Below are 142,643 nucleotides of genomic sequence, written 5' to 3'. Positions count from 1 at the left end.
TTATCCTGCATCCCCACACTCAGGGAGATATAGAAACCCAAGAGCTCAAAGGTATTCGGCACCACCACCCAGGTAACCCACCTGTGTATGCTGGTCCACCAGGCGTGTATCCTGTTCATCCAGCACACGAGTTGGGGCTTCAATAACCAATCAATCTGTACTCCACCCTTTGCCTACTGCGCCAATGCTTCAACCACTTCTCTATCCCCCAGAGATCTACACATTCCCTCCTCCACCCTTTCACATATCCCTAACTGCTCCTACATACAGCCTGCTGCCTTCTGCACCAATGATGAACACAGACTTTGTCTCAACTGGATGAAGCTCCTCCAGCACTCATACCAATTAAATTTCTTGATATTAACACATTGGAAATAGTACAGAACTTACACATAAGAGCCCATTAACTCACTGTTTTTACCAAACAATCCCCTTAAACTTGTGCAAATCTGAAGAGCCTTTTGTGCATTCTGCTGTTGTGTTATCTGGATTGTTCTCCTCACACAAAACAAAAATAGGATGTTTTCTAATGACATCAAGCTCCGAGCAGATCCACGCCTAGATGTAGGAGGCAGCTAACAGTTATCAGTCAGGACTATTAGTAAGCCAATCCCTCTTGCCGTGTAGCCACATATGGGGGAAACACAGTGCTGATACATCTAAAATGTCTCCGATAAAGGACCTGCATCTCGTCTATGAATATCTAAATGAAGATGGGACATTTTCTGAAGGAGATACTATCACAGGCACAGTCAGTTTTACTGTGACAGAAGCAACCAAAGTGAAGGGGCTGATGGTGAAAGCAAAAGGAGATGTGAATGTGCACTGGACACGTGGCTCTGGGGATAGCGAGGAATCGTACAGTGCGCACAAGAGATACTTTAAAGTCAAAGAGTACCTGATTGCAGAAACTGGTAGGGCAAATACATGCATGATGTACTTGTCTACCTTAACACTTGAACATAATTTGTTATTTTAAAATATTAGCTGTTAGTTTTAGGATGGCTGTACACAGCCTACCTTGTACTGTAAGTTACAGCTATACTGTGCCCGTATTGCTTTTAATATGGGTACCTGAGGATGTTTACACTGTCTGCTTGTCCATCAAATCCATTATTTCTTTAGATATGCTGTTTCACAAATATATAATCTGCTAATAGTTTTTAAAACACCTAAAATACATCATGAATAAATGTTATCTACTTGTGTATCGTAGATTATGGTCTATACCTTGTACATGTCCACACACATTCTGAACTGCATAGATTTTTCCATTACAGCTTGACTTCCCAGAACTACATGAGCCTCACAGTCTCATTGAGCACACACCACAAAGTAGCCTACATGAATCCAGCTCTGTCATTTGTAAAGTCTCTACAGAAAGTGTCATTCATTCTCACTTTTTTGCAGGTACTGATCTCCCCAAAGGAGACCATTGCTTTTCGTTTCGTCTTCAAATCCCACAGGGGTAAGTGGGAATTTCTAGCATCTAGCATTTGTACTATGGCATTGTTTGCTAATACAAATAATACTGCATTCACGGACTGGTTCTGCTTTACAGGGACATGCCGTCATCCTTCAAGGGGATTCATGGTAAAATTGTTTATATCCTTGAAGCAAAGATGTCCAGGAGCTGGCGGTGGCCCACTACAGTAAAAGAAGAGCTCAAATTTGTTTCAAAAAATCTTCTGCATCTTGGCCAGGTAATGGTAAGTGGGACACTACAATGAAACATGTTGTGAAAGTGACATGTTATTTACATTTTCCAAATTAACTTTAATATTATAATGGGAAAATAGTTAAGATAAGAAGTCACACGACTTAGGAGCCAGTTGGCTTAGACAGAGGTAAATAAAGGGGTTCAGGGAAAAGCAACAATAAAGAGTTAATTTTATTGTTGCCTTTTATTTATTCAGAGTCTGAATTTAGTTTACTGAAATTTGTTGTGGAGAAAGTTCTAACATTATAGCAGTGTAAATATGATATGGAGAAAGCAGGCAACAGGACCTTCTGTAATAGATATTATACAATATGAAGTGTAATATGTTGAACAACAGAAAGCCAGTTGTTTCAATAAACAGGAAATGGAGCCATTTCCACGAAAAGGAGTGAAGCTGGGAGTGAGGTGAGTGGTGTTACTGATCTGACCTAATGGCCCATTAGAGAATCATTAGAGAGCATACAGACATACAAGTATTGCTCATCCCCATCTTAAACCTTTCAAGATGCCAGTATTTCTTCTGAACTTTGAATTTCAGCTGTGTGAGGTATTACGCCGATATGAAATAATGCTGGTTTGTATGATTTGTTCTAGTGTCCCCAGTCTGGTTCAGTGGACAAAGAGACGGGGGTTTTCTCCAAAAGATTGGTCCAAATGTCTGCTACCGTTGACAGGAAGTTCTGCTCTCCAGGTAAAGGCACTCTGGCTCACATGGAACACAACCAAGTGTCAATGTGAAAACAAAAAGTAATGATTTCCAAATCCTTTCTGATCTATATTTAGTTAAATACAGTACAAAAACAAGATATATAATGTTCTAGAAGAGGAAGAATTTTCAACTTTTCCACTCTGTTGTCATACACAGACAGGCCTGAAATACACACACATGCACAAACAGGATGCATTAAATGCAGAGATGTCAGAGTAAAGGGGCAGGCCATGGACAGGCGCCCTGAGCAGTTGGGGGGCACTCTCTAGTCCATAGCCATTGAGTACAGCATACCATACCATGACTTAGTCATACCAAAAATTAGAAAGAAACAGCAACATTCAGCCACAGGGGGAGCCACAGCGATCAGTCACATTTTAGCCATTTTTAAGCATTTTTCTGTTGTTATAGCGCCACCCAGTTGCCAATTAGAGTTAAATTTCTCCAGTCACCTCTACATATCTACCAAGTTTAGTAAGAAACGATATGGCGGTTAGGCCTAGATAAGAAATTAGCTCTCTAGTGCCCCCATTTTGTTTGATGGGGTCAATAATGGAGGGGTCCCCTCAGATCATGTGTGGTCATATGCCTACAAAGTTGCGTGGTGATCGGTGAAACTCTTGAGATGTTATACACCTTTATGTGATGAGCCACGCCCTCCACAATATTCATTGCTATTAACTAGAGGGAACTTTAGATACTGGTCCTTAGATTATGTTCACCGAGTTTCATGCAGATTGGTCAAACTTCCTAGGAAGAGATCGATTTCAAGTGTTTTTCAAAAAATTCAAAATGGTGGGAAATCTATATAACCGGAAGTTATGGGTTCTTGAGGCAAATTTGTTCCTCATGAGGAGAGGCATCTCCGTGCAAAGTTTCATGTCTCTACGACATATGGGGCATGAGATATGTCCATTCAAAGTTTGCAATTTCAATCGGTTGATATAGCGCCCCCTTTGGCCAACTGATGTAACATTGCTTCATTCGCATCCTCCCATGACCCTCTACCACTGTGCCAAATTTCACATGGATTGACCAAGTCAGTGAGGAGAAAAACGTGGAACAGACACACCCACAGACAGAGTTTTCTGTTATGGTTTGTTCAAAGCCTGGACCCAAATGCACGACTCAGATAAACAGTGAATAACAAGTCTTTAATGTTCAATGTGCTGGCAAGTGCAAGGGGGAGGGGTGGTGCGTAGTTCCAGGATCCAGACGTGGTGAGGAGGGTGTGTTTCTGCAGACCTGGAGGCTGCAGATTCAGACCTGCAGATCTGGACCCGCAGTTCTGGACACCTTGTATTTCGCGACAGCGCCCTCTATTTCATTGGAAGCCAACATACTATTACAACTATTGAATATGGCCGACGACGATCCGAATGTGAATCATATTATTTGTTTAAACTATTTTGTTGACTTGAATTAGAGAGCGAACTTCATGTTTTACAGTGATACGTTTAAAATGATATGACTGTCTTTACCACGATAGTCTGAAAGGCACGTCAAATATGGGTTAAAGTAGTAGGTAATAGTTTAGCTTGTTAGCAATGAACTGTTTGACCTGCACATTTTGTTTCATGAAACCGAAGCACGATGACGAATAATTTTAGCATGTGCTTTAAATTAAACATGAATAAATGATTAAAGCAATGAAGTGGATGATATGAGAAAAACGTGCATAGGCTTACGTTTTCATACAAGCATGAAACTGTTTACATATTGGCAATTAGTGTACTTTATGCTAAAAGTTAATTTTGTATTCATGTATATCAAAAAAATAAAGGTGTATCCTTTATTTTTTATATATTTTTTCCTTTATTATTCATAATATATATCATGTGTGTTTATATCACTACATTGATATTACTCTATAGCATATATTTAGAGATTCTGTGGATAGAAATTAAGCTCATCCAGCGCAGATGATCAGAAATTTATTTTTGTCTATTATTAGGTTTTGGCCTTGTTTATGTGTGTAAAACGGTTGAAAAATCTTAACTTTGAATAATTAGGGACTCTCTTTTTAAGGTGCACATAACAATCCACATAAAAGAAAGGGGAAACCACAGTGAAGTGGAGGAGTTTTGTGGGGGATCGAAAGGCAGATGAGGAAGGAAGGGGCACTATTGTTAATATGTCGATATAATAATGTATTTGCTATGCTCCAGAATCTTCAGTATTTCAGTGTAGACTGTGATAAGTATTTAAATTTTTTTTTTTTTTAAGTGTTTCTGTTTTCAATTTTGTGATATGTTTGATTTCTTTTTTTCTCTGCAGATCTCCCTGATGTGTGATGTAACCGCTGCACACAATAACATTTCAAACCATTTCAGTATTTCACAGCCTTTGTTTCAAATTCCCACAACAAAAGTGAGCACTGGACACCCAAGACCAGACATTTCCTATTATATGTTGTAGCGGGTTTGATCAATGCAGTGCAAGTTTTTGGCGTGCCAGTCAGAGCAGTCTGATGAATATTAAGAAATAAAGAACTAAAATAGTTGGATCAAACCATACAGAACAACCAGCAAACAATAATGATGCAGAACAGCACCCAGGCATAAATCAACAATTAAATCTTGGTATTTTTATTCGGGTGTAATAAAATTTTAAAATTGTAAATTGTAATAAAGCATTAAAAGTCCTACTTCTTTCAAACAGTGGTGTTTGGGTGAGACTGATTTAGTTGCAGTTATACAGCCGTCCAGTAGGGGACAAAAAACAAGGGGTCTAGAACTGCGGGTCCAGAATTGCGGGTCTGAATCTGCAGTCTCCGGGTCTGCAGAGACATACTATTGGGGGACGTGGCTCGTGAAACCACCAGTGCGGGGAAGAGTGAGAGTGTCTTTGATGTGGCGTCCGCCACGTGGTAATGGCGGTGCTGCGGCACGGCGCAGTGGTGTCCGTCTCTCGAGCGTACTCACTCTGAAGGGAAACACAGGAAAGCAGGCGACGGGCAGGCCGGTCCACAGGCAGGCAGAGAAGACGCACACACGAGATCACGAGGCAAGCACGGCAATCTGAGTTGAGGTGGAAGGAACACAGAGGTATTAGCTACACAAGCTAATAATAAGGCACAACGGCAAAAACACAGAGGAGCCAGGATGCAAACTACCACGTAGACTGATGAAACGATCTGGCGCCGTGTAGGAGGGAATCCAGAGGCTTTATGGAGTAGTCTGGGGCCATTAGTGGCCGTTTTGGTAAGGAAACAGAACCAGGGCGAGTGAGACAGGATCTGGAATTCGATGGATGTGCCTTTCCGTAAAAATAAAAGCACCAAGCTAATAAAAATGCAGTGAAACTTTTAATTTAAAGAATATAATTTACAAGAAAAGCCCTAAGCCATTAAGTTAATCGATTTTCTTACACCTCTCATCACCCCAAATCGATGGTGCGCCAGAATTTAAAGTTTTACTATGGTGAACACTTTTAGTTTGGTGAATTTGGTGAATACCGCATCCGCTCCCTAGACCGGAACCAGAATCCAGACAAAATTCAGAGTGAATAGACACCAGCCTGGTGACGCGAGGCTATTATGGAGAGATTGATTACTGAAGTGAATTCACCTGCCGCTGCCTGTGGAAGGAGACCACGCCCACATGCACACACACACAACAGACAGGGGGAGAGACACAGGAGGAATAATACAGACTGGGAATGACAACACACACACACATAAGGGAGAAGGAAGGGCTGCCATGATGAGGATCATGACATTTTTATCATTATATAGGAAGATTATGAAATTAATGCCTGCAGTACCTCCCAAAACAGTTGGGAAAGGGGCAACAAAAGACCGGGAAAGTTGTCGAAAGCTCAAAAACACCTATTATGAACATTCCACAGGTAAACAGGTTAACTGATAGATCATTGGGTATCAACTCTGTCCAAACTTTAAGGAACATGTTGCAGGCGTCAAACTCAGAATGAGTGTATATTTACAAAACACAATAAAGTTGATCAGTTTGAACATTAAACATCTTGTCTTTGTACTGTATTCAATTGATTTGAGGTTGATAAGGATTTACAAATTATTGCATTCTTTTGTCATTTATGTTTTACACAGCATCCGAGCTTTTTCAGAATTGGGGTTGTATGAATATGCTCTAATGGCAAGTTTGTACATCACTTAGATTGTATGTATAGGCCTTTGTGTTAAATATAATATTTTCCCTGTATGGTGACATTATTCTAGAAGAAAAAGAGTATATTTAGATGTAATGATTTTTTTTTTGATAGGTGACACAATATCTATTGTTGCCCAAATCAGCAACTCCTCTTCCAAAGAAATGAAGCCCAAATTCAGTTTACATCAGAAGGTAGTGTACCATGCCAGTGGCTCCACTCAAACTGATGACCAATGTCTGTGCAAAATAATCGGAGAGGTTATCACAGAGAAGTCAGAGAGAACTGTGACCTGCCAAATGGAGATTCCTCCTGATGTCCTCTACGCTCTCCATAACTGTGAACATATCTCAGTTGAACATTACCTCAAGGTACGTAATAATGTTATTGTGACGTTACATCAACTCAGAACTGAAGTAAATGCAAATATTGGCACTTAAGTAATTGTAACACGGATGATTATTGTCTTACATTACCTTTATCAGATTGCACGATCAACGTGATAGTTTCATAAATGTTAGTCTGATTCAAATCATCTCTGTGTTATGTCCTGTCTGCTGGTAAAGGTTATATTTTCTTGTTTTGAGGTCCTGGTCATTACTATTTTGTTTCGTATACTCACCTTTTGCCTGACTGATTGTTTGCACCACCTTGATTAGCTGAACCTGTCCCTTATTGGTAGACAGATTTTACTTCTTGAAATGTGTGTGTTTCACAGGTGTATTTGGACATCAGTTTTGCCTCTGACCCAGAGGTGGTGTTTCCACTGGGCATCGTTCCTTCTAGCATGGTCTCCCTTCAGCCTGATGAGGCTGCGGGGCCTTACTCAGCATGGGGTGCTGGAGCCCCAAGTTACAGCTACTTCCCTCCCCCTGCCGTCCCTATGTGACCTTGTCCTATATCCCCTGGCTCAGGTGCTTATGGATACCCGGCACCAGATCCCACTCAACATGCAAGAGATAGATAGTTAAGTAGAGCATTGTATCAGTCACAGTGGGAAATTTTACTGTTACAGCAGCTCAGAGTGTTGCAACAAAATATAGCCTACAATATTTACCAACAATATACAATACTTGTAATACTTCTGTAGTTATAAGCGACTGTAATAATCAGTGTCCACAACAGGCTGCTCCATATACTTTCTCAACTGCAGTTTCATCTTCATCAAGCCCCTACTGCTCCACCTCTGCTTCAACAAAAGTATTAACAAATGTGAAACTGTGTTGTTGTTTTTTACAGTTATGGATGAAAAATGATGTGTTTGTACCCCTTATTCATTTCACTGTAGGGTGGAAAATTGTTAAATTTAGTTCAGTGAAAACATATTTTCATTTGGTTCCTTGTTTTCATTAAAGATCTTTGCTAATTCGGGCAATGCCCTTAAACTCAACTAGTTTTCCTCAATATCAGGGATGTGAAACTTATTTTAGTTCATGGGCCACATACAGCCCAATTTGATCTCAAGTGGCCCGGACCAGTGAAACCATTGCATAATAACCTATAGATAACAACCTCTTCAAATGTTTCCCTTTTTCAGTGTAAAAATTCTGAACGTTCATCTATTTACAAAAGAAATGATGAAGAGCCCATGATATCATCGGAAAAATTATGTGAAAATTCAACAGTATGTCTCAGATTTTTCAGATTTAGTCAGTCTTTACTCACTTTCATTCCATGTGCTTTTTTCCCCAGAATTTTGCACTTTAGTGGAAGCTATTGAAGAAGCAGATTAAGTCATGCCCTGCCTTACAAACCCCATATTGTTTTAAGTTATAAGTCTGATACAGATTATTTTGTACTGAAGTTGCTGCAATATTTTGCATGTTCAATATCTAAAAATGTGACCACAGTATATTCATTGGTATCTCAGAGAGCTGTCTTGGTGGGATGGAAAAGCCTCTTACATGAAGTATCTTTTACATGAAGTAGCTACTCATTATTTAACTGTTTCTGAAACCTCTTAGGCCCTGATCACACAGGACATGTTTGCAGGCTGCAAAACATGAGGTGCGCTGCAATGCATTTTTTTTTTTTTAAACCAATGCCACTAGTAAAAGAAAACGTCTGCTCCGCCTTTTTATTGTTTCCAGGCAACCACCCCATCACCTCCTAACATTCTCGTGTAATCAATTTATTTCATTCATTTGACAGTAATTATTATCTATACCCTAAAATGTTCAGGCAGAGGTCTGGTTGAGGGTGAGAGGCTGTCAGTTAATAGTTTGTTGGGTGCATGGAAACAGAGATCTGTGTGGGTAGCCTACATGAGACCCTAAAAAAGAGGGTGGATCACGGGGAGTACCACCAGTTGGTCCAGGAGCTTCTCCTCCATGATGGCCGTTTCCAGGCATATTTTAGGATGACTCATGGGCAGTTTGACAACCTGCCGTCTATCGTCGGGCTGTATAGCTCTGGGTATCCAGCAACCGCTACCACCAGTTTCTCCTCCATTTTTTTGCCAGCTTTAAACTTGTTGTCATGACAACCACAGAAGGCCTGCGTCTATGGTATGGTAAAGCCAGGTCCATATCCTGCTGGGGCTGTTGGTGGTCTGAGCTGCAGCAACTTCCCTCCCCCTGCATTGTCCATGGGTCCTTATCCTGCATTCCCACACTCAGGGAGTTATAGAAGCCCAAGAGCCCAAAAGCATTCAGCACCACCTTCTGTGTACCCAGGTAACCCACCTGTGTATGCTGGTCCACCAGGCGTGTATCCTGTTCATCCAGCACACATGAGTTGGGGCTTCAATAACCAATCAATCTGTACTCCACCCTTTGCCCACTGCTCCAATACTTCAACCACTTCTCTATCCCCCAGAGATCTACACATTCCGTCCTCCACCCTTTCACATATCCCTAACTGCTCCTACATACAGCCTGCTGCCTTCTGCACCAATGATGAGCACAGACTTTCTGTCTCAACTGGATGAAGCTCCTCCAGCACTCATACCAGTTAAATTTCTCGATATTAACACATTGTAAATAGTACAGTATTTACACATAAGATCCAATTAACTCACTGTTTTTACCAAACAATCCCCTTAAACTTGTGCAAATCTGAAGAGCCTTTTTTGTGCATTCTGCTGTTGTGTTATCTGGATTGTTCTCCTCACACAAAACAAAAATAGAATGTTTTCTAATGACCTCAAGCTCAGAGCAGAGCAGAGCCGCGCCTAGTTGTGGGAGGCAGCTAACAGTTATCAGTCAGGACTATTAGTAAGCCAATCCCTCTTGCCGTGTAGCCACATATGGGGGAAACACAGCGCTGATACATCTAAAATGTCTCCCATAAAGGACCTGCATCTCGTCTATGAATATCTAAATGAAGATGGGACATTTTCTGAAGGAGATACTATCACAGGCACAGTCAGTTTTACTCTGACAGAAGCAACCAAAGTGAAGGGGCTGATGGTGAAAGCAAAAGGAGATGTGAATGTGCACTGGACACGTGGCTCTGGGGATAGCAAGAAATCATACAGTGCGCACGAGAGATACTTCAAAGTCAAAGAGTACCTGATTGCAGAAACTGGTAGGGCAAATACATGCATGATGTACTTGTCTACCTTAACACTTGAACATAATTTGTTATTTTAAAATATTAGCTGTTAGTTTTAGGATGGCTGTACACAGCCTACCTTGTAAGTTATAGCTATACTGTGCCCATATTGCTTTTAATATGGGTACCTGAGGATGTTTACACTGTCTGCTTGTCCATCAAATCCATTATTTCTTTAGATATGCTGTTTCACAAATATATAATCTGCTAATAGTTTTTAAAACACCTAAAATACATCATGAATAAATGTTATCTACTTGTGTATCGTAGATTATGGTCTATACCTTGTACATGTCCACACACATTCTGAACTGCATAGATTTTTCCATTACAGCTTGACTTCCCAGAACTACATGAGCCTCACAGTCTCATTGAGCACACACCACAAAGTAGCTTACATGAATCCAGCTCTGTCATTTGTAAAGTCTCTACAGAAAGTGTCATTCATTCTCACTTTTTTGCAGGTACTGATCTCCCCAAAGGAGACCATCGCTTTTCGTTTCATCTTCAAATCCCACAGGGGTAAGTCAGAATTTCTAGCATCTAGCATTTGTACTATGGCATTGTTTGCTAATACAAATAATACTGCATTCACGGACTGGCTCTGCTTTACAGGGACATGCCGTCATCCTTCAAGGGGATTCATGGTAAAATTGTTTATATCCTTGAAGCAAAGATGTCCAGGAGCTGGCGGTGGCCCACTACAGTAAAAGAAGAGCTCAAATTTGTTTCAAAAAATCTTCTGCATCTTGGCCAGGTAATGGTAAGTGGGACACTACAATGAAACATGTTGTGAAAGTGACATGTTATTTACATTTTCCAAATTAACTTCAATATTATAATGGGAAAATAGTTAAGATAAGAAGTCACACGACTTAGGAGCCAGTTGGCTTAGACAGAGGTAAATAAAGGGGTTCAGGGAAAAGCAACAATAAAGAGTTAATTTTATTGTTGCCTTTTATTTATTCAGAGTCTGAATTAAGTTTAATGAAATTTGTTGTGGAGAAAGTTCTAACATTATAGCAGTGTAAATATGATATGGAGAAAACAGGCAACAGGACCTTCTGTAATAGATATTATACAATATGAAGTGTAATATGTAATAACAAACAGAAAGCCAGTTGTTTCAATAAACAGGAAATGGAGCCATTTCCACTAAAAGGAGTGAAGCTGGGAGTGAGGTGAGTGGTGTTACTGATCTGACCTAATGGCCCATTAGAGAATCATTAGAGAGCATACAGACATACAAGTATTGCTCATCCCCATCTTAAACCTTTCAAGATGCCAGTATTTCTTCTGAACTTTGAATTTCAGCTGTGTGAGGTATTACGCCGATATGAAATAATGCTGGTTTGTATGATTTGTTCTAGTGCCCCCAGTCTGGTTCAGTGGACAAAGAGACGGGGGTTTTCTCCAAAAGATTGGTCCAAATGTCTGCTACTGTTGACAGGAAGTTCTGCTCTCCAGGTAAAGGCACTCTGGCTCACAGGGAACACAACCAAGTGTCAATGTGAGACATAAAATGCATGTTTACAGCTTTGTACATTGTACAACCCCAAGTCCAAAAGGTTGGGACCAGTGTTAAACATAAATAAAAACAAAAAGAAATGATTGCCAAATCCTTTCTGATCTATATTTCAATACAGTACAAAAACAAGATATACAATGTTCTAGAAGAGGAAGAATTTTCAACTTTTTCCCTCTGTTGTCATACACAGACAGGCCTGAAATACACACACATGCACAAACAGGACCTATATATGCATTAAATGCAGAGATGTCAAAGTAATGGGGCAGGCCATGGACAGGCGCCCTAAGCAGTTGGGGGGCTCGGTGCCTTGCTCAAGAGCATCTTGGCAGTGCCCAGGAGGCAAACTAGCACCTCTCCAGCTGCCAGCCGACCCTCCATACTTCGTCCGCACAGGGACTTGAACTAGCAGCCCTCCAGTTCCCAACCCAAGTCCGTATGGACAAGCTTAATTGATTTTTATAAATATACACTCACTAGTCCATACCCATTGAGTACAGCATACCATACCATGACTTAGTCATATCAAAAATTAGAAAGAAAAAAAAAAACATTCGGCCACAGGGGGAGCCACAGCGATCAGTCACATTTTAGCCATTTTTAACCCTTTGATGCACAACGCACACCCATTCTAATGCACAACATGGGTCAAAAACGACCCATATCCATTTCCCATGTTATTTCATGCTGGCTAAGTGTTTCTTTGCTCTATCTTTTGAAATGAAATTATTTTATGATTGAATATTCCAAGTATTCTTTAAATATCTTGTTTTTGATTACAACAGATCATTATTTCCATTTTTCTTTTCATGCTTTATGAACAAATATAGTTTTTGTATTACTACATCAAGTTTACACACAGATCAAAAATGACCCATTCGTCCAAGTGTGATTTAAAATTAAATGACTTAATACTATAATAATTATTTGTTTAAAATAATTACTTTAGCAGTGAGTGGGGCCAAACACTCATACAATATTTGCAACATGTTTATTTATCATTTTGTCACATACACATACCTCTGATAACAGATAACATGGCTATGTAGAGACAGAAATGACATGCCATGGTGTAAATAAGATAAATGACATAGGGCTACTGAGTTTGTTTAATAAAAGGACAAGTTATAGACATGTTCTATAGGAAAGGTAACCTTAAATGACTTCTGTTGTGATCTGGTGCTATATAGAAAATAAAATTAAATAAAATTAACTTGACCTTCAAGGGGGGGTGGGGGTGGTTCATTCTAGAACATGCGCTTCAACTAGAACTAGTAGCAGCAAAGTCTGGTAGCTCTGCAATTTTACTTAGTTTTACTGAATTTTTATTATATGTTTCTCGACTACTAATGGATACTTCTGTGAAGAGAAGAGTTTATTCAAGAGAGGAGCTTTTTTCGTTGAAACGGAGCAAGTCTGGAGGACACCATCCTATTAAGTTAGTTATCTAACTACTTGGCTAAGTAGTTAGTTTAGCTAACTATTGTAGTAGCTAAACTAACTACTTAGCCAAGTAGTTAGTTTAGCTAACTACAATAGTTAGCTAACTATAAAGAACTAAAATAGAATATGTCAACAGCTAGCTAGCTAACAGTAATTACTTACAAGTAATGTACTCACTCTCAAGGTAACCTAAACCTAATCAAATATAATGTACAACTATATTTCACAATTATCATCAAATATTTTCTTAGGGTAATGTTTGAACAATTGTAAAACAAGACTAACATGTATCAGATGTGCAAAGGGAGCTGTGCTGAGCTGAGCTGATAGTTGTCCGAGGAAAGTATGTTCCTACTTGCAAACAAACAACTTTCACAGGTTCCCGCCAAATGCTCATGTGTGCAAACTTGATGTAGAAATACAAAAGCTGTGCTTGTTCATAAAATACGAAAGGAAAAAATAGAAATGATGATTTGTGCTAAACAAAAGCAAGATATTTATTGATTACTTGGAATAATAAATGATAAAATACATTTATTTCAAAGATATATCATAGAGACACTCAGCCATACATGAAATAACATAGAAAATGGATATGGGTCATTTTAGACCCATGTTGTGCATTAGAAGGGTAGTGATACAAAAAGGGTTTTTATTCAAAAAGTAAGAAAGGAAAACATAAAATAAGGATGTATAATGATCAAGTTAATTGAGGAAAACCTGGAATACTGAATGATGAAATTAATGTATTGCAAAGATATAGAACATAAAAACTCAGTCGGGTCACTTTAGACCCATGTTGTGCATCAAATGGTTAAGCATTTTTCTGTTGTTATAGCACCACCCAGTTGCCAATTAGAGTTAAATTTCTCCAGTCACCTTGAGGCGTCCTGTTCTACATATCTATCAAGTTTAGTAAAAATCCATAAGGCGATTAGGCCTAGATAAGAAATTAGCTCTCTAGCGCCCCCATTTTGTTTGATGGGGTCAATAATGGAGGGGTCCCCTCAGATTATGTGTGGTCATATGCCTACAAAGTTGCGTGGTGATCGGTGAAACCCTTGAGATGTTATACACCTTTATGTGATGAGCCACGCCCTCCGCAATATTCATTGCCTTATAGAAGCTCAGTTTTAGTAAGTTTTCCACCTTTTGCCAAGAGGGAACTTTAGATATCGGTCCCTAGATTATGTTCACCGAGTTTCATGCAGATCGGTCAAACTTCCTAGGAAGAGATCGATTTTATGTGTTTTTCAAAAAATTCAAAATGGCGGAAAATGTATATAACCATAATTTATGGGTTCTTGAGGCACATTTGTTCCTCATGAGGAGAGGAATCTCTGTGCAAAGTTTCATGTCTCTATGACATAGGGGGCATGAGATATTCCCATTTAAAGTTTGCAATTTTAAATCGGTTGCTATAGCGCCCCCCTTTGGCCAATTGATGTAATATTGCTTCATTCGCATCCTCCCATGACCCTCTACCACTGTGCCAAATTTCACATGGATTGACCAAGTCAGTGAGGAGAAAAATGCGGAACAGACACACACACACACACAGAGTTTTCATCATTATATAGGAAGATGATGAAATTAATGCCTGCAGTACAAGTTTGTACATCACTTAGATTGTATGTATAGGCCTTTGTGTTAAATATAATATTTTCCCTGTATGGTGACATTATTCTAGAAGAAAAAGAGTATATTTAGATGTAATGATTTTTTTTTTTTGATAGGTGACACAATATCTATTGTTGCCCAAATCAGCAACTCCTCTTCCAAAGAAATGAAGCCCAAATTCAGTTTAAATCAGAAGGTAGTGTACCATGCCAGTGGCTCCACTCAAACTGATGACCAATGTCTGTGCAAAATGATCGGAGAGGTTATCACAGAGAAGTCAGAGAGAACTGTGACCTGCCAAATGGAGATTCCTCCTGATGTCCTCTACGCTCTCCATAACTGTGAACATATCTCAGTTGAACATTACCTCAAGGTACGTAATAATGTTATTGTGACGTTACATCAACTCAGAACTGAAGTAAATGCAAATATTGGCACTTAAGTAATTGTAACACGGATGATTATTGTCTTACATTACCTTTATCAGACTGCACGATCAACGTGATAGTTTCATAAATGTTAGTCTGATTCAAATCATCTCTGTGTTATGTCCTGTCTGCTGGTAAAGGTTATATTTTCTCGTTTTGAGTTCTTGGTCATTACTATTTTGTTTCGTATACTCACCCGTTGTCTCGTTACAGATAAATTCACTTCCTGTCCTTTTGCCTGCCTGATTGTTTGCACCACCTTGATTAGCTGAACCTGTCCCTTATTAGTAGACAGATTTTACTTCTTGAAATGTGTGTGTTTCACAGGTGTATTTGGACATCAGTTTTGCCTTCGACCCAGAGGTGGTGTTTCCACTGGGCATCGTTCCTTCTAGCATGGCCTCCCTTCAGCCTGATGAGGCTGCGGAGCCTTACTCAGCATGGGGTGCTGGAGCCCCAGGTTACAGCTACTTCCCTCCCCCTGCCGTCCCTATGTGACCTTGTCCTATATCCCCTGGCTCAGGTGCTTATGGATACCCGGCACCAGATCCCACTCAACATGCAAGAGATAGATAGTTAAGTAGAGCATTGTATCAGATTCAGAATCAGAATCAGAAATACTTTATTGATCCCCGAGGAAAAATTATTTATGTTACAGGTGCTCCTGTAACATAAATTGTTTAAATAAGAAATTTAAACAATAGTATTTACAAATATATAGTTAAATAAACAGGAATTATTAACAAACATAAACGTAAATAAATACAGTCACGGTGGGAAATTTTACTGTTAAAGCAGCTCAGAGTGTTGCAACAAAATATAGCCTACAATATTTACCAACAATATACAATACTTCTGTAGTTATAAGCAACTGTAATAATCAGTGTCCACAACAGGCTGCTCCATATACTTTCTCAACTGCAGCTTCATCTTCATCAAGCCCCTACTGCTCCACCTCTGCTTTAACAAAAGTATTAACAAATGTGAAACTGTGTTCTGTGTTTGTACTAATGTTTATAACTTTTTAACAGTTATACTATAGATGAAAAATGACATGTTTGTGCCCCTTATTCATTTCACTGTAGAGTGGAAAATTGTTAGGTTTAGTATACTGAAATTATGTTTTCATTTGGTTCCTTATATTCATTAAAGATGTTTGCTCATTCATGGCAATGCCTTTAAACTCAGCTTTTCCTCTATATCAGGGGTGTCAAACTAGTTTGAGTTTGATCTCAAGTGGGTCAGACCATTGACACCATCGCATATTAACCCATGAATAACAAACCCTTCGAATGTTTCCCTTTTCAGTGTAAAGATTCTGAAAGTGTTCATCCATTTACAAAAGAAATAATGAACAGTCTGCAATATCCTCTAAAAATTATGTGCAAATTCAACAGTATGTCTCAGATTTTCCACATTCACTCAGTCTTCTACTCACTTTCATTACATGTGCATCATTTTCAGAATTTCCCACTTAATTGGAAGCTGTTGAAGAAGCAGGTTAAGTCTTCCCCTGCCTTACAAACCATTTACAATCTGAAGTTATGTCAGTGCCTCAGCAGCAGGGCTCCACCCCTATTGTTTTAAGATAGAGGTCTGATACAGATTCTTTTGTACTGATGCTGCTGGTTGACAATATTTTGCACAATGTTCAATATCTTAAAATATGACCACAGTAAGTATTCATTGTTATTTCAGAAATCTGTGTTCTGGTCGGGATGGAAAAGCCTCTGAGGCAGCATTTTACATGAAGTATCTACTCATTATTTAGCTGTTGCTGAAACCTTGTAGGCCCTGATCACACAGGCCATGTTTGCAGGCTGCAAAACATATATTTGAGGACGACTCGGGGCAGGGGCAGTTTGACAACCTGCTGTCTATCGTCAGGCTGTATAGCTCCGTGTTTCCAGCAACCGCTACCACCAGTTTCTCCTCCATTTTTTAACAGCTTTAAACTTGTTGTCATGACAACCACAGAAGGCCCGCCTCTGGAATCATCAGATTGGACAATGGGGAAAAGGTGGAGATGACATGGGGCGTTTTCTGCTCTGAATTGAAGTTTTTTCAGTTCTAGTTCAGAGTGCTCTGGCAAAACTGCCAGGTGCTTAGAATGCAGAGATGCAAAAGCAAAGCAAGCAAAAAGCTTCATTCTCATTCAAATCAATTACAAAATGACGCCCCCAACTGCTCAAATGTGTCCTGTGTGTTTAGGGCCTAAGCCTTCTCATGTGCATCAACATCAGGTGTGCACAGTCATCTAGAGGGCTGGATTGGACCCTTTGGTAGGCCAGTTCTGGCCCCCGGCCCATATGTTTGACACTCCTGCTCTATATGCAAGCTTTAAATTGATCAAGGTGCAAACCAAGGAGTATGGCTTTTGGTGCTTTACAGAAAAGTTACTGTAAGAGTTGCATGCAGCAAGGGAACTGTGTTTAATATTGAAATAAAACTGAATGCTGTTTGAAGATAAAGTTTGAATAATGAAGTCCACTGAATGTTTATTTTGATCCAGGCCTTTCACATGCTTTGTGGTGCATCATGACAGAGAAAAACATCATGTGACCACGCAGGCCCCAAAAGCTGTCCCATTCCTCACAGTAACGAGTGGACAGTCCTATTCAGCTCGGAGCACTGTTTTCTCCTTATAACAGATTTATGCTCTTTAAATCTAATTGGTAGTCCATGGAGTTGTAGCACACACTGGTTGTAAACACATTTTCTTGCCTGCCACAGTGTGTCTGAGGTGTGTTGGAAAACAGAGTAATAAAAGACAAAACAGCAAACAGTAAACAAACCAACACTGGTGTAGAAGTAGTAATAGAAAACAACCAGAGTTATCCATAATATTAAGAAACTGGTTTGAAGCCACACTTTGGGGATTATGCATACCCCCCTGAAGAGTTATGAGGAGGAATGCATGGGTCCACCATTCATCTATCCAAGTGATGGATGCACAGAGAGAGGCTGCATAACGTTTTATTCCCACCCACTTGCACTTGCCACTGAATAGAAACAGGCTGTATTGTCACGGGAGACTCCAAACAGTCTGCGCCTGTCATCGCCATCGCCATGGGAAGAAGGCTCCCGTGTGTCTACTTGCTTGTCTTCGTCATTTTCCAAGGTAAGAAAGATAAAGTTGTTGCAGCTGGTTGGCAAATATAACTGCAGCTTTTATTGCAGATGCTCGGTGTCAAAATTGAGAACGCAGCGTTTCTCGAAGCCAAGAAAATGTCAGTGTTTCTGCACAAGCTGTACAAATAGTTGCAGTACTGTTCGTCGTATCTTAAAGTTAGGCGAAAGACAGTCTCAAGTCTAAGCTGAAGTTAGTTAACTATGTCCCATTAATATTTCATCATGATAATTTTGGTTAGTTAGCCAACGCTGCGCATAACGCGGAGTTTACGCAAACGTTACACAAACACATTGAACAAAAATTGTGTTTCGATAAAGATAAATAACTATTTTCTTCTTCAGTTGTACGCCGAATGGAGCTAAATATTACCAGACACTAATTAGTCAAACATTTGGAGTTATATTTTATGGCACGTGTTTGTCAAGAAGCAAAGAAAGTTAAAATGAGCATTTCTTAAAGGGAATCTGGCTTTACATTTCCCTCAGACTCCAATATTTCTCCAGTATCTAAGAAACAGCCATTTGTACACATTGCAAACTCACCACTATCTTATCCCACTTTTACTCTTTGGTGACTATTATGTGTTAACTTTTAAAATATTGCAATATTATAAATTAAGCCATACTCTTCTGACTTGCATGATTTTTTCATAAATTTGAGTTTAAAACACAACTTAATTTTGTTTATATCTTTATACTTTGCTTCCTCCATAAATAACAACAATGGCTGAGAGGTTTGTAAAAATGATTCAAGCATGGTCAATTATAATTATTATTTTTTCTATGTCCCTTTGCAGAGGCACCTGGCTTCAAGATCCAGAACAAGCTGCTTGGAAAATGTCTGCAGGTGCAGGAAGGAACTTCAGGGAGAAGAGTATCTCTAGGTGATTGCAGCCCACATTTGGCCTTACAGGAATGGCGTTGGCACCCAGAGAGCCATGCTCTCAGAAATCACCACACCAAGGAGTGTCTGACGGCACCAGGAGAGCAGTACGAAGGTGTCCACATGCAGCCCTGCCTCTCTCAGGCTGAAAGTGAGGAGACTGGTGCCGGAGTGGCAGCGATGGATATGGGCAGTGAGGCAAGTGGCCAAGCATGGTCCTGTTCCAAGAAAGGTCACCTCACTTTGACAGGGAGGGGTCTGCACCTGAGTGCTACACAAGAATCCACTTTGGTCTTCCTTTCGAGGGAACATAAGCAGGTAAAAATATTTTAAGTAAGTTTTAAGAAAAGGTCCTTCTTCATGTGACATAACATCTGTAGAATAGTCTCACTTAGTTAAAGTGAGTCTGTTAAATGTCTAATGTTCTTTTGGTTACCATTTTTACAAGCCTGGCAGCAGGTGGCGGGCTCTTGACAACCAGACACTGTGCAATGGGAGAGACAACAAACATCACCAACACCAACCTCACCACAATCTGGGGAAGATGTTGGAGCCTGGAGTTTTTCCAAGTACTGTTGCCGATATACGCAGACAGGCTGAACCATGTAAGGAACTAAAAGTATCTCACCATTAGAAGCTTACTAAATATTGTCTTACTACAGTATGTGAATCTAACGAAATCAACATAAAGTTTCTTAAAGGACTCATCAGTGTCTTTGTCTAGTTTAAACCTCCTTTAATTACGACATCTATCAGCAGCAATGTACACACATGACATCATTGCTAACCTTTCTTTTTTAAAATCATATATAAAATCATTTTTTTAGAATGTTTGCCACTCTCTGGACAAGGCATGTCTGTGCATTTTAAATGTTTATTTGCAGATTTGGGAGTGACTACCAGGTGTAATCCTTTTTATAAAATAGTGCATCATGTTGTTCTTTATTATTTGTTTATTTTTGTTAATGTTACAGTGCATTATTAGAAAAAATAAATAACAGTAGATTATTGCTTTGTTGTCCTGCAGTTGGAAGCAGTGACCATTATTAAAACTCTCCTCAAAGGTGGGTTCAATGACCAGCCGACATCTAAGCATTAACACTAAAAAACATTAGACAAGCTATGTTGTCAGAAATTAAAAATCAAAACCATATCATAAACACGTAAACATGGCCATCGTGAAACAAATTCATTTGATAATTGCTCTTCAGTTGAAAAAGTTGCTGTTCAGCAACTGATTTAATGTTTTGAGTTCTTTGAATCCTTCCTCCAGTTCATGTGAAACATCCACAGATATGCAAGACAAAGTGTGCAAACAGCAAGTGATGAGAATACCTCAGTCAAGGACGTTTTGAAGCCCACAGTGAAACTCACTATTTCGTACAATGATTGGATTTAAAATTAAACGTGCAAACCATAGTTTTTGGGGCTGAAACATTCAAAAAGCACATACTGTATGCTTGTCATATCCAATATCAGTTATATCATGATGTGTTCTGCTGTGGCCTGCAGATTGCATTACAACATGCCTGCTTTTAGCCCGAGAATCCAATTCAGTCAAGTGCATTTTCCAATCAATATTTTCCTCTTCCTGGAAGGCAGCCAACTGCTCCATGACACAGCATCACTGCAGTGTTGATTCATGTTGTCTTTTACATTGGGCTGGTCCTGCATGAGGTGTTTTCTGTCTCACTGCTGAAGACGGACAAACACAGCTGTTGCTTGCTTTATCAAAAGGGCAGAGAAGTCAAATCTGTGATGTTCAGTTTTGGTTATTGCTTTTGGTTGAGTTGTTTTTGACTTGTTTCTTATTTCTCCACTTCCAGTTGAAGGTATAATGGCCGCTGAGGTTACAGAAACATATCATGGAATGGATGCTCCTCTTTCATCCCTGAGCACCAAATCCCCTGCAGATCCCACCATGATTTTCTTCAGTATGGACTATGGTAATTTCAGTCAACTATCATCACATTGAATGTATCCTTTGTATGTAAAATTTTACCAGTGGAAATATTGACTCCACAATACTTTCTGTAGGCTGACATAGCAGCTGTGTGGAAGTCCTCCCTGTTCAGTATAGCTGTAGTTACTTTTCCACCACTAGGTGGCGATGAATGAATGCAAAACTGAGAGCAAAGTTTATGGTGGGTGTGTTGCAATGTTTGTGAAAGAGTTTCAATGGGCTTTTATCTGCAGGTTCACAGTCTTGACAGACAATATACAAATGCATCATAAAGAGTCATAACTCAGACAGAGGTAAATATGAGTTCAAACATGGCCGTCGAAAATCAATGATGTGTTGCTTGTGCATGTGTACATGTGTGTAGGGATGGGCTGGAAGATAACCATGTTGGTACTGAGCTCTTTGGCTCTGGTCCTGGGGACTGTGATTCTTATTCTCAATGTTTACACCAATAGGTGAGTGCTAAACACATTTGTATAGATTTACCATTGAAAACATAAGTGCATTGATTTATTAGCTGACAAACATGAATATATTATCATTTTGTTATCATTTATATGGCAAAATACGCAACGTTTTACTAGTAGCAGCTTCTCTAAAACTAGGAGTGTCTTGTTTTTTGTGTTTAATGATACATTTGAGATTTTTGAGTCTTATTCTGAAGATGTAAGCAATTTTAAGACATCACTCTAGTCTCTGGTAATGTGACATGTGTATTTGAAAACCTTTGTCATTTCAGTGTAATGAATCAATTGAAACACAAACACATAAAACATAACAATAGGCAGACAAAGGGATACTGAATAGACACACACGTTGTACATGTTGGGGATCCACATCAAATAACCACAACCAAACCACAAAAAAACAAACTCAATTAAAATAAAGAACATAATTGGATGAAGAGACAGTGCTGTGTCTGAAAACCAAAAATAGGACACATCTGGGGCTAAACATTTCAAAGAGCTCTGATGCAAAGCAACATGCTGTACCTCCACCCACTGTCTGTCTTGTTCTGTCTTGCTCTGCCAGAAGAAAGAAGGTGGTGTGTGTTCTGAAGTCATACACTCCGAAGCCAGAGGTGAGTGTTCCCGGCTCCCCAGTGCCCAGTGAAAGAGCCCCACTGACAGAGCACGCCATGCGCCTCCCACACTCCTCCCCGACTTTACAGCGAGGAGCAATCCTGATTGAGTGGAAGGATGGCACTGTTACCCCGCTGTACGAGGCCTGAAGGTTGTGCTGTTGAAATATGTTTGGACACGGGTGTGTTTGTGCGAGAACACATGGTTTGTTGTACAAAGTTATGTATGTTATCTTCTGCATATGTCTGAAAGGCTATTGGTGCCAAAATTCTACTAAGCAAGCTATTGTTGTACTCTAGACTGTTTCATAAAAGGAAAAGTTCATGGATCGGTATGAGTCCTCAAAAACACTGAGATCTGATATTTGGTGTTTGACCTTTGACGTTTGAGATTTGAGGGATTGCTTGTTGGATGAAAGGATTGTAAAATTAATGTTTCAGCATTCACCATTGCATTGTTTGTAGGCTTACTATAAGTACAGTTCAAAGATTCAACAGAGTAAGCAATAGCTTAGGCTTCTAGTTGGATAAACACTTAAACTAATCTTTGTTTGCTTAGGCCTAAACTGTTTGAAGATGTGACCCTCTTGTTCCAGTTTGATTTCGGACACTGGTTTGCTGTGGAATCGGCCCAGCTGTCCCTTTACAAATTTGCTTGATTTTAAAGAGTTCAAAAGGTCTGCAGGCAATTTTTGACACAGTGTTGCCAAACAACATATCAAGACACACCTTGGTTACTGAGACTCACACCCTTAATATTAGGATTAACAGTAGGGCTGTGCCGAATAGGTGAGGCTTTGAAGTTTTCTTCATAACACTGACATTCAAATTCTAAACCAATAAGCTGCGTGGCGTTTTTCTATTCTTTTATTTTTGCATGCTATTCATTCTGTTTAAACCAGGTATTTCTGTACAGAAATAAAGATAGATTAGAGTGTGCAAGATTGTTTCATGTGGTCCAAACATTTTCAGTAACTCCAGAATGTTGTAATGACCTTTGGTACAGTCCTGGTTAATAGGCTATTTTAGGAAAATATGATTACACTTGTGTTGCAACTTTGTTGTGTTGAGTTGCAAAAAAGACTGATGGAGGTTGTTTTCATAACATAATTCAGTATTATTTAGCTTGTACTAAATAATAATAATAAGATTTCAGGAGAAAATCTTAACCTAGTTGACATAGGTTATGTCAGTAGTCTGACGCAGTATAATACGGTACTGTAATGCACTTTGCGTTGATACTGACACTACATCAACATTAATGAATTTAAATTGTTAATATTGAGAGTGCTTCTAACATTGAAGTGTGCGGTGCCACCTACCACAAAATGTCAAGTAAATTATATTGTTACACCTGTTTCCCTTATTGAGCAGAGAAATGCCACTGTACACCTTCTGAATTTAATTTTCTCTCTTTCACCAAACTAAGACTATCCTTGGCTCAATCGCCCTGTAAAACACACGTCATTCAAACTCAACAGAAACAAAAGAAACCTCACCAAAACTGCCTTAATTAGTCTTGCTAGTCATCTATTTAGTTAGTCTACCGTTCCAGTGATCACCAACTTTAGTTTGGTGGAAATAAACCCATAATTCACTGAGTTAGGTGTAAAAATATGCTTGTTTCCCCCATGGTCTCTCTCTGCTTTTGCGGCTATTCACAGTCCCATAATGTTATCCCCACCACTTGCAGCTGCCATGTCTGTCAGCTCGGCTGCCTGTTCTACCAGAAGAGACTGACCTCTGTTGGCGCGTGCTGTGCACTACATACACCGAGTTTAATGGAAAGCGGAGCGTCTGTATTTTGGATGGTACTGAAAAATATGCTGTCGGGATCTCTAAATAACCTGGTACACCATAGTACCTTAATACCGCTCAACCACTTTCACATTTGTTTCCTCCATCCTTAAAAGTTCAAAGTGAAGATTGTTTTCTATAGTTAAAAGGAAATGAGCCAGCTTTTGAGTGGAGATTATTTTGTCTATGGCTGACTTGTTGTATTTGCATGTGGCAACCTGTTAGACCACTAATTTGCACTAAATGGTGTTAGTTTTTTAACTAAAACGAAGTATTTTTATACTGTGAACTAGCTAATAAAATGGAATATGTATACAATTGACTTGCAGTGTTTTTGTGGCTACATCGTAACATGACGTTTTATCTGAAGCTTATGTTTGTCAGTGTTTATTGTACATCAGCCAGCCCATTCCCCTAGTTTTAACATAATCCTGAGTGAGGGGGAAAAGATAACGTTTACTGGCAAAAGAACCATTTATAGTAATTTCTTTGGACAGTCTGTAGGTATGCAGTAATCACAGATATGTTAAGTTGATGATGACGATGATGAGGCTTCCAGAGAACATGGCATTGCCCGTGGCACGGAAACTTCCCAGCAGGAAGAGTCTGTTTACAACAGAAAACCAAAGGCTGTTTTACTGTTTTTTTGGGAGAGGCCCAGGTGTTGTTAGGTAGGTTCATTTAATCTCTCCTTCGTTTTAACAATAATGAGCAGATCTGTGTTTGGACAAAACGCTCCCAGAAGGAAAGAACATTTGTGTCGTACATGTAAACCTGCGGCTTTGTCAGCTGTGCATTTGAAACCAGTACTTCTCTGCTTCTGTTATATGTGCTTTTAATGGACATTTTTGTGCACCGGTCCTAGAGCTGACACCCCGTCTCCCCTGCTGGTAGTGTTTATACTAATGAGAGGGCACCACATTTAATTGACAGCACACAGCACCCTGAAAATGACATGGCATCCCACACCCTTCCATACCACATCCACATGCCTGATGAGAGGAAAAAAGCGGGTTATTTTCTTTGTTTTTGTTTTTGCAAAGAAATCATGTAGCTTTCACAATATTTATTGTTGGTCTTGAACCTTAGGACTCATACTTTAATTAGGGTCCAGGCAGCTAAGCTGCTAGGACACTATTGTAATCCTAGGTATTCTTCTTCTTCTTCTTCTTCTTCTTTCTTTCTTCTTCCGAGGAAATCATACTTCTCATGGGTGAAAACTCACCAAACTTTGCACAAAGGTCCAGTCTCGTGCCAGATGTCCTCAGCTGTAAACTCAAGCCAATAGTCCTGATGGACTATTGGCAAGCGTCTACAGCAAGCGTCTAAAGTTCAAAACTTTGAAAATTCATAACAAATCAACCATACGTGCTACAACTTCACAACTTTAATCAAACTGTAGCCCCAATACTGAAGAAACTTTTGTACATTTAAACCTATTAAAAATTATGAAGTTCATCACTCTGTTGTTTTCAAAAACTGTAAAACTTCTTAAACCTTTCTCCTCCCACAATTTTTGCTCAATTGACACCAAACTTGCTACAGAGCATCTTCAGACTGTCCTACAAAAACTGTTTTTCTCAGATTTTTATTTATCAAAAATTGAGCCTACAGTGCATCAAAATGTTTGACTGTAAACGGTACTGTAAACATATACATGCAAATTCTTGCTAAATAAATCTTCAATGTTCATGAAAAAAATGACAAAATTCTAGAGTCATGGTAGATGATATGTGGCAAATTTCAGAATTTTATCTCAAAAACTGAATTTTTGACAGCATTTTGAATTTTGCTCTAATGTGAACAATTGGAGTCAATGTAAAAATGGCAATTTTAAACATCAGTTTTTCACTTATGGAGCAAATCAACCATTGTTACAAACAAATTACCAACATCTCCATGCTGTCTAGATGCAATATGTGTATTTTCAGATTTTTATCTTAATAACTGAATTTCTTTTACAGTGGTTTCAAATCTGCCTTTCCATGCACAGATGGCTGCTTTCCTTCACAACAGTGAATGGCTTACTCAGTTTGTGAAGCCACTATAGAGTTGCTACTCGCCAATTAGCTCAGAGCGGTAGATGACCGTCTTAGGTTACAAAGGTTGCGGATTCAAGCCTCAACTGGTGCAGAATCCACATTGTAATGTAAACATCTTGTGCTCCAGCTTATTGCTTAAAATTGCCTGAGTGTGACTGATCACTGTGCAGCATCTTCAAGTCTTTTTTCTGCTAGAAAATCTGCCTTCTCACGCTTGAAAATAAACCAAACTTTGCACAAAGATCCAGTGTCAATACTTCAGTGTGAAACCATCTGAGGCTTCTCACTTTGCACATAGCTCAACTAGTTAAACATAAGTTTTTCACTTATGAAGCAAATCAATCATTGTTAAAATAAATTACCAAGATCTCCATGCTGTCTAGGTGCAATATGTGGATTTTCAGATTTTTGTTTCAATAACTGATTTTTTTTACAATGGTTTGAAATCTGCTTTTCCATGCATGGACGTCTGCTAAACCTGCACGTCTGGCTTAGTCAGTTTGTGAAGCTACACATGAATTGTCACTGACTAATTAGCTCAGGGAGATAGAAACTGATTCTTAGTCTCAGAGGTTGTGAGTTCAAGCCTCAGCTGATGAAAAAGGCAGGTTGTGTTGCTAAATTCCTAAATGTCTTCCAATTCTTCTGCTTGTTGCTCAGAATTGCCTAAAAATGCCCGGACCCGACCCATTATTGTGCAGCATCTATAATTACTTTTTACTTCTGTTTTGTTGCAGAGCTGCCACACAGATACGCAGTCCAAATTTGGAAGTGGCAGGATTTCTTCTATGTTTTGTCTCTGTACTTCAGCACATTGAATTTCAGGTAAAAGCTATGCCAATGAGGGTGATGTGCTGATTTTCGCTTTATTAGAATTTGAGTATTGGGTGTTTACATACTATAATAATGTAGGAATTGTAACCCTATCAATGTCCTCCTCCACTGCTCTGGACTATACAGCACTCATGGAATATGGAACATGTGAACACCCTGTGAACCTAAAGCTAAAAGCCAGCACTTGACTGCATGGTCAGTAGTTGGCTTTCCAACCAAATTTGGCACAAATTTTAACCCACTTTTCAGAAAATCTGTCAAAAAAACCCATGCAAATTTATGTGTGTTTCTATCCACTACTGCTATGCAAACATTGAGAGTTGGTTCAGCGAGTTCAGCATAGGTGGGGCTGATTGTCGGGTCAGGTGCCGCTGCAGAAAAGGGTGCAACAAGATGACTTAATTAAAAGAGCACCAGGAAAGTAATGGATGAATAACGGAAAGCACACTGGACAATGGAAACAGAGGGTTTAATAGTACAGTTGTGTGCTCTTGGAAGAGTTCTGGTAAAAGCTCTGTGTGCATATTAGCGCATTTAAAATCATCCAGAGATGACAAAGAGAGCTTTTTGAGGCCTGTGCAGTGACAGTATGACATGATTGCATGTCAGCATTTGTTAGCTGAATCTGTGTCCTTTGCACTTAGTCATATTTACCTTTTTATTAATACGCCATTTTTTCCACCGAAGTGTGATAACATTTGTAATGTCTCAAGATTTTATCAAACCTTTGGTGTATTCACTCAGGTATTTTTCTAATGCGGAAATTAAAAATGCAGATGAAAAGATGTTGATGATAGCACACCTACTGTTTCACAAGAAATCCACTGTGCTGGAGCCAAAACAATAGTAAATGTGTCACTGTCCAAAGCCTGACGGGCTGCACTGTATGTGCACAGACGTGTCCTCTTGCAGGTGAGGCAGAAGAGGGTGGGAGTGACACCTGTGTGAATAAAAGGTGTGTTTGAGAGGACTGACTCAGCGCTCTCTAAACCTGGCAGATCACATATCCTGTTTCACTGTCTCCCTACAATGGTTTCCTCAGATCAGTTCATTTGAAAACCGTTCTGGGAAATGGTATTTCTGATGTTTCTGTTTTTGGAAGAAGCATTAAAAAAGTGATGTCTCCTCTAAACTTATAGAACTCTTTTTGTTTTGGGACCTCGGAGAAGTACACAAACTCCAGTTTATAGTTTTGTTGGGAGAAAAATAGTTTCTCAAAGCCTGAACACCAAAAGTAACCACAGTTATATCCTGCTCATCCCTACGCATCACAGTTGTATCACATGAGACAGTTATAGGATGAAGCAGAATTTATGTGGCCACCTTGACCTTCACATGACCTTTTCAGACAAGTAGAGTGTGTTTTCTATTTAGATACCAATCAGCCAGCGAGAAACAGTAAAAATCCCTTCGCGTTATGAAGTGGCGTGGACGACATTTTAGCATGAGATTCAGATGAAAGGGCAAAGACACTAGGAAGGAACAGAAGCAACAATAAACAGATGTGTTCTAAGGGACCTAGCTTTATGAGCATCCTTTATTTCCTCCTCAGCAATGAACAATGGGTACTCTTCGATTTAATTCCAAATTCCAGAAAGAGACGTGCTAACATCTTGTGAGCATGTGCTTGTTGTTTTTGTTAAACTTGTCTGCATCACAGCCATTGATGGACACTCACAGGATAAATTATATACTATATAGAAACGCCACGTTAACGTTGGTATCACAAAAATTACCTTTTTTTTTATGTTTTAAAACAGTCAACACATTAAAAAACATGTATGTTGGAGATGTGATTTTGCTTGACTGCAGCAGCTTTTTGTGATGCCAGGAAGACTAAGTTAGCTAATACTCTAACAGAAACTATAGTACACTTAACACAGTAGCCATGGTTACTGCACCTGTTTTCACTGCTGAAATCTGGATGTAGTTGTGCAGTTGGAGGATGCCTCTTTTCCACATATGGAAGAATGAAATGCATCACATACTGCAGGATTGCTTGTGCTTGATATATACCTGTCCGATCTTACCTTGGCTGAAACTGCACAATGCTTTAAAGAATTATGACAGTTTATGTCAAGTACTAAGAAATTCGACTAATATTGATATGTTTTACTGAGTTTTATTGCCTCAAAGGTAACAAAACCATTATGCACCAACTTCAAAGTGAGCATGGTATCGAGGGTTCATTCACTGCCCCGGCTTACTGTAGCTTACTCATGTAAATCTGGCTCTCAGTGCCGCTCTGTTGAATTTTCCAAGAGTGATAGTAATAGTAAGAAGAATCACCGACTTCTTCAAAGTGTGCGTACTGAGCGTGTTGATGTAGCTGTCTCTTCTTTGGATTCACTGCAGCCTCACAGTACAAATGATCACACATGGCCTGCACATGGTACCCACTCTTCCCTCAGGTGTTTCATACTATGTATAACAAAACAGACCATTAGTGTCCCAGCCTGAACCAGACACTCCATACGACCGTGTGAGATACATTTTACTGCTCTGTAAAATGGTGAAAGTTGTTTGAACTTACCAGGGTAACTCACCTCTTATACAAAATCTCTCCTTTTTTTCCTGTCTTTCAGTCTCGTTTTTTTGTATACTAGACATTGCAATAAAGAGTTGAAGACTAGTGGTGTTTCCCACATATCCATCAGCTTGTTTTTCCCTTGAAAGTGTGTTATACAACGCTGACATGGAGCCAGACGCTTTGATGAGACTCTGGCATGAGCAGCCTGGCCTAAGGGATATCATGGAGATTTTACAGGTATACCCGGTACCAGATCCTGTAAAAAAAAAAAAAGGAAAATTCTTGGTATGTGAGATGCTATATTGAGGGTATAACACAGGTTTAGCATGAAAGCATTCTGTTTTGTTGTTTTAGAGCAAGCCTTCATGGGATCCAGGTATGCTTCTTGCGACAAGATGTAATGGTTGAAGCTTTTTTGCTTCGCATCTGTGATGACTGTAAACTTTCACGTCTTTGTTTTTCCTGTGAAGCCAAGGACCTGCTGAAGCAAGCAGCGTTTTCTGTTTTTCTTTTTTTCATGGCTGGTGACAACTGGTTGGCTTATCTTTGGCAAATCTTTGGCAACACTGAATAGTATATTTACAGGCATTTATTCACCAGTAACGTCTGTTCAGTGGAAGTAATTGGTATGCAAATCCCATGGTATGGAGTTATATAACATTGTGTAAATGTGGCATTGACTAGCTGTCGCATCTTGAGCCAGGTGAATCCTACGGACTTTGAAATTATTCAAAAATACAAAGGGCAAAAATTCCCTGAAACAATATCTTACTTTTGGAGCCATAATACATCAAACCTGGCCTATAGAATTCCTTCAGAGCCTCGGGCTGCATACTGTACCTTGCAAGGCAGCTCAAGATAGAAAACACATGTTCACCAAAAAGGTTGGGTAGTGCTGCTTGGATCAGCACTTAACTGGTGGTTTTGCATGTTTTAGTCCATTAGTTGCAGATTGTGTATACCGTACATTACTACTGACAAACTACCAAGGAGTGTTTAGATATTTTGGAAGAATTTTCTTGATTCCAGGGAACCATTAGGCCTTGTTCATTTCATCACAAGGGCTTTTAGTTTCACAGCAGTCACCTTACACACACTTGAGACTCTTATCTTACTATATAATGACGGAAACTCTGTCTGTGGGTGTGTCTGTTCCACGTTTTTCTCCTCACTGACTTGAACAATCCATGTGAAATTTGGCACAGTGGTAGAGGGTGATGGGAGGATGCAAATGAAGCAATATTACATCAATTGGCCAAAGGGGGACGCTATAGCAACCGATTGAAATTGCAAACTTTGAACAGGCATATCTCATGCCACGTATGTCGTAGAGACATGAAACTTTCCACAGAGATGCCTCTCCTCATGAGGAACAAATTACCTAGCACCAATAATGTTCGGTTATTTTTTGAAAAATACTTAAAATCAATCTCTTCCTAGATAGTTTGACCAATCTGTATGAAACTCAGTGAACATAATCTAGGGACCAATATCTAAAGTTCCCTCTTGGCAAAAGTTGGAAAACTTACTAAAACTGAGCTTCTATAAGGCAATGAATATTGCGGAGGGTGTGGCTCATCACATAAAGGTGTATAACATCTCAAGGGTTTCACCGATCACCACGCAACTTTGTAGGCATATGACCACATATAATCTGAGGGGACCCCTCCATTATTGACCTGATCAAATAAAATGGGGGCGCTAGAGAGCTAATTTCTTTTCTAGGCCTAACCGCCATATCGATTTTTACTAAACTTGGTAGATATTTAGCACAGGACGCCTCAAGGTGACTGGAGAAATTTAACTCTAATTGGCAACTGGGTGGCGCTATAACAACAGAAAAATGCTTAAAAATGGCTAAAATGCGACCGATCACTGTGGCTCCCCCTGTGGCTGAATGTTGTTGTTTTTATCTAATTTTTGGGATGACTAAGTCATGGTATGGTATGCTGTACATAATCACGGAAACTGTCAGTGTGTTATTCTGTCAGTCAGCCATTCTGTCTGTCCCACGTTTTTCTACTCACTGACATGGTCAATCTATGTGAAACTGCACATAGGCATTGAGGATTGGCATAGGTAGAAGGTGACAATGCTACCAATGGGTATGGACTAGTCTAACTGTAATGGGATAAATAGGCATGTTTCCCAAAATGCCGGAAATATTGCTTTTAATGTTGCAGCATTCACAAATGCAGCTCTCGAAAAGTGCTCAGCTGCAGCACATTAAAAACAGCATGTACCTACATGCCATCAGTGTCAGTCTGGTCAGATATCAGTGTGGTCCTTACAGTCTGTCCATGACATGTAGGCTGCATGGCAAGCTTGTTTACTTCGTCTCTCGTTCCCCAAAGTGGTGCCAGCTGCCACCCTAAATAAAACATACCAAGCTGCTCACAGAAATAGGATGACTAATTCCAACTTTGGACTTATATGTATATACGGAGTGTGAGTGGCAAACCAAAACCTGCAATAACTGACTTTTGTTAGCCACTTAGGGCATCGGAAACAAGCTGTAAACACAAAACTGATATATCATCACCTTTTAAATTAACTTGTCAACAATTGGGAGTCATGTTTTGGCCATATGGCAAACGTAAGTCTAATATTCACTCTCTTTCTAGCTCTGTTTTGGTTTCCAACTAACTCCTGAAGAAAATAACTGTCTCTTTAGCTGCAAAATACTGCACTACTTTGTCTGTCTGCTGTGTGGTGCTGGGCAGGTAGTAAACAGTTGATCTTTGGACTCCAACTGGTAACCCCTGACATAAGCAGCATTAGGGGTACCTTTACATCTTGTAATACTTTTACAGTTATAGTAATTACAGTTAAGTATGTTTTTGCTTTTTGTTTAAGTCCTAGTTGTGTACTTCAAGGAATGGAGAGTCTATGGATCATTTACTCTTTGATACATTTCTGTGAATCATTCACACAATGTTTGCACAGTTAAAATTTACAAATGCAATTAAAGCCAAAACCTCTCGATGGTAACACAGAATTTGTCATTTTATATCAATACGATTTTCGCAGTCTCTCTAGATTTGTCATCAAAGTGAAAGCTGTACAAACCTGTCTGTTTTGACAACAATGCCGTGTGAGTGATTTAGTGACTTAATCTCTTCCACACATGCAAGGGACCTGCTAAGACCTGTTGAAGTAATTGTGCAAAACTGTTGATTCATAAGAGCCTACCAGACTCTGACTCTGCAAGAACAGAGTTGCCCATTGTGTGATTCTCCTGAAATTCTCTTTCTCAACAATTGAGTTGGCATATTAAGCTGAGTAAAGACCAAACATGCTTCCATATTTCCATATTTTGTTGATAAATGACAAGTAGGCAAGAGTTTCTACCAAAATGAACCCTTAGCATGGAGGACTGGGCCTAATTTGATTTATGCACAGAGGGACAGTGGCCCAGTTCTGGTCTGTGGATACTGAGGTATGCTTGGAAATAAAGGGAAGCCTTGAAATAGCAGTGTAAAATACTGCTTTGCACTGCGTAATGACGGAGCAGGTCTCCTTTTGGTAACATAAAATGGTTATTGAAGAACACAGCTGAGTGAATGGAGCGTTTACCATGTAGTCTTGTTTCCTGCTTAACACTGCTCGTACATTCTCTTAACTATCAATTCTGTTGTAAACAATTTTTGTAGTTTCTTTTTTAAAAAGTAAAGAATTTGAAGTCTAAATCAAATCAAAATATGTATTTCAATCTGCTAAGAAGAGAACTGATGCACATCTGGCCCACCCTTCCCCATCTGTCCCACTCCTGGCCCACCACAAGCAGTGCAAACTTTTTTGAACACTTGTTTACAGTGTGCTGTAATTTTCTGGTGTAATCTGATTACAACCCAGCCCCCACCCACTCTGAAAATGAGAAGCATTGGTGACGAACAATAATGAACCGTAACAAGAACGTAACACGACCCACATTCATGCAACAATCAAAAGCAGAACTTTATTGTATCAGTACAAAAGCATTTCCCCTCAACCTACATACAATCCACCAGGGTGCTCACAGTCTAGCACCCGACCATACACAAGGTACAAACACATCATTAGGCATAAACTAAATTACAGTTTTAAGATAGATTGTTAATATTGTGCTGTACATTGTCATTTGTTAACACACTTTTGATATTTTCAAGCATTAAAACTAGAAGGCTTCTTCTGACAACATTTGGTTGATACAAAGGGGAAATGATCAAGTTTGTTTAAGGACTGCTGGTTAGGACTTTAACGGGGCAAAAGAGTGTCTATAAAAAGCCAGTAGCTTTAATATAGCTGCTCTTGTATAGCCGTGGTGAAGGGAGGAATGCTGTGGGAAGGATTTAGCTTCACCACCATTTGTCAGCTCTAAACAACAGAGTTGACGTAGTCTACATTGATTGCATCATTTCCCGTACTGTACTTAAAATGTACAATATTCTTCAATATTTGGACTTTAGGCTGGAGTTTTACATTTTAATTTTCCAATCTTCTAACAATTTCCCTGATTCAGATGTTGACAGTGAAAGGTTTTGGACTGCATTGTTAGTGACTTGAAAAGACATATATCTGATTAAATACATTTACTATGTAAAATTATATTTAAAAAAGTTATATAAAACCACTGGTAAAAGCATACAATACTGTTAAACTGGAGACACTAAGATCCAAATGTCGATCTCCTAAAAGAATTAATGTAATTCTGTGTTTCTGAAGTTGTGTTTCTCCCCTCCGCGCTCACCCACAATCGTTCCTCTACAATATAATACAATCATATGATAATGTAAAGAAAGTGTCCTGTTTTCACAAACACACAGCTATTTTGGGAGATTCCTCAACAGCTGTGAAGGGGGTTTGGAAAAAAACAGTTGTGGCTGGAAGGAAAAATGCTGGTGTGTATTGGTATTTACAAAATGTGCATGTGTGAGAGTGTGTAACTCTCTAACGCACTCAGAGCATCTCTTTGGAAGTGTCTTTGGGTTTGTCGTTGGAGGCGATATTGGTGAGTCGGACATTCTCCTCTTCTGCCCTCTTCTGGTCACGTGCTTCTCCCTCCATGTGGAAGCCAACCATCAGCTGATAGATCATCACACCGATGATGGTGCCAAGGAATGGGGCAAAAACTGGCACCAGGAACCAGCCCTTCCTCACCCTGAGGAGTGACAAATAAAAAAAATATTTTTACTTTACAATGTCAATAGACAGTGAGCACTGTGAGAGTGTTGCATATGAGAAAAAGAGAAAATGCCTCAAAATCTGTGCACTTACGTGAAAACTTCACTGCCCCACCCAGCCATGGCTGTGAAAAGACGTGGTCCGAGGTCTCTGGCAGGATTGACAGCATAGCCAGAATTAAATCCCATAGACAATCCAATGACCAGAACCACAAATCCCACAGTGAAGGCCTCCAGCCCTTGGGGGATGGGGTTGTTGTATGGATCCACAATAGCCAGAATGCAAACAATCAGTGCTGCCGTGCCGATGATCTATGTTGGAGAGAGGCACACATGAGAGGAAACTGAGTTGGACACTGTGAGATTAAAATTTAGCATGTGATAGCTGTTTTTTTCACATTTCAAAAGCGTACCTGATCAAAGAAGCCGTTGACAAGGGTGAGATGCTTTCCAGGGTAGGTAGCAAAGATGCCAGCTGTGGCTTTAGGCCCAGTCACATTGAAACATCCAGGATGGTCCCACAGGGCGTCTGAAGGAATAACAACAACATAGCATAAAGCATTTTGTGTTCAGACTGCTGTTCTTTAAATGACACACTTAGACTGTGTGCAGCCTGAAATACAAATCTGTTTACTTGGCTGTACAGCTGGAGTCATCCCTTACCGTAGTACATGCCGAAAATGATGGCAGCACCAAAAAAAGCACCAATTGTCTGAAAGAGGAAGTACATGGGAAACTTTCTCCAGCGCTCTCTTCCGAGCAGGCACAGGGCAAAGGTCACAGCGGGGTTCAGATGGCCACCTGCAAATGTACACGGTGCCAATATGTCGGTCAATATTATAGACTGTGAACATAGAGTGCAATGTTACCTAAACAGAGGGAAAAAAATGCTCTGACTCTAGATGTATTAACACAAGGTACAAAGCTGCACCCATCATAAAACTAAATAAGTCAGGTGGTATAATTTTCAACAAGGTGCTTTGTGTACCTGATATCTGGCCACAGACCAGGATGCCTAACATGGCAGCAAAGCCGAAGGCAAAGTTGACTGTGAGGAACATGCCATGGGAACCACCGCTCAAAACCAGCTGGGCCACAGCACCGCAGCCAAACATCTGGAGAGAGAGAAGAAAAGCAGGTTTACGCTGGGTCCCAATAACTTCTTGTGCACATAACCGCTTTTAAATTGTTTCTGTAGTAGAGACAAGTAATCTAGTGATGATGATGCTGTGCTGTGTGTGATATTCATGTGCGATTTTAAAGAGGAGAAAATACAGAACGGCTGTAGTGCAAAGTTTTGTGCACTACATTCTAAACGTGTTCAGCATCTCAGTGTTGAAAAAAAACATGAATACTATACTTTGTCTGTGGATCAAGGTCAAGGTTAAGCCGAGGGTTAAGCGAGAGGTGCAATGAGGCTGTGCGATCATTATCAATGAAACCAGTGGAACAGAGCCCCATTAATAAGCTCTATTGTGTTCATAATGGCACACTGGAGAAAAGTATATTGTATGTACAGAAAGGTCAAGGTTGACCTTGATTGGGGAGAACTGTCGCTGCTACTGCCCAGCAGATTTATCTGGGAAGGAAAAAAAACTGAAGTTCTGTTTTCACTTTGGACGAAGGAAATGAGGAAAACATCTGTGCTCACGGGCAACGTGACTGATTCTGTCAAAAGAAGAAGGATTTTAAGAACGTCTTTAGATGTAGGAGGAGGACTGCCAAGCAGGTGCCATAATGTTTATTCTGCATACCGTGTGATTATATGTGTGTGTCCCTGTGTCCTTTTTTGTATGTGTCTGGTAAAAGACACATGTGTGGTCCGTGCCTAGGTTACTGCTCTTTAAGCCCCCTGATGAGGATACTTTTCAGTCAGACCACAGGACTCAGATGTTGAGGTTAGCTCGAGGGAACCACACTCAGAGGGACTGGCGCCTGAGGGGAGTTCATCATCACTAGGCTCAGTCTAAACTCTTTTCCACCCCTGATGAAGGCAGCCATTACTGGAAAAAGTCACTACATAAATCAACCCCATGTTAAAATTGTGCTTAGTTTTGTTTTTGGAGTGTGGGGGAATTTCTCCTTGATGTCCTGCCACGATGGGCCCGCGTGATGTGACAATAAAAATTCAAAAACTCAAAAAACTTTTCACTTCACCGACTTTTTCTTAATGTCAGAGGCATCAGATTGCAAATGATGGTCCGGTAGCTGGCGCCAACTTCTTCACTTAGATCACATTCCACTAGAAAGGTCTTATTTAAATCCGACACTAAATCTGGGAGAAGCGAGTATTATTTCTAACTCTAAAGAGCTCATATTCACGACCATGCAGGTTGCTCTAATGCTGTCGTATAGTTACCGCACGCCACCACCTCCTCCAACCAACACTCAACTGGCTGATTCAGCTGGTCATGCATCCATGCAGCTACTCCCAGCTTTTAGCACAGTTGGGGAGCTTATTAAAAAAGAAATAACAACGCAGCAGTAAGCCTACTGAAACACATTTGGCACTTGTTTAGGAGCTGAAAGCAAAAAAAAAAAAAGTCTGCTGGCCTGGAACCAGTAAATCACTACCTGTGTGATCTTTTCAAATTCAGGATGAAGAGCCTCAGAAGCCCCCCCTACGGCAACGCAGGGAAGAGTGGTTTAAAGTTGAAAGTGAAGTGCACGTTGTGAGAGTGCAGTGAGGGGTTAACAAAACAGTTACAGTAGGATAAGCAAAGACAGTAGCTGCCTACAAGGACATCTTTTTAAAGCCCCTTTAGATTGACTGACCTCATACTATACATTCCACTATGGTGGAAGAGCAGACAGTCAAATACTGACATCAGCCTCCGACCAGTAAGAATTCAGAAATATCCTTTAATCCTTTAATATCCTTTAATATCCTTTAATGATCCTAACAAGTTCCTGAAAGCTAGTGACACATGCTAAGAATGCCAAAATCAATACAAACGAGAGCGACACACCCAAACACACCTTTTCACGTCACCTACCCCTCCAGTTCATCCTACTCTGGCAGCTGATCACTAATAAGCCGTTTGCTTTGTTTAATTTGTCACTAGTAGGAAAAAAATGTATCGACAGATGTATATCTTGAGAGACAGAATGGCAAACAAAGATAGTGACAGAGCGAGAGACAGACTCCTGTAATCGATGATAGCGGAAGGAATATGATGTCAGTCATGTCTGTGATGTGATACCTACTGTTCTGCCACTGACTCTCCCAGTGCTGCCATTGACATGTGTCATCTATTAAACAACTGCACCACACCTTTCTGTCCCATCTGTAGTCACAACACGTGCTTACTTGTGTGATGAACAACAATTGTAATAAATATTTTCAGTCCTCAGCGCTTGTATGTATGTACTTGTTTACTTGTTTATATATTTGAGCTACTTGAAATTCAGACTTAGCTCTGTTCTTCTTGAATTATATATCAGAATAAAATGTTCACTTCTGTTAAAAGCAGTACGCTTCTACACATTCATAAATGTCTCTGTTAATCATCGAAAATGAGTCACTGAACTCAGCACAGCCACACTGTACATGTTAAACCATTACAGAAACCTTTAGGTTGCCCACTAAGCTGGCTGTTGTACTAGTATTTAAAGTATTAACTGTAAAGCTCATTTTACATTACGCGCCAACATTTTGCCAAGAAAGGGGTTAAAAAAAGGCTTCTTATAGTTCAAATGAACTAAAGAACTGTCTGTTTCAAACAATGTAACAATGTTCTTATGTTCATTTTAACCAGAAGCAGCTTTTATGACTGGGGCAAAGTCAGATGATGAGCTGCTATTTCAGATTTCCTCTTTGTGCGTTGGAATGCATCAGTCCGTGGCAAAAGATGACTAACATAAGTAAAACTATTATCTAAAAGTGAAGTATGTTGTTCGATACCTGTCAGCATTGACATTACCATGCACATTCTCCTGCACACACACACACACACACACACACAGTAAAGTGATAATAGGATGTCATGAGGTCTTGGGTCCGGGATCCTGGATCCCGTCTTCCAAGCAAATATTCTTGTGTTCTTAAATACATGTTTGTCCACAGAGTGTGAAGTCCTGAACAACCTGTCATTCACCTGTTTGTTTTGAACTCAGTTTGCCAATGTCTAATATAAAGAGTGTCAATTTGCTCACTTTGAAGTCTATGAATGGCTTATAAATTACATGCAATTTCTGTTGCAATCGTTCATCGCTCTTCAAACATGGCAATATAAAAATTGTAGTTGAGTACAAAAGCTGTCATAAAGAGTGTGATCAATCATATTACTACAACAAAAGAAAACTGAAAAGTGAGAGTACTTAGAGAAAAGAAAACACTGAGAGGGGACAGAGTTCAACTGTTGTCAACATACAGAATATTTCACAGTATGAACATTGAAACCTTATCATGTCAAGCTTGGCAGCTGATTTTTGTTGTTTTCTATTCATTTTAAAAATCTGTTTCAGCATTAGATGATGCGACGCAAGTTCAGTGCATGCACACACTTGTACTCTCACACACACGCACAAACACTCACCACAAGGATGAGAGTGCCAAGACACTCTGCCAGGGCCTGGCGAAGCAGCAGGTTGCGGATCTGGAAGAACCTGGAGAGTTTGTCCAAATACACCTTCTGTCTGCCCATGATTTCTTGTTAGAGGCTGATAAGACTGTGAGAAGACAGGCACTGTAAGCAGATAGGTTTTTTTCCTGAGCGGCTGTGAAGTTGGGAGGACCGGGCTGCTCTTATAGAGCCAAGATGGGCTTGGATTGGGCTGGTGCCAAATCCAAGCTCTTGGCCCCACCTCTGCACCACGCCTCCCTGCCTGTCACAGTGTGAATCACACTCTGGTTTTCTCACTGGTCCACTCTCTCCCTTTAACTCTCTCTTACACACACACACACACACACACACACACAAACATAGTCCAAACAGTGTAAAAGAGATATCTGCAGTCATGTCAGGTCACGATACTAATACGCAAATTAGTGCCATCAGATTGCAGAGTCATTCAGTAAGAATATGTTATCTCCTCTGTATGCACACACATACATTTGTACTTAAACATACTTAACACTGTTTTACCTGTCAGCACCTTCTCTGACCTCATTTAGTACATCTGCAACTGGATACTTCAGCCTCCTAAACACATGCCTATCCATTACATTATAACTAACCCCAATATAATTCATACATTTGTTTATGGGTTCAGCCAAAATACAAACTTCCAGATACATCATAAAAATGGTTATGAGAACAGGCAACTACAGAAACAGAGAAACAGTAAAAAGGTTTATATGATGCTTCTTCTTTCTCCCTCATAACTGAATTTAGATAAGGCCACTTTATAATAAATGTGATAACGTCTCTCCTTGTGTTACCTGACCAAGTCTTAACCTTATTATTATTTCAAATATTTTCATGTGTTTTAGATGCAAACACATACACCACAATCAACAAGCACACAAATTACATCCCCAAGATGTAAAGACAATGAAAATGAAAATCTCTTTTTTTAAATTTGCAGTCAGTACCTGTCTAAGATTATGCAACTGAATTACATATGGGAAAACATACCTTACTGATAGAAGGAGAAGCACTTGCACTGAAATTTCCTGTTTTCACTTAAAGGTCCAGCGTTCAAGATTTAGGGGGATTTAGTGGTGTCTAGCAGTGAGGATTGTGAATTGCAACCAGCTTAAACTTCTCCTGGTTAGAACTCCCTCAGTGTTCATTGATCCTGAGGGTTTTTTTTGGCGGGAGCTGAGTTATCCATAGAGGTGTCTTCTGCTCCAAAACAAACAAACTTGAGGATTAAAAGCAGTAAAAATACTGAATTAAGAAAGTTCACATTACAATCAGTGTTTTTCTGATGCTGCTCAGCTCGTCACAGACTAGCCACTCGCTCAGCGCCTGCTGTGTGCCCACCTTTTTTTTTTAATCCTGGCATCTGAGGGGGATGGGGGTCTCTTCCTCTCTGAAACAAATGGACCTGGCGGTTTAAACCGGTAAAAACACTGAATAAAGCAGTTTCATGTTAAAATAAATAAGTGCTTTTCTGTCTCCGCTTGTCATGAAAGGGCTGCTAGCTATGGTGGCTGAGGCCAAAAAGCAAAACCGCAAAAAACACGAATGCTATCTAGAGCCAGTGTTTGGTTTGTCTGTTCTGGGCTACTGTAGAATCATGGTGGTGCAACATGGCAATCTCTGTGGACAAGGACCTGCTCCTTATGTGGATGTAAATGTCTCATGCTAAGCTAACAGAAACACAGCTCTTATTTATAGGTGAACAGACACCAAAGAAAACATGCATATTATTATATTATATTCCATTTCTGCCAATACCCACTGGACCTTTAATGTAACCACAATCCACCAAACTTAAGCCACCAAACAAATATTACAATACCCCCTTTGAAAAATGCCAAATGTCCCCAATCTGGATGTTCTACATCTTTGTGAATACATTTTAGACCCCATAAGAGTAGATATAAAACACACTCATATAACTGTAATGCATACTTGTTTGCAGCCCGTACTGGTTCATTCCTACCTGTTCACACACATCCTTCTCTTTTCCCTTTCTGTAACTCACCTCAATTTCGCTGACCTGTTCTTTTGTCCCCCGTCTGAAACTTCATCACCGTATATTATACCTTCTTTGTCTGATTTCAAAAGAGGTGTGAGAACATATCCAGTTTTAAAAGCCCACAGACATGCCTCTATCAGTAGGAAATCAGTGTACCATTTCTTTACTCTGTTTGGAGTTCTTTTGTCCTGTTTGGGCTATATGCCTATTTTGTTGTGACACTGGAACACACTATCAACTTGGATCAGCTGAACATTTAACTTTTGTGCACATATCTGTATAGATTACTTCCTATAGAGAACTTAAACAGGCTTTACACATTTAAAAATTTTCAATTTTAAGTATATCACTGCTTCCTATAGAAACAAACTGCTGAGTTAGAATAAATGTATCCCCCCTTGTGAAAATCTTCCACTTCACTGGCATGGGGACTGTACCTCAACGAGACCATGGGCAGAACAATGGTAAAAAAATTAAAGAAAATTATAGATGAGTGACATGTTTCATCACTGAAGGACCCTGAGGCAGTTTGAGTCATGTCAGTAACAGCGCCGGCGTCAAACCTGCATGCGTCATGAAAGTTGCGCAACCCTTTACAGCGAACTGTTTTGGTGCAGCTTCCATGGAGAAGGGCGGGACTTAAGAGCATGACAAGTACTCAGAAATATGAGATTGACATCTGTGTATACGTACAGAGATGCTGACTGGAATTGGGTAAAAAAAAAAAAAAAGTGATCCAGGTTGTGGCGAGTAGTGTGAATTTTAAACTTTTTGCTCAAGAATTTGTTGAAACTATATGGTGCTTTTGACTATCTCTGGGTTGCAGGGGTGATTATTGGCCCTCCCTGAGGTTACTCCCACAGTCCAGTGACCTGTGGGTCAGCTGGTTGAAGGCTGCTATTGTAATAATTTCCCACAGTTGGGGTGGGGGGTGGGGATATATATGATAGAGAGAGTTTGAGGGTCCTCTGCCAGAAAATTTTGAGCATCAGACACTTAATTTCCTGCAGTTTAGGGTGTAAATCTTTTCAATTTTGTCAAAATAAAACTCCTACTTTCATGTTTTTATTGGGGCAGAGGACAGCAGAGGAGATAACCACACACCAATACAACTGGGCTGGACAGCCACATAAATGTTCACAGGCTGTGATCAATGCAAAAATGATGTCAGTTTATTTAGAACACCCATGCACAAAAAGAAGGGCGCTCAAAGGGCAAAGAATGATAAAAAGTGAATGAAAACAGGAACAAACATTTTAGTCCTTGACTATCATCAGTGCTACTGACATGGGTGCTTTACAGAACAGACACAGACACAGACAGATTATGAATCAGTCAGCTGGTACCACTGCGTTGGATGAGATCAACTCTGAGGAGCAGAGGCCTGACTACCAAATCACAATGACCTGTTGTATGAGTATTGTAATTGTATTTATTGGGGGTGAAAATGCACATGTTGTAAATATTAAGGGGGTCGCGTCCCCATGCATCTGCCCAGAAATCTACACCTATGCCCACAGGTGTGACTATGCTGGTGTTAACCTGTCTCCAGGTTGTTTCCCTATAATAACTTTATTTGTAAAGCACTTCTCTATTTCTCGACCCCAAAGCAGCAACAAAAATTATAAATAAGAAGTCATGTGAGGTAAACAGATAGAACTAAAAACAGAAGTATAGGCATTAGTGCCCATGGAAAGTGATAAGCAGGCAAAAAAACAAAATTAGGGGCACCCAATAGCTCAGTGGGTAGAGCAGGCACTCCATGTACAAAGGAAATATCCCTGCTGCAGCGGCTGTAAGTCAATTCCAGCTTGCACCCCCTTGGTGCATGTCTCTCTCACACCCTTACACTTAACCTGTCCTGTTTAATAAAGGCAAAAGCCAAAACAATTATCTTAAATAAAAAACAAAGTTAATTTTGTTATTTACACTGAATTGTCATCCATTTTTCATTCTCAGGGCCTAAACTCCTCTGCTCCAAAATTCTCATTTGACAAATTTGTACTAGCATATATTGTGTAAACATTTAACCTGACCAGAGCTGCCATCTTCTACAAAGATAGATTTAGTGCAGTTGCAGATGTTTTTTTTTTTTTACTTTTATTTACTCTTTTTCTGATCCAGTCTATGTCTTCAGGCTTCCAGAAGGAATCCCATCTACAGTAGAAGCCAGAGGAGCTGCATTTTTAAGCCACATGGTTTTAAACAACTTTTCCTGGAATGGTTTGGCTCACAGACAGTACAGTAAATCGGAAGGAGGAAAAGAACGGTGGTACCCACAAAGATTGAGGGAAAGCTTTAAAAACCAACGTGGATTTCTGCTCATTTTCTGCAATAAAAAAGTTTGCTGTTTGACACGTAGTGTTTTCTCATGTTTTTCTTTCATAACCCCTGACGTCCTTAGGAAATGGCGCTGATCACTGTTTTTAATGTCTGTGATTGATGGCCATATGTGGCATGTGTCTACCAGATGTATCTGTCTCCAGTAGGAGTGCCAGTTGTTTTCCATCAGGTGCTGGAAGACACGACAGACACAGACAGGTGAAGAGAGATTGATATACCTCACAAAGACAGCACAGTTTGGCACATTGCTTCAAGGCGGACAGAAATTATGTTAACAAGTACACACTGAACAGAAAGGACTGATGCACTTCACTGCAGGTCAAGAGCCACAGAAGTAGTGCAGGAAACTCTCCAGCTCATCTTTTCAAATCCCCTTTGTTAATCTCTTAAGATAATCTTGTGCTTGAATAATAAAAGAAAGACATGTTATTCCACTGTATGACTCTTTATAATAGTTATGAATAAGGTATCAGGTATCAGTCCAAACTGTGAGAAAAAAATCTGCAGTCATGTCAGGTCTTGATATTACTGACTAATGCGCAAATTGCTGCCACCAGATTGTCATTGTGTGCTAATATGTTATCTCCTCTCACAATGAGGTTCCTGGCAACATTTAGCAAATGGTGACTCACTCAGAGGGTTTGTAAAACTTCATAGACACACTTATTATTTGAATCCAGACAAGCAGTTGTGACAGATAATTGTATAATACATGTTACAAGCATTGAGTATGACTTGATAGATGATTTGATTTATAACACTCTATGTGTTGCACTGAGTCCTGTGTGTGGAGCTTGTCTGGTACATTTCCACTTTCTCCACTTTCTCTATAATTATGCTGGACTGTAATCAAAACAACATGCTTTCTCTGTCAACAGCTGTAGACACAAACACATACACATCCTATGACACAGCCGAATGTGTCAGCTTGGCAGTAAAGAATTTTTATATGGTATGTGTTCACGGCTATGACGCAACAAACACACTGCAGATTTATGCTGCACTATAGACCATCAAATGGATCGTCTTTTGTTCTTACAGGTATAAATTTGATGCCTCAGACTCAGTACAGTTGGTAAGAAATTGCCTTTTTATCAGCATTACCATTTTGAATTTGTCCAAACTTGTTGCACACATTTTACAGTTGGGACTATTGTGTTCAGAACACAATGTTATAGAGACAAGTCTCATCACTCTTCGACTACATTTTATACTTACACTAATCACATCCCTCACTTTAACCCGCATCTCAGATTTTATTGCCCCTTCACCGCTGGAGGTACAAGTGAAATCTTAGACGAGCCTTACAGAGAGCCAGAGAGTGACTGTCACGCAACTCTTTAACACTGTACACCTTTAAGTACCAAAATCCCCACCTGCATCCAGATTTCAGATTTCAACAAACAGGTCCATTTACACTTTACTGTCCTATTGAACTATTGAACACAAGCGGTTTTACTTTTTATGAATGCAACTGTGTATTTTCTGTCCATACAGCTGCATTCACACGTCACAGATGACAAGCAAAAGTCTTATTGTTGCATCACCTGCCTGTTCATCGTCATTGAGGTTGTGAAAGCTCACCATCACCTATTTTACGGAAGATGATGAACATAATCAGCAAATACAGACAGAAACTGCAGACTGTGACCTCAACACCCTGGTCTAACAAACAAAAAAATCAAAAGTGCTCCAATTCCTGGTAAATAAGTGTTCATTCCCAGAGCTGCATTTTGGAGACAGTGGAGCAATACTGTCAGTGATTTATGAAGCAATCTTCTTTTTTCTTTTTTTTTTTTTTTTTTAAAAAACATCAATCTCATATTTTATACCAATTTTCAGGGACAATATCGGCAGAGTGAAAGCAAATTAACGGATAGTATAAATGACTGAGATGTAACTATTACGCTGGAATGTGCAACTAGCCGTAAATTGAGAACAGAAATGCAGCATCTAAAATGTTTGTCAGATTCTTGGGTGTTCAGATGTGCATTTATATTTAGTTAACTTCCATCAAAACTGTGTAGCCTACTGTGTGTCTAGTGCTGTCTTTCTGTGTCCAAGGGGCTATGAGTGTGAGTTATGATCTCCCATCTCGTGCTCTGCGTGATTAGAGATTGTTATCTCACTTATAGTAACAATGACTTAAAAGCTGTGGCTGCTGACGCCAATCACAGTTTTCCTTGAAAGAAGGAAGAGTGAGACAATCTCTTTTCCATGAGCTTCTATGAAGCAGGCCGTAAACAATTGTCTGAAAGTTCCATATCCTGTCGACTGGCAAGCCTCTATTTAATGATCAGGGGGCTCATTTAAGCTTGCTTACGCACAAAACGGGGCTTGAAAGTGGCGTACGCCACTTCCCACGCAAAGGTTGTGATTTATAAAAATAAACTTGGCGGGAGAATGTGCGCACCTGTAAGCAAACTCTGGAACACATTTTGGAAGACACTGGGAAGTGGCGACGCAGATGGCGAGGTGGAGAAGTGGAGTCAGATTTTTATTGATGTCTCACACAAATTTCATGTCACGCTATATCCACCTTAGATCCGCGCTTGGAGTGAGTGATAATTGTTTCATAAAAAACGTTGTAAAATCCAACTCAAATCCTGAATTGAAATTCTTTCTAAATACGTATTTAATCTGCACTGCTTCTAACGTCTCACTGTCCACTCTGTGAGCGCAGGAGGGGGAGAGGATGGCGCGACTGCATGGAATATATTTATTTATTTAGCTAAATATTTCCAGTGCATTTATCATGTCTCGAAATACAGCCATTTCATCAGCCCTACTTAGACATTTGCTGTTCATGACAAAACCGGCACAAACAAACGTGTTCGCCTATTACACTTTAATCTTTGAACTGTATTTCAAATTACACGTTGTATTTTGGGACAGGGATACCACTGGTTCATGCTGTAATTCAGGCCGGGAGTCTGATCAGACTAATTGCCATAAACATAATACATAGCGGCTTATTTATATGCAGATCGCATTCATGAGGTGATTTGCATGACCATTTATAATTGAACTAGGGCGTGCAGAGGGCAGAATATGAGGCGGATCTGGGTGCGCACAACTCCAGGAGGTCTGTGATTTATAAAGAGAACATTGCGTGCAAGTGTGCGTGCGCACGGTTTTATAAATCATTTTTTGGCGCACGTCATTTTCAGCTTTTGGGCGCACGTCAACTTTTAGTATGAATCCTAAGCACTCTTTTATAAATGAGGCCCCAGAACCTTACACACACACCATGCCTTGCATCTCTGCGTCAACAGCAATGCTGAACGACAGTCATGTCTTTCTGGGTCAGTGTCTTGCTGTGTTACGTTTTTTATTGTTGAACCACCAGTTTCAAGATGAATTGATTCACACAAAACTGCAACACAGAGCTACAACTAATCATCACCTTCATTATTAATTAACCTTCTTTTTATTTGGTCAATTTAGTATCTAAAAATAGTGAAAAATGCCACCAGCTCCTAGAGCTAAAAGGTGCTGTATACAATACTCAGAGCATTAGTGTAGCAGCAAACCACTATTTGCTATGTAAAGATATAGTGGAGTAACAGTGTCCCGAACAGAGAATGAAATCATGATGCCTGTGTGTGTGATGTAATCCGAGCTTCACTGTTTGTTGTTGTAGAAGACAGTCCAGCTGCACATGCGTGTTAGTACATGAGAGTCCCTGTGACTGTATCCCACTGGCTAGCTAATCGCCTCCACACTGCACTGCACTCATAGAGCAGTTAATGCTGAGATCAGGAGGGCGTTGTCATAGAAGTGTAGAGCCCACTGTCTAGTTTCCCCCCCAGGTTAATAATGTTAGCTGTGTCAGCACTGTTGCCTTTGTTAGTGCTGTTTATTGAGTTAGCACCACTAGCTGCTAGATACCAGCTCAGCCACCTCCATGTTGAGAACCATGTGCAGACTATCCCACACCAGCCTCTGAATCATAGATATGTTCTGAATGACACAGACAGCTCCTTCAAGCTGATGCATCTAAATTGCTTGTTTTGTCCAACCAACAGTCCAGACTTAAATCTCTTCACTTAGCTCCCATAGAAAAGCAGCAAATCTCTGCATTTGAGAAGCCAAATTTTGTTTGAAGATGACTTACACCATTAATCTTCCTTCTCATAATGTCACCCACTCATGGATAAGCTAATAGGCAGGCAGTCAATATAAATCAAAAGAGCAGATATGCATTTATTAGACATGATACAGCTTCAACAAAACAAACATGGCTGATCTTAAACAGCAACATTATTAACAGATAATATTGTTAACAAGACGTCCAAAATGCATTCATGTGTCCATTGTTCTGTTTTGATAGCTCAGACACAAACAAGATAAAATGTTTTACATTACAATGCACCTGGTAACAATGCTGTGTCTACAATGACCATTTTTCACTCCTGGCTTCCACTGATTTGATCAAGCCCTTGCCCATGATACGGAAGTCCTCCAGTATAGCTTCAACGTTAGGAATGGTATTTGCTTCCTCCCCGGTCACCTGCACGCTCCGAGCAGAAATCTGCGACGTCTGCGATGAAGGAAAACATCAGTTCAGAATGGTGCATGTTGACGTGTGAGTGAAAAGAGGACGATAAATGTGAAGGAGACATGATACAACAAAGCAAGCTGTTTGTAGTCAAAAAAGACCAGGGGCCTCATGTACAAAGACTTGCGTGGATTTCCTACTGAAACTTGGCGTACGCTTAAATCCAGAAAACGTTGTACGCACAAAAATATCCAGATATATGAATCTGTGCGTACACATGAATCCAAGCACATTTCCTTTGTACATCCCAATCAACGTGGAATTGAGCGCACATGTTGGAGTACCCGGCCCCTCCCTGTCCACGCCCCCATTTAAATATGCAAATCATATTTAAATTAACCCTGCACCTGAGATTCCCTTCTCTGCACGATCAGAAAACTAAAACAAAAGAATTAGTAAGACAGGAAAAAAGAAAAATTTCACAGAATACGAATTGGAGACACTACTCACTGAAGTGGAGGCGCACAAAAATGTACTTTTTGACACGCTGTCCTCCGGCATCAATACTAAACGTAAGAGGAGTGAGTGGGAGAGTGTGTGTGAGGCTGTCAATGCTGTGGGGACAGAAAAGCGCACACACGCAGAATTAAAAAAGAAGTGGTCCAACATTAAGGTGGACGTGAAGCGGAGGAGGGCTGCCCACCGCCAAAGTGTGGCCAAAACAGGCGGGGGGACAGGAGAGGAGGAGCTCACCCCCTTTGAACAGAGAGTCGCCTGGGGTCAATTGAAAGCAGACAATTAATTATGTGAACTGGATTTACAGTTTATATTTGTTAATCTTATACACCACCTACATGGATCACACACTATTGTTGTAAATGAATGCAGAAGTGCGCCGGGGAAAAGGTGAGGCTGATTAAGAAATGTCACACTTTACGCACGGGTTTATTGACATGAGTACTTTACACACAGAGACAATCAGGAGCTTGTTAGAAAGCTCTGAAGCTGTAGTTTAACCAGCAAAAAGCAAGTCACTAACTTTAACCACTGACTAATACTGATGCTGTGAAGGCAGGATAATATTTGGGGGCACACAAGCTCAGTGTGCATCAGGGGGATTAATATTAGGACAATTAAACAAATAAATTATTTACTCACCAAGAAGCCACCCATCACGCAAAGTGCCAGCTAGTAGTCTGTTCCCTACCATGCTGTTGCTCAGTGTGTTTAACCAGGCCACCTCGCCACAATGTTGGTTAATCGCATTTGCGCATCACATATGATCTGTACATTGATCGAATGAAAATGCTTCCTGTTGACATAAACAAATTCATCCTGTGATGGTGCTTTTATACTGTAGCCATGTGTGTGCAGTCGATAGCTCCGATAACGTTAGGAAAACCATCTGTCGCTGCAAATTGCGCTTTAATGTTGGCCTGTTCAGCTGCATTGTATGGGAATTTGATATACCTGGCTGACATGCGGATAATTCCGTCCCACACAGCTAGCATGGCTCGGCTCAGGGTCGACTGGCACAGTCCCGATTGGTCAGCCAGCTCCCTCTGGAAGGTCGGTCAGCACCTGTATGGATACAGGCAGCGCATGGCTCCTTGCTGTGTTGCGCTGCCGGCTGCGCACAGTTCCAGGAGGATTGGCCTCGGGAACCTAAAGCAGCTGATGAGCCAGTTGTTATCATGTGCCAGTAAATCCTCTCCGTCTCTGAACACACACTCTCTTCGTATTGCGCCATTTACAAATCTTCTAATACTGCTAAAGCAGCCTTTGTTGTTAACGGTATTTTCGGCACCACTTTGCGCATGCTTGTATATCCACTCATCTAATTGCAGACACGTGGGTGTGTTAATTGTTCATGTGTCTGTGATGTGCACATCACTCTGAGAACTAATTGTTTTCACATTTATTTATTGTAACAGTTTCCCAGCATCACCTCTAAGTGTCGCCAAAGGATCAACAGCTGTAGAAACATGTCTACGCCAGTCATGAAGTTGGCGTGAGGCACCGCACATTTCCACGGTCATTTCACTCTTGATACATCTGAACTTTGTCGTGGAAAAGGACGTACGCCACGTTTTTGTGCGTACGCACCCTTTGTACATGATGCCCCAGGGGCCTCATTAATAAAGCTTGCTTACGCACACAACAGGGCTTCAAAGTGGTGTACGCCACTTACCATGCAAAGGTTGTGATTTATAAAAATAAACTTGGAGGGAGAAAGTGCGCACCTGTAAGCAAACCCTGAGTCATGTGTGCGCACATTTTGGAAGACACTGGGAAGTGGCGATGCAGACGGCGAGGTGGAGAAGTGGAGTCAGATTTTTATTTATTAATCCAGCAGCCAGCCAGCCTTATTTTGCGCTTGGAGTGAGTGATAATTGTTTCATATAAACGTTGTAAAATCCAACTCAAATCCTGAATTGAAATTCTTTCTAAATATGTATTTAATCTGCACTGCCTCTAACGCTTCATTGTCCATTCTGTGAGCGCAGGAGGGGGAGAGGATGGCGCGACTGCATGGAATATATTTATTTATTTAGCTAAATATTTCCAGTGTATTTATCATGTCTCGAAATACAGCCATTAAGCACAACCGTTACACTCATTTCATCAGCCCTACTTAGACATGTGCTGTTCATGACAAAACCGGCATGAAGAAACGTGTATTGTATTTCAAATAGGGCTGCCACAATTAGTCGACTAATCGATGTCTAATCAACTATTAAAATAATCGGTGACTATTTTAGTAGTCAACTAATCGGTTTGAGTCATTTTTCATAGAAAAGTACTATTAAAGTACCCCAAAATACTCTTACTGCAGCTTCTTACGTTCAGATATTAGCAGCTTTACACACTCTCCCGTGACAGTGAACTAAAACCCTTTGGCGTGAGTATGAAAGAAGACATTAGATGACGTAATTTTGGGGTTTGGGCGAGACAGACGGACATTTTTCAACATTTTAACACATTTTTCGATGAAATGATTAGTCGACTAATCGAAGAAATAATCAACAGATTAGTTGACAATGAAAATAATCGTTAGTGGCAGCCCTAATTTCAAATTACACGTTGTATTTTGGGACAGGGATACCACTGGTTCATGCTGTAATTCAGGCCGGGAGTCTGATCAGACTAATTGCCATAAACATATAAATACTATGGTGACCCTCGCGCGTAATTGCGCAAGATGGCACTGGCACATACTCCTTTTTGCCTCCACCTTTAATAAATGTGATTCTTTATGTCGCACATCACTGTCAAACATCTTCAAATTTAACACATTAACTACGTTGGTAAAGGAGTAGAAATATTTGGTCTACCTTTAGATCAGACCACTTTTTTTTTGGTTCTGTCACTGTCGTGCACTCCCACAGACACAGCTGACAGCATCAGCAGCGTTTAAGTGTTGCCACTGTTTTTCGCTTTCTTTTATTAGTGATCCCGCTGCTGTGGCCACCAAATAAAATCTTTCTTCAGTCCTCCACCTCCAGTTAAAAGGTCTCTAGCTCAGTCTCGGAGAAATTCCGTTTTTTGGTTCATTTCTCACCCGTCGCCTTGACTCACACAACACTTGCATGCTGGCTTATTTATATGCAGATCGCATTCATGAGGTGATTTGCATGACCATTTATGGTTGAACTAGGGCGTGTAGAGGGCGGAATATGAGGCGGATCTGGGTGCGCACAACTCCAGGAGGTCTGTGATTTATAAAGAGAACACTGCGTGCAAGTGTGGGTGCGCACTGTTTTATAAATCAGATTATTTTTTGGTGCACGCCATTTTCAGCTTTTGGGCGCACGTCAACTTTTAGTATGAATCTTAAGCACTCTTTTATAAATGAGGCCCCAGCTCCTTTATTAATTTAGACTAAGGACAAGGCTTAGACCTTACCTTAAAGGGCACTGGTACGAAGGCCTTCGGCTTCCATAAAACTGCGATCACTGTTCCACCATGAGGGTCACAGAAGAAGAGGGCCAGCTCTCCAAAAGCCTCCTGGAAATTAATTAATTTAGGTAATGCAATAGAAGTTCAGGACACTGGAGGACAGACTCCATTCTGTTTGAGTACCGTCCTCCACAAGCAGTTATATTTCACAACTCCTCTTTAATACGCCTGGTCTAATAATTAGCCCTTTGTTTGACTGCTTTGACTCATTACTAAAATAATGCCCAGGTGTAGACTTGTTCATACTGTGCACATCATAGGACACGTACTGCCTGCATAATTTAACCCACAACCTTTCATTGCACTGATGGGAAAAGAGCCGGAAAGGAGTCAGAAAGAAAGACACAAGGAGAGGGCCTGTATTTCAGATTGCTTAATAACAAGGTAAGACCCTGGCTGGGAACTAATTCAAAAGGTACTGTAAATGACATTCAGAGCATTGATATAGCAGCAAACCACTATTTGCTATGGAAAGATATGGTGGAGATATGGCACCCTGAGCAGAGAAAAAAGTCACACTCCCTCTGTTTGTGATGTAATCTGTGCTCCTCTGTTCTAAGAATTACTAAGAATTTCCCTAGTCGACCAATAGTCTTCATTTAGGACCATTAGTCAACTAGTCGCCCGCATCTTTACAAAACTGATTTAGTTATTAAATGACATATTTTGGGCGGGGCAACACAATGGTTTGAGTTCAAGGTGTGAGAAAGAATAGTATCAGTAACATTGTTAACACTGAGAAATACAAAACCATACTAATGAACCTTCATTAATATAGGCTTATATTTTATCTGCAAGTGCACGTCACACACTGAGCGAGCCGCCTGTTAATGACGCTGTCAGCAAAGCAGTAGTGATTGTGCTAAGTGGCTAATGGGCATGTAGCTACTGACCTGTTTCAGATGATACGTCATGTTTGTAGTCGACCAATGAAGATGAGTTTACATATCACCTTGGGTTCGTCCTTCACCTTCTCGAAATGATCCCACACTTTGGATTTCCTGCCCGACATGTTATTAACTAGCCTGTGGCATTACCACAGGTACGAGCCTTGGAAAATAGGAGCCTTACACATACCCATGCTGCATCTTTAACTGCCTGGAAAACCAACATTGGGTGCTCTGCGCTAATCTTGTGCCTTTTCTGTGCCAGCTTTCAAGAGCATGGCAGCAGGCACTGTTTATAGTGTGTAGGCCTATCGTCCGTGGGACAGATGTAAAGCTCTGGGTAGCCCTGCGCTAACATGATCAACTGTTCCATATTTATCAGACTGAATATTTACAGAAGAAGGGAAAGATATCTGTCGGCTGTGATTGGTTTGTACCCTGACTCCTGTCTGACTGCTGAGCGTGTCCCCTTCCTGTGTCTGTCCTTTTACATTAAATTCTGAAGTGGTCCAGCCATATAGGTTTTAATTTATTTTGACAAGGCACAGCTCCTAATAGAGTTTCACGTGTTTTTTTTTTTTGTTTTTTTTTTCTGCAACTAAGCGACCAATGAAATCTTGCTCGAATAATGACCTTTCTGGTCGGCTAACGTTTGGTCGACTATCTGGGGGCAGCCGTAGTTCATTGTTTTGGTAGATACTTGAGCCACATGTGCATGGTAGTGCATATGACTCCCTGTGTGGGTACTGCTCTGTCTAACTAATTGCCGCCACTCTGCACTGCAGTTATATGGCAGTCACCACTGATAACGCTGCCCTGACCCATAGTGGCAGAATGGCTTCAGCACAGAAACGTAACAGCTACTCTCCTGTTCCCCCCACGTTAACACTCTGTCAGCTAACACGCTGTTCATGCTGTTAGCAAGGTTCAGCTCAGCCACCTCTATGTTGAGAGCTGTGTTCAGGCAATCCTAGTTCAAACTCTGAATCACAGATATGCTCTGAATGTCTCATACAGCTCCCTTACACATGTGGGTTGTGTGCACAAGAGTGTGTAGCAAAGGTGAAGAGCATGGCTGATAACTAGTTAAGAAATATCAGACATGTTTCTAGGAAATCTACCTACTTCTAGTTTTACTGGGTATTTCTCTACTTAATAATTATTTTTTATTCCCAGGAAGCTGCTGGACGTCACAGGGAATATACTTTGGGCTTAAATGGCCAAGCTGCAACTTGCATGCGCAAATCCTGCTTCCCAGCTTTTCTCGCATCCTGTGTCAACAAGGCATAAATAACCCCACCACACCTTCCTTTCAACCCGACAGACAAGACTCACTCTGAGCTCTGCCAAGTAGAGGGTTACAGGGTTGAAGTCAACGACAGGGAGGGCCCCTCCAGACTGGGCCAAACTGCCGGCCATGACGCCCCTATTGAAGGTGACAGTGGGAGGGTCCACTGCCTGAGCGAGCAGGGGAACCTGCTTGGGGCTCAGGTGAATCAACACATCGTAGGCATCCAGAGGAGGGCGCATGACCACCTGCACAAACACAGACGAATGCATGCAAGGCTGAAATATTAACTCATTATTCATTCAGATAGTGGACCACTGATTAAGGCAACAGTAAATGAGAGCTTCCAAGCATTTTTCACTAACCCTGACATCTTGTATCTGGCTGCCGTCCATCAGCTGATGTTCCAGTAACTTAAGACTCTCTGCAGCCACTGTCACCACGCGCTGCAGCATCTGAAGACACACAACCAAAACAGAACGGATGGTTAAAGTGGGACGCTTCGGACATTCCAGAGGATGTCATATGGTATATAGACCACTATTGTGGTGGCACAGCTGTCGATTAGCACTGGAATGTCCATTTCCCAGTTTCTCAGAACTCATAGAACATCTCCAACAATTGCAGACATGAAAAAGCAATAAAATGACCAGCATTATCTTCAGTGATATCCAGCAATTGTTGCGTTAAAAGGAGCCGCCTAATGTGTTTGTTTCAACCTGCTGATCAAAGCACACCCATATGTTTTGCGCATTAGTGCAAAGACTCACTTACATACTTAGCTGTAACAAAACACAGGTAATATGAGGACATGCCTCGGTAACTATGACTATGATAACTGAACGTTAGTGGAGGAACCTTGCTTCTTTGTTATTTTAAGAATGTGAAATCACTGCATGAAGGTGTCCCATAAATGTACTTCATGAAATTCCACCAAATTATCATTATTGTACTATTATGTGCTAATATGTCATCTTTTATCCACTTAGGCTTTTGTTAAAGATACTCAAATAATCAAAGTGACTTTCTTCCGACAACAGTTTCAAGTTCAGCTCCAAAAAAGCTGAGATGCTGTGTAAAATGTGAATAAAAACAAAAATGGGGATGAACTAAGGTTCTCCTTAAATCTTATTTCAGCATTTAACCTACATTAATGATGGATACTCTTTTCTTATATACAACTTGTACTTCTACTATGTAGTTGTTTTGTTTTTGACTACAATTAGGCAGCTGATCCAGATTACAACCCCTGTTCATTCACCAGGGAAATGTTTAACGCACTTTCATTCACACCAACCTTAAATCTCTTTCTGGTTCAGTTGTAAATCACGACATGTGCAAAGCTTATTAACATTTCTGAGGTCATGTAGGTATTTTGTTGATGGAAAGCATGGTGTGTATTCTGAGAGAAACTCAAGGATTCAATCATCACTATCTGCCCTCTAGTGGTCATTCAAAGGTACTGACACAACTATAAACAACACACTGACCCATAATCACTTACTCACCTCAGCTATTTGTTTTGATAAAACTTTTCAGTTTTTTTTCTTTTCTCCAGAATTTTTTTCTTTCAACCCAGTTAAGCACTTTGAACAAAGATTCTGACATTCACCAATGTTTTCCTATTTGGGATTTGTTCTCAGGAAAGAACTGAATATACACACATTTGAGTGCTGACATGTTTGTGCAAAATAATTGGTAGGTGTGTTTTCTTCAATTCTACAGTTGTGTAATATTACAACATTTAAATTCCTTCTTTCTTTTTTTTTACCATTTAGAATATTTTTAAAAATCATTTCATTATTTTACAATTAATAAAAATAGAACAAATGTTATTCTAAAATAAACACTCCCATACAAATCAATTATGTTGATTGGGAACCATGCTATCCAATAATTAGTGATCGATCACTCTATTTATAGGCCCAAAATAGGCCTATTTCTGCTCCCTGGGTCTACTCGCACAATGCCACATTTACCACTGCTCCAAGATGCTACAGATGGTGCCTTGGGAAGGAAATGCATGATGAGGGCAAGCCTGTCCCCCTCCTGTGGTCAGTGTCTCTCCTCTGTATTTGGTGGTATTTTTGTGGCCACAGATTTAAGATTGAGCCTTTTTTTAAATGAATCAGTTGTGTGCCCTTCTCACAATATAGCATCTGCTTAATGAGTAATAGCATCTCATGCATTGTTTTTTTTTATATCCACTAATGACGTTATTAAATATGACAGCTCATTTGGAGTTCACCTCCTGCAGAAGTACCTCGCTCATCAACTATCGAAGTGGTTTTTTATGTTTGGAGTCCAGTGCTCCACCCTCTTTAGACTTTTGTTTGGGCATTCTTAACTTAATCTCTTAAATTTTCTTTTAAATATCTGTGTGCACACGGCCCTGCAGTCTCATGCCCTTTTATGGGGATTTGCAGGGCGTTTACCTAAATGCTAATTAGGATCAACTGGCAGGCACTTTCAATTTACAAGGTCAAGGAGAGTCTTCATTATATGCACACAACTGTGAACAATTCTGTGGTTTGAGGACACGTCATGAATCTGACAAACTTTTGTTTGGAAATTTTCAAGAACAAACTTAAAAAAAAAAAAAAAAACTAAGGAGGATAGTGTTGAATGAGGCCAAATGACGTCTGTGTCAGGACGTCACAGAGCACAAAGTTCCTGTTCTCTGCCACTGGTATAAAGGAGGATGCTGGGAAAAAGGCTCAGTTTTAATACTGGGTTTGGAAGAGGAGTGAGGTGGGATAACACAGGAAGCTTATCTGGGTCAGCTACGCACCATGGGAAGCTGGTGTGCTTACCTTTTCTGTACACTGCTGTGTGCCGCTGGACTCCTTTACAGCTACGGTCAAGTCCAAACAGAGGAATACAAAGCTAAATATTTAACCTATTTCACTACGACTGAGGACGGCAATGAAAAGCAACTGGTGAGCTACACCTGATGGTCTCCCAAAGCATAAATAGTGCTGGTGGAAATTCTTCATGATGTTGTTTCTTATTTGATATTGTGGTTTTCTATTGTTTATTAAAGTAAGACATAATATTTCTGCATCCCCAGATCAATAATTTACATGGAGTTTTAGAAAGACTTCAGAACAATGAATTTCCAGCTCTAAGAAAAAGGCATGGCTATCTACCTGTGGTGCGTAATGCAACGACTCCATTTGAAATTCCTGAAATCATTCTGTTTGGCTTAATATGTTCATCATCTTTCCATCTTACTTCAGTTTGGTGTCTTGTCTTTTCAGTGTGATCCAGGAGACCAGTGTGCACTAAGGAAAGGCTCCAGGATCGGGAAACTATGTGACTGCTTTCTGCCGAGAACATGCAACTCTTTTTTTCACCGTTGCTTGTGATTGTTTACCAAACAAACACTAAAAATAATTTATAAATTTCTGATGTATTTGATGTCATAGTTCTCAAGTATTCAATTGCCTATTTTTTTCCTGCTACTGTCTAATTGTAATATTTAATTTTTTTTTAATTCAGTATTGAGTGCTGATCTATTAAACATGTTGTTGTGTGAGTTTTGTGCTTGTGTTTGTGTGTCCACTGACCTGTACACTAGGAGCTCGCTTGGTCCACATAGATTGTTTTTTGTCCTTAGGCGTAGCTATAAACATGACGGGCAGAGACTCTCTGGAGGCCATGAAGTCATTCTTGATCTCTGTGTATTCGACGGCTGCACGTGACAGAGTGGTGAAAAACAATCACGCTTGGTGTTGAAACAGCAACGAATACGAGCAGGATCTTAAAGTATGTCCGGTGTGAATATAGAATGAGGTCAGGGGCGAATTTGTTTGTGTGACATAGAGGGAAAAGGGGTGTGTGTGTGTGTGTGTGTGTGTGTGTGTGTGTGTGCTTGCCTGTGAGCTGGTTGTTGAGGTTGACTACCAGCGGGTTGTTCCTCCAGTCAAAGGAAGAAAGCAGACGAAGGAAACGAAGGAAGCCAACCTGAGGAGAGCTGAGGAAAACAGAAATCATTCACATGACCTATTGAATGAACAAAGGGAAGTTCAAAAAAAAAAAAAAGTTGTCCACAATTGAGACTGATATGGTGGACTGATTATTAAAAAGTATGAGCCGTAGTTACCCGGGAGGAGTAAAGGGTGCAGGTTGCAGGAAAAGCGACGCCACAAGCAGGTCTGCTGTGTCCTCTGTGATGTCTTCACTGAAGAGCTGTGCCCCCAGCCAGCGTTTGGCCAGGCGACACACTGCCCCGAAACATGGGTGCTGCTGCTGGAGCCTACCAACAACAGGATGACATGTATGACATGGAGAAAAAAGTGAGGAAATGGTGCATACAGGGCAAGGAAAATAATGAAGAAACAGGAAAGAGGCAAAAATGTGGCAACTGAAAGGAAGAAAAGTAGGACAAAGGTTGAAGAAAGTTAAAGCATATAATCAAAAACACACTACTTTGTGTTACAGTTTTAATCTTACCCGTGCAATGTGCTGGTAAGAAGCGGCTTGTGAATGGTGGCCATCTCCAGAGCCTGAGCCTCCTCGTTGTCCCTTACAACCAGCAGCCCCTCTTCATTCACACTCTCCCTCAGCACCTGAGGCTCACGATGGTACGCCACCTGGATGCGGAACAGCAAGCCATCCTGGATCCACAGACAAATGGAAATAAACAGCATGAATAAACAAAATACTGTGAACTGCGATTTAAAACAAACAAAAAAAAAAAACACTGTACCAACAATATGCCTGAACACACCACAAACTTATAATCAGAGTCCAAAGAAACCACAGTCGAGTCCACAGACAAGTGTGGGACCTGTACACAAACTCAAAAATATACCTTCCAGACATCTAGGTGTGCAGGGCACGGCCTGCTCGTGTAATTATGGTGCTTCTTGAGTAACTCTCCGAGGCGGATGTGGAAGGCAGTTCGGAGGTGGCGGATGGCGAGGCGGTCGTGAGGCCACTTTCCACTCCCCTCCATGTGACAGATCACTGAAAGAGCACAGTTACCAATACATTGGTATACGAGTTAGTATTGCTAAATGCCTGTGGTTATGTGGCTGTATTTTCCCTGCTTTGAATACACAGGTTGTAACTCTGTTTAGCAATGCTGAAATAACTAGGTACATTACAGAAGTCAAAGAAGGTATGTTCCAGTCACAAACATTTTCTATGGCAGACGGTGCAGGAATGACTTAAGTCTAGATCAGTAGGGTGTTTGTACTTCATGAGGTTGGTGTGCTACGAGATAGATGGATAGGTTACTGAGGAGGAAGTGGGTATACCCTGTATACTTGTATAAAAACTCTTAAGTAGTTGCTGGTGGATGAAACACTAACCTGTGATAGGGGTGATATAAGCAGGGCAGGGTTTGCCCTCCTTAGGTACCAATGATCTGGACATCTTTTCTCTGTCAAAGAAGGAATAGTCCAGCTTCAGTGGCAGAGGGGGGAAGACCTGCAAGGCACAGATTAAATGTTAGGAGGACTATCATAAAGTCAAATTTACAGTTTGCAATAACCTCAGCCATCAATAACTTCACAGAAGCTCACTGAACTTGAGTTGCATTTGCTGTAGTGTTTAAAATAATGCAAAATTACTTATATTTTACCACTATGACACTGCATTTATTGGAGCAAGTTGTTGTCAAGAACAACCAGCTTTACCTGTGTGTATCTGAGTGCAGGGTGGGCTCCTTGCACTGCTGTGATGGACAGAGGCAGACCTTCCAGCCTCCACAGTTTTCTACTGAGGTCATCATAGGACTGAACCACCAGTAAACTCTCCTCCTCTCCAGTACTGGTCTCCTGAAGAGCACAATGTCAAACACATGGCATACATACACAGTTTTAGACTGCATTTATTTTGTGATAAAACAGCAACACTAACACCCACTTCTGGGGGTCTGCACCATTTTCTTTTGATTGAACAACAAGCATTATAAAATAACAAGAATCTAGTAAATGAGCAACATAATATAAATTAATTGCACTATTAGTTTAACGTATATTCCAACAGGAACACACACACAAAACAGCATTAAGTAAAAGAAAAATACTTATTAATAAACAAATAAAGTGCAACAACAACAATACAACATTCACCATACAACACATAAAACAATATTCTATTGTTTTTTGTTAATACAGCTAATCAATTTTCGGATTTAAAATCAACCGATTTGCCTTTTACCTCACTTCCCGTTTTGATGACGTCATCCACCATCGCCCCCACATAACGCACACAGGATTCGGGGATATCTGCATGCCTGGTGGATAATAAATATATTATTTTCTTTTTAAAAACGACGTTTCAACAAACTCATACCCACACTCGCCTAACTTTCATTTTCTGTCAGGACATATGCAAAAGTGAAACTGGTCACAAACTGGCTTTTTATTACCCAAAAGACCCTTTTTTGGCGGTGGCAGTCGGTGCTAGCTGCTAACATTAGCTAGCTAGCTAACGTTAAAAACATTTTCAGACATAAGCCAGCTGCACGGAAAATAATGAAGCGTACGGGGAGGAGACGGAGCTCTGTGTGGGACTGCTTTGAACAAGTTGGGAACTTCGTCCGCTGCATGAAATGTGACGCTACGTTGAAGTACTGCGGCGGAGCCACCAGCTCCATGATGAACCACATGAGCAGGCACCATCCGTCCACGGCACCCATAGACGAGGACGAGAAACCGGTGATTTGTACCGTTCAGTGTATGGAGGAGGAGAGCAGCGCTAATTCGGACGGCATGCAGGTTGCTATCATGCCACCCAACGTAAACATGACTGCCAACCCCCATGAGCGTGACTATGGAGAGAGGAAGCGCCTGAAGCGGAGCTCTGTGTGGGACATTTTCATCAAAGTGGATGACGAGGTGCACTGCACGATGTGCGACACCAAGCTGAAGTACAGGAGCAGCACCACGAGCATGATGTACCACATCAAAAACAAGCACCCAGACACTATGCCTAATGATGGCGTGTCACTGGCAACACATGCAGAGGTGACTGAGCTCATCTCCAGAATGATAGAGAAGGACATGCTTCCCATCAGCGTGGTTAGTGGTGATGGCTTTCGTGAGCTACTTACACACACTGTGCATAACTATAAAATGCCATCTGTTGGTGATATCACGCGCCTCATTGAAGGTCATTTCCATGAGAAAGTGGAGGAGCTTGTGGTGCAGCTGGGCAGAGTGGAGAAAGTGGCTCTCACTGCTGACTTCTGGACAGCCCTCCCATTTCAGAGGTACATTACAGTTTTCTGTTCGTTCATAACAGAGGACTGGCAGGGGAGGTCAGCTGTGTTGCAGACACACAAGCTATCATCAGACAGCCACACCACTACAGACAGCATCACAGAGAAGCTTCTTAACACCGTGCAGTCCTGGGGTATCGCTGGCAAAGTGACTGCATGTGTTCATAACAACATACAGGACATCTTGTCAGCCAATGCGTGTGCCCGTGTCACCTGGGACTATGCAACTTGCTTTGCCACAACACTGCAGCTAGCAGTCAGCGATGGGCTGAGTGAGGATCTAGTCCGCATCATTGTTGCTGCAGGAAAACTAGTCAAACACTTCAATCAAAACTTGCTGGCAAGCGAGGCCTTGGAGCAGAAGCAAGTTCAGATGTGCCTGCCACAGCACAAGCTTATCCAGTCGAGCAAAGCTAGATGGGACACAATCTGCGATATGTTTGAACGGTTACTGGAGCAGCGGTGGGCAATTAAAGCTGTGCTCTCTGATCGCACAATTACCAACAGACAGGAAGCCCAGATCCTTGAGATTGAAGATGATTGCTGGCAAATAATTGAGAATTTCACACCTGTGCTGGCAACTCTGAAATGGGCAACCACAGTCATATCTGCTGAAACAGAAGTGTCCATTTCAAACATCTACCCAATCACATTCAGTCTCATTCAGACCCACCTTGTGCCAAAAGAAAATGATGTGGAACAAGTCTCTGAGTTTAAGCTGAAAGTTCAGAAGTCACTTAGAAATCACATGGAGGTAGGCATAAAGTAATCAATTTGTCTGTTAACTGGCATGCATTTGGACATGATTTTAGTAGAAGTGCTGATTAAAATAAACAATCTGTATTCTATTTCATTTTACCATTCACAGGTGGACTCTAATGACCTAGCCTCCAAACCCGCTCTGATAGCCTCTATGCTGGACCCTCGTCACAAACATCTCAGCTTCCTGACGCCGACGGGGAGACTAGCCGCAAAGGTTAAACTGCATGAACTGGTTTCAAAATTAGATGTGATAACTACTACTGTGGGCACAAAGGATGAACAGCAGGAGATCCTGGTCACGCCTGACATTAGCCAGGTGGCTATGCCCTCACAACTAAGAAGCGACACCAAGAACACCATGATGTTGCTCCTGGGAGACAACTACAGCTCCTCCTACGCCACAGACTCGGAGGCTCAGGTAGATTATTACTTGAGAGACATTGCTCCTTCACTGGACATAAACCCCCTTGACTGGTGGAGGGTAAATGGACCGAGATTCCCCAAACTGGCCACTCTGGCGAGACACTATTTGTGTGTACCTGGAGTATCGCTGCCATCTTTATTGTCAGAGGCTGGACAAACGTTTGCAACGAGGCGTACAAGACTGAGCGCAGAGCATACTGACATGATGATCTTTGTCAACAGAAATACATAACTTGCATGACCCTACATGATGGAAGAGTACACTGACCTACACCAATTATAAGCTTACTGTAGGGCAATGGGGGGCAAGAGGCAGTGGGTACAAGTAGGTATGGCTGTTACAAGAAAGAATGTTAATATGTTGTATATGCTGGTGCAAATAATGCTACAAACTACTTATTTTTTTTAATCAACAAAACTTTTTCCCCCTCAAGAGTCACTGTGAACTGAGCGGCAGTCAAATACCTAACTATACCATAACTATTGCTGTAGTTCCCAACATCAAAACACAGTGATTTGTCTTATTACCTCACTTGAATTGTCTGCTGACACCTGACCTGGCTTTCAGTAGTGGATAGTGAGCCAATGTTTAAATGATGTCAGCAATATCTGTGTTAGCGCAAGGACACTACAAATGCTTGGCATTCTACATCAAACATGAGGCATAACCATGGATCTACTAAAGGCTGCTTACAGTATAACCTTTGCCATTACACAGGTAATATGTTTTGTGCATGGTCGTTACAAACATTCATAATAGATTTCTGTACGACAGTCTACATAGAAGGGTTAAACTAAAAACAGTGAAGAACTATCACTGGTTTGTTCCTTTGTTAGCATGGTAGCATACTGAATAACTATATTATCAATACAGCTAGAAACTCACTGACCAAACTAACTGTATTATTAACTAGTATTATTGTGGTGTCTGTCGTGTTTCTTAATGTGCTACACAAATATAAAATACATACAGCTGTAGCAGGTGTGCAATGATCTGTTTGGGGACCATCCGTTTCTCGCACATGCTCTTTCCGTCCCACAGCACAGCCTCAGTGATGGCACCATCCTGGAAGCGACGCAGCTCGGAGCGAGAACCCCACATCTGACGAAACTCAGCCGCCTGGCAAAAGAACACCGCTGTTGTTAATAAAGAATCATAATGCAAGCATGGTAACACACAGGTTAGTCTTTTTTGCATGCAACCAGAAAAGCCTTTTAAAAAGGTGCAAATGCTCACCGTAGCTGCTAATATAACACTACAAACACATGCACAGAAAGGAGAGACAGGTGAGGTTACCTTGGGGCTGTCTGCAGGTGGGCCTCTTTCCAAGACAGAGGCTGCCAGCTCTGGCTGTAAGAGCAAACCGAAGGAGAGAGGAGGTTGGGCTTTGTGTTTTGGGGCCTCACTCTCCACAGACCACTGTAATGAAAGAAGCATGAGAAGACAGTTCAGCAATTTCAAAGATCTAAAACTGTAAATCATATTTACAGGAGTGTTTTTTTGTCTCACTCCTCTAATACACTTTAAACTGTGTTGACTCAAGACCATGTACTGTTATGGCAGACGTGCTGATTCAACCAGGGTTTTGTTAAGCACTGAAAAGTAGGTATGGACCGTTTGCCAGCTGAATACACCACATCAAACTAAATCTTTCTCACCTCAAGGTCAGGGGGGAGGGAGTGGGTTAGGAGGTGAATCCTTTGGCCCAGTCCTTGCTGAAGCAGGGTCAGAATAAAAGGGAGTGCCGTTTGGACATAATTTCCACTGTGGTCCATCAGCTCACTGAGGAGATCCAGTTTCTTACAGCTGGACTGAAGCTTCACCAGCTCACATAACCTGGGTGGGGGATGGAAAGCACAAAACTGAAGTCAGCAGGATGAGAATGGGAAGACAATGTGAAAGAGTTCTGCTGTAAATGGGAAACACTTGTGATGTCAGACTAGCAGTAGGTTTTTTTTTTTCAGTACCCTATTTATTATCTGGCATTTATGACCCTGACAATGACTGTGTACGAGATGGTGTCTAAACTATCTTAAGCCAGAACCTGTAAAGAAGAAGTTAACACATTGACAGTGGAAAATGATATGTGCTGCAGAGGAGAGGTAAAAACTAAGCTGTTATGTAGTACATCATAGAGAGACTGGATATAATTTTGTTTTGGTGCATTAGCTGATAAATAGAGCCGTACTGGAATAAATGGTCGCTTGTCCGTATCATGGGTTTGGGGGTCATGAGGAGACTGTGGAACCCATCCACTGTAGGATTGTCCCAGAACTGCATCGACACAGATGCCTCGTGCTGCAGCTGAAAACCAATTTGAAAACAGTCACAACCTGTTGCTTATTGTCACCAGTGTAAAACAAATCCAGCTTGAAATCACATTTTGTTTTCCCAGTATTTACCTGTTTGTAGGTACAAGCGGTCATGTCAGCACACATGTTGAGATGTCCTGAAGGGTCGATGAATACGACCTGGAAAGCGTTGTGGAACTCTGGAAGAGATGGCTGCAGAGACAGAAATAAATAGAAAGGGGGCAATAATTATTAATTCAGGAGGTAAACAAGAGTGTGAATAAGCTACATGCACAGAGACCACTTACAGCTGTGAAGTCAGGATCTCTGGCCAGGCTAATTCCATCCACTGTCAGGTCTGTAGATGCTGAGGGTTCGGATGAGAGGTGGGTAAGTTGCAACATATTCAAAACAGGGATAATCATTCCTACTGTCTATCATATTATGTATATTATTTGTATTTATAAAAACTGGTTTGGTGGGTTTTAAATTTGCTTACCCAGGAAGTTCAGGGTGTTTCGAAGCAGCTGATAGGCCGTCATGGAGTTACTGATTCTGTGAGTGGTCAGCAGGTACGCCAACAGCATTGAAGCCAGGAAGCCATTAAAACAACCAGTGCCCTTTAAGACATTAAGAGAGCAAATACAAAGGTGAGGGGTGAGATAAATGGAGTCAGAAGACTAATAAATAAAGAAGGAAGTGCAATAACTAAGACAGCGATTGCGAGCCTCCTACCTGGTCGAGCTCTCTTTGACGAAGCCAGACTTTGAGCAAAGCCACCCCATCAGCAAAAGCTGAACACTGGGAGCTGACAGCAGAGAGAAACTGGAGGTGAGCCCTGGGCAGTAAATCCCCCAGAACAGAGCTGTTGTAATGTGGAGTGGGAGGTTCACTGCTCTCTGCAACAGACAAACAAGAAATAAATTGGTCTTGATTAAAGCAATAATTCAATTTAACTGTTGCTGAAAAACAATGTAGTCCTGATTATACATATGATCATTGTTTGTTTACAGGTGATGAGATAATTGTGATGAATAACATTTGCAGAGCTAGCTGCATAACTTAACATTGAATCTTACCAGATAGGGAGGTCTGTAATCCGGTGTACCATTCTGTCCGGACATTATTCCTTTGAGGGTGGAAACGGCTGGGCTTGAAGAATCCAGGAGGCGGACAGGCATGAACACGTAGAGTGAAGCTGGAAGAGTCTTTACCTGAGAAGACAGGGCACAATACATCATGATCATAACCAGAAACAAAACACTATGAAAGATATGCAAAGAAAATGAAATACAACGCTCTTCAACAGTGTTCTGCACAATATGATGTAAATTAAAGGAAATTTTCACTCTCCAAATGACCATTTGTATATCAATTACTCATCCTGTGTTACATTTGTGAAGAAAACATTGATTTCTTGCATCTCTTCGGTGAACAAAGTATTCAAAAACTGAAAAAAATTCTTGCTGTTGTTTATAACAACAGCAAAGGTATATCAAAACACTCCTATGACTTCAATTTATCCAAAAGGTTCTCAGTTTTTGGATTCTTCATTCATCGGAGGCACGGAAGAATAACAAATACTTCCTTACAAATTCAGCGTGACATGGGGTGACTAACTGACATACAAATGGTCATTTGGGGGATGAATTATTCCTGTAAAAGTACCTGGATGGGTCAGCAGCAGAACAGGTCGGAGTCGGTTGCCATGGAGACAAGAATAACGCATGCTTCCAATGTCAGAGGAGGATGCGAGATGCTGAGCCAGGCCTGCCAGGTAAAGAGCCCTTTTCCTCGGATACCTCTGGTTCACGACATCCTTCGGGTGGAGGATACTCTAATAACAGAGGGATAAGCAGGTGTCTTTTATAATCTAATGACTGTATCATCATGTTGCATTAAGTTTAAGACTACAACACACTGATCTCAATGCTTCAAGTGATGTATTGAAATAAAACACAGGGAGGTGTCTTACAGCCGGGATTGTGACAGCCAGGTCCACCATGATGCGCGGTTTGGTGCAGGTGCCGAGGGGGTAGCTGCCAATCAGATCGACAGAGGCAGGAGGTGCCATGTGGAACTTGCCCTTTGTTGTTTTGGGCACCAGGAGGAAAGGGACTTTGACTTCACCAGACAGCCATGATAGGTCACTTACCTGAACACAGAGAGGGATTGAGTAGAATATGCTCACATATTTTCATGTGTGAATTTGTGTAGAGCCAAATAAATGGAATAGAGCCTTTACACCCAATCATGAAGCCGTTCTTCCAGTTAAAGCACTACAAACCTCAACCTCTGGTGACTCTGGTACAGTCTGAAGCAGCTTGGTGACTGTCTGAATGAAAGCATCGATTTGCTGTTTCCTACGCTCACTCAGGGCGACCTCTTTCAGCAGCTCCTCCATCTGTTATTGGTGACAGATTACAGACATTTATTAGGAGTGTGTGAAGGGTTGTGTGTTTATTGTTTACATGTGACAACAGGCGTGACTTCAGACATAACCCCATCTCCTTTTCATGTCTCTGTTCATGTCCATGTAAGTCAGAGGTCTCACCTGCATTTTGAGCAGGCTGCAGTGAAATAGGCTTTCTGCCTCTTTCAGTTGGTTCAGCTCCTCAGCTGTAGGAGATCTGTACAGGTCACTTCTGGACAGCTTCACCGGGTGATAGACCACCTCCTCTGGTTTGCTCCTTTTAGCCTTAATGGGAGCCTCATTTTCCTCCTCCTCATTGCTCTCTGAGGGAACCATCTGTAAAATAACATGTAGTTGCAGCAATGCTCAGCAGCTCGGTTTGATTCAACGTTTACTTTCATTACTACGTAAGAATCACAATGAAAGAGTAATGTGTTATTTAAATGTTAATTCCGGTGTTTGTCTACATTGTCTCAGCTATGCCTGTTGTAAATTCAGTTTCTATTAATTACATACTCCACGTTTACGTAGTTGCCAAACTGCAGGCAAGCACGCAACCACAGAGTCAACTGTCCCGTGGGTTCACTGAGCGGTAGTTAGCCACCAAGCAGCCAAACTCACGATAAATATTACCAGACTTACCTCTGCTGGTTCCTTGGTAACTGCTTGCTTCTTCTTCATGTCTGGTTTCCTCTGAATATGATAAAATTCCGATATTTTAACAGATTCAATCAACACTTCTTTCCCTTCATTGCGCCTTCACATGTGCAAAGGGTCAGTCAACCATGCTACGAAAGAAAATATTCCTCTGCTTGGTGTAGAAGCCGCGGCGGTGGATGGTGATTGGCTCGCTGCACGCCGTCGTCATACCCAGAGATAGCAAGATAGGTTGCATGAGCAGGCTCCAGTGTGATTGGTGCTCGAGAGCTACTGATGCATCAGTGACGCTGTCCTTACATTATAGTGCATTCAAGATGAAAAAAAAATGCACATGCAGTAAATACACTTTTATTTTTTGAAGCATATTATTATATCAAGTATAAACAGATTTTACATGATCACATTTATGGGCCATTTCCAGCATTCGGTGCCATTTGAGTCCCCATGACAGTATGATATATTTTGTGTACACTTATTTCTTACATTATTACATCTTACATTATTAACCACCTTTTACCATATAATGGAATGATATGTAAGCAGAATTAGTTAAAATTATTCATTTATTAAGTAGGTGACACTGTCATGTTTGCTCAACTTAAATTACAAATATGAGTAATACAATTTTTGTATAGCCATATTCAGTAATATTCCTCACCAAATGTTTTTTGTAATTTAAACGTTTTTGATGCTTACATTTATACATACACAATTATATATATGTGTGTGTGTGTGTGCCCTGTGCCCTCTGATACTGTTTTGCACAGTAACACGGGGGACATTTTATGCTAAAGTTAGCCATTATATGCCATTATGATGAAAAACAAGCGAGCATGCAGGAAGATTTTTTTAACATATTCATTAACCATATTTTCAAAGGTGTTTAACTCATTTTAGTTCATGGGCCAGCCCAATTTTGATCTCAAGTGCCCTCTCAGCAAAAGAGATTGTCACCACATGCAGCACTGTACACAGGATTAATAGAACATTTTCCTTTTAATTTTTATGCAGTTAAAACATGCAAGTCACAATTACAGAAATCACACATAACTTACACAAACTGTGGTTGCATAATTTTTTATTTTGCTGCTTGAGAACTGTATTTTTACACTGTGTGCCACATAAACCATAAGTAAGTAAATCACAACCAGATTTAGGTTTATGTCATCACAGACCCACTGGATATGAGGCTTAATTAATTTAACAATGTGACACTTAATTTAGAAAAAACTTTAATAGCTTGAGATGGCCTGTTGCTTCAAAAATGCAGCTGAACTTCAAAACTTGAGTTAAAGACACAAGCGTCCACACATCTCCAGATTGACTGTCTTTGAACAAAACATTGGAGAGCAGCTCTGTAAAAGTCAGTTCACAACTTTGCCAATGTATCATGTATGTCCAGTATATGTCAGCAGATGGTGCTGTGGTGAAATTTCAAATCATTTTAATACTCTCTACTTGAAAAATATTGTGTGTCATTTTGTGAACCTCACTTATATTTAGCTCCTGTCAGCCGTGACGTTACCCTCCCCTCCAACCTTAGTAATCTCAGGGCTTTTTCATCCCTAAGTTAGTAAATGCCACTTCACTTTCACAGTTAGCTATGTATGAATTGTATTTACCTTTCATGTTTGTATACAGTGTTATTTATCATTTCGATAATCACCTCTGTCACAGGGAGCTGCTCCAGTTGTAATAAAAACATGTACACATTCTGTAATACAAAGCATAATGCCATATAACAATTCACAGTTACAATAACAAATATTTCCTGGGCTATGTCATCTACTTTGATTTTTTATCTCATGCTCTTTTGTCTTAATGTATTGTAATGTGCACATTTATACAGAAAATGCTCTGAACAAAAAAAAGAAGAACAGGAGAGAAAAGTTTATCAGACACCTTCTACAGGGAGCCTGAAGGCTCAAGGTTCACTATGTGGTGTTCATGGTCATTTGATACATTACAATTGTATTCACTTTTTGTCTTGACCACAAAAGCCACAATACAGACAGAAAGCAGAGTCTTTTACTGGGGCCATGAGTTAACATAATGGTCATCCTGCTCTAAAAATAGTCATAGACATGTATTGTCACTAAATTTTATAATCAGTTTTCACACTTCTTGGATTGAAACAAAGGGGTGACCTGAGGTGGTGGACCTGCTGTAACCTGATCAACTGAAAACAGTGGCACAGCTGCATCACTTCGTATCAGCCTCAGCTTGGTAGACTGCGTAGGAGGGTTACATTTGACAGGGTTCATTTCAACTGCATGGGGATCTTGGAGAGAAACACCTTTGGCCAAAACCATTGTGTCCAGGCTCAGAGGCCCAGAGGACACCGTCCCTTCCTTCCTATGTCTGGAGGGAGACAATTTCTTCAGCCAGACATCTGCCTCATTTCTCCTCAGAAGCTTTGCTGGCTGATCCTTGGAGCTGGTTTGTTGCTTCAGTGAGGATACAGTCCTCTCTGTTGGCTGCTTGTTATATCTTGCCTCTAGTTTGGATGGTCCGCTTGGTTTCTTGGAATTGGGTTTTGTGTACTCATTATCCACAATCTCATACTGAGGAAAGATGCAGTGTCGAGGCAAGCAGGACGGATCGAGCCTTCGTATGGGTTGGTAGTTCTTATGTTGATATAATGATCCAGTCTTATGGTTAGAAGCAGACTGTGTCCAATCTTTACCTTCTACTTCCTCTTCTGTTTTTTCTGCTGAACATGACAGGGGTGGCAGTATTTTGCCTGAAGCAGGCTTGGGAGGTATATTAACCTGTTGCTTTTTCTTTAAATCAATTTTTGGTAGGGGGCGAGGACTAAGCACTTTATAGCAATCGTAACTGACAGGCCTCCTGGGACTTGTTTCCTTTTCAGATTGCTTTGGAGAGCTGTTTGTTTGGGCCATAACATTGCATTGTTTGTTGACCCTTGGCTCTGTTTGTACTGGAACCTGGCCAATGTCAGCCTCCTGTTAGGCAGAAATACAATTGGGATATAGATATACTGTAAATATGGACATAGAAGACCTTAAATAAGACTTGGAGAAAAGAAATATCAAGCATACCTGTTTTGAGGCAGAGTGAGGTCGAGGGGTAGCATTCACAACAGGCACACATCCTTGAACCCAGGCATCTGAAGTTGCTGGCATTGGCTCTGAGTCTTCTGTTTCAGATGCTTCCTCTGGTGCTTCTCCTTCATCTGGGCACAGGATTTGCTGATCTAGAATCTGTGTGAGGTAGGTCTTGGCCCAGGATGCGGTGAAAGGTGCTAGCTTAGGGGCAAAGACAGGCAATATCTCCGATGTTAGATGTACATACAGTATATTATGTGTGGTTGAATCAGATGACAGCAAGATGAATAACTGCATTGGTCTCTCCATGAGTGTCAATCAGTAAGATGATGTTCACATTTCAGTGAGATCATAATAAAAAGTGCATATGCCTTTCAGCTTTACCTGCCTTTCAATGTACACTTTGAAACAGCCTTCCATGACTTGGCTCAACAGTTCGTCCATGATCTCCCCCACTGCCTCATGTGCATCCTCCTGGATCAAAATGTCTTCCCATTGGGCCTGAGTTGAGCAACCAGAACTGATATCTTTCTCTTCCAGGTCCTGCATTGAAGCTGTATGTATTTGGACAGATGACATATGTCTTTGCTTGTCAGCTTGGATCTTGGCTGCAGAGCGGGGCATCTTGGCCTGAGTTGAGCTCCCAGATATATCTTCCACTTCCACGTCCTGCGTTCGAGGTGTATGTTTTTGGACAGACGACGTACGTCTTTGCTTGTCAGCTTGGGTCTTGGCTGCAGAGCGGGGCATCTTGGCTCAGAGGCTGGTGTGAAGTATGATAGAGAAAAACATGGATGTCAAAATGAAAAACAAAACATGTTTGTGAGGATTTAAAATAGAATAACATCGGTCCTTATCAGTTGGCATGTTGCTGTGAAAATGTCATTTGGTAAACATTAGCACACTCTGGTGGCAACGATCAAACTTCACACAGTTATCATTTCTCAATGGAAACTGATGCAAAATTATAATTCACTGAATATTTACAGGAGTTATATTGCTCTTGCTTACTGAATTTACTTGCAGAATTAGAACATAGGTTTATTAATGTTAAAGTTTATACAACAATGTGTGAGAGGCACTAACTAAATCCATTAATAAGACTGCATGTAAAGGCCTTCTATTGTTCTCAGTAAATACCAGCTAGTCAAAACTATTTCCCCAAATCAAGCTGCACACTTAAAACTTAGGAAATGTCTTAGGTGGTTAAGACTTCATAAATGTGTAAATGGCTTGCTTAAACACATATGTAGCAATCAACTTAGTAAACAGGAAGTCACTGTAGAATCACAAGCTTTAACATAACTTCCAAAAATAAGAGTTTTAGGGGAGACATGATGCAATAAATTACACAGCAGAATATTTCTTTGTTTCAGAGTTGGCTTAGTAGTTTCATGCAGTGTATGACAACTTTTTATAATTTGAAATATGGATGAATAAGTTATTTTTGTAAAATGTAATAGCCCACTTTGCCAGTTTACGTCATCTTTAAACAGCATTTTGATCAAGTGTCAGGTAATTCGACCGGTTTATATTGTTATTTTACTAATTAACCTAAACAATTAATATATTAATAAGCAAGCTAAAATTAATTTTGTTAGCTAACGTTAGCTATTTAGATACACCTGCTAGTTAACGTTACTAGTTGTAAATAATCTGTATCGTTTAATTTTAGGTCAGCTCATTATAGTTACACAGTTAAAATGGCACAACATATCATCATTCAACCGTGTACAAACAGTTATCACTGTCTGGCCTTTAATAAGAAAATATCAAGTCAGTTCACAACCTTACCACATTCTCTTCTTTGTACCCTTTTCCGTGTAGTCTGTGGTTGCTCAGCAACCGAGAACGCAAGGATGACGTATTACGTAGGGGTGGCGTTGTCTCTATGGCTGCGAAGGACGCGGAGGTAATCCTGTTGCTAACAAGAGCTAAAAAAGTGCTTGGTTCAGATTAACTGTATATGTAATGGCTGACTATGACAGCGCCAGTGGCTGCCGGGTCAATTGCTGTGTGATTTGAAGCAAGAGTTTGAGCAATAAGACACAGAAAAGTAACGGTGGCCTCTTTTATTGACGCTGCAGTTGGCTTCTTGCTAACATACCTCGGTTAGCTTGCTGCTAATGTTTAGTACTTGCGTTGCCAGTTGCCAAATGACAGTAGGCCTGTGTGTTTTAATGAAACTGCTAATCTTGAATTTAACTAGACTCTTTATCTCCATCTCTTAGACTGATACCAGATTAGACTGCCATTTCAACATAGTGCGCTGCTAAGAGAAGACAGCTCCATGTATCACAAAGAGAAGAGCATCCAGATCAAAAACAGCGCCTCGGCGCTGTACAACAACCTCGGCGTGCTACGCATCGCCCCGCGGCGCCTCACCTACTTCACGGTGGTCCATGCTAACGTGGTCAACATGGTCAGCGCGTCCTGGGACGGACTCAACTATTCCCACCGTCAGCTGCAGTCCAAGGAGCCCAATGTCGCCACAAGCACGTCGCTCATCATGCAGGTCAGGACACAGTGCAGCGTATACAGTGTGTTCATAACACTGTACACAGTGAGAGCAGGTGGGACAGGCAGCGTGGTCCTGGAAGTGATTTCTTCAATTTTAGGGGGACAAACGTTAACATACATAGAGATAAACTTGCAATGCAGCAAAAAGAGTCATTTAATTTAAAATTAGTGGCCAGCTAAAGTCTGTGCCCATTGACTTCTGCAGACACATGTCTTCATTGGTGATGCCTCACAGGTGCATAAAAACGTTTTTGTTGTCTTCTTTGCATATTTAGGATAAGTGCCCTGCTGCACTGCCCTAATGCTGGGGGACTAGGCCTTTGTGTAATAAGGGCTGCAAGTCCTGTACTGCTCCCCAGTATGGATGCACTGTTAATGTGGAAAGTAAGCACATAGTCATTGTCACCATTGGATTCCCAGTCCAATGTGTTTTAGAGTACATTTCTCAAACAATAAAACAAAATCACCTCACACACAGTTAAGAAAGTTTATGGAAAAAGTGAACTACATTCTCTAATAGGTCTTATTTTGTTTTTTGCTCCTGCATACTGCATATGCATTTGACTGTATCATAAGAATTAAAGAAATCCTTTGTTTTCTTGTAACAGGCTGCGTTTTGTCCCCTGCCATCTCGTGATCTGCTGGTGGTGACTTCTCAGAAAGGCATTCAGGTGAGTTTTTGTGTGCTTTTTCTGCAGTCATTGGCAGTCGCCATGTTTGGAGGAAGCATTGCTACTTGTGTACTTACAGTGGCTGTGTTGTATATTTGTGTTGTTGAGTGTTTTTGCAGCCTTTTACTTTCATATTAATCCATTGTTTTAGATGTATGAATCTGATGGCTCCATCATGGTGTACTGGCATGCACTGGATACTCCGGAAACACCCACAGGTACACTTACATTTAAACAGTGGATCAAAGTCTGACCTGTATTTGCATGACTAGTTTGAAAAGATTAAATATATAATACGATGCAGTACAATGAGATATGATACAGTATGATGAGACAATAGAAGATGACACAAGTATAATTTTTTGTTCCTGTACATGTGTCAGTGTAGTTAATCCATCTTAATAACATAAATATAATTAAGAACATCAGTGGGAGAATCTGATTATTATAATGACATTTTCAGGCATCTACACCCACATTATTATATCTGCACAATCACAAATGGCAGTAACATGAACAATTTGTTTCTGCGTTGTTAAGCTGACTCATAGATACTGCTGGTATTTTACTCACATGATGTAATACATTTGTGCAGTCATACATTTTACCAGTTGCAGTTTTATGCCAAATGTCGTGCACTCACAGAACTTGTTTGTGTCCCAGCTCAGGCAGTGTTTGCTCGGGGGATATCAGCAGTGTGGGAGAGTTATATATGTGTGGGTAAGTACTGAGTGGAATATATTTACGTATATTCGAAATACAGGACAAAGCTCCACTGTCTCTTTCTCTCTGTCTAGGCGTCTCATCTGGTGCAATTCTGGTATTTGATGTTCCCAGTAAAGGCAGTAATATTACCCTGTCTGAGGTCCTGGAGGAGCATAAGGAGTCCATCACTGACATGGCCTCGGAGTGCTCTGGCAGCCAGGTATGGTGTGTGTGCTTGTTCATTGTTTGCAGTCTGCCTATCTGAACCTATAGTGATTTGCTCTTAACTTTTTCCATTAATGACAGACATACTTAAATAAATTACGACTTTATGTAATACTTCGAGGACCTACTATGATTCTATGAGTTACATAATCCCTTCCACTCTGCTGCTGTCTCCCTCCCCTCAGGAGTGCATAGCCGATCTGGTCAGTGCCGATGATGGGGGCAACCTGTGTGTGTGGAAGTCTGGAGAGGAATTTCAGCTGCTAAACAATATCCCTGGCTTTGAGTAAGAAGTTGACCGCATTATAGTTTTGTCATTTTTGGTGTATGATGTAAGACTGAGCTAACATAAAGTGACCTTTGGTGAAACTCCATCACTGTTACTCCTCCTCTACTCTTACTTTCCTCTCTATCTCTCTCCCCTCTTCACGCATTGTTGCACTTGTCAACTCTCCAATATGTTCCTTTCCACCGTCCTTTGTTTCTTCTTCATTTCCGCTCCTCGCTCTAATCTAATGTCCATTATATTTTCCCTTAATGCCCTGATGGCAATCATCCTCCATCTTCCTCACTGCTCTCAGTATGAGCTGCTCATCTGTCAAGCTGTGGAAAGGTACAGTGGTGGCAGGTTACGGCACAGGCCAGATCCGTCTCTATGAGGCAGTGACGGGAATCCTGCATGCTGAGATCAACGCCCACGCTCGCTGGATATACTCACTAGACATTGCTCCTTTTTCTGGGCTGGTGAGTTGAATAAACCAAATTGAATAAAAAAAATCTGTTGATTGTGTTAGGATTTATCATTTGAAATGATAAATAGATATTTAAATTATTTAGCTATTATTTATTTAGCTCAAAATCATGTTAAGGTGGTTCTCGATTATTATTTATTGTTTATCTCATACCACTTAATTTTGCTTTTGCTTTAGCTTCTGTCTGCTGCTGAGGACTCTCTAGTCAGAGTGTGGCACCTGACGCTGACCCCAGAGACCAACAGTGTGGAGGTAACTGCTCTTAAAACAGAAAGCATAATTTATTTTCTTAATATGTTTAGAATCAAGGCACAGTTTATAGTGCTTTACCCACAGGTTTTACTTATGTTAGATCATTTTCTTTTACTGCCAATGAGACCCCGACTCTGTTTTTTTCTCATTTGCATTCAGGTTGCCCATTTGCACAATGAGTGTGTGACAGACACACAGATCTGTGGCGCTAAGTTCTGCGATGGCGATGGTTATGCCTTTGCGGTGACAGGCTATGACCTGAGTGAGATCATACGTTACACCCAAACATAGGATGTTCATTGAAGCTAAGAATTGGAATGTGAATTTGGTATATTGGAATGTTTCTGGAAGGATAACATGACCAAGATGGCACAGAGTCAAACGTCAAATGTTTAATGGCATTTCTGTCTCTATGTCTACAAAGGCTACAAAGAGATGAGTATATAAGATAATAATGCAAAAGTAATTTGTTAAAGTTTCTGTAAATATTTTAAGTGCAGATGTTTACATGTATGTGAATGTAACTTAAAAAAAGTAATGGAATATTCTATGGTTCTTTATGACATCATTGTTTCAAGCAACTATACCAGTAAAAGATTTTGTAGAGAAAGCCAGTGTGTCTGGGTTTTAATATCGCACTTCACAAATGCACCAGTAGATGGGGCTGTGGGTCATTTATTTTTGAGCAGGGCAACAACAGTGCAGTGCAGACAGATTTCACTAGAGGACAGGGTGGAGTTGCATTAAAGGTTATAGACGAAAGACAGACTATTCCAGAAACTCCACATTGTGACTGGATGCTGTGTGGAGACCACAGGACACCCATGCCAATAAGATAACATGGGCACATTGCAGAGGGAGTTCATACACATTTTCATTGTATTATAAATTTCATATATGGCCTCTTATGCATCATCCCTTCTCTTCCAATCACGTCCACAATCTAACATGTGACAGAGTTATATGTATAATTAGATGCTACTTTTGGCTTTCTTAAGTTTTTTTTTAAATAATTTTCTTTTACAGTCCAAGACATCTACATCTCAGGCAAGTGTGTTTTTCTCCAACTGTTTCTGTGACGTCTAGGATGTTTTTTACACAGTTCACTGGTGTGTCACTGTAGTTACAGTAGAAACAGAAAGTCTTGGTTTTCCCTAGAAAAATACACAAATGACCAGAAAGGCCTTTATTAAAAACAAATGCAACCTTCTACCACGGACTAGTTTTTCAGAATTACACTTCAAGTCAACTCAAGACAAGACATCACTTAAAAAGAGAGATAGTGTTCTCAAGAATCTGTTTAAATGAGCCAGAAAAGCCCTCATTTAATACAAAACTTGCCAACTTGGTTGTAAAAATCATGTTCATCACAGGACACATGAGGTTTTTTTTGTAGTTCACATCTGGCAGCCAGGTATCATTGTTATCCCACTCACTTCATCAAGATAAGAAGAATCAGGTCAGCGAGGAATTGTGTGCTGTTTGTCAGTTTAGGGCTAAGCGTGTATTAAATCCCCGAGTTCTAGTCTTTTCTGGTTTGCAGTCAACACTGGTCACATAACATCAACTGACAAGACTGTTTTGAACCCACACACAAGGCAGATTATGTAACTCAAATTTGGTAGGTACCAAGTGAAAGTCATGCTAATGCTGATGGCCGCGTCAATTGTAAAGCATAAACAGTGTCATGAGCGCACAAAGTCTTTATGGAATCAATAATTTTCAGTATGTCATGTTGTGTCATGCTTCCCCAGCTGCCTGGGGTGGGGTGGCTAACTACACTGGCTCAGCGGAGGACTAGGCTGTCAATATGAGGTCCCAAATGACACGGACGCTGGGATTACATAACTAACTGGAACAGTACAGAGGGAGGGAAAGGTTGGTCAAAAGTGATACATGAAATAAGGAAAGGATTGAAAGAGCAGAGGAGATGCTGAGCAAAGGAAAATAGCTTGTTAAGGGCTAGAGTAAGGAGAATATGACATCACTTCTCACAGAAAAACATGAAGAGAAACAACAACAGTCATTTATTCCTTGTTAACAAAGTCAATAGTTCTGTGGGACACTCTCGTCCCGTACACAGCCCCGGGGCCACTCATGCTGTGTACTGCTACAATACTTGTCAATAGTTGGCTCTTAGGTGTTACACACAGCTGAGCACACAGCGTTGGGAGATCAGACCTCAACATGAACTGCTCTCAGATATGGATATGAAACTATGTGGACTGTGTAAGCATGTGTGTATGTGCACATCTGTCAGGTGATAGTGATGATAGAGCAACATTCTGCTACTCATATTGTCTGTTTGACACTTTTATATAACTCGTGTTCTGCAAAGTAAAATTACTGTTTATCAGGTGAGTCTGGGGGCTTTGAGATAACTGCTTCATTTCCCCGTCCCAATGGCAAGGTAAAGTGGTGAAAATATTCTTAATACAGTGTACACTTAAACTGAAACTGACTTTTTAGGTGGCTTAAAATAACCAATGCTTGTTTGCAATCATGTGACTATTATGACACGCAAAATTCAAATGGAGGGCAGGAAGTGATAAATCGTTATACTGCATGAGAGGAAAGTGACTGCAGAAAGGGTTGGATGAACCTGCAGGCAGCCAGTATCAAAAGAAAATTAAAACTCATCTTGGGTGTGATCCATACAAAACCAAGAAAAGTGATTTTTCTCTACTGCATGATCGATGATCATCGTTATCCTCCAGACCTCCTAACATTACTACATTACTAAAGTTGCATGGCGAGCTGATGAAATCGTACAAGAGCCGAGTAGACTATAACTTGCGTCCTCAACTTAGACTGCTGTCTTGTTTTTGGCCAGATGAGTAAATTATGCTTGAGCATAACTGTCTTCACATTTAAACTCTGTACATGGATGTTCCGGTATCAGGCTAACGCTACTAGGTAAGAGGCAGGGTACACCATGGACAGGTCACCAGACTATCACAGGGCTGACACATACAGACAGACAAACATTCACATTCACATTCACGACTACGGACAATTTAGAGTTACCAGTTAACCTATCCCCAACCTGCATGTCTTTGGACTGTGGGAGGAAGCCGGAGTACCCGGAGAAAACCCATGCTGACAAGAGGAGAACATGCAAACTTCACACAGAAGGGCTCTCTCCTGGGAACAAACCAGGAACCCTCTTGCTGTGAGGCAACTGTTCTAACCACCACACCACCATGCTGCCCAGTGAGTAGCTCATGTCCACAAATATTGCTTGAACTTTCCTAGGCCACGGAAATTACCTGTTGGAATTCTTAATTTAGGAGGTGTTCCCCTTTAAGGCACTGGCCTTCTATTCAGCTGTCCTGCCATTAAGCATGAAGACTCCTATTAGTTTTAATTGATTAACCAACAAGACAAGTTTGTTCAGTGCACAACCCAAACTATGCATATGCCACAATCCTAGTTCATCCATCATATGACCTGATGTGTTAGCGGGTGTGGTAGGTATCTGTATGTGTGTTTACGTGAACACCGCAGCATGAATATCTGTTAGGCTGACTGTTTGTGTGTTTCTTCATTGTTCTGGTGGAGAAAGAGCAATTTATCTCATGCCCACCCATCCTTGTGGCAGCTGCCTAGGCCCGTGCTGCTAAGCCTATTGGGATAGAGCCTCACCAGGGGGGATGAAGAGCCTAAAGCCCCTCCAGCCTGCTGCCACAGACAGACCAACTCTCTGACGAAGCAACCAGGAAACTAGCTCCTGTTGACATGCTGTATAAATAGATCTCCCATTTTAAACACACTGAAATGGAAAGGAGGGGGGTACTACACACCGACAGACCTGAAAATCTGTCACTGCTGACTGACAGACGCGCAGACATAGAGGTGCAAACCAGAACTAGGCCGAATAACATTTGCAAATGAACAGAAAATAGAATGCAGTTTGTTTTTGTATAGAATATTATTATAGATACAGCCTTTAATTAGTCTTTGCGACTGACATGATAAAATGGTGTGCAGCCCAATATAGCAGGTGAAAGAGGTTAAGAGAGCAACAAGAAAGGGTATTTATTTATCTATGATGTCATCCTGGTGATTCTAATAATTGGAATGCGGAGTGACTGAAGTGGCCTGACGACTTGGACAGCTCATCCTGTCTGCAAACGTGCAGAACGGGTTGAGCTCTGTTTTATTGCTACAATCTACATGATAGCAAAGCCATGCCAACCCACTCACCGCCATAACCACAGCCTCTGTGCATCATTATGCTGTACCATGGAAAACCACACCCACACGTCATGGCAGGACAATCCACCCTTCCTGTCTATGTGGACCTCTGATCTGGGGGAAATGTCTCAACATACAGTACTGACTGACTCACTGTGTCCCAAATCATCTCTGGAAAGTACAGCTCATGAGAAGACAAGTCGTAGCTCCACTCTACCATGTTTTCAGACTTGGTTGAAATTATTCTAAATAAAAAAGGCTGTTGAAAGTCTCGCTAAGAAGATTTCACATTTATATACCCAACAAGTTTGGGTATATTAAGACTAGGCTTTTGATGAATCATGTGGAATGATGTGTAAGCAAAGCACCATTGTACTGGATGCCAGAGATGGGAGAAATGCATTGCTGCTGTCGAACAAGGTTAGGTGGGGTGGCCTAGAATCAAAGAGAGGACATGAGGCCATCCTCAACTCAAGGACTGAATTCTTTATCTGTTATTTTGCCATTTAAATTGTTGAAAACAGGAACTCAACAGAGGGTTAAATGGACACTGACCATTTAGATGTAGTCCATTATACAACAGTGGTTGGTTGGTCTGTCCTGACCTCTCCGTGCACGCACATATGCACGACTTTCATATCCCCCAGTAACGTCATTTAGAAGGCAGGCAATGGGACTTAAGTGCATTAGATTGGAGTAAAATAAACATGATCAGACCCTGCCATCTGCACTGGGATGGCATGGTTGCCTAGCACTGGGCACTGTTTGGATTGTCTGACGTTGATGTGCTGACGTTTGAGTGTGTGTCAGTGTGTGTGTTTGTGCCTGCTTGTGTATGTTGCAATATGTGCAGATGGCACCACTCAAATGATGATGGATTCATTTTCTAGACAGGCTTCCAAATAAAGTCAGTTTTGAATCATTGTGTCTGTGTACAATTGTGTGTGTGTGTGTGTGTGTGTGTGTGTGTGTGTGTGTGTTTAATCTGGGTTCAGTTTTGGCGGATATTTATTCAAATAATGTGATCAGTGATGATGCTTGTAAAATGATTTGGGATAACTTGTTTTCACAGCCTTTTCTCACTAAATTAAATAATATATTTAATTGCGAGACAAAAGTACCTGGCATGCTTTGTGTTGTTTATTCCACTCGGGAAAATATAATATAACAGATCACTCTCATGGTCAATTTGGAGACATCTGCTTTATGAAGCTGGACAAAATTGTGTTGCTTTTAATTCCAAACTGCTCTTTTTCTCACACCTAAATACCCCTCTCGTTACCTCGAGTGTGTGGGCGAGAGAATTATTGAGTCTCAAAATAGAGTCACAGCAATAATAACAGCAATATCCTGGCAACCCATATCATTGTGCTCTATCAGTGAGACTGCTAATAGGGTTAATATGAAGGAGATGAATGGGCGTCTTCAGGGCACAACCTGAATTTGAAATACATAAACATTTCCATCAAACGTCCGGTTATGTGTGTTCTTTGTTTCTCTGCATGGGCACATTGGATGTGTGTGTGTGTGTGTGTGTGTGTGTGTGTGTCAGACAGAGAAAGAGAGAGACAGAATGAAATGCAGGCTTTATGAGTGGACCAACTTGGCATTCACCTCAGTGCGCACACACCATTCCTAATTGGCAGCCATAGAGAAAGCCCAGGCAAGCTAACGCTGCAGGAACATCTTACAGAGGTTATCTGGTGCACCGGTGGGAAACAGATATGTTATCATTTTTTGTAAAACTGTGGTAAGACCAAAAATGAGCATGGTGACATTATAACAGTATTCTTTACTGTGGTTATTTTCAATGTAGCTAAAGCAAAAGGGAACTGATTTTTAATGTTACCCTAACGTAACACCACAGAGAGGGCAGTTTCATATAGCACCTGCTGTGTTTCAACAGAGGGTCTTCAGTTCAGCTCTGTGTGCATGTGTCGCGTGTGTGTATGTGTGTGCTGGATCAGAGTTCATTAATCAAAGCACCATTTGTTCCAACAAGTTAAGCAAAGCTCAGTCTATAAAAGTACAGTCCAAGGACTATTCGTTTAAGGGAAATGTATCGCCTTAAACTGTAACATTCCTTCTTCAGAGAAGGTGTAGCTTCTTTTTGAGATGGTCCAAGAAGGACTAGTTCAAGTGCATGCTTTTGGTACGTTGATGTTTGAGTAGCCTTTTCCGTGCCAGGGGTTTGGTAACTCAGCAGCTCATTTCTAGCAGGGCTCTGACACATATTCACACTGCATCCCAGTACGGGACTGATGTGGTGTGTTACTCTTGAACATTTTGTCGTTAATCCATAACAATAATATTGTTTTAAAGGTGCAGTGTGCAGGATTTAGCAGCATAGTGGTGAGATTGCAGAACTGAAGCTTGAACTACAGTGCAGATGCAAAAATGCAAATGCCCCTATCAAGAGCCAGTGTTTGCTTTGTCCATTCTGGGCTACTGAAGAGCAATATGGTAAACATTGATTCATAAGCCCCTTTTCCACTGAGCAGTACAGTACAGTACAGTTCAGTCTGGTACGCTTTTTTCCGTTTCCACCGTGAAAAGTTGTAGATGGTACCAATGGAACTGCTCCTGACTGTCCTCATTTTTGGTCCCCCCCTCTGTTAGGGTACCAAGCACACAGATCTGGTACTAAAAGGTGGAGCTGTGAACACTGCAGTTCGTTGATTGGTCAATAGCTGACAGTCACTCTGCTCAGGGCTGAGTTGTGGCTGGTTTTGAGGCTCATGTAACCACTGTTCACACTGTGGAGAGTTTTATTAGTAAACTGTAACTATAAAATGAAAGGATGTTTTGCTGCCTCTTGCAGCAGCTGTAGTCTGAGAAAAAATAACTTAATTCACTGGGCTGACTGACTTTTAAGGTGGAACGTTAACTTGTAATGTTACTCAATGTATGAGCTGACGATGTGAATCCATCAGCACACCTTTAATTTCACTGTGACAGCTTTGACCATTACTTTAGTTTTTATTGTCTCTCTCAAATATTTAAAAATATATATAATTTTTGACTGGAATATGTGAACTGCATATATTCTAATCCTCCCTTGAAGAAAAAAAAAGCATTGCAGAGCTTCATTGCTGGGGGCTCCGGCAACACTAAACCCCTGAGCTTGCCTGAGAAGGACTAAATGCACAAACCCGCTATTTTTAAATATTGCCTGCCCTATTCTGTGGATGATAAACAGGATGCAAACTGATAAAGGAGGAAATACAGTGAGTACTAGACGGAGCAGTGAGTAACAAAAAAACCCACCCACATGAAAGAATACGGTTTGCAGTGGAAATGCTGAGCACATCAAGGGTGTAGGTACCATGTCTGAAGGGTAACTTTTGGTTTCAGTGGTACCGAACCAAAAGTGTTTGGTGGAAATATAGTATGAATACTACATTTAATTTCTGCCAATATCTCCCTCAAAATCAGTGGTTCCCGACTGTTCCAGCCATGGGGTCCAAATTTCTTCTTAGTCACTAGTTCAAGGTCCACACAGTTTAATATATTCAGTGTCATACTTGCATTTGGCCATGTCCTTGAGCTAGTTTGCAGCCCGTCATTTAGCTGTCCGTTCTCCTCTACAGCAGGAAATTGCCCTCCAAAATAAAAGCTCTGAACTGGAAATTCACTGTACTTTGAAATAAAGTGCATTTTTGTACAAACTTGACACATTTGTGAGTCACTTGTGGTCCATTCAGAATGGACCTGCAACCCACTTTTGGAACGAGACCCACCAGTTGGGAACCAGTGCTCTAAATTCTGCACACTGTACCTTTAATATTAAGAATTTTGAGTGGTAAACTGCTAGTATTTTGCATTGTAAACATAAAAAACTTTTTGGTCACAAAGTATTTATTCAGCAGTTACTTCTATTGAATCCAAGAATAAAGATAGCACACATTAGGTTAGATAACACTAATAACTTAACTAAGTTGTGCTCTACTGACCCCCTTTAGCCAACGCATTCCCCAGCTGTTCGGTCACTCAACATTTACACACACACACACACACAAAATGTGTGCCCACACAAACACACTCACATACTCACAACCTTACACAGACAGTGACCCATAGAAGTAGTGTAAGAGAGGTTTAAACTTTAACTGACTGGCACCTACTTGATTAATGCTGGTTAATTTGTTTTCTTGCTAAACTCACTGGGCATGAACTTATGCCCTCCATGACTGAGATATAAATGACTCCTTTGAGAAGTGTGGTATCATATATCTACTCTCACATGGTATGAGCCTGACTGTTATATTGAGCTTTTGTGCTCGGCTTCATCTGCCTGTTACAGTATATAGTTCAATAGATGAACTGAACCCTTTGGATGAACAGTGCTTGTAATGCCAGATCCTTCAGAGGTTACTGTATGATGGAGATTTTACAAGATTTTTGCTCAAATATAAAAATATATTTAATCATGATGACAGCCAGAACATGAAAAGTTGGGGGAAGGAGGATTATCACTGTATTGACATAAAGCAGCCAAACTCTTAAAGCAAGGTTCTGAGTCACACACTGTCTCTTAGGAGATTTAAGACTTCAAAACCACAATAGTGGGCAGAGGATGCAGCTGCAGACCTAACTCCTGTCTTTTAGTTTTGTTTTATTAACCTAGTACCTGTCCTTCCCCCCCATCTGGCCTCCTGCCTGCCAGCCTGGACAAAGTAAATGATATGTGGGTAAATGGAGCAGAAGTACAAACAACGCAATCTGCTCATTTGCCCTGAGAAAGCTATTGGACCTCCGTGAAAAGTGCGGTGACCCCACACACCCTTCAATTAAGGCCAGTCACTCCCACGCTGCATGCCTGTGTGGATGGAGGGAGATGAAAAGAGAGAGCAGTTTGGCTATGAGAGAAAGTCAGAGGACCCAAGAGACGTGACAGACCTCATGTACTTGGAAGACCTTAAGGAGCTCCTGCTTTGGTCGTTGACTCACTGCTGAGGAAATCATCACAGACATACGCACATTTACACGTATCCACATGAGACTTGAAGGCAGAGACCTTGCATATTTAATACAATATGATCAGTTAATGGATGTGTTCCTGTATTTTTCATTAGAACAATGAGAAAATGACAAAGACTTTCACAGCTCATAAATATGAAACCCTCCGGATAGAACCTCAAACCTCCAGTTCCCTTCTGAACGTCATAAGTCTCGTAAACAAGAGGAAGATAAACAAATTGCAAGAAATGAAAGAGAGAGAAAAGGAAGGGGGAAAAAAGAGCAGGAGAAAGATGAAGGGGGGAAAAGACGGGAAGAAACAGAGAGAGAGAAAGGGATCAGAGTTTGTCTGGAAAACACAAGCAATGGATGTCAGGGCAGAGGTAGCTGTGCTCGTCCCTGTTTCCATGGCGACCCAAATGTGCTGTCAGTGCAGTGACGCCAGTTGGGAGCATTGCGTTGCAGCCGTGCTGACATGAGCCACACGTGCCAATGCCCAGCTGACAGCGCTGAGCATACGCCAGCGTCTATTCATAGCACCTAAGTGACACCCGGGAGGGACACTGACAGCCTGGAGTGTGGGCCAAGGAGGCCAGGTGCCCAAAACTGGGTAGGTGCTGGCCGGGGACTGGATGGCACCCCTTCATGGAAGTGGATGGGCGCATAAAGAGATTGAGGGATGAACTCATGGTAGGGGTTATGTCATACTCTCTCTGATCTCTGTCCATGCTGACAAAGTGACACCTGGCCCCTCAGTCACCGCAAAGAATTACACAAATCCCTGCTTTTTTCCCTGTCTCTAAACATATGCACATGCACAAACTGTGCATGTGCGCATGGTACAAACCTGGTGGGGTCATGAGCGGTCAAGCAGCATTTGTCTGAGTCAAAGTAGTTCAGGTTTCATGTTCAGTTTTATTTGGGTGCAACAGCCAGGTCAGATGACTAAGAGTTGCATATAACACACTATAAACACAGACCACATACTGTAAAAACAAGGTACAGAAAACTAATGTTAAAAGCATGGGTGGATTATGAGACAGTGGGCCGGCCTGGACACTGATATGCAAACAGTGATTATGTGTTATGTGTTATGTGTCTCTTTGGGGTAACGTGTGCATCTCTTTTGGTTGTTTTGTGTAACTTTGTGGTCATCTTGTGTCTCCTTGTGATTGTTATGTGTCTCTTTGTAGTTGTTTTGCGTCTTACTGGGGTAATTTTGTGTCTCTTTGAGGTTACTGTGTGTTTTTTGTTGTTATTTTGTGTCTCCTTGTGGCTGTTTTGTGTCTCCTTGTGGTTGTTTTGTGCCTGTGTGAGGTAATTTTGTGTCTCTTTGAGGAAACTGTGTGTCTCTTTTGGTTGTTTTGTGTCTCTGTGTAGTCGTTTTGTGTCTCTTTGAGGTAATTTTGTGTCTCTTTGAGGTAACTGTGTGTCTCTTTTGGTTGTTTTGTGTCTCTGTGTAGTCGTTTTATGTCTTATTGAAGTAATTTTGTGTCTCTTTGAGGTTATTGTGTGTTTTTTGTTGTTGTTTTGTGTCTCCTTGTGGCTGTTTTGTGCCTATTTGAGGTAATTTTGTGTCTCTTTGAGGTAACTGTGTGTCTCTTTTGATTGTTTTGTGTCTCTGTGTAGTCGTTTTGTGTCTTATTGAGGTAATTTTGTGTCTCTTTGAGGTTATTTTGTGTTTTTTGTTGTTGTTTTGTGTCTCCTTGTGGCTGTTTTGTGCCTATTTGAGGTAATTTTGTGTCTCTTTGAGGAAACTGTGTGTCTCTTTTGGTTGTTTTGTGTCTCTGTGTAGTTGTTTTGTGTCTCTTTGAGGTAATTTTGTGTCTCTTTGAGGTAACTGTGTGTCTCTTTTGGTTGTTTTGTGTCTCTGTGTAGTCGTTTTATGTCTTATTGAAGTAATTTTGTGTCTCTTTGAGGTTATTGTGTGTTTTTTGTTGTTGTTTTGTGTCTCCTTGTGGCTGTTTTGTGCCTATTTGAGGTAATTTTGTGTCTCTTTGAGGTAACTGTGTGTCTCTTTTGGTTGTTTTGTGTCTCTGTGTAGTCGTTTTGTGTCTTATTGAGGTAATTTTGTGTCTCTTTGAGGTTATTGTGTGTTTTTTGTTGTTGTTTTGTGTCTCCTTGTGGCTGTTTTGTGCCTATTTGAGGTAATTTTCTGTCTCTTTGAGGTAACTGTGTGTCTCTTTTGGTTGTTTTGTGTCTCTGTGTAGTCGTTTTGTGTCTTATTGAGGTAATTTTGTGTCTCTTTGAGGTTATTTTGTGTTTTTTGTCGTTGTTTTGTGTCTCCTTGTGGCTGTTTTGTGCCTATTTGAGGTAATTTTCTGTCTCTTTGAGGTAACTGTGTGTGTCTCTTTTGGTTGTTTTGTGTCTCTGTGTAGTCGTTTTGTGTCTCATTGAGGTAATTTTGTGTTTCTTTGAGGTTATTGTGTCTTTTTGGTTGTTTTGTGTCACTTTGTGGTCATCTTGTGTCTCCTTGTGGTTGTTTTGTGTCTCTTTGTAGTTGTTTTGTGTCTTACTGAGGTAATTTAGTGTCTCTTTGAGGTTATTGTGTGTCTTTTTTGGTTGTTTTGTGTCTCTTTGAGGCGATTTTGTATCCTATTGAGGTAATTTTGTGTCTTACTGAGGTACTTCTGTGTCTCTTTGCAGTATTTGTGTGTCTCTTTTGGTTGTTTGTGTGACTTTGTAATCATTTTGTGTCTCCTTGTGGTTGTTATGTGTCTCTTTGTAGTTATTTTGTGTGTCTATGTGGTTGTTTTGCCTATTTGTGTAGTTATTTTCTGTCTCTTTGCAGTTCCTTTAAATGTTTTTGTGTGGTCTTATTGTATGTCTTTGTGGTCTTTTGAGTCTCTTCCTGCTCAGTATGTTCTAAGTTGAGTGACATTTTAAAGATGAAGGGCAGGGGGCCCCCTGACATGTTGGGCACCTGGGCCTGGGCCTTGGCCCGGTTGGCCAGTTCAGTAATCCATCCATGGGTATAAGGGGATATAGCATATGCATAGCACCAATCTAGGAGGCACTACGGCAGGTAAGGATGGCGTCGTAGAAATTTGAGGAAGATTTTTTTCCAGACCGCCAGTTTCTGGAGGATCAGATTAGGGACCTGCAGTTGATTAATATGTAGGACTCAAGTGAGCCATCACTTCCTGGCTCATCAGAGTCATGGGGTGAGAGATGGTTGCACTTTCTCTGTGTCTGACTCAACGCCATGACTATTTAATGTTTCCTGTTTTGTTCTGGGATGTTTAATTGAGAAAGATTAACATACAGCATGTCTGTCTTCTGTCGTCATATTTTTATGGAATTAAATTAAAATACATTTAATAAGATGTAAATATAAATGAAAGCAAATCAAATCAATCAAAGCAGACCAACAGATATAAGTGGTACATCTAAGAACTGTTCCATGATAAACATGGCAAAAATAATTACAATCACTCAAAGTAAGTCTCTGCTGAAGGCCCCTGGAATCTATTTTTTCTTACATGCACAAGTGTTTTAAATGATATTGTATGTACTCTAAATAAATTTGATTTGAAAAATCTCTGTTTTCTTTTCTTGAGACAGTTCATGTTTAATATCATAAATGCAGTCTCCTAACTAACTAAACCTTTCACGCTGTGGCTCATCAATTGGAAAAATCTCACTGAATAATTGTTTTCAAATCAATAACTGTGCCACAAAGTCAAGTTGTAATCAACGTTCTGAGCGTGGCTGCATGTGATGCCAATTTACCTTCACACCACACTGCCCAGCATGTGGTACAGCTGGCAGGAGGGCTGGAAACACCAAGTCAGTGCCTCCTTTGTGAGCGATTGTTCAAGCTCAATTGGTACTTCTGTAACACTGCTTTGTCTGTGAGATCAGGCAGAAGAATAGCAGAGGCTCTGAGGCGAAGAGAGGCCCATTGTGGTCAGTCAGCGCGCAAAGTTAGGTGTCATTGTGGTCATTCGACGGCTGGTGTCAAAGGCCATTGTGGCTTCTAACGTGCCACAGTGGAGGTACAGAGTTGCTGAGTGAAATCAATCTGAACAGGGACAAAGATTACGGTTTTGTGTGTGTGTGTGTGTGTGTGTGTGTGTGTGTGTGTGTGTAAGTGTGTTTTGTTTATGTGTGTGCATGTGCTTTTTTGTGTATTAATGTATGTGTGCGTTTTGTGTGCTGTGTTTGTTTGTAGAAATTCAGCCAACGCAGGCCTTTCACACCCCTGAGATCAGCAGTTTGCCCCCTCAGAAGAGAGACGGACAGAGAGAGGGGTGAACCATGTGGACGCCCCCATTATGCCCCTATTGTGCCCATGCGGCTGTGTCAATAGTCCTATAGCAGAGGCCACTGGCATTGGAAAAGTGCTGCACAAGACACTTTGAGATAAAGGTTCAGTACACCTGTGTGCGGCATGAGGAAGAGAGGGGACAAAGAGTCTGATGAGAGCAGAGAAGTGGACAGACTAAACACACACAATCATATGACCTTCAGTGTATTATACTGAATGTCAACAGAACTTAGGAAGCATTGTATAGGGAAAAGAAATAAGGCTTTTTTTCTCTCTCTCTCTTTTTTTTTTTTAACCATTCACAGTAACAGTTCATCCTGGTGATATCTATGTCACAGCTACAGTTGATGTTCCATCACCCGTCTATACAGGAGTTTGTGCATCTGTGTGTATGTGTGATGAGTCCCATGCCTGCTGGCCACAGCTAGAGGATGGTTGCCTTGGACTTGCATGCATGCTGAGATAGGAGCAAGCCTGGGCAGGTCGCTCCGTTCCCTTCACAGGACAATGGCTGTTTCAGATGCTTGGCTGAGCAGGAGTCTTAGAGAATCTGTGAGAGACAGGGGGCCTCTCACAGCCCCACAGCCTGACATTTATGCTTTTGCCAAGTTCAGGACAGAATATATGCGTGCACAGAGAACGGCATTCTTTTTTTTAAACATATAAATGCTGATGAAGGCTAATGCTGAAATGCTTTTCTGACAGCTCAAATAAAGGAGTCGACACTGAAGACTGAATTAGAGTGCTGACTTTTTGGTTGTTGCTGTTGTATCATTTTGCATATGACCATCCTTTCCTGCTTGTTTCTAAGTGGAAGTTTAATACATTGTAATTTCATTAGATTTCTATAAGTGAGTTCAGCGAAGCCTTGAAAACACCACGAGCCTCAAAGCTTCACACAAGCTGTCTGGCTATTGTCAGTCAGTGACGACTAAATAAGTTCTCCCATACAAAACAGGATACATGCATACATACATACAGAAGGAGGTTGTGTACTGCTGTCATGATGCCAGTGAGTACACTGTTGCAGAGGAGATGCTGTGGTTTTACAGGGCATCTCCTGGGTATCAGTCTCAAAAGAGTTTGGCCAATTAATAAATTGCTCAAAAATGTAATAAACCTTGATGTCTATGTATTAAAATTGAGACTGAGCGCAAGCTGGGCAACTAAACTGTCTGAATGACACAGACGGAACACACACACACACACAGCAGATGATACCAGTGATTAATAGTTTCTACTGTACACCACAGTATCTGTGCTGAACAATGGCTGTGTGCAGCATCCTCCCTAAGGGTGGCTACCTACTGTCAACACAATAGCGTTTTACTAGCCTCACACATCCACCCAAATAGTTTCAAAATTAATTGGGTGGGTAGCTGTGTGGATAAACACAAAGGCGTAAAAATGCTGTTATGCAACCTTGCACAAACAGGCAGGTTCAGCAGGTGGACACGATGAAGTCAGCAGTGTGACCAACTGAGCAAGGAGGACTTGGCTTTTAAGCTATAGCAAGATCGCAGGAACATGTTCCCGTGAACTTTCACATTATATTAGCCTGTGTAAATATGTGCATTGATATCACAGAGTTGAAGTGCAACATTGTATAGGGGATAAGGCAGCAACTAACAATTATTATTGAGAAATTTGAATCGATGAAGGAGGTGTCTTTGAATGTCTTGCTTTGTCCAACCAACAGTCCAAAATCTAAAGATTCATTTATCATCATAATAAAGTAAGAAAACAAGCAAAAAAAATCTACATTTGAGAAAATGCAATCAACTTTTTTTGTTTGCATTTTTTGTTAAAAAAATAACTTAAATAACTGATTGTTTATCAAAATTTGGCTAATCCATCTATAGTTTCAGCTCTAACTGTGCATGAGTGAAACTTGACTGTTTGCAATATTGTAGGGTGTACCTGCCACGTTTCTCACCAATAGCACTTGCATAAGTATCCTAAAAATCAATATTTTTATGCAAGAGGAAAATGACTTCTGACATTTTGTAAGATGGTAAGACAAGTCAAACATTACAGTAGACCTGTCATAAAGTACCCCACTAAATCACACTATAAATTCCCCATTTGGAATATGAGACGCACAAACATGAGGCATATGGGACACACAGCTCCCTAAAAGAATATCATGGCCCTATAGGCATATGATGCGTCTTTTACAACCTCCTCACCGTGCGCACTGTCCGGCCCGGAGGCTGGCACTCTCGCTACTTTATGAATGGATGGGTGTGGCACTGGTGACTAGCAATGAGGCTGTCGTCACTGCGCCTCGTTGATAGGCGCTGGCGCGCTGTGGGTGAAGGCTGGTCTAGAGTGAAACATAACTGGGCTCTGCCACCGCTTGGGAGAGACAACGAGAGAAGGAAAGGGGAGGAGAGGAGAGGGAGAGAAAGAGACAGAGACAGCAGCGTCAGCCCACTCCCCAGCGAGGACTAAACTTCTGGCGAGAGATTTGGTGAGATAGGATGAAAAACATGGGTGCGGTGGGAGAAAGGGAAACGGACTTTTGTAATTATTTACAAAATTGAAATAAATAGAGATTAGAGATCAGACAGATGCGATGAGGATGAAATGCATGCGAGCTGATACAGAGCATCTGTGATGTAAAGTCAGAGTCATTATCTTACAAAAAAAAAAAATACTCATCCTTCATGACGAGCAGCGCTGCTGTGTGAAAACAAACAGACAAGACAAAAGAAAGTCGCTGTAAGGGTCCCCTCCTCCATGTGCTCCCCCTTGTAGGTGTGACAGAAACAACAAAGGGACGTGGAAAAAACTCGCATCAGGACCACAGGCGGACAACAGCCCAGACAGATCGCAGAGCACAATAGCAAGGGGGGAGATCTGCAAACAAGAGCATGTCTGCTGCTTTTGCAATATGCAGCAGTCTTCATGTAATTACATTCCTCCTGGCGTCTCTCGGCTGCAACAGTCGGGAGTATTTTTCTTCTGTCAGTTCTGGCAGATCTTCAGCCAACACGCGCATTTAGAAACCAAGCCGATCATTTGAGGACGCTCAAGTCCAGACTGAGACGGAGCAAGTGTTAAAACATGTGAGTTATGATTAGATGTTGTTATCCGGAGGAATGCTCTGGAGTGATCGCATGTGTTTGTGCCTTGCAGTTTAATGGGGAGAAGCGAGAGGGACGAGCGCTGCCCAGCATAAACTGAAGGGGGGAAAAGAAGCAGCGGAGAGGTGTGAACTGAAAGTGGACGTCGAGGGGAGAGAGACCTGAGCTGATTCCAGAGGTGAATGTCTTTCAAAGGTAGGAGCATTGCACATACTCTGTGTCTTAACTCTTGAACTGTTTATGCTCGCAACACAACGGTCTACAACACAGACCACATGTGGAGAGATAGGCTGAGGGTTGCATAACGGTTCAGTTACTTTGGGGTTGCTCACAGTTTTGCACTTATGGACAAGCTTCAGGTTGAACTTGTCTGGTTTGTAACTTCTGCTTCTGCATCTGCTTAAGCTGTTTGGGAATAAGATCCCAAAGAAGGCATCTTAAATTAGATGAAATGGACTGTCCTTTGTGTGATACCTATATTTGCAAAACCTCATGACCTCATAAAATGCAACTTATTTTTTATGTTTATTGCTTAGACCAGGTTAACAACTTATAAAATTAATTTGGGTGTGTCACTTTAAGTCAACCCAGGACAAAATCTGCACAACACTGATAAAGGTCATGTGGCCTTAGCCCTTAAGGGGCAGTTTTATCTTATGGCAAGTCAACTTTTATTGCCTGTTTTGCTTTTTAAAGTATTGAGCTTTTGAGTGCTCTCACAAAAGGATATTCAAAAGATATCACACAATGTCACAATGAGGAATGATAACAATCATATTCAAGAAAAAGGCAGTACAAATGATTTTATTTTAAGCATTTTAAGTATTAATATAATATACAGTATGCAGTCAATAATAAAGTAGTTCTTCAAAATGCAGCACTTTAATTGCCACAATTTTAATAACATCTCACCATCAGTACTTCACACTCCTGTGGGAATATTGGAAACAAAGGCTGCATAACATAACTTTATTTGGCTAAGCCCAGGTCTCCTTTATACCACTTTATTCAGGTTATCTTAGGTGATGCAGAAATCGATCAGTCAGTATGTGCTTTGCTGCAGTTTGCTCGGCTTGGTTAAATACAGAATGAGATATCTCCAACACCTGCAGCCTGGATGAGTGAGTCCAGCTTGAAGGCATAGCTGAGGAGTGGAGTCACTCAATGTCTGCAGAGCCAAACAGTGGCTGCTGTAGTTACTGTACATACTGCTAAAGCACAAAAGAAAACAAAGCACGGGAAGAAATTTGAAAACAGCCAATCCAGCATCCAGTTATCAGCTACACCAACAATGCCCACAAAAGTCAAATATTTCCTACTTTTTTTTTTTTTTTTTGTTCCTTCCTCTTTGTTTTTCCTACACTGAGAGTGCAGAGCAGATGGTGGGTGTAGGGGGATGGTCTGATAGAGTTGACATCAGTTCCTTCGCTCTGTCCCACTCCTCTGTGTTTTTCTATCAGCTGTGGAATTTGAACCATTCTTCCTTTGGGGTGAGGCCCGTCCCTCTGTCTGCCTCCGCTCAGAGGAGTGGGTTGTCTCCAGAGGAGGCCGTGAGTGTGTGTGTGTGTGTGTGTTTGGGTAACTGGGGCTTTCCAGTACAGTTGCGCACCAAACATTCCTGGCTGCTGGATGGCCGTCTGGTGGGCCAAGTCTGCACAGCTGGGAGTCATATAAGAAGCTGTGTCTTTGTGTGAGTTGAGCAATATCGCGCACACACATTCGGTCACATGGACACACATGCTTGAACACACACATACAGTCTGCTTCGAATACACACCTCCCCTCAACTTGGGGCTGTGTACATAGAAAAGCTAGTTTGCATTGTTTGTATGTGTGTGTGTGTGCATGTATGCAAGGATGGAGGGTTGTAATAAAATGCTAAAGTGATCCTCATTGACACACACACACAGGCACACACACACATCCTTGGATGGCAACACAGGCACTCACACAAAAAAGGAAAAAAAAACAACGAACAGAGACTCAGTCAGCGTACAACAGTGTCTTCTTCTCTTACCAGCACCACATGATGTTTGTCCTCTTAAGTAAGTTTCGGAGAGAGAGAAAACACAGTGGGGGGAGCGAGAGAGAGGGAGAGGAGGGAGAAAGAGTTAGAAGAGAGTGATTGTGCTGGTGATGGCAACTGTACAGTTTGTTTCTCTCTTATTGGCTGCCTCTTTGGTTGTTTTTTAAACAGGGTGTCAGTGAGCAAAGAATGTGTATGCGAGAGCAGAAAGCAGAGTGAGGCGGCGAGGGGAAAGTTAAGGGAGCATAGACTTTGTGTGCCGGGAGAGGAGAGGAGAAAAGAAGGAGATAGATTGTTTGAAAACGGAACAAGAGCGAAATTAAGCTGTGGAGAGGAGGAAGAATGGAGGAAAAAGGAGTGCAGATCCTGAGGAAGAGGGACGCGAAGGGGTTTTGGCTGAGGGGAAACTAGAGCAGAGCATGAAGGAGTGAGAAAGGGCTTGAGAAAGAGAGCCAGTGAGAGAGAGAGAGAGAGAGAGAGAGTATGTCAGACTGCATATGACTGTAAACATGCTAAATCAGGAGGGCCTAACCTCACATCTTTCCCACTTCCTCTTCTAAGTTTAAACCAGAAAACTGGTGAAGAAAAGTTTTAATAAAAAAAATCAAACTGAAACAGCTAACCTCCTTCCTTCTTGAGGAAAAAGCTTTGTTAGCTTCTCACAGAAAAAAACTCTTTCACAACCGATTCCACATGTAAAACTCCTTTGAACATCTGTCTGAACTTCCTCTCATGTGGTAACCTGCTGCACTGTGTCACTGGCACTCTCTCTGTCTTCACTGTATGTGTGCGAGAGTGAGTGCGATTAGCTTTATAGGCCTCTGCAGCTGGTCGGAATTACAGTAAGTAAACTAATGCCATCATTAGTTTGGTCCATTGCACAATAAAAGCAATATTAATATAATATAAACACATGTGTCTGCAACAGTTTTTCATATGCAGGAAGTAAAACACCTTAACAAGGCCAGACAGCTCATGTGTGAGGGAACGAGCTGTTTGTGTGTGGTGAGGGACTTGGATAAGAAGGTGTCATGTCGCCAGTGAGGACAGGACAGGGCAGGGTCGGACCAAGAGGGCGGGAGGAGATAAGGGTTCATTTCAGGGGGGTGTCCTCATGTGGTCGTGGCTGCTCAGACAGCTCAGGGTCTGACAGGGGGTTGTGTTCAGAGATCCTGGACTGTTGCACTGATAGGGAGGTTTATTACACAATCTCACTGTTGACAGAATATGGGGAAAGAGTTCTAGGGTAGAGGTTTTAACTTAGCAAGAATCATTTCATTTATGGTTGTGTCAGTGTTTTTGGATTGTAATTGACTGACTAAAATCACACAATTTTGCTTCTGTATATCAAACTAGTTTCCTAAATGCATCACAGAAATTCAATTTAAGTGGCTGTTTCTTTGGGTCAGTCCCGACACACCCCTTCTCCCTACTACTTAGCCCATACCACCCGGTTTTGCACGTTCATGTCTGTGTCCTAACTCCTGTTAGGATAGAGGGCAAGGGCGAAGTGCTGGGGCCAAATGGCTAACTTGCTAGCTAACTTTACATGGTCATAGCGGATTTGTGCATGACAGCCCAGCATTTTGACATATTTCAATGCCCCACACCCTTCCCCAACCCCTTGATGGCGCCTACCTTCCAAAATTTGACTTAAGTCCAGCAGCCAAGTTGCTGCTTGTTAACGCTCCCCTAGTATAAGTGCAGACTAGCAGGGTAGGAGCAAGGCTTTCTAATGTTAGCCTGCTGGATATTTTGCAGTGTTCTTTTTTATTTGGCGACTTGTTTGAAGTGATAGAGTGAAACTTAAGCTGCGAACAAATCGTAAATGTCCTGACAACCCACAAAATGATGCCTAAAGCTCACACGAGAAATCACCACAATAGAAGTAAGCATATTTGTAATGACCTGCAACACCTGTCACAGCCATTTAGGGTCTTGAAGGGTTGCTTCATTTCAAAGGGAAAGATTTCAACCAATACCCCTTGTAATTCTGTTCCAATTAAGGGGCAAGGTTCCTCTGGAAAACAAGGGTTAGGGGTAAAAACGGCCACATTGCATGCCTTCAAAATGACAGATTACTACAAACCTGAGAAAGGACAGGGTCAGGGTCAGGGTCAGGGTCTGGGTCAGGGTCAGGGTCAGGGTCATGTAGCATGCCAGTAGATGAGGTACAAGGCTGCTCTTTAAAGAAAATGGCTGCTACACTGACAGGGGCTCTGAAGTTTTAGGCCAGAAGTTCACATTCACCAATATGCACAGACACACTTTTAATCATATAGAAGTTGCTGCTGCTGCTTTTTCATTCCTTAACCCACACACACAGTAATGATTACATATGAATATTTATTTCTTCAGCTGTGACGTCTGTTCCTTTTCACCAAATCTATGCACCTTACTGAATTAATGTTGCGTGTGTGTCTGAATGTGTGTTCAGAACGACACAGCATGTTATGCCACAGACACTAAGAGGCACAGCTTGGCTGCTTGGCTGTAGCTCCTCTCTGTTTATGTTCATGCTTGTTTGTGTGTGTGTGTGTGCTTTCTGCGAATCATGGCGGTGCGGATGTATCACTGCAATAAATATATCTTCCTTTGCATCTGTGTGTCATTATGCATGCATATTTTTGTACGTGTGCGTCTCTGTATGCAATTTGATCCCTGGGTGTCTCTTTCTTTAGCATCTGCGCCTCTCGTTTGTGGCGGAAAGCCGATCCCCTTGCGTGAATTGGCTCCAAAGTCATATGACTGAGGATATGCCAACTAGGTATTCGAGTGTGTGTGTGTGTGTGTGTTTGCTGCAATCACAGATTGCATTTCACACCATTGTTGTGTGTGCATTGTGCGCTACGAGCCTGGTTGGACGGGTGTGGTTGTCCTTGCATCCCCTACAGGACTAAGGCGGCTGACCCTCGCACTAACCACTTCCTATGTCTGTGTGGGACCAAACTGCCCCATATGTTTGGCTTCTGTGTTGTTCACACGCAGTGGTAATCTCTAGTGTCTCTCATTTTCAGTGCCTGCAAGCTTCGGCTGTCTGTCTCTTTATCTTCCTGTTTGTTTTTTCACATCTTGTCTGCCTGTCTATCCACCTGCCTTCCTGTAATAACTCACATCCCATTGCACACACTGTTAGGCAGCTGTGGCTTCCATTAATTGAGAATCAAGAAACCCCAATTAGCACCCTGAGCAACATCAGTGATTGACTGTACTTGGGCGAAAAAGGGAGGGTTTGTTCACAGTTCCAATTTCTTGTTTGTCCATGCGAGAGTGAGAGTTCTGGGAGTTGCCACTGCATGTTTACCATCACATAGACATTGGCTCTTATGTCATTTTAACACTGATTGCTGGTGTTAATGCCACACTTATAAATGTGACGGAGAACAATGGTTAGGTGATTTCTTTATGATTTCCGTAACCTTGGCTGCTGCTGTGTTTTGGCAGGTGGTTGCTTTCATTGTACCCAGAAAGCATCTCTCTGAATGTTCTCATACACATACATACATACACATACACACCCAAATTCATATATAGAGACGTAAACACATACAGACACAATTACTCACACAGAGTAGCGTGTGAACTCCCAAATCCACATAACAAATACCTTTATATAGACATAAACACATTGACACATGCCCATACTCTCTGCCTGTCTATTTGCCTCTGTCATTTTTCTAGTAAGAGCTGCAGGCTTTAAACTAATCTGTAGTGCGAGAGACGCCCGAGGGTGCCATTCCTGCTAACCAGGGTCAGACCAGTTTCAGAGTTGGCCAAGGCACTTATGAAACCACAGGAATCTGTAACTGTTTTAGTGTGTGTGAGGTGTGTACGCGTGATTGCACGTGTCCACAGGTTAAGGTGTTTCCCTTCACGTCTATTTTTATACGTGCTCATTGTTGTCTCAGCGCTCGTAATCGCCCACATGCCATTCGATTGAGGCCTGCCCGATTTTTTGCAGTTTCAGGAGGCTGATGCAACCTGACTGACACTCTCTGTTTCTCTCTTGCGTACACACATGGAAGCACGTACACACACACCCCAGAATGGATGAATCAGATTTGCTAACCGAGGGTAGCAAGATGCAGATGAGAGCTCTGTCATCATCCCAGACAGTCTTTGTCTGACTCCAGTCTCTGTGGTTTGCTCCCCCATGAAAATCTGAAATTGACTCACCATATATTATGTGGTTTGGTTAGCCAGTTTCAGCTCACGTCTATTTTTAGTCATTGCATACTTTAGAAACCTTTTCCTTAATTGAAACAAATTGACTACAAAAAAAACATTAAAAGTTGGTGCTCTGCTTTTATTTTGTTATTTTTTTGCAGCACAATTTAGATAAACTCAGAGTGAGTCCCCTCATATGTAAATCAATCAAATTTGTAACTGTAAATCAATGCAATTCAAGAACAACGCACTGAAACCTGGTTACATATTGTAAGTTATATCTTGTAAATCACTCTAGATAACATTTCACTTTGCAAATCAGTTGTGGTCGTCTAAGGACAGACGATTTTTAAATTGTCATACAGCGTGGCAATGAAATAATCCCCCCTTTTGTTTCCCTCTCTCTGTCTCTCACTAGAATACGTCACTTTCATTTCAACATAAATATTTAATCAATATCATCAATACCATTCCTATTTAATATCATGCACTACTTAATACCGATGCATTTCTCAACAGAGGTCATGTTATGCAGAAATATTGACGTCCTGAGTGTTGTTATGCTCCATTATGGCTGTGATGGTTTTCTGTTAAATTGCTTTTCACTTCCCCCTCGCCGCAATGATCAATAATACAGTAGGGACATATTGTTTATCTAAACTAAATGGTTAAAAGCCACATAGACTTGTACTGGACATTTTGAGATATATATGTGCATGTTATATTTTGTGTACAAATTCCCTCTCTTCGTCGCAACATTTCTGTGGTCTGAGTGACCTCTGTTCACAAGTGGTTTGGATTAGCTGGGATCAACAGTAATGCACCATCCAAACGAGCTTCTCCCTTTGCCCCTTGCCCTTATTCAAATGCTTAAAGCCTGTATGATGGTGCTGCAGTTTGGCGAATGAATGACATGTGGTCACAGTTTGAGGTGTCTATTGTATCCCGGTTGTATCACCAGGCCACGGCGCAGCAGTGCAGAAATAACTGGACACCAGTATAGATTTTTCCATCACACTATTTTAGGATGCCGACTGTGCATAGTGTATCCGTTGTGTGTCTACATGTGTGCATGCATGTGCCGCCTTGTTTTACAATATTCCCGCAATCAGAGATGCATGTTGACCTCCATCACTGACAGATTCAAGCAGTATGTAGGGGATTGCATTTCACTGCTGTGAGGTGAAAATCTTATCTCTATATAAGGTGATTTTTTTTGGCGAGCTGGAGGATTACATAGTTCCTCTGCTGCCTGAGAAAATGCTTCGACCTCTCGCTGTTATAAAACCCACTCAAAGCCTTATTTGATAAAATCGAAACTGCATTGCCATTGAGAGTAATGCGTTGCTGTTTCCCTCCGTCTGTGAGATGCAAGGTTTTCACCTCACAACAGGTTTGTTTTTGTTTGTGCAAGTGCAATACAATATGAGGAACTCTAACTAACAGAATGGGTAAACAACACGCAGGCTATTTGAAGTAAACACAACAAAGGATCTTCCTGTTATGCCTCAGCTCTCTGTAAAGTGGTTTATTTGTCTGTCTGTGTCTCAGTCTGTCTGTGATTTTTGCTTTTTAGACTCTGGTTCTTTCCCTCCCCTCCATTTCCTCCTCTCTATTTCTGTATCTGTGAGCAACAGTGTGTTTTAAATAGAAGCAGACTGATACTGGTTTTCTTAGCCTGACACCAGTATAGATAGGTAGGACTAGTCATGTTAAAGAAATGACACCATTTTGGCATATACAAACATTTTACATGAACACATATCCTTTAGATTTGGTTATTATAGAATTTTATCTCCTTAAATCTCTAAAAATTGTTCTGATGAAACTGTAAAAATAAATCACTCTTTAGTTTAACTTGTCATCATCGCTGGTGGGCACATGCTTTGTCTCATTATAGTGGGTCACACAAGCCAAAAAGGTGGGCGACCTCTGCTTTCTGGTACGTTGCAGAGTGTGCTGGGTTGATGTAGTGACTGTGTGCACTGTGATCTCTGCCTTTCTGTGCCAGACTGAAGTCCAGAGGTGTTTGGCTTGGCTACAGTCTCTGTTTGATCAGGCTGTTTCTGGAATACTGACCTGTGCTGAGGCCAAATGCATCTCTCTCCTCACAACGTTAGCATTTTGCTCCTGCCTCTCCTCCTGGTTACTGTCACATTGGTTAGAACTTTCAATTTCACTCCATTTTATACATGTTTATATAATACTAAATTTAGCAATAAGGCTGTCCCTGTACATTAAAGCATTACCAGATACCCTATATTGCAACTGCAACTACAAAAGAAGACTTTTCTTTTCTTTCTCTGTCCTATGCTTCAGAGGAACGAGAGCTCCCTTCACCCTCCCTCACCTTTTCCTGTTTGTTATCTTTTCTCAAGCCCAGTCCAAAGTTTACTCTGATACATCCTCACCAGAGTGTGAGAGTGTCTGCGAATGTGTCTGAGGTTCATAGAGGTTACCAACACTCCCACCATCACCGCAGGTAGCAGTGCAGTGTCAACGCCCAGTAATAGCTTGCACATATTGTTGGAAAAACCTCCAGGCAGATGACAAATTACAGTACTTTGCTGTTGACCACCCATTGATCTGCCATTAATAGGCTGGTAGGTAATGCTCTTAAAGGTACTGTATAGTATACAGTGGTCCAGAGCATAATGTTACATTAATGGTAACCTATCTGCACTGAAACAGAATTAAGGCATTTGCTGCCTGTTGGGTCAGCTGAGTCTAACACAGAGGAAGTATTTCCCCTTAACACTCTTAAATATTATCACAGCAAACTGCAATTTGCAATGAATCTTTAATTTTGCTGTTTTACTCCTGCAAATAAGTTATGTTGTGACTGTCATACCATGCCATGACTGACAGTAAAATTTAATAGTGAATTGTTTTTCATCTGCCTGCCTGACAGGTCATCACTCAACAACTGGCTTTAGCCTCAGTACCAAGTAATGATCTCTGGGACATTCTACTGCCGTCTTGCACTGGTGACATCATTTTGAGCCAGAGTCTGCACTGTAGTGATCTCCATGGTATTGAGCTCCCACCCATACACCCGTCCAACCAATCACGAGCAGCGCCATTGATCACGAGCACAGCGATTAATACACACAGCTTTCAATCGTGATGTTATACCCCCTTTTTATAGCATCAAATAGTTACAACCAAGCTTATTAGAAAAATGAACACTTGGACATATATTGGCTTGATAAAAACAACCTAAGATGACAGACACTATCTTTAGGGAAAATCTATTTGAAGTGTACTTTGAGTTTTTAGTTTGGCCCATGTACCATCCCCTAACATGGAGGGGGCGGGGTTTATGGGGCTGGTCCAAGATGTCTTGCTGTGCATTCCAATACCCATACTACCATAATATATAGTATTCCAGAAAAAGTTTTAGTATGCCCAATACATAGTATGTCAAATGCAGTATGCCAAAAATGCCAGGAAATTCTCCTACATCTGGTCCGATTTTGCACCCACAATCCTCTGCACAGCGTACAATACATCAGATTGACTGAGCTGCAATCAGATGTCAGCTTGACAGCTTATTGACAGCTGTTTGACAGCTGTCAGAAGTCGCAATGACGGATGACAGTGTATTCAACTGACTGACCAGTCTAACAGTAATAATAGGAATATTAATTGTTTAAGTGAACAAAGCAATAGGACATAACTATGAAGATAACAGTGACAGAGAACTGCATAATATGTAATTTCACTGTTGCAAATATAATATCTTAGAATCTACAATGTTTGCAGTTATAACTTTTAAGTTTAACTACATACATAACAAAGTAACAACAGCAGAGCTCTCCAGGTTGATCTTTGTCTCTTGCAAATTCAGTAAGTGGTGCTCGTTTTATTTGTTTTCAGGGTGTAATGTTATGAGAAAGTAGTATGACCCAGTTGTGTGCATACTGCTTACAATGTTAATACATTTTAAGGGCAGCTGCAGTAAAGTAAAAAGAAAAAGTATGTGACTTGGAACACACCACTGACGTCGTTCCTGGGGAGCTGTCATGGTGTCCATCTTTATATACAGTCTAAAATCATTATCTATTGCCACCAATGAGGTAACACAAGGGTGACTGAGCCTGTGACTCTCCAATGAAAGTATTGGAAGGTGCTGCATTAAGTTGCCGCTAATGCAAACCAAATATCTCCTACTGCTGCAGCTTCACACTGAGAGCATTTAACTGGCAAAACATGAACTGACTTTTATTATGAAGTAGCAACAGGAAATGCAGTGTGTTTTACACTTTAATTTGAAGATGCAGATCAACTTGAAACATTGCAGGGAATAACAGAACAAGCAGGAGCAGCCACAGTGGGCTGTTAGATGAGGATTTGCAGGCGACAGGCCGCACACTAAATATAATATTTAATCTTTATAATCAATAATCTTTGAGACTGTCACTTTAAATAAAAGAGAATATACCTGTTTTTTTTTACATTTCTTAAAGGCAATCAACTGTTATTCAGACAAAGAAAAGAAATCATACCTTTCCCTTTGCTATCACTGTATTAACAAGCTCTATGAACAAAGTATCCCATTTAAGGCACTTAAACGCAGGTAGTCCGTGATAAAATCCTCCCTTATCCCTGCTGATGGATTTACTAAAGGACATATTAAAAAGTTACTGGGGAATATATCCAGCGGATTAAATCAATTTCAAACTGACATTGAACCCACAGCGTATCTGGGGAGTAAGTGTTATAAATCTAATCAGACGTGGCATAGAGAACATGTTCAGTGGATTACACTTGTTAAACTTGTTAAAGGCATGAGTAGCAGAGTTGTTTGACATTGTTGTGACCCTGATGAGTCAGAATCCCACTTTCAAGAACCAGTCCTGGGTCTACTCTCTAGCCTTTAAATTTCAGTGCTGTTTTTTGTCCTTCTGCCATTTGTGTAGAGTGTGTAGCTGAATACTGAATGGATAACTATTGATATTCACATGATAAACTTTGGTATAGTAGCCCCCGTACAAAGTAAGTTCAGTGTCCCTATCATAAACAAAGATCAGCCGATGTTGGTTCCTTGCTAATCTAAATTCCGTCCTCGGCTCCCTAGCTTTACTCTAGCCCTGGTCCTGTATCCGCTTCCTTCCTAATCTCCATCCCATTTCCATATCTGTCTCCGTCTCAATCCTCAACCTGATCCTCGCATCTCACCTTGACATCATTTCCAGCCAGACCCTTGACCAAAGCTCATCTTCATCCCTATAATGCCGTCAGTCCTGCACAGCCAATGCATCCCCGTTAGTGGCTCAGCAGTCACTTACCACACTAATTAAAGTGAGCTTTCACTTTGCTGGAACATTAGCTTGACCATCAACATTTCCCCCTTATGAGTCAAACAGCCATTGTGATCTATACGAAATGTATGTGGATTACTACATGGACATTTTAATCTTCTCTCTCCCTCTGTCTGCAATTCAGGAGAACTTATTGTAGTGTGAAACCCATACAGCTAGTACATGTAATGCAGTATGCACTGCACTTAAACAGGACACACTTGAGGGTTTAAAGGTATGCTTGGATTCAAATTGTTTTCCAGCAAAGTGCAACTATCACTTTAAGAGTTTGGACCAGCAGCTGAAGAGAGCCTTAATAAGATTAGCCCTGCCACTTGACAGCCACAGCTTAAGAGGCACCTCTACTGACCTGTGTGTCTCTATCCAGCAGAGACTGTGCATGTGTATGTCTTTGTGCGTGTGTGCATTATAAAATTGTGTTTGCAAGTGGGAGAGCCTCTTTATTTGTGTCTGCCTAAGTGCCTGCATGTTTGATTTGATGCAAAAAACAAGAGTCAATCAGGTCACAACTCAGGTGGTAAGGGCTTTATGTGTCTATACATGAACTTGCACATAGCAAAAACATGTGAGACATGCCTGTGCAGCCTTGATCCCCTTAAGTCAGAATGCAGACAGTATATCATGACTGTCCTATACACACTTTGTCTTCATCACAGATGATTTGTGCCACTCAAGAATTTAGACATCCACTCAGCCCTTCAGCCTCTCAAAAATCCCATATCCACCTTGCCTATCGCCAGGCACTCTCTTGTCTCAGGCTGTGCTTTTGGATGAAACAGGCTTAAAATTCCAGGCAAGGATTTTAAACCAACAAGAAAACAATTCATGAAACAAAGAGGCCACGGAATTTCTCACCCAAGTGCTATTTAGCACGCAGAGATGATTTAACCACTGCTGGTTGCTTGAGGCCACGCCAAGGAAACCATAGCTTCAAGAAAGCTGGGGTACCTTGACATGGGTAGTGTTTGGGCTGATGGTGGCAGATGTGCTTCTGGTTGAGCTAGTTGAGTGTGCCAGACGCCGCATGACTCTAAATGGGCAGCAAGTTACGGACAGTGACTAATATGCACTGCTGTGTTTGTGTCCACCCCAGGCACCGATTTGTGAAAGCCAGGCGCCTCACTGGGAAACATTTAAGTTGGCATTAATATCATAATCAGAGGCCTGTTTATTCTCAGACGGACAGCAGGCAGTTAAACACAAAGAACTCCCACCTACACCCCCGTACACCCTCAGCAGTGCTGCTTTTCTCCTTCACTCATCCCACCCTCCATCCTTCCCTTCTATTCAGCTGTTCCCACCTCTATCCAGTCTTTGCTCCGGGACCTAGAGCCACTTTAAATTCCCGACATACTTCACCATCATGGCCCATCATCACCAGTGCAGACTTGACCTGCTCGTACATCAGTGTTATTGTCAGTGAACAGTTACCTGCAGCCACAGAGTTGGACTTACAAACTGGCCATTATGTCACATTCTGTAGCAACAGGGGGATAATACCTAATGACAAGTATGGCAACACACAGTGTGTTTACAGTTTCACAGTTTCATAGCTTATAAACCTTAATCAGACATCATTCTGCTTTAGGACTTTTTCTAATTTTATGACAGCAGTTTTATGTGATTTTCCAGATGACTGACATTTTAATAATTACATATACATTCACAATCATGATCATACATAATACTGAACCCACAGGGTGCACAGCTCACACAATCCAAACACCTTCAAAGTCAATTTTATATTTTATTTCCTTTATTAAAAAAAAAAAAAAAAAACCCTGTTTGAAAAAAAAAATAAAAAAGGATTTAACATTTGTCATTATATAGCTATATATATCTCTAGATATATATATAAAATTACAAACATTTGGGAATATGGACATTAAAATTTGGCTACTTTGTTGATTTCGAAATAAAATCTACATCTAAAATAATGCAGAAATGTCGGTGATATCAACAAAATATTGGAGTTAGTCACCTCATCTAGTTAGAAATGGTCTTCAACAGCCTTTTTGACATGAAATAAATGAAGCCTTTGTAAAATTGATGTTTTTACAAGGCAGAAAACTTATGTCATGCTTATATACGTCTCCTTAGAACAACATAGCATAGAAGAATTAATACATCCAACAGCTTCTAACTAATGTGGAGAAGCATTTTACTCCACTGTAGTGTTTTTCTTTTTCTGTTGCAGGCAGTGGAGTGATATGTCTTCATTAGGATATAATGAGGCAACAACAGCTGGTCACATAGATGGAGTTTTCCAGCTGACCGTAGCGATAAGACAATCTGCTGATAACTTTAGTAAATAATATCCTCGGCCTCTCTCTCGCTCTCTTGCACTCTGTCTGTCTGTCTCGTTCTGTACTTTCTCTCAGGCCTTATCTAGCATTGAATGTTTTTCACTTAAACTCGCACTCTGCTAACATGCCCATCACCCAACGCCAAATAGGCCGGCTGTTACAAAACACTCTGTTTCATGCCAGGGTGCCGGCTCTGGCAACACATCTCAGCCACCTCTCCATATCTAAGTGTGTGTGTGTGTGTGTTTGAGAGATTAAGAGTGGGAATGAAAAGGAGATTCAGAGTCAGACACTGACATAGCTAGATGTGTGTGTTTTCGTACATTTGTCAGTTTTCATCGTCCTTCTATCACAGATCCTTTAGGAATGCCAGTTTTCCACAGGCTCATTTAACTTTAGCCTCCAGTCATCCCACTCCCACCCTTCACCTTTGACCTCTGAATTTTCTTCCCAGAGGAACAAATCGAAATTCCTGTGTTGTCTCATTATTCCCTATTCCCTGTCCCTCTGCAAAACAAAAAGGCGTTGTCCTGCCAAACAAACAAGCAAATGATCTCATACTGTAGATCTTCATACATACATGTGGTATGTTATGTTTGTCCATGTGTGTCCGTGTTGAAGGTAGAATTTAATCTTTGATACTGTTATCAGTTCCATGGTGCTGGAGGACTGTTTGGAAGACCCACTGCAGCTCTGACCTACTTGTGTCAGTGTACAGGGCTGCATGTAGACTGTTTTTCATTTAGTGTGTGTTGCATGTGTGTGTGCGTTCATTCGCGCTCGGGCCGGTGTGTGTTTGAGGCAAGCTCTCTGTGGATGCGGGGAGTGTGAGAAGCTGGGTGTTTTGACAGCTTTAGAACAGTTCCAGTACAGTGCTGAGGCAGGGGGTGTGCGGGCCTGTTGGATATTTGGGCGAGCTGTAGGGGTGAGAATAGGGTCAGTGGAGGAGTGGACATGACAGGATGAGATGAGGGGAAGGGTTTTATTCCAAGTCATCAAAATGATACCCGATATCCATTGCTTAATGTTAAGATTTACTATGCAGGATTTTCCTTTAAAAAACAGTGTAAAGACTCATCTCAATCATCACATGATCCACTAGAAGTGTGTGGCGGTGTATTTTTTCTGCAGAGACTCTACCCTCTGCCTGTATTTTTAAAATGTTCTTCTCACTTACTGTGCGTGGGATGTTTATGGGCATGTAACCCCACAGTGTTCAGGTGAGGTCAGGGCTGTATATATAGGTAGCAGCCAGGTGTCAGACCACAAGCAGCAGGCCTTCAAGAGACACAGTGCTGGGGGGAAAAAAGGAATAATAGCAAGACAAAACACCAAAGGAGAGTGAAGCTGGGGTTGACTTTTACTTTCACTTTTGCTGGTGAAAGCAAACACTAAGTGACAATCCTGCGTACTATACCTTTAAATAAACACCTGATGTCATCTGATATCAACCCATCAGAGCCCAAAGGTATTCACTTTCACCATAATGTACTTTTTTTTTTTTACTGAAACACCAGCAATTATTTTGTGAGAACAGATGATGATGTTGATTGCAAAATGAATTTTTAAATGTTTGATTAAAAGTGAGATGACGGCATTTGCAGAGGTAAATTAAAGTACTGAAAAGGGGGAGAAGGGTATCTTAAGGACGCCAATTTGGGATTTTGTGATCTTGAAATTAGTGCTATCGTCTAAGTAAACAACCTCAATCCCTCAATAAAACTCGAGGAAAATTGGATGGCGTTGAATATATACTGCAGACTAAACCGAGTGTTTGTCCAAGCAGCAGGACACTCCTCGCTGAGGTGCTCATGCCAAAGAATGATCTCAGCTCATTCTCCCAACTTTAATCTCACCAAAGTGTAAAAGCAATGGGAGTAGACTTCCCACACAGTTAATAGAGGGGCGATAAAGCTCGTAAACAAAGCCACTCAGTCCTTTCCGTACTACTGTAGCTGAAAAGGCCAGACATAAACTCAGCCTGTGCTGCTTGAGAGTTCTCTCACAAGTACACGTCTCCGACAAAGGGGCTGCCTCTCTACATTTCTGAGCCCTCTCAGTGCCAGTGCTGTTGAACCCCTGCTTTCTCCAGTGGCATTCCAGCCCATCTTTCATGCTGTTTCATTCTGACCATGCCAGCCAGGTCAGAGGCCAGTGTTTTCTCAGGGCTTCAAGACAACACTGGACAAATAGATATAAAAAAAATACATCTCCACTGGTTGCACATTGAAGTCCTCTTAGCCATGGTGGTGATGCTGTGTTACTGCATGTGCGCTTTTGCACGTTGTGTGCATAAACATGCATGAAAACACATCTATATGTGTTGGGGTATTGACAGAGCAGCAGAAGGGTCAAACAATAGATCTGTGTCTTGCTATCCTGCTTCACTGAACTCTTTCACCCTATAGGCATATAGTGTTGCAGCCACTGGGATCTGTCACATGCTGTCTGTGCTGTGGCCTTGAGTGACAACACTCACATAATAAAGCAGAGAGCTTATGCCTCCTTTGTTTCAGAAAGGTCAGTACCAAATTCTACCAGTAGATGTCTGTCTTCAGTCTTCCACAGCCACGAAAGGAAGTTGGTAGATCGGCCTGTCCGCAGTCCCCACATGGCCAAACACTGCAAAACATCCCAAAAGAATTGTAAGATAAATGTAACCTAATATGAACTCCACTCCCACCTCTTATCTGGGATTGCAGATGCGGCTCTAATGAAAGGCAGACGGACTCAGAAGAAGCTTCCTGTCTCGAAAGCATGTCTGGGCAAAGTCTTCAGCTGGATAACATCAGATTTACAGAGCAATTTAAGTTTAAAGTAAAAATAGTTCAGCTGGCAGAATAGTGAGGTATTTTTACCTCCTGGCAACATGGCAGCAATTTTCTTCTCTGGTGCAGCTTAACATTCCAGGAATGAATTCCCAGACATCGAGATCTTGGAAAAATGTGAAGGGTAAAAAAGGCTGGGTATTTTTCCACAGCAATCCATGATCTGCCTGTTTTTTTTCTTGGCTCCTGTAATGGCTTTTGTAGCAATACACAAGTGTTGCTATGTGGTAGCTAGTTGCTATGCCTGAACACCCAGAATAACCATAGAGGAGAAATTCTCTCCATCACCCATGAGTAATAACTACACTATAAATCATGTATCTGCATATTATAGGGGATGATTTACATGTATGATCAAGGATTGGATAAAAGATTGAGAAAAACAGATGGGTATTTAAAATATTGCACATGCCACAAAATAAATAAATAAGAAAAACAATTAATGTCTCGTGTCTGGCTGATAATGACAGCTGGGAGTCACAATGACAGTGAGTCTAAATCCAGCTCTGGTGGATGGTAAGCTCCACCAACGAAAGACCGCATGCTTTGTGGCACGTATTGAGTTAACAGGATGGAGAGAGCACAGTTTCGGGGCGGGGATACTATCAGCTTTGCAGGATATGATTGGCCCCTGTGTCCTAATCTCCTGTGAGACCTTTAAGTGTTCCGCTTCAGCTCCCACATCCGATAGAGAAGTCTTAAATATAACTTGTTGGGTGTGTTTATCCCCTTTATCTGGGTTATATTTGTGTTGAAGAAAGCTTTTTGATTACTGCTCTGTAGCCTTCAGTCACACAACACTGAAACTAAAAATGAAAGAGAAAATGGAAACATCATCATGTTGAATTTGATGTTGGAATTTACGCACAACCTAAACGTTATATAATATAAAATTTTCATGCCTTTTTTCTATTATGCTTTGTAGTCTACCTCCAAATTTGTAACAGACAGTGCACCTGGGGTATGGGTTGTATCGGAAGTGGCTTAGAGGCGCTGCTCTACTGTAAAAGTCTCTTTTCTGACAGCACCCGAACGCAGCACAAGCTGAACTGGGCGACTTGTGTCGTGACGCGCAGTCGTGGAGGCGTGCCTCTGATGAAATCAGCTGGGGAAACAACAACACAAAAAGGAGGTGGCTTCGACCAGAAATATCTTTAGGCCAGTTATGTTTAGGTTTTATTCCAAAAAGCGTCCAATTCAAATCCAGCCAGCATCCGAACCAGGTCTGCAGCAGCGAGTCGATACTTGTTGAGGACTGTGAGACGTTTGGTTAAAGAAGGCAGCGAGCGGGAAGTAAAGAGGAGAGGATGTGACAGGGCACAGGTCCTGCAGTCATCTGTGCTCTTTGACAAATAACGGGACCACCGCCACTACTACCACCACCACCTCCTCATTCTGCGCGCGTCTCTGTCCGGTTTGAGTGACCGGCTGAACCACCAGCAGAGTGGCATGTGGGTCAATTCCGGAACCGTCGGAAGGTAGGGACCCCTCCTGCAGAAATACTGGGTCACATGCTCCAGATGCATTTCTTATGTGCACTTAAAGCAATCCATACACAGCTTGTGATATCCTTTACTCTACAGATTCTTAAATCACCAGCTGTGTTTGCTTCAAGTCATGGTGACCTTATTGTACTTAATGGGCTTTTAATCTCCCCTTTAAGTCTCTATAATGTCCCTGTGATAGTCTGAGAAGCTCTTATTATAGATGTATGACATTATTTTAGCAAGAGATGTCACAATGGGAGATTATTTTTTAATTCCACGCGTGCAGCACAGACTGCTTTTCGTTTCTGTGTTGTAGTGCAGCGGATGGGCTTGGCACATTACGCAAGACTTATCAGCGCATCATTTGGGATGTAGGCTGATATCCACCTGCCTTTTAGCCTATATGTGAGAGACATCTCCTCAGCGCGCTGGATGCTGTGTCTAACCTGCATTTTATCCCCACACACAGGGGTGCCAATACAATAGATTGTCAAGCCTTGTTGAATTGGGTTCCCAATCCCCCCCAAAAATATGAATGAGCCAGGTGGTTATGAATGGCTGCGGGGAGAGGGAGCGCACGAGGTGCTTTTCATTGATGAGCGTAGTGATGCCACAATCACAGTATTCACTGGAACAGCATGCAGATCAAAACTGTGACAACTGATTATGTGCAGAATCTCAGTTTGTAAGAATGAACATGCACTCGTGCATGCACGCGCTTGAATACACGAGCACACACACACTGTAATGCTGATCCCGGGGCTATGACGTCGTCAGAGGGATTGTGTTACGCAGGTAGCTGCATGGCTTGTGAGGAAGCCTCTCACTTGTACCTGGGAATGAACAAAGGAAGAATATTCTACATTAGAAGTTTTTATACGACTATATATTCATTTCCAGTCATCAGCAATTAATCATATCTTCATTGTTGCATAAACAATTTAGCACATTTCTCTTCCATATTGTGCAATCTTTGTCTTTAAGCCAATTTTTTTTTTCTTCTGAAACATGTCTATTAATGGCCACTCTGTGACTGTGACTCATCCTTTTGTGGAAACACCAACTGTTCTAAATCTCATTATTTATTTGAGAATTACTAAATATTCTTTCCACATCCTGGTATTTTTTTAAATTTAAAAAATGTTTGGTTTTTAACCTTCTGTCACTGCTACTGTTAATGAACCAGTGATCGAGCTCTGTCGCTATGTTTAACGTTAGATGGCTCTGGAACAGAGCTTCTTATTGTCCTGGTTAGGCACCGTGCCCAGCGCTTTGACTGTGTCAACAGCTTTGAGATAACATAGTGCAGCACTGACAGACCCATATGGAAGAGTCAGCCAGCATTATATGGCTGGCTTGAATGCTCTGACCCCTTTATCAGGCTTCAGTGGAAGGTACACCGAGGTAATAGGCCCTGCAATTGTTTTTATGTGTTTATGTCTGTGTCCTCCACTGTCAAAACCCATGTTATAACATGGACTGTGGAACTTTAATAAGAAAGTATGTACTAATTAGGGTCTGTTTTTGAATTGCAAGGACCAGGGTTGGCCTGTTACATTCCCAAAGGAGATGCGTAACTTGGAATACAGACTTTACCTCCCCATCGACAAGGCTGCAATGATATTTGGGTCACTGACTGAGTCCTTTGGCTCAATGATCCAGAGCTGCTTTGACTAGTACGAGAACATACATGTGGAAAATCTTATCATTGCTGCATGTTATGATAAAAGAAAAACAATGACATCAAAGATTAACATCAAAACAGAGTCAGTAATGGTATTTGAAGGCTCCTGTACAAATATGAATCTGTATGCAAAACAGGTGAGTTTTGCAATATGTATTTAAAGACAACATTTTGTCTGTAAAGGTAACAACTTGGCAATACAGTTTTGCTCTTTGCATTATGACTTGCACTTTCAAAACATAGTCAAAGCAGCCACAAAGCACTGCAATGCTCACTGTCAAGTGGCAAACAGGATTGACGGTGTCTGTTAATGCGCTAGCCTACAAAAGTGAAAGTAAAAGCCAAGTGCAGATTCACTCTTTCTTGCACTTTTATTTTGCTTTGCTTTATTTGTGCTTTTTTTCTGCACTGTGGCTCTTGGATGCCTGCTTCTTACGGACTGCTACCTGGTCGCTACCTTTTTATGAAGCCCCGACCTCACCTGTCTGCTGTGGGGTACACGCCCATACATGTCATGAACACAGAAAATAAGAGGAAAATAGGAAAATACAAGGGGAGGACAGAGTCTCTGCAGAAAAATACATCACCACACACTTCTAGTGGGTCTTAAGTGATGATTGAGAGGCATCTTATGAGTCTATACGTTGGTTTTAAGGGAAATCCTGCATTTTTAGATTGGATGAGGTGATCAAAGAAAAGTGGATGACAGACATAGAGATACTATATAGAAGAATATTCTGTATTGGATGCTGGAAAGAACAAAGGCATGAAATAGAAACACAATAAAGAGAAGCAAGTTAAGACAGCAAGAGAGATGGAGAGAAAAAGTAGGTGGAAAATATGGACAGGGAGGAGGAGGAGGAAGATGGGGAGGGATAAAGGAAATTAGGGCATAAAGAGGAGCCTTCCTGTGTTTACAAAGCATTATTGCAGCAGAGAGACGAGAGCAGGAAGACTTTCTCAAGCAGGCTGACATGCTGCTCCCAAAGACCCTCTCATTCATTAGGACTGATGCGTACACATTGCCGTCTGCCACGGGCCGCTCAGTAATACCAGTACGTACCATCTGCAGTGGGTGAGGCAGGTTCGTGCCAGCGTGCCTGTGTGTATGCACGTCTTTGCTAGTGTGTGTGAGTCTGAGGTCTACTGTCAGCCATCCAGGGAGCCAAGCAGAGGCTACAGACCAGGTTATGTAACCAGTCTGTGCCAGCTGCGCCTGTGGCAGTGACTGTCTCAAACACCCACATAACACACACATGTTCACTCCCACACACACACACACACACACACACACACCTGAAAAACATACAAAAGTACGAATGAGTAGACATTTTCTTTCATGAGAGCAGCCTTTTGACGAAGAATTGTTATAAACAAAGTAGGTCGCATACATGATTGCACATGCAGCCGTCATTTCTTCCAACAATTACACATGGACACTATGCAGTCAAGCCTGTGATAGTGTAAATTCCATAGCTCTGTGTGAGTGCACACGTGTTGACCCATGAATAAAGAGGGTGGTTATTGGGGTCATCTTTTTTTGCAGGGCTGGGTATGAAGGAGCGGAGAGGCAGGCAGCTCAGTCAGGGTGTTGGGGTGAACTCTAGCCCCAAGGAAGAGGACAAAAAAAGAGGCGAATGGGGGGCTGTGGAGGGCTTTGGATGAGCGGTTGCTGCCACTGGATCGCTAAAGGTGTTACGTAACAGGGAGAGGGAGACAGAGGGGGAAGCAAAGCGGGTGTGGGAGGGCTGTCTGCTTAATGCTGCTCCTTGATTGCTATCCAGAAAAGTGTGAGGTCATAGATGGACAGATAGATGGCCTCTAATACAAATGGGCGGAGGGGGGCATGACGTTGGATGAGAGGGGAAAACGGGGATAGGACAAGAACGAGGGGTGGTGGAGAGAGAGGTTATTAAAAGACAACGAGCGACGCGAAGGATGGAATAACTGTGAGCTGGAGCGTTACATTGGGAGAATGGGAAGGAGAGTGGGGGGAGTTTGTGAGCAGGTGAGAAGGTGTGGTTGAGTGGGCACAGCTGGGACACAAACCAGACTGACCTAGACAGACAGAAGGATAAATGAAAGGATTTAGAAGGGAAGTGTATAAAAACATGAGGTAAAGAAACCAGGAACTGTGCATGAGGTAGAGCTGTAAGCCGTCGCTTTATGAAACCCCCTCTGGCTTTAAAGCAAAGCCATACTGAGACACACACTATCCAAATTATGCATGAGCTTCTTTGTCTGTCTGGTCCTCCTGCACCAAACAGATGCGCACACACACACACACACACTGAGTCAATCCGTGACATTCCAGAGTAAACCAGAAGGTCGGTGTTTGTGTGTATTGCATGGGCGTTTGAGTTCCTGTCACAGCGTTCCTATCGCTGCAGTTGTGCCTACACCCATCAATATGCCACTATAAGAGTCAGAAATACATGCACACATGCACAAATACTGGGACAGAATCTCATTCTCTCTCACACACATTTCATGATTGCATTCCAACACCTATTTGCCCTTGTAACCTCCTTCACTGCCTTGTTGGGAAGATGACACTTGGCCAGCAGATGAAGTCTAGACGTCTGTGTACAGTTCACTATAGGTCGTTGGCTAAAAATGAAACCTGAGCTTTGCAGCTTCTCTTTCCGCTCCTCTGAGCTGCTCTCACAGTCTTTGGCCTCTGCTCATCCTCCAGTCATGCAATTAAAAATAATTGTCCAAGTTTGAGGAAGCTTGTACAGTTTAAATATAAACCCAAGAGCAGGTGCATATCTTTAAGTGCAGTGGTGTGCGAGTAAATAATTGTGCGTTGTGCGCGTTGACCGACGCATGACCGGACTCTCGCTTGGAGCTTGATGCAGAGCCTCAGATGGAGGATGATATCTGGGAGCTGGGTACTCTTGATCCCCCTGAGAAACTGTCCACACCACCACCAACGCCGCCTCCTGGTTACATCACTGCTTGCATCATTCCATGCCTCACAGACCGGCCCTAAGCTCATTACCACGTGCACACGCATGCACGCATGCTCACATGCACATATGCGTACCGACTTCCAGTCTCCCTTGGGTCAGTAGTAGAGTACCTTAGACTGTACTCTCACTTGTACTGTCTCTTTTTTCTCCATCTGTCTTTCTTTCTGAGTGAACCACACATTTGATAGTAGAGAGATCGGCAGGAAAAGCTGTGATGCATTCCCCTGAGCAGCCTCGGTTATTGTTGGTCATGCCCTTTTGATCCCAGTGGCATGACTGACTGATTCTCTCTCTTTCTCTCTAAGACTCTAATAATCCCCTCCCTGCCTTGTCTCCCTTGCAATCCCTTTTGCTTATCGACTGTTGCATTGGAAACGCTGGGGATAAACAATACTACGCATCCGCTCTTCCCCTTTACGACATGTTGTGGATGTTACAGAACCACTAGTTTTGTATGCCAGGCTTCATACTTGGCCCTTCATCGCTCTTTTCCTGATAATTCACTAAGAGGGCTGCTGCTTTGGCAGCTGCCGTGACCATTAGAGAGATAGCTGTTAGATAAGTGCAAGGTTGTGGTAACTTTTTATTGCTTCTTCTATCTCTCCCCTCCACCTGTAGTACGTGTCTGTGATGGTGTAGCAGCCAGACAGGTGGCAAGGGAAAAAGGGTATTTATAACTCTGAAAGGCAGAGTTCCATATGGACTATTCAGGAAACAACAGACACTTTTCCTCAGCTCAGACAGACAAAGGTAGGCTCTCGGTGCTGTACTTCCTGGCTGACGTAATTGGGACTCCTTATGACTAAAATGATGTTTCTGTTGACAAAGGGAATCAGTGTCTGATGTCTGTAGGGAAGAAATAAATTATATATAGCTGCACTGGTATTCTGATCAGGCTGGAGATGTGTGAGGACATGGACAGCAGGTCATGGCTTATTAGCAGGGCGCACACATGGCTCGTGTGTCCAATGAATAGATACCATTTTTAGCCTCTGTTGTCTGTCAGTGCTGGACTGAAGTGTTTCACTGGCCTCCACGTCAATGGAATAGCAAGCGGAGGCCTTTATGAATGTTTCAGATGCTCTATTTATGGGACCTTGGGGTGGGTCTTTGAACTAGTTGCAAGGATGGATGGACTGATTAGCTGACTGGAGGTCTAAGTGTGTGTGTGCGCGTGTGTGTGGGCTGGTTATGCAATAGAGCAGATTCTTCCAGGAATGTTTTTAAAAAATGGGTATTAACATGTGTTTTGACATGTCAGAAATGTTTGTAAGCAGTTTATGGAAAGGGGATTTTGATAAGCTTTGCGCAGTGATGTGTGGTTTTAAAAGCGGAAGTCAGTTGAGCTGTGCGCATAACCACATAACCATCTCCGTCTTGTGCTAAGGTCAAGTCAGGAGTTCACAGGTGGTCATGCAGCAACACTTTTTCTATGTTTTTCTCCCCCTCTGTGTAAGCCTGCAGTAAATATGTTTGACCCACACTTCCCATGGGCTCCCAAATGACCTAAAAAGTTAATTACAAATGCCTTCATAGGGGAATTTATTGGTGCTGCCAAGGTAGATGTTTCATCACGTCACATTATGTTTTCTCTGCAACTTTGTTTCAATCCATCAAAAGGGGGCACAGATAAGGGGAAAGACAAACAAGGAGAGAAAAGGACAGTGAGCTCAAGGGAAGTCTCTCTCTTTTTGTTTTTCTGTCTTTCTCTCTCGCTCCGTGCTGTTACAGAAATAGCTCTGCGGTCCCTCCATTCCTCAGCCTGCGAACCATGTGTTCTGTTGAGGAGTTTGGCAGAAGCCTCTGTACACTGGTCAGTACAGCTACGGGGGCTTAGAGCCTTAAAAAAGCTTCCCTAGGCTGGACTGGGCGAGAGTTAGAAGCTACTGCACCTGGTGCCAGTTGCTTTCATTGTCAAAATGCAGTGTCATTCCTCCCGGGACGCTTTATCAATGTGATTTTAATTTTCCATGAATATTGAATTAACCTCTTTTCTTTCTCTCGCTCTTTCTCCTATTCTCCAGGGCCCTCTCCATGGATATAGACACAGACTATGAGCGGCCCAATGTGGAAACCATTAAATGTGTGGTGGTAGGGGATAATGCAGTAGGCAAGACCAGGCTAATCTGTGCCCGGGCCTGCAATGCCACCCTCACACAGTATCAGCTGCTTGCCACCCACGTGCCAACCGTCTGGGCCATCGACCAGTACCGTGTATGCCAGGAGGTGGGCACACACATACACATAAACACACAGCCGAACACAGTGTAGAAAGAGCCACATGTAGATAAACTCTGGTACACTTTTGGACATGTTACTGAGGCTAATTCTGTTTATTATGCATATGCATTTCTGGTAAAACATCTCTTTACAGGCCTATGAAATACAACTTCATTCTTAAAATGTCGACTGTGCAGTTTGACATTGCGCTTGCTTTTTTTCCCCCTCGAGCCAAGTGATTGCATAATCCTTCAATCCCACTAAAAACACACACATCACATTGAAGTTAAGACCTTTTGACCTGATTACAGGGATGTGTGTCTATGTTGCAGGTGTTAGAGAGATCTCGCGATGTAGTGGATGAGGTCAGTGTGTCCCTGCGGCTGTGGGACACATTCGGGGATCATCACAAAGACAGACGATTTGCCTATGGCAGGTGAGCAGATACATGCACAGAAACAGGCACACACACACACACACACACACACACACACACACACACACAGTTTGAGACATTGTAGCAGCCAGACTACAGCTACTGACCCAATAACACAATTGCTGGCTGACCACAGGGTTAACTACCTTACAACACGTCCCATTTTCACAATTGGTGCAGCCAAGAGATTGCTTTGTCGAGCGGCTGCAGAATTTCTTAAGGCCTTGACACAGTTTCCTCGGTCTAATATGTGACCAAATTCATTGTCAGCAGGATCAGGAGGAAGTAACTCACAATGAGAGTTTAACTAATCTGTCACACCCACACAGACATGGCCACATAACATTTATTTACCCAAAAGTTGTTTTTTGGTGTAATCCAGCTGCCACGCTTTGGAGTTGAACTCTGCCCTCAAGCTGTTACATCCTTCCTCCACCAGACATGATTGGATCATTGCTCTATCCTCTTACTCCCTGTCCCTTTATCAAAGCTGCTTTATTGGCATGAAATGCAAAAAGTGCTTATTGCCAAAGCAAAATCAGCAAATACCAATTTGAATGGCAGTGACCAAACTTAACCACGTGACGGTAACACAGAAAAGCGAAGCTACTTTTCACACATTATTAAGTAAGTGCTATATAGATTGTAAATTTTAATAACTTTAATTATATGTTTCTCTCCACCCATCTAAAAATGTCTGTATAACCTGAAGTTACACAGACTGATGGGTAACTCATTAATTTGTCAGTTCTCCAAATTCCAGTGACAATTCCGTTGTCATAAAGCACTCACAAAAAAATTACTGATTATAAGCATCACTAGTAGCAATTATCAGACTGCAAATTGACTGCACATTATAAATAATGACTAACAGGTAGAGACAGGACAAAAAGGAGAAGTCTTGCACAGTAATGATTTAGGGTTTATTACTGTTGGATCACTCTCACACACTTTTTTATAGACTTAATGAACTGACAGAGTACATGGAGCTGGATACAATCACAACAGTTTTAACAGCTTTCGACCTATTAATCAGGGAAAATACCCATGCTGACATGCATACAGGTTACCATGGTTACTACATGATTTATGTTACACACGTGGCCTTATACAGATCAATTATAAGAAGGCTTCCTGAACAGATTTCACGAGCAGCAGATGGATTTATCAGTAGTTTAGCTCTTGATATCATGCTAAAATCACATATCTGCGATCATAAAATCTTGTGGATGGTTTGTTTGCTTTCACACCACAAACAAACCGCACCAGTGAACCAGTGGATAATGGGCCAAGACCCACCTTTTTAGGCGATCATGGTTAGGTTGTTTGGTCTGCTGGTTTCACACAGGTCCAAATGAACCGCACTAACTGGCCAAATGGACCTGACTTCCTTTTGAACCTAACTAAACAGGTTAGGTGTGAGAGCACCCTGAGATTTCACCAACATCCACACGCACATGCATGTATACATCACACTGTGCAATCTCTGAGCTCTCTCAAGGCTGGATGACTACCCTCTGAGTAACACATCACCCTGTCACCTTTTTGCAAGTGTATCTATGTGACAGATGTGCATTTGTGGTTTGTGTGTGGTTTCAGTTTGTGGCTCAAATTCCCTCCCCTTTGTTGTGTCCTTTCACTCTTTCTGTGTCTGTACATTTTCACAGTGATCTGCCTCTGTTTGTGTTTTGGTGTGTGTGTGTTTTGGTGTGTGTGTGTGTGTGTGTGTGTGTGCGTGTCTGTCTGCATGTCCTGTATACTTTGTCAGCCTGCAGTCAGCTGATAAAGACACAGTGCCAGCTCAGCTGTTTTCTGCCTGCCTGCCTCCCTGGCGTCTGCAGCTCCAGGCATCAACCTCCCCTCCTCCTCGTCCTCCTCTTCCTCCTCCTCTTCCAGCTCTGTTCATTCACACGTTCATCTGGGCCATGCCCTCTTCCCCATCTCCCTCATTACCCCGCAACTCAGCTCCCATCATTAGCCTTGTCTATACACTTGACACTTTGCTGCTCCCAAACCCTCTCCACACCCTTCTCCACTCTGCAGCCTTTTGTTGATGTCAAAACTCAAAACATCACATTGTTAGACAATACCCAGACTGTCACATGCTTTGTTAGGAGAGGAACATTCTGCTTGGGAAAACAATCTCAGCCTGAAAATAGGCTAAGCCAAACTTAACCTGAGCCAACCTCAACTTTATACTTTTTCTCAGTCAGCAGAAATCCATTATAATTAAATCTAATTTCGCTTTCTGACTAAAAGCACAAAACGTATCACATTGCACTTGCACGCACGGTTCTTGTAAGCAGTTTTAGTAGCATGTTATTAACTTTTATAATACTGTTGTGACGGACTTAATGACTGATGAGGGGTTTTCGTGGCAGACTGTGTGATTGCAGAGTGCTACATATGTCAGCATGAGAGCCATTAAGTTGTTTATTGCAACACGATTATCATCGCTGCGGTGTTTATATCTGTGACTGTGTCCATATATGTGTCTTTTCTTACATAATCTGGCAGCTGATGAACTAGGTTGATTAAATCCGACACACACACGCACAGCAATCACAAAATAACCAGCCACTGGTGGAGCTATTTATTGTGCATTAGTGCTGGTGGTAAATTATTAGTGATAGCACAATGATAGCACTTGTCTGTCTTATCATCTGACTCAATCTGGATGCACATACACACACACTGGCTGACACACAGGACATGTTCACACTTCAAGCCTGATACGCAGTTCCTATTCAATATACTATATTAAGCAACTCACATTATGTGTCAAGTGTTGCAAACATCTAATTCATGTCCAGACAGGTTCTCCTGACCAGGCTGCAAATGAAACAACAGCATATGCATGAATCCATCTAGGCTGACCTGAACGTTGAACCTGGAAATAAGCCTACACCACAAAGCAGCAGTACTAATGGATTATTCTGGTACTAATTTTTAATTACCCTCAGACTTTTAAATAGCTGCTTTTGAAAGATAGGTTAAGATTTGACAGGTTCAAAAGCCCTCTGGGGCTCATATTTCAGAGCGGTGTTATGCTAACATAAAGGTATACTGGCACAGACCATAGTAGTAAAACCTAGGTTGTAAAAAAAAATGCTTTAACCACCCGAACAATAGCACGTACACATAACATGACCTCAAACAGACTAAGCCATGGTAATGATCCTTTGACAAAGTGCTAATGGGCATTCCTGTGTGTGTGTGTGTGTGTGTGTGTGTGTGTGTGGGTAAGCTGTGATGTAATGCTTTAGTAGTGTATATTATGTCCTTGGGAGTAGAAGCTTTCCAGGGATTACATTAGTGAGAGTAAAGTTGGACTATGGAACCTATGTCTACACTGTAAAAAATTTCCCTTTGTAGGGATCATTTGTTGTAGTGCTTTTTACCTTCATAAGTAATTCAACTTGTCAGGTACATGTATGTAATGCACATTAAGGTGTACTATAGTAAAGTCAGACTTTAAAGCTCAATAGATAAAAAAGAGAGATAAGATCTTTCTTTTTTTTTTTACAGTGTAGCCTCTATCTGCTCACAAAATAGGCCATGGTCACTGTAGCCCAGGTATTTTGCCTGCCCAAGGGGACAAAGGGAAGTGTTTAATGGTGTGTAATGCCGATCTCAAGTTCAGGATGCAGTTCAGCACCTCACATCCTCCTCACAAACCTCAGAAACAGGAATATATATTTCATCATCTGCAGGCTATCAATGATAGTCAATGTAACACACAAGTTACGTAAGTGAAGCTGATGCAAAATAAGCCTGGTCTTGTGCTGCTGGGTTCAAACACCCTGTGTTGTTGTGTTGTTTTAAGAAGTAGATCATTTAGGAATGATAGATTCCTGCACTGTCAGCATTGTCCTGGCACCAAATGATCCGTCTCACCAACACGGAGCTTGATTTAACATTACCTAGAAACAGACGTGCATGCACAAACATGCCATGGAAATATCAGTACCAGAGAATAGCTGTAAGTGCTGCTGTCTGCTTGCTCAAACACATCGGTTGAGGAAATGAATTAGTGTGTGTGTGTGTGTGTGTGTATCCTGATCTATTCTTAGCCTTCTCTTTGTGGTCCATGTAGCCTTGGAGGGCTTAGGGATATTTACGTAAGAGAGAGAGAGAGAGAGATGGGCCACACAGATCACCAGCCCAGAGGCCCAGACACACACACACACACACACACACACAGACCCACAGACCCGCCCAGCCACGCGCGTCTTGTGACCCCAGCTTTCTCGATGGCACTGTCCATGCTCCCACAATGCCTCGCGGCAGCCGAACAAGCTTCTTCCATGATAATATGGAACACATATCACACATGTTTTAACATAAACTGACAAGATGTTCTCCTCCCCCTCCTCTCCCCTGCAGGTCTGACGTCGTGGTGCTTTGCTTCTCTCTGGCTAATCCCAATTCCCTGCGCCACGTACGCACTATGTGGTTCCCGGAGATCAAGCACTTTTGTCCCCGGACGCCCATCATTCTGGTTGGCTGCCAGCTGGATCTGCGCTATGCCGACCTGGATGCAGTTAACCGTGCACGACGACCCCTAGCCAAGTGAGACACCCTCTTCATCAGGCATTAACAGACAATTTCAGATAGAGGGTTGCATGTGGAGTTGCTCCAGTTAATCAATAACAAGTAATAGCAGTGTGACAGTAACAGAATCACTGTAAACAAGATGTTGACAATGGCTTTACCTATGATGGATTGGTGTTGTAAAGAAAAACCTGTAAGGTGTTGAGAGTCACTTTTTGGCTGCTATACGTTTCATTCATTAACTGTTATCCCAATTGATCAATCATATATGAAGAATAGAGAAATGTCATCAAAGTGAGAACTGAATTGACAACATCAAGGTCTTCCTTTTCTAGAGTGTTGAGATACTCAACTTCCTACTTCCTTTTTATTTCAGTCTTTATCCGCACACTGTCATCTTTCACATCATCATCTCTTCCTGTCCCACAGACCCATCAAACCCACTGATATCCTTCCCCCAGAGAGAGGCCATGAAGTGGCAAAGGAACTTGGGATCCCCTACTACGAGACCAGCATTGTAGCCCAGTTTGGAGTCAAAGATGTTTTTGACAATGCCATCCGAGCTGCCCTCATCTCCCGTCGTCACCTGCAGTTCTGGAAGTCCCACCTGAAAAAGGTCCAAAGGCCCCTTCTCCAGGCGCCCTTCCTACCTCCTCGCCCACCTCGCCCCATAGTGGGCATCCCAGACCCCCCTCCAGCAGATGGCGAGGGCCCCGATTCCCTTTTCTGCCAGCCACTGTGTGCAGATGTCCTTTTCCTCCTGCAGGGCGGTGCCACCCGCGTCTTTGCACACAAAGTCTATCTGGCTACTTCCTGCTCCAAGTTCTACGACCTCTTCACCCTTGATATTGGTGGATCGTGCGTGGGGCCACGGGGGGAGGAACAGGAGAGCAAGGAAAATTTGGAGAGCGTGGAGGAAGATGAGCAGAGCAGGAGAGGAGCCAAGGAGCAAGCTGGGCGCACTAAGAGCCTGGACATTGATAAAGACGGGGTTGATGGAGGAGTGCGGGGCCTGAATCGACCCCAGCTGCTCCAGCAGGGCTCTTTGAGGACTTCCCAGAGTGATAATGCGCTCCCCTCTCGAGCCCACTACTCCCTGGGAGCACTGGGGACTGGGCGAGCACTTTCAGGATGGGGACGGGGTTTCCTGAGTGTGTGTCTGGAGCATGTTGATGATCCCGTGACTGGACGACTGCGACTCATGACTGTGGTTGCCATGGATGCACTTATACAGGAAGAACCATTCAAGGTGATACACTTAAAAGCAAAAAGATTATTAAAAAAATATGCATCATTACTGCAGGCTACAAGAGCTCTTTGGTGCTTTCATAGTTGTTCCTAAATTGTTACTGTAACTTCTGAATTTTCCGGTTTTAGGCGGTGCTTCAGTACCTGTACACGGGGAGTCTGGATGAGGGCAGAGGGGATCTGATGCAGGTGGCTACCATCGCAGAGCTGCTGGAGGTGTTTGACCTGCGGATGATGGTGGCCAATGTTCTCAACAGAGAGAGCTTCATGAACCAGGAGATCACCAAGGCCTTTCACGTCCGCAGAGCCAACCGCATCAAGGAGTGTCTCAATAAGGGGACCTTTGCTGGTAAACCACAGTGCCAACCATTTAGCGCCTTAATACTTTCAATGGCGTTGGTGTCATTTGTAGATGTTTTCCATGTTTGCATCAGTAGGTGATTGTCTGTAGGTGTGTGCATGTGTGTGTGGGCGTATGTGAGAGTGTGAGTAGCGGAGGTTTGTGAAAAGCTGATGAGGAGAATGTGCGAGAAAGATTTTGATAATTTTCCAGCATTCTCTTTCAGTCTCTGGAAATGTACACAAGTGTACATTTTGATCACATATTTTTCCATTGAGTATCCGCTATATAATATGCATTTTGTATGTTGTGGTTTAACTGTTTTCTGAAGTGACTTTTAAAGTCATCAAATGATCTGATGACTGTCATTTTGGTCTGCTCGGTTGTCCTGTTTTTTGCCCTCGTGTGCTTCCTGTGTCTTGTGTTTGTGTGGTGTTGTCTGTCCCCCTAAGCTGTTATGTATGCATGTTGTTGTCACAAGATTTGCAGCCAGCGCCAGACATCTGCTGTCTCTAAACAAAGCCTGTCTCACATTCACTTCCTTCTATACTTTCTCCGTTGTCATCATGATCATAACAAAAAGAATCCTACTTAAAAATGCTTATAAGAGATTATATTGATAAATTAGGATTGGAACAATTGTATTAACAGATCTGCTTTATCCCAGTTATTATAAAAGGACTGAATTAAAGATAGATGAAACCCTTAAGCCCATTACAACATTTAACACTAACATAGTTGCTGTGTTCCCCATTGACACTTTGATTCCACACAGGATTTACTCCATGACCTACTACCCTGCGTCTGCTCTCCTTCCCTTACTCTGTGTCAGAACTTTGTTCTGTCCATCTGTCAATTTATCTCTCTGTCTGTCTGCCTGTGTCTATGTCTCTGTGTGTGTCTGTCTGGCCTTCTGCCTACCTGTGTGTGTGTGTGTGTGTGTGTGTGTGTGTGTGTGGACGTCTGCCTTGTCTGTCTTTCCCCCTCTGTAGCTTGGGCTTCTGTGGCACTCCACGAGATGAATGCTCTTTTCCCACCCCGGTTTTAGATGTGGTGTTCCGACTGGACGATGGCTGCCTCCCGGCCCATAAGCCTCTGCTCATCTCCAGCTGCAACTGGATGGCCGCCATGTTCCGTGGCTCCTTCATGGAAAGCTACATTGAGGAGGTGAGTTCAGATATACGGGGAAGAGCTTAAGGATGGAGTTACCTTTAAGGTTTGAGCAGGGATTAAGTTTCTATGTCCTGAATTCTTGGATGTGAACTCAGGTCAGCCTTTAGGGACAATCTAATCACGCACCTGTACTCAACAACAGCAGTAACATCCGATAAAAGAGGAGAGTAGGCAAAGGTGAATAAGGTTTATTACTTTGGAGATGTGTTGCCGTCATGACATTGTACAAACAGCACATGTTGTCTTTGTTCTCACTGTGTGCTTCCAGAATGTTAAAGTTTACAGAGCAGGATGCCTGAGGCCTGTTATCAGATTGACCTACAAACCGTTGTTTCACCTGCAGTGGTTGAAGCTCTGTAGTTATCAGACCCCTGGAGGCCTTGCACACATAATGACCACATATAGTATCTACCTACATGAAAATGCACACACACACACACAGGCTTTATTCACAGAAAATGTACATTCAAACACACACACACACACACACACACACACACACACCCTTAATTCACACAGCCTGTGACAGCAGAATTAGGATGTTTCACTAACCTATCTTAGCATCAAAGTAGACCCAGAATAGTTCCTCTTTCAAGGTCAGCATCTTCCAAGTGGCGTGTCTGGTTACTTCGGGTGTGCTCTCACCTGAGGTTCAGCTTCTGGTTCCTTGGTGCTCCTCCAGGGCCAGCACCTGTGCACCGGACCTGACCTAATCAGAGAGGAAGTTCATGTCTCCGTCTGTCTTTAAGTCGCTGCTCCCCGGACTGTGTTGCAGAACCAGATCCCCTGGGGTATGATTACTTTCAAGGTCGGCGGGGTTAGGTTACGTAGATTCAGGCCCTCAGAAGGGTTGGAAATAATCAGAGAGAGACTGACAAGGAATACATATGTTGTGTATTCAGTTTAGGTGTGAAGCTTCAAGTTTTAGAAGGCAGGCTAGAAGAAAACCATTTTTGGTTTTTGTGCGTCCACGTGGATGGCCTGGATTTTATTCCAGAACGCACCATGTGAGTGGGTGTGGAAAAAAGCCATCGCAGCTATTGTGGACGGTGGTGAAAGCAGGACATCAGCATCACTGAGGGGGCACAGTGTTTGCTGCTGGTGGGCTGCCGGTGTCTATGGTTACTCTAAACGGTTCATGTTAGTGACTATTGTTGCATTGTTTATGGCATGAAGCTGGCACATCATAGAAGGCAGGTGCCCTGGAGACAAAGACTCAAAGACCGATGGCACAATGAAGCTGTCAGCACTTGTGTTTATGAGCAAGAGTGTATTTACATTTGCATATAAATGTATCTGCATTGTTACGCTGGTGAAAAGCTTTGCAGTGCTAATGAGCCAATGTGATTTTATATGTCAATGGAAGCTGCAGCTTGTCTGCTGGCTCCGAAAGTCACTTCTTTCCTGATGCTAATGCACAGATTTTTTTTTTTTCAAAATTTCCACGCCATTGGCTGATTACATCTCATATTCACTTTGAGGCACGCATCTTCAAGGATAATTGCTAGTTTGAGAAGCAGTGTCAGTAGCAATGAGCAGAAATGCTTACTAAAACACCCGTCTTTTATAGACACAAGCTTTTAGAGCATGACACAACAACTCTGACGCAGCAGATGGTCTAATTCTGTTCAGTTACTCGAAAAGAGAATCAATAGTGGAGAAAGTATTTGGAGATACTGATGCTGCAGATTTACATAGAAAAAGAAGCAGTGAAAATCATTAATACCAAGATGAATCTTTTACTTATTTACTCGGTTTTTGAATGTCTTTTTTTTACTTGGTTTTGACCGAATCACTGTGACGACGAATGGTGATTGATTTGAGTTGCACAGATATGTAAAATTTTTAGTTTAGGTCTACATGTAAAAGCCCAACTTGGGACAAGAATTGAAAGTTAGCCATAGCTATAAACTCTATGTGCAAATCTTAGTCCCATACTTTCTATTGGAACTATGTTAAATTGCATCGTCCCTATTAACTCAACAACATGAACAATCAACAAAGGGCTAAATTGGTTATGTATCAGACTTTAACATCATATTGTATTATAATGATTCTCTTAGTTTGGAAAGGTTAGTTTATAAATACAGTATAGGAAAATTTATAGAACCTGTAACAGTGATAATAATAATAATGGTGAGAGCAGTATGTGATCAGCCAGCGCTGCTCTATTTCTATGCTCATGCCACACTTCCCTCTCAGTATTTTTAGGCTCGCAGATTTCAGTATTCATGCTGTTGTGTGATAACATGACTATTTTGGGTTTGTGCAGAGCAGCACTGAGTTAGGTGTTTAAAACAGATTTATTGTAATTATCTTTATTATTTGCAGAACTATTAGACCTTTTATACAATGAGTATGATTATGAAAGACTCCATGGATCATCAGTCATAGTCAAAGACGTTTTATCCATGGCGTGGTAGTCAAAAACCATGAGTCAGAAGGCATGTATTGAGGTTTGCGGTCTGCACAGGCCGTTATGTGAACTTACCGCAGAGTGTGTCACGGTACACTCCTGGATTATGTTTGAGGTGTGTGGTTTTGTGTTCACCATGTGAGTGTGCATCCCAGTGGAGTGTTACAAGTTGAGAAGCCTGCTAAGCTTCTGTCTCACTCGAGAAAAAAGGGGGGACGGAAAAGTCAACAGGAATTCTTACTTATAGAAAAATAACTTTTTTCAATGTAAAAGAAGAATGACATCAAGTTCCTTACACTTTCCCTTGAACTTGCGCAATCTATGGTAGCAGCTATGTGACTCACTGCCTTTTCCTCACAATAATTTGAGTTCTATTAAGTCTTTTACATTTATTAAATATTAAAATTTCAGTTCCCATAGGTGATTTTTAAGCCCTTTAAGGACTCATATCTCATTTACAACCTGTAGCCATTGCAGCTCTTTTCTTGTTAATCATTCGATCTGATCATTGTTGAGCACTCTGAGCCTAAGCTTTGCTTCACAAATAACATAAACTTGCACTAAACTATTAGTTGAGCTCTTGGGCAGCAGACTGAAGGGCCAAAAGAACACTTATCCATAAATGTCCTGTCACTGCGATCGTGTCCACTCATTAATGCTTCCCGGCCCCAGCTGGGGCTTCGAGCTCTAGAGACCACCCTTGTCTTAATGTTGTGGCTTTTTAGTCGTAACGAGAGGTCGCGCCATGCTGACATTCTCCTAATTGGCTGTGGTGGTGGTGGTTGAAGAGTGTCTCAGTGGGGACACTCAGAGAGCTCCTGGAGTGGTCAGGTCATCACTGTCATCTGAAGTTACCTTCCTTCCGTCCTTACTGGGCTTCGACTGCGTTACCTGCCGCTGAATAGCTGTTGCTGTTTGTCTAATTATCAGTAATTAGGGCCGTATAAAGGTCCTGCTCATTTGTTTGCATTTATGTATATAACTAAGTGGAATACTGGGCTACACTGAAAAGCAGTATGACCAGTGCCTTCACTAGCTAAGGTGGTATGGCGACATCTATAGGTCATTGCAGGTGATTTTTTTTTTCTTCTGTTAATTGGCACTAAAATATTGCCTTCATAGCTCATATGCTTCTTTACCTAAAATGTTATACATGTTTAACTGTCTAGAGTGGCCCAGTCACCACTAATAATCACCTGAACATTTTGACTACATCTGTAGATATGTATTATCTTCATGTATTCTTTTATTTCATTATAAGAGTGTAATGTGCATAATGTGATGTGATAGCATGTCTGAGTGTCTCATTTGTGAAAAGGGTCTGATAGCAGGGTTGCCTGTGTGTGCTTTGCGGTTTTTAACATTAGTCATATTGCTCACATCACTAGCCCCCAGACAGCACTTTCATCTGAGCCTAGATCAAAGAGAATGTAACCAGAACAGCATGTCCTCTGCCCTTTACCTCCAAATACCCACTGCACTGCTTTTATTGATATAACTGTCTTATTTCGACCCCATTTCTAGCCATTGCACTTGATATAGCATGTATGAGTCTATTGTATCTAATTTTCATGAAAAAAAAAGCCTCTATTTTCTCTTCAGTGACATTCAGCCCTTTGTTTCTCATGTTTTTTTTTTGTTTCTTCTTGATGTCATCATTTTCCAGGTATCCATTCCTAACACCAGTACAGCCTGTATGCGTGGGGTGTTGGAGTTCCTGTACTGCGGTCTGCTGACCCCCTGTCCTGGTCTGGAGCCCATGGAGCTAATTGTTCTCGCCAACCGCCTATGCTTGCCACGCCTTGTAGCCCTCACAGGTAAAGACTCTCTCTGCAGCGTTAGAGATATTGCAAAGAGAACTACCTTATTTATTGACTTGAATGTCTTGTTCTGTATATTTCTGTAGCAACATATGGTTTTGATAGAGCTTTATCTGTGCACAAAACTGCCTTTTATCAATGACGAGAGTTCAGTGCTGACTGCCAGACAGACTAAGAGTTTACAACTGGGTGATAAAGATGTCAGTGGTGCATGCAAACAGTAATATTGACATGATTATGTCTACTTTGTGCATCTTCAGAACAGCATGCTGTGGATGAGCTTCTCCAGGTGGCGGTGAAAGGAGGCGACATTGATGGACAAGTGTTGGCTTACCTCGAGCTTGCACAGGTCTGTCCTGGCAAAACCGTCCCTTAATTTATTTATTTATAATTTATTAATGATTATTTCGAAGTTGTATTTTTTTAAAAAGAAGATGAATACTTTCTTTTACTCTTTCACAGCTGTAATAACCCATTTCTTCTCTGTTTTTCCTTTTGCAGTTCCACAATGCCAAGCAGCTATCAGCTTGGTGTCTCCATCACATCTGCACTAATTATAACAGCATCTGCCGCAAGTTTCCCAAAGACATGAAGGCCATGTCTCCAGGTAAAGACACCTTGCCTGTCTTGGTCCTAATAATCTGCCTCTCCCAAACCTCTTTCACACATGCAGCTTTCCTCTCAGTAAAACTCCTACAAAGGTTGCTTTGCAGTGCTAGTTTGAACAAAAACAAATTTTTTTGGGGTTAAGCACACTTCTGTGGAATTATAGCATGCGGTGACTTGTTCATAGCAAGCACTTGGTTGTGAGTGGGAGAGCTGGATTTTTCTTTTTTATTTGTCTGGAAAAACACTGATGCAAGGAAGCAGGAAGTGGGAGAAACACATGAGACCCTCATGGGCTTATTTTATTTAAAAAAAGAAGAAGAAAAAACAATTGTGTCTTGCATCAGATACATTATAGGCAACATTCATGTTTAATGAAGGTGTGAATACACCTATTACATAAATAGTAGAATGCCTAGTGTAATACCTCACTTCATTCACTTGTCCTCAGACCTTCATTGCTGTTGGCTGTTTCCTCGTGTCACCTTTTATATGACGTTATTATTTCACAGTTCCCTCACTGTGCAACAATTATTGTCTTTGTTGATTTCACTCTTTTACCCTGTCAGCGCACATTTGAAGTGACACCTAAAATCTTTCAACTCTTTTAAGTGTTTCATTTTTTTTTATTCTCCTCTTCCGTTCATATCTTTGTCTCTGTAGAAAACCAGAGGCATTTTGAGAAGCAGCGCTGGCCTCCTGTGTGGTTCCTGAAGGAGGAAGACCGCTATCTACGATCTCAGAAGGAGCGTGAGCGCGAGGAGGAGATCTTGCGCAAGCAACACACCAAACGGGGCTGGTGTTTCTGGAGACACCCATCCTCCTCTCCACACATCTCCTAAAGGGTTTCCTCCACTGACTTCTTCGTCCTGACCTGGGTCGTCCCACACAGGATAACTAACCCTCTCTGTAACACATATAGAGGAGGTCTTCCTTGAACCCTCTATCAGTGGAGAAATGACTCTCAGTGCTACTATGCCTGAATGTCAGCATGTTTGGGGGAATGTATGTGCCTCTTTATAATTGTGGGTGACTTCATGAGTGCATTTTGGTATGCTTGTGTGACAAGTGTGGACTTAACCGAAGGGTATGTGCGTGGATGTGTGAGCGTATGTTTGCAATTGGTTGGCATGATTAAGTGATGCTTCCGAGTTGAGTGCTTCCCAGACGCCCTGATCTATGAGGGCCTGCAGCGTTGCAGCGTGGCCCCGTTTCCCCTCCACATGAGCTCTGTCCCTCCACCAGCACTCACAGCGTCCCAGCCTTTGAGTGATTGGACTGGGAGCAAGGGCTCTCTATCTCTCTCAGTCTCCTTCCTTCACATTGACCTTAATGACTATTACGCATTGACCACTGCAGCTCCCATCGGGGAGCTTACCTCTGCCTTCACTTCTACGCAGACTGTTAGCTTGCAAAAGATCCACACCTCTAAAACCAGCACTGGATTCCCAGGAACTGACACTCAACAATGTAATTATTGTTATTTTGATATTATTTGACCTTTTTGTATATTTTTTTGCGCCTACCAGGACACTCTTATGTATCAGGCGCACACGACTCCCAAGAAGTGTTGAGAATTTTGATTGCTATTGCAACGATGGGACTGTTAATCTAGAGTGCAAGTTTCGGTGTAAGGGCAACCTTCAAACTGTTAGCAAGTTGGGATGTTTCCTCAGGAGGCATGATCAAAACTATTAGCCTCCAGTCTATGTGGTCATTGGCGTCTGTCATCCACCCCTGCACCTCCCACTCCGTCCTCCTGTTCACCACCCGTGCAACAAAGAGAAAAGAGAAAAAAAAGCGCAAAACACGAGCTCTCCTTGATGAGGTGGATTCACCAATCTACATTTCAGAGACATTCAAAGTGACCACTATAGCAATGATGGGGGTAAAGAGGGCTAGCCTTACTTGATACCTCTGCCATTGAGAAACGATGGATGCAGTATTAAAAAACAAATGCGCTTGTAACGTCCATGACCACTTGGTTGCATTGAAGCACCTCAGCCAGCCTGCCTTTACACCCCGACACCACTATGGGGCAGCACTGCTCAGGGCCCCGGCACTAACCTTCACACAAACTAACAGGAGTTTTTGTGCCTGTGATTGCTTCACCCTAGTTTCAGTTATTAAGATCAGTATAATTTTATTCCTTGAAGAGTGTTAGGAGAAAGCTAAAGCACAGTGTTATTAGTGCATTTAAAGACAGGACTGTACCTGACTATAGATGAGCACCTAATTCTGAATACCAAAGCTGTGATTCTTTTGATCTCTTTCTTCCTCGCTTTCTTCATGTCCGCGTCCCTGCTTCCTTTACCGGAAAGAGGGGATGGAGGAGAAAAGAGAAAGTGACTTGTGGGAGAAGGTGGTGGTATGATATGATATTTGAATCCCTCCGCGTGGTGGTGTTTTCAGTCTGTGGTGTCAGGAGAACAGTGTCACTGCTGGACATTGCCTTCCATTCCTCTTGCTGGAATTGAAAATGGTGCTTGAGACACAGTAAGACAGTGTCCACATGAACACACAGACACACATTGTGATTTTTATGTTCACAGTTTAAGCGTCTGTCTAGTTGTTTAGTGTTTACCTGCAGTGAAAGTGCAGAATATTAATGATGGTATTCAAATTTGACACATTTTTTTTTTCAATGTTAATTTCCCATATCCTAACAGTCTGTAAGAGGTCGTAATAGGTCACTGATTTTAGAATGTGTAGATTTATGATTTTACATACAGTGGTCACAACTTTGTAATGTCTTTAACTGCTTTTGAATTCAAGAAACAGTGTGATCCGTTATGCTTCCTCGTTAACCAGGAAAATAGTATTACTTTAGATTGAATTTGCAATCGTGAGTGTCATCTCAAAGGATTTGATGTATAACTCCGTACGAGAGCAAGTCGGATTTTCTTGTCAAGGGTGCTAATTTCTTTGGACTTTAGCGCCGAATGTGAAAACGAGACTTTGTGGTGAGGAGTTTCTATTAGCACGTCGTTCTATTTGTGGGTTTGCGCCCCTTAGCTTTACCCAGGCAACTGTGGGAGATAGATGGATTGTGTGAGACATGTGGTGCGCTATAGGAGGCGTGTTAAAGTCATTGTCAGCTACCGAAAATAGAAGTCAGATAGGATCTCATGAGACCCGAGTGAGAATTGAGCTGATTTCTCGCTGAAAAGAGTAGAAGTGGAATAAAAGTGAACAAGTCTCAGTCAACATTACATGCAACCTACATCTTTTGGAATTACTACACAGATGTTTCATCCCAGTGCAGGGCTTTGGGAATTTAAAAAAGAGACCTAAAGAGGGGAAAGTTGGGGACAGTTTTTGATTAACTTCCATGGCCTCCTTTTAATTCCCCATAGAAGGGATGGCTGTTGGATTTGTCTTATTGATGGTTGGTTTGACCCATTAAGCCTCTTCTCTTGGTCCGTGTGCCTTATAGTTGGACAAAGCTAAAAACTAGTTTGGGATTTTAGCAAAGCTGCAGACAGGTTCTGCAGTGCTTGACATGACGAGTACAGCAGACAATGGCCGTGACAGTGTTAGATGTGTAAAATGGATTCAAGTGTTGCTTTATGCACTCTCACCCGTTATCCTTTAGGGGATATTTGAGCCAACTAGAGCCATGCCTGTGGAGAATCTTTAGGCCTGCTGCTTGTTTTTATGCAAACAGCCTTAATTAAAACCCTTGGTAGAGTGTAGTACAGTAGATTGGTCTAATCATATGGCCTTTGATTAGTATATTTTCTAGATTGTTAATTATTTGGACTGACACCGTGGTTGGAAATCTCCGCTAACCAGGTGATTGAGAGGTAGAGCTTAAAATGACGAACAGGTTGAGTCCTGTACTGTAACTTCAAAACCACTGACTTTGAGAAAGCAAAGCTTTTTAATGAGCACTGGCTGGCCTGTGTGCTGGGAGAGTGCAGCCACTTTTGAAATGTGGTTAATTTGCATGGTGGCCTAACTTTGTCAGTATAATGACACTTGGTGTTGGAATGCACTTTCTTCTTTTTTTTTTTTTTGTTTTTTTTTTTTGTTTGTTTTCTATGACTATACCTTTCTGTGCTTAGCATGAATTGCTCCTTATGTAAGATTGTTTCTAAAACCTGATGATTGTAGCACGATATTTCCACTTAAGTCTTTTAAAAAAAAATTCCCACAACTTGCTCAGTGAGGAGCTGAATAACACGACTTGTCCAGCTTCTTGTTTTTTAAGGTCTAGTCGGCACTGAACTCCACAGTAGCTCTCTTCTCGCTGTATGGCTTTATGCACAAGTCAAGTTTTACTAAATAAACTCAGCACAGCTCAAGGTAGCATCACTAATTTTACAATTTTAATTAATATGCCAGGACATCCTGTAGACATTTGCTCGGAGGACTAATGCAGATGATCACTTGCTGCCGTGCAGCTGTCCCTTTTGTGCTGTTACTGTAGTTACCACAATCAATCAAGCTTCTTCTTGTGATTTTTAAGACATTAGGCACAGGCCATTAAAACTGAAAATCATATAAAGATGCATTTTAACTGAAATCAAGTATTGCAATGCACATATTTTAAGAATGTCCTAAATTGGCTTAAAGCCAAGTGTAATGTTTGGGTTTAGCCTGTATGTAATGATAGAGCATGATGCATGTTTCTGGGGTTAGACAGTATTCTGTATATACAGCAGTGTTTCTTAACCTTGGGGTCGCGATCCTATCTGGGATCACTTGGTATGCATATGGGGTGGCAGGAAGTTTCTAAAACTGAAATAATAATATTTAATGAATTAAATTATGTAGGTTTGAAATATATGTCATAATCACTATAATATTTATTTGGGTATATGAACTGCCAGACTTGAGTCTACTCTAAGTTCAGTGAACTGAGAATTGTGGGGGAAAAGAAATGAAATCATGGGCCAGTAAAGGTTGAGAAACCCTGATATACAGAGAGGTAGAGATGGAGATGCAAATTATTAAACATTGTAAGCTTTATTCAACCCCCGATATTTGCTCCACGCTGACCCCTACAAGCCAAAGTCACATTCTGATGTCGGAAGTACAGTAGGGTTGTGTTATCCACCTGGCTTGTCTTGCTCTATCGTATCACATCCTTTTTTACTGTCACCCTCATTTACTTTACATGGAGCACTCTTCCCTCTTAGCAGGCCTGACCTTCCTTTTTTAAACGTGAGGCCCAGCGACCGAGAGTCTTTGGCATCTCCTTTTCTGTGCCTTCAGTGAAATCTCACTCTTTTGGCTCTGTACAGGCTGGCGGCACTGCACCTGTGGCCTCGTGGGCTCAAAACAAAGTTGACTAAGCCAAGAAATACACACATGTGAGCGCAGAAATAAAAGTAGGCAGCTTTCTTTCAATGTACAGTATCTTAGCGTCATAGTGATAACTTCCAATGACAACAACGATATGTTCAAGTTCACCATGTAAAATATCATCTATGCTAAAGCTTGTCGAATTATGGAATGACCAAGAAACCCAGCAAACCAGCAGTGATAAAATAATGTTTTCGCACTCTTTCAGGTGCCTGCACTTTCTATTATGTAGCCTGATACAGCTGTTTTGATAAGTCTGCTACGTCTTTATATTTACCACTTTTTCTTGATCGAAATTGAAATATCTTGTTACTTTTCCACTTTCTTGTGATCTCTTTCTCTTTAAGCCAAATTCAGTAGTAAACCCTATTGCTTCCACTCTTTAGCTGCAATGTACTGTGTCACAGTCATGCATAAAGTCAGTGTACTCTAAGTTGGGGAACAGCATCTGTGGACTACTGGTTGGATTAAAGGCAGAAAATAGCTGTGACAACTATATATATTATGCTTTAATGATGATAGTTGTTTTTCCAAAGTACAGTAAAGTGTTGTAAATTTGAGTCCCAGCTGGATTTGACCTCTCACCTTATAACTGCTCACCACACTGTATTTACTAAGCTGGTGTATACATGTTGTATGCACAGAGAGGCCCAAGACAGGGACAGTGTTTATATAGACAGACATGGTGTTATTAACCCCTGGTCTATACTGTAACTTTTAAGTGGATCGTATATACTGTACTGTATAGTATTGTTATGCACTTTTGTTTTTTTCATCGACTCATGTGAGTTTTATTAACATTTACTGCTCATGTTAGCGTGTGTATTACAAAAGAAAGGCAAACGAGAGAGAGCACACCACACTCACAAACTATTAAGGGCTTTCAAGAAAATAAACAACAATCAGAATGTTTTGCTGCTGTTGCAAAAAATGTTTTGAAACTAAAAAATTTGTAATATTTTTGAACCACTGTGATTTGTACAAAATTAAAAAAAAAAAAAAAAAAACAAATGTAGAAAAAAAGTTGTTTTTTTTCCTTTTTTTTGCCATTTCAGTATTTTGATGTTTGACATGGATTTTATTAAAACTGTTAATCTTTTGAACTTGTCTCACGTGTTTATTAATGTGTGTTTTTCTATGTGATTAATCAACTTTTCAGATATCTGGATATGTTCTTTGTTCCGCTTAATTTTACTCAGTTTCAAGATGGTCATCATTTGAAGAAAGTATATAACACCACTAATAGTTCTGCAGGAAAACAAAATTGAATATGATGTGAAAAAGGGCGTCATGGTGGTGCTGTGTAGTACTGTCCTGTTCCAGGATCAAACCCACCTCCAGGTTTGGGCCCTTCTGTGTGGACGTGCATGTTCACCTCTTGTCTGAGTTTCCTCCGGCTTCCTCCCACAGTGCAAAGACGAGCAGGTTGGGTTAATTGTAGACTTTAAATTGCCTGTAGGTGTGAATGTGAGCGTGAATGGTTGCATGTGGGCCCTGTTGTAGCAGGGTGTTCCCTTCCTCTCTCCCCCGGTCAGCTGTAATTGGCTCCAGCACCCCCGCAACCCTGAATAGGATAAGTGGTTACAGCTAATGCATGAATGGAAGATTTGAAAAATTATCTATATTCCGTATCAATATTCTCTTTTGTAAACTGACAGAATTGACAGCGTACATTCATTTGTCCACTGAATGATCCACTATATTGTAAAAGTCAACACAGAGTCTCAAATAATGAAAAGGATAATAAAAAAACAGTGGATTCTTTTCTTTGTGTTTTTCTTTTGTCTTTCTCAGCCCTTTGTCTCACACAGTGCATTTAAAATTCACACACACTGCAAGTTTGAGGCAGCTGTGCCACCTAGTGGCAAAAGCTGTGGAATTTGAATGAAAACCTTATTGTCTCACACACACTCAATCTCTTTTTTGTGATTATAAGAACAAAACATGTATCACACAGAACTAAAAACAGGCACTGCAACCCTGGGTCCAGCCGTGCAGGTCTTCTGGAAGGCTCTTAACGCCTAGTGGGAGATTCTTTGAATGATTCAAGAGCCTCAGAGTGAGGTTGGGGCCCGAGGACATGCCATGCAATGCAATGAACTGAAATACACATGTGCATCATTATCCTTTATTGGTCTTTATTGAAATTCAATTGAAATTAAAATGAACAACTATTTTCTAAACACAATCAGCCTCTGTTTCATCATTAATGCTTTATTTGCTCACTTCCGGTTTTAAAAGCTGCCCTGGAAGTTGCCCTCTTACATACGTGCATTCTTTTATATTCCCTTGACATTTTCTTGAAACTTTAGGTGACAGAGAGACTGAATCAGCAGCTCTCGCCCAGTGGCTCCCTGAACACATGCATCATCAAGAACATGTTGTGAGCTGAGACTTTTAATAGAGTAATTCTGGTACAGGATCCCAGAAAGCCACAGAAACATGGGGGGGAGTGGGCCAAGTGTTGCCATGGTGATGTTAAGTGATGTGGCTGATGATGAGTAACTTTAGAGGAGTGACGAGGGAAGGTGGCGGTTGCGGTTTGTGGAACATGTGTGTCCATATGCCATCTTGACGTGTGTGTGTGTGTGTGTGTGTGTGTGTGTGTTACAATCTGACTCTTCTAGGAAAACACACCAGTAAAGCTGCCTACCATGAAACTCTTAACAGCCAATGACGTACACCAGTTTTCCTCTCATTCTCTAGTAAATGGAGGAATTTACTAGGGTGCGTTTTTGCAGTGGAGACCTCGGTTTCATCCACGGTCACCAGCATGGGTTTGAACACTGATTACAGACCTTTACGCTGCATCAGCTGTTTGATCCGTGGGCTGTGCTCAAGTTTCCCACCAACCTTGCCCCTGCTCTCGCACCGCAGCCTCGTAGAACACAGCTTGAGAGTCACAGACACGCGCTGACATCACCACATCTGGCTCCCATTTTCCAGGGTTCCCTCGGGAGCAGATAAGAAGATCTGAATTTGAGAGCAAAAGACAAAACACTGTCTCACAATTGAGAATATCACAATGTAAATGTGTAAGGGCTCATCGTAGTATGATAAAAGCTGAAATGATCAGATATCATAAATGAATCTTTGCTGATGCTTGAGGCCTTGAAGAGTATGATGGAGGAGTGGGAAGAAGCTCTAAATCTCAGAGAGGGTGTACGATTTGATCAAACCTGGGACAGCACTAAGCTGATAAACAAGATTGTATTTTCAGAGCTTCAAAGCTTTCAAGGATAAGATAACACTTTCACACACACACAAGCCATGGACATTCTCTAAAAAAAACTGGACCAGCAAGTAATACCGAAGGTCCATCGCCTGAGGAGTGACAGCACATTCCTCTGAATATTTCACCCTCCTCCGAGTGTGTGTCATTTACATGTTGTTGGTCCAGACCTCCCCAAGGTCTGCTCCATAAACAAAACTGTCTGCCCTCACACACGCACACACGCATACACTTCTAAATCAGGGCCTCTCAAAGCAAAGTTTATGAATACTTTATCATCCTGACACGACGGTCTAATTTAAGGCCTGTTTTGTATGGGAAAGCAGACGTGGTGCGCCCTTTTTGAACAGAGATTTGTGGTCTCTCTTTTATTTCCGCATAGCCCTGCTATTTGTTTATGTTTGTCATATTTCACTGAAGCTGCCTTTGAAACCATGAGGAAGTCAAAAGCTTTTGTCGAGTAAGTTAGAACGACTAAAAGGGGAGAAAAAGTGAAGAGGGGAAGAAGCAGCACTCTGTTTTGTGTTTGCGTTTACTGAGGCAAGAATGTGAATTAAAACTGCATGCCCACGCACACACACACATACACACACACACACACACACACACACACACACCTGTACAAGCTGAGGCTCAAGGGGAAGATATCTCAAGGCTGTTGTGAAGGCGCATAGCTGAGTAGTGACCTCACCTGGAGGCCTGTTGAGAAGACACCCAGATTCACAGAGAAAGTGTAGATCTTTTGCTCTCTCTCTCTCTCTTACACACAGACACACACACACACACACACACACACACACACAGGCAAAGTGAACATTTGATCATTTGATGTGCATGTGTGCACTCTGCTATTTCTTTCTCTTTCTCTTCTCTCTCTCCACCCATTGCCTTTTGTTTCCAACTTTGCAACATATCTCTGATGCTTCCTTCTCTCCCCTGTTGCGCACCTCAATTGACCTCAATTGTTTCTCAAGGCTGAGTCAAGGTGTTGTTGACCTCCAGCTGCTGGTGCATTTGTGAGTTCAGCTGTCAGATAAATGTGTGTACACCACATCGTATCACTAGTGACTAACCTCTGCTCAGCTGTATCATCGCCACTTGTGAGCCTCTCCCACATCCACCTCATTATCCACCTCCGGGAAAGCAATAACGGGACTCCTCCGCTGAACTCGACAGGAGGACGTGAGACAGAGATACCAGAGTGTCTTCAGTCTGCTTGAAAAAAAAAAAAGGAAGTTGCTACAGTATATTATTTTGTGCCCTGCACACATTGACTTATACAGTAACACACCAAAGTTACTGTTGGAGCTGTGAAACATTTCTCAGACAAGAACTTCTTACATAGTTGCATCAAATTGTAAGCATTGAACTTCTGGTCCAGGCTTGACACATAAAATCTGGTATAGAAATAAATCCCTCTCTTTTTTTCTAAATCATTCACCCCTAAAAAACAGGAAGCAGAAAGCAATTAAAGGTCCAGTGTGTAGGATTTAGGAGGATTTATTGGCAGAAATTGAATATAATGAGTATGTTTTATCACCTGAAAACAAGAATTGTTGTGTTTCATTACCTTAGAATGAGCTGTTTATATCTACATAGTGAGCAGGTTCTCGTCCATGGTGCTCATCATGTTATGTTGCTATGTTTCTACAGTAGCCCAGACAGGACAAATCCAAGACTAGCTCTAGATAGGGCCATTCGCATTTTTACATTTTTTCTTTTATCACATAGCCCACCATAGTTAGCAGCCCCTACGCGATGAGCAATGTTGGAAAAACACACATTTTTAAAAAGCAAAACTGCTTTGTTTAGTTTTTTCATCACTTAAAATCTCAGGTAAATTTGTTTTGGAGAGGAAGAGACCTCCTAAAGGTCAAGATCAGAAAAAAAAGGTGAGCACACATTAGCAGGTGCTGGACTACACAAGCAAGAGGATTCCTGGTTTGACCCCTTGGTGGGGGAGCCCTTCTGTGTGGAGTTTGCATGTTCCCCCTATATCAGTGTAGGTTTTCTCTAGGTACTCGGGCTTCCTCCCACAGTTCAAATACATGCATGTTTGGGTAATTAGTGACTTTAAATTGGCTGTAGATGTGAATGGTTGCCTGTCTCTATGTGATTGTGTGGCAACCTGTCCCCCTAAACCTTACACACTGGACCTGTAAGTGTAGCCTAAAAATTATTATATAATGAGCAATAAGACATGAAGTGGTTTCTCTAGCTAATGTTGGTTATGGTTTCCATGGTATGAATAAATAGCTGACCTCACTGTAGCATGCTACAGCAAGGTCTGACTTGTTTGAATACACAAAAGGCACTCAAAAGATTGAACACATTCTGTTCATACTGTAAAACAGTGCATTCCCAAGACAATGGGATAATGTTGTAGGAAAGGCTATATTTATGACAACCTGAGAAGAAGATTACAACCGTTGCAGCTGTTCATACACACGCAAATATGACGGCACATGTTCACACATATGGAGGTAGGTACATCCTGGCCTCTCATAACATGCATAGAGGAGCAGTGGAAAATATATTACTGGTAAAGTGTAGGACAACAGCAGGACAAAGCTCAAACTGTGACCCCTGAACTCAAACACATCTCCGACCTTTTGACCTCACCCATCAGGTTTGAGCACACATAAACCTGCCACGCAAGCTTTGCCCCAGGAAAACAGGATTTGGTCAAATCCATGCCTCTACTAAGAAGCTGTTTGTTAAGTGGCAGAAGTTTATTTTGTCAATTCAGAGGGAGATTATGTTTTGTGTGTCAGGCATTGGCACCCATCATCAGAGGGTGGAACAGTCACATGTACAAGAAATTGCTGGAAATCAATGAAGAGACTTGTTCGGTGGATTTGGGATTTAGGTAACACTGCTCTGGGAAACCATGGGAGGATGTTGTGTGCGACTGGACCACTCAACACTCTGTCACCCACACTCTGTTAGTTTAGGCTACATCAGGAGGGCAGGAAGCTGAACAAAAAGCCTGTGACAATTAGAGAATTTTCAGTAAACCAGGAGAAAATCCCCATTACCACACACACACACACACACACACACGCACACGCACACACACACACACACACACACACACACACACACACACAAATCTTCAAATCCCCACTGGACATACAATCATTCCCACATTTAGACCCCATCTCCAACAACAGCTGCCACCGCACCCCAGCAAAGGAAATGCCAAAGTCCTCTGAAGTGGAGCATAACAGCACTGCCGTTCACATCCACAGTGAAGCACTGGGAGGCTGGGAGGGCAGGAGAACCTCTAATAGCGGGAAGTTGTAAGAATAATAGCGGCATGGGGATGTCGTGCCCCCTGCGCCTCTGGCATGCAAGCTTTGACCCAAACAGCAGAGTCTGTGTACTGTATCATTCCTTAAACAACTAATGCAACTTTTTACACAACTTACAGAAAGGATGTACAAAATGTGGACTTTTTGGGAAGAAATGTTGACTTTTAAAAACAAAAAGTGATATAGTGAGGCTTAAAAGCTGCAAAGTATCATGCTGGATTTGTGTCATTATTTTTACTTCTTGAAATTATGGTGACATTATGGTTACATTTTTTTTTAGCATGAGATATTTGTTATTTCACAGTGACTTGCTCCTCTCCAATGTAAATATTGACACTGTTAAATTATTAATAAACTGCTTTATGTTTGTAGAACAGTTGCAAACTTAACACTGAAAAATGTACCCAAGGAAGAGGACTACAAAGATGGAAATGTGAACTCTTTGCCTTAAAAGGAGGTGGTTATTTTCACGGGCGACTGCGTCCAGTGACTGTGACAATCCAATATTCACCAGAGTATTACTCACAAGCCACTGTGAACTCTTTCCAGATCAAATCTTA

The 142,643-nt window shown here is 41.6% G+C and overlaps 9 protein-coding genes and 1 long non-coding RNA gene across 15 annotated transcripts; 6 read left to right on the top strand and 4 right to left on the bottom strand.

The window, feature by feature from the left end:
* Positions 1–663: 663 nt before the first annotated feature.
* On the top strand, positions 664–8,138 carry LOC117252308 (arrestin domain-containing protein 3-like). Its single transcript, XM_078171072.1, has 5 exons — positions 664–936; positions 1,562–1,709; positions 2,315–2,411; positions 6,672–6,928; positions 7,276–8,138. Exons 1-5 carry the CDS (start codon positions 665–667, stop codon positions 7,444–7,446), a joined length of 945 nt encoding a protein of 314 aa, XP_078027198.1. The 5' UTR covers position 664; the 3' UTR covers positions 7,447–8,138.
* Positions 2,484–6,299, bottom strand: LOC144464284 (uncharacterized). Its single transcript, XR_013492034.1, has 2 exons — positions 5,545–6,299; positions 2,484–5,449 (listed from the first exon to the last, which is right to left on the bottom strand). It is a non-coding gene; the product is annotated as an uncharacterized LOC144464284 (long non-coding RNA).
* A 1,676-nt stretch (positions 8,139–9,814) lies between the features above and the next one.
* Positions 9,815–17,548, top strand: LOC117253053 (arrestin domain-containing protein 3-like). The gene is made up of 6 exons (XM_033620391.2): positions 9,815–10,085; positions 10,577–10,634; positions 10,728–10,875; positions 11,483–11,579; positions 14,820–15,076; positions 15,459–17,548. The coding sequence occupies exons 1-6, from the start codon at positions 9,836–9,838 to the stop codon at positions 15,627–15,629; spliced, it is 981 nt and encodes a 326-aa protein (XP_033476282.2). The 5' UTR covers positions 9,815–9,835; the 3' UTR covers positions 15,630–17,548.
* A 552-nt stretch (positions 17,549–18,100) lies between these two features.
* On the top strand, positions 18,101–24,305 carry LOC117252144 (uncharacterized). The gene is made up of 6 exons (XM_033618846.2): positions 18,101–18,252; positions 19,061–19,464; positions 19,595–19,751; positions 20,973–21,092; positions 21,474–21,564; positions 22,142–24,305. The coding sequence occupies exons 1-6, from the start codon at positions 18,201–18,203 to the stop codon at positions 22,338–22,340; spliced, it is 1,023 nt and encodes a 340-aa protein (XP_033474737.2). The 5' UTR covers positions 18,101–18,200; the 3' UTR covers positions 22,341–24,305.
* A 9,020-nt stretch (positions 24,306–33,325) lies between these two features.
* On the bottom strand, positions 33,326–39,289 carry LOC117252019 (aquaporin-3-like). The gene is made up of 6 exons (XM_033618648.2): positions 39,094–39,289; positions 35,544–35,670; positions 35,219–35,356; positions 34,969–35,084; positions 34,650–34,867; positions 33,326–34,533 (listed from the first exon to the last, which is right to left on the bottom strand). The coding sequence occupies exons 1-6, from the start codon at positions 39,199–39,201 to the stop codon at positions 34,332–34,334; spliced, it is 909 nt and encodes a 302-aa protein (XP_033474539.1). The 5' UTR covers positions 39,202–39,289; the 3' UTR covers positions 33,326–34,331.
* Positions 39,290–47,671: 8,382 nt separating this feature from the next.
* Positions 47,672–68,041, bottom strand: nol6 (nucleolar protein 6 (RNA-associated)). The gene is made up of 26 exons (XM_033619806.2): positions 67,892–68,041; positions 67,391–67,585; positions 67,124–67,240; positions 66,812–66,991; positions 66,505–66,673; positions 65,916–66,050; positions 65,572–65,735; positions 65,336–65,456; positions 65,145–65,203; positions 64,948–65,049; positions 64,734–64,849; positions 64,204–64,381; positions 63,842–63,964; positions 63,516–63,664; positions 60,297–60,372; positions 59,771–59,911; positions 59,444–59,561; positions 58,942–59,096; positions 58,581–58,744; positions 58,231–58,383; positions 58,004–58,101; positions 57,695–57,819; positions 54,491–54,580; positions 54,173–54,373; positions 51,897–51,998; positions 47,672–48,032 (listed from the first exon to the last, which is right to left on the bottom strand). The coding sequence occupies exons 1-26, from the start codon at positions 67,928–67,930 to the stop codon at positions 47,883–47,885; spliced, it is 3,420 nt and encodes a 1,139-aa protein (XP_033475697.2). The 5' UTR covers positions 67,931–68,041; the 3' UTR covers positions 47,672–47,882.
* On the top strand, positions 60,346–63,522 carry LOC117252717 (E3 SUMO-protein ligase ZBED1-like). The gene is made up of 2 exons (XM_033619807.2): positions 60,346–62,113; positions 62,228–63,522. Exons 1-2 carry the CDS (start codon positions 60,614–60,616, stop codon positions 62,774–62,776), a joined length of 2,049 nt encoding a protein of 682 aa, XP_033475698.1. The 5' UTR covers positions 60,346–60,613; the 3' UTR covers positions 62,777–63,522.
* A 939-nt stretch (positions 68,042–68,980) lies between the features above and the next one.
* Positions 68,981–71,727, bottom strand: c20h2orf81 (chromosome 20 C2orf81 homolog). Its single transcript, XM_033620316.2, has 3 exons — positions 71,362–71,727; positions 70,972–71,178; positions 68,981–70,875 (listed from the first exon to the last, which is right to left on the bottom strand). The coding sequence occupies exons 1-3, from the start codon at positions 71,725–71,727 to the stop codon at positions 70,018–70,020; spliced, it is 1,431 nt and encodes a 476-aa protein (XP_033476207.1). The 3' UTR covers positions 68,981–70,017.
* wdr54 (WD repeat domain 54) lies at positions 70,419–76,712 on the top strand. Of its 2 annotated transcripts, none has more exons than XM_078170795.1 (10): positions 70,419–70,526; positions 73,209–73,492; positions 74,106–74,168; positions 74,320–74,386; positions 74,832–74,888; positions 74,966–75,093; positions 75,284–75,384; positions 75,680–75,842; positions 76,028–76,102; positions 76,262–76,712. In XM_078170795.1, the coding sequence occupies exons 2-10, from the start codon at positions 73,268–73,270 to the stop codon at positions 76,391–76,393; spliced, it is 1,011 nt and encodes a 336-aa protein (XP_078026921.1). In that variant the 5' UTR covers positions 70,419–70,526; positions 73,209–73,267; the 3' UTR covers positions 76,394–76,712. The 2 variants fall into 2 exon arrangements, with proteins under 2 accessions (XP_078026921.1, XP_033476063.1); XM_033620172.2 differs by lacking the exon at positions 70,419–70,526 and adding an exon at positions 72,828–72,889.
* Positions 76,713–91,851: 15,139 nt separating this feature from the next.
* rhobtb4 (Rho related BTB domain containing 4) lies at positions 91,852–132,195 on the top strand. Of its 5 annotated transcripts, none has more exons than XM_078170793.1 (12): positions 91,852–92,001; positions 92,670–92,795; positions 117,439–117,640; positions 117,967–118,070; positions 122,457–122,642; positions 123,054–123,873; positions 124,002–124,221; positions 125,261–125,379; positions 129,468–129,618; positions 129,882–129,970; positions 130,123–130,228; positions 130,891–132,195. In XM_078170793.1, the coding sequence occupies exons 3-12, from the start codon at positions 117,449–117,451 to the stop codon at positions 131,067–131,069; spliced, it is 2,166 nt and encodes a 721-aa protein (XP_078026919.1). In that variant the 5' UTR covers positions 91,852–92,001; positions 92,670–92,795; positions 117,439–117,448; the 3' UTR covers positions 131,070–132,195. The 5 variants fall into 5 exon arrangements, with proteins under 5 accessions (XP_078026919.1, XP_033476312.1, XP_078026920.1 ...); XM_033620421.2 differs by having other exon boundaries at positions 91,865–92,001; positions 92,670–92,812; XM_078170794.1 differs by lacking the exon at positions 91,852–92,001 and adding an exon at positions 92,460–92,599.
* Positions 132,196–142,643: the final 10,448 nt, after the last annotated feature.

The sequence above is a fragment of the Epinephelus lanceolatus genome, chromosome 9 (genome assembly GCF_041903045.1).
Source record: "Epinephelus lanceolatus isolate andai-2023 chromosome 9, ASM4190304v1, whole genome shotgun sequence".
NCBI classification, from domain to species: Eukaryota; Metazoa; Chordata; class Actinopteri; order Perciformes; family Serranidae; genus Epinephelus; species Epinephelus lanceolatus.
This window is presented reverse-complemented; position numbering and strand designations above follow the sequence as displayed.

Bases quoted from the DNA above. Each gene is read 5' to 3' on its own strand.
- LOC117252308 (XM_078171072.1), top strand. From the start codon at position 665: ATGTCTCCGATAAAGGACCTGCATCTCGTCTATGAATATCTAAATGAA. The intron at 937-1,561 runs GTACTTGTCTAC...TCTGCTTTACAG, and splicing joins AGGGCAAATACATGCATGAT to GGACATGCCGTCATCCTTCA. The intron at 2,412-6,671 runs GTAAAGGCACTC...TTTTTTTGATAG, and splicing joins CAGGAAGTTCTGCTCTCCAG to GTGACACAATATCTATTGTT.
- LOC117253053 (XM_033620391.2), top strand. From the start codon at position 9,836: ATGTCTCCCATAAAGGACCTGCATCTCGTCTATGAATATCTAAATGAA. The intron at 10,635-10,727 runs GTAAGTCAGAAT...TCTGCTTTACAG, and splicing joins CATCTTCAAATCCCACAGGG to GGACATGCCGTCATCCTTCA. The intron at 10,876-11,482 runs GTAAGTGGGACA...GATTTGTTCTAG, and splicing joins TGCATCTTGGCCAGGTAATG to TGCCCCCAGTCTGGTTCAGT.
- LOC117252144 (XM_033618846.2), top strand. From the start codon at position 18,201: ATGGGAAGAAGGCTCCCGTGTGTCTACTTGCTTGTCTTCGTCATTTTC. The intron at 19,752-20,972 runs GTAAGGAACTAA...CTCCACTTCCAG, and splicing joins ACGCAGACAGGCTGAACCAT to TTGAAGGTATAATGGCCGCT. The intron at 21,093-21,473 runs GTAATTTCAGTC...ACATGTGTGTAG, and splicing joins TTTCTTCAGTATGGACTATG to GGATGGGCTGGAAGATAACC.
- LOC117252019 (XM_033618648.2), bottom strand. From the start codon at position 39,201: ATGGGCAGACAGAAGGTGTATTTGGACAAACTCTCCAGGTTCTTCCAG. The intron at 35,671-39,093 runs GTGAGTGTTTGT...CTCTCTCTCCAG, and splicing joins TTGGCACTCTCATCCTTGTG to ATGTTTGGCTGCGGTGCTGT. The intron at 34,534-34,649 runs GTAAGTGCACAG...GTCACTCCTCAG, and splicing joins TGGGGCAGTGAAGTTTTCAC to GGTGAGGAAGGGCTGGTTCC.
- LOC117252717 (XM_033619807.2), top strand. From the start codon at position 60,614: ATGAAGCGTACGGGGAGGAGACGGAGCTCTGTGTGGGACTGCTTTGAA. The intron at 62,114-62,227 runs GTAGGCATAAAG...TACCATTCACAG, and splicing joins CACTTAGAAATCACATGGAG to GTGGACTCTAATGACCTAGC.
- nol6 (XM_033619806.2), bottom strand. From the start codon at position 67,930: ATGAAGAAGAAGCAAGCAGTTACCAAGGAACCAGCAGAG. The intron at 65,050-65,144 runs GTAAGTGGTCTC...CTGTCTCTGCAG, and splicing joins GAGATCCTGACTTCACAGCT to CCATCTCTTCCAGAGTTCCA. The intron at 59,912-60,296 runs GTAAAAGGCAAA...TGTGCTCTTCAG, and splicing joins TCATCAAAACGGGAAGTGAG to GAGACCAGTACTGGAGAGGA.
- c20h2orf81 (XM_033620316.2), bottom strand. From the start codon at position 71,727: ATGCCCCGCTCTGCAGCCAAGACCCAAGCTGACAAGCAAAGACGTACG. The intron at 71,179-71,361 runs GTAAAGCTGAAA...TTTGCCCCTAAG, and splicing joins AAGTGTACATTGAAAGGCAG to CTAGCACCTTTCACCGCATC. The intron at 70,876-70,971 runs GTATGCTTGATA...TCTGCCTAACAG, and splicing joins CTCACTCTGCCTCAAAACAG to GAGGCTGACATTGGCCAGGT.
- wdr54 (XM_078170795.1), top strand. From the start codon at position 73,268: ATGTATCACAAAGAGAAGAGCATCCAGATCAAAAACAGCGCCTCGGCG. The intron at 74,387-74,831 runs GTACACTTACAT...TTTGTGTCCCAG, and splicing joins TACTCCGGAAACACCCACAG to CTCAGGCAGTGTTTGCTCGG. The intron at 75,094-75,283 runs GTATGGTGTGTG...CCCTCCCCTCAG, and splicing joins CGGAGTGCTCTGGCAGCCAG to GAGTGCATAGCCGATCTGGT.
- rhobtb4 (XM_033620420.2), top strand. From the start codon at position 110,718: ATGTGGGTCAATTCCGGAACCGTCGGAAG. The intron at 122,643-123,053 runs GTGAGACACCCT...CCTGTCCCACAG, and splicing joins GCACGACGACCCCTAGCCAA to ACCCATCAAACCCACTGATA. The intron at 129,619-129,881 runs GTAAAGACTCTC...GTGCATCTTCAG, and splicing joins ACGCCTTGTAGCCCTCACAG to AACAGCATGCTGTGGATGAG.